A 136,325-nucleotide genomic window follows, 5' to 3' on the forward strand; every position below is an offset into this window, starting at 1 on the left:
GCTTATGGGCATGCAAGCTGGAATTGGGCTACCCAGCCCCAGCCCAGAGGTCCCCAACTCACCAGGACCTAGGTTTTCACATCTTCCCCAACTCTCCCTTTGAGAGAGCTCCCCAGAGGACAGAAGGACAGGTCCAGGGCCAGCTGCACTCTCTCCAATGTCTTGTGGTGTGCTCAATAGTGTGTGATGTGGGTGGGCCAGCAGTGGCTTCTTACTGTGGTAGCTTTTCTCTAAAATTCACAGAGTGGGACAGGCCCTCAGCTTCTGCCAAGTGGGATGACGGGCCAGGCTCTGCATCTGCTAGCCACCTCTGGGTGTCTCCACCGGGTGCACTGTCAATCCCTGGTGCATCCGCTTTGCAAATCTGGCACCCAGCTGCCCACTGCTCTGCCTCAACATCCATGTGTTCCCAGGTCAGCTCTGCCCCAGGCTGTTGGAGGTCAGCTTGACAGACGGTGGCTAGCTACCGACTCTGCCGCCCCTTTTCCGCCAGCGGGTGATCCTTGTCTGCAGCCCCTCTGAGGGACAGGCTTGTGAAGAAAGGTGGAGGCCCGGGTTCCGGGCCTGCAGCTCTCACGTGCTTTCCCGGCCACCCCCTCCCGCCCTGCGTCGAGGCGGCCAAGCCTGTTCCTCTTCCCCGGTCGCGATTGCGACAGGCCGGCCTCTGCTCCCAGAGCTCCCTGCCCCCGCCCCCGGCCGGCTCTCTCCACTCCCACTTCCTGAGCCCGGCGCTGGAGCCCTGGAGGCCAGGCCCGGCCGCTCCCGGCCCCCGGGGGCACGTCGGCCCAGCCGCCAGGCTTGGGAAGTCGTGGCCAACGCTGCTCAGGACGTCCGGGCTTCCCACCTTCCTCCCAGGCCTCCACCCGGTCTGGTCAGCCGACCCGAAAGGCCGCCATGCGCCTGCCTGGGGCCTCTCCCTGCGGCCTGGTCTGGGGGCCACTTCTGCTGGGACTCTGCGGGATCCTGATGGCAGCCCAGCCCCCGCTGGTGAGGGAGGGGCTAGGTGGGATGGGCCAGGTGAGAAAGAGGGCCTGGGCAAACTTCTCTCCAGCCCTTCTGCCCACAGAGCTAACCCTGCCTTGTTCTCTGTCTCCGCCTCGCCCTGGAAGGTGCCCCCGTATCGCATAGAAAACCAAACTTGCTGGGACCAGGAGAAGGAATACTACGAGCCTAAGCATCAAGTCTGCTGCTCCCGCTGTCCTCCAGGTGAGAACAGTGGCCCCAGGAACCCCGGGTGGGAGAGGTGGGTCCGAATGACACCAACACTGGTAAAACTAGATGGGAGAGAGGGACGGGAGAAGCATTAGCCATTGTCACACTGCCGCTGAGATTTGAAGAGGCGCCTGCATAGCCTTGAAGACAGGATGGGGACAAAGAGGCCAAGGAGAGGCTCTGTGGCATGCAGCAAGCGTCGGAGATAGACTCCTGTCTCCTGATACCCCTCTTCCCTCACAGGCAAGTTTGTCTCCGCCATATGCAGCCACAGCCAAGACACAGCTTGCGAGACTTGCCCCGATAATTATTACAATGAATACTGGAACCACCTCTCCATCTGCCAGCTCTGCCGCTCCTGTGACCCTGGTGAGTGGGGACCCACCTGGATGATGGGTACAGCTGCAACACCGGCCCCTCTCTGACCCAGCCCCTCTCTGACTCTCCCTCTCCTCTCCCTTCTAGTGCTGGGCTTCGAGGAGGTTGCCGCTTGCGCCAGTGATAGAAAACCTGAGTGTCGCTGTAAGCCAGGGATGACCTGTGTGTATATGGACAAGGAGTGTGTGCACTGCGAGCAACCTGTAGTGTGCCAGCCTGGCACGGAAGCCGAGGTTACAGGTCAGAGGTCACTGAAGGCAGCCAGTGAAAGGAGGCTGGGTGTCAAGGGCTAGGAGCTCTGAAAGGTGTCCTTTGGGGACTCCCCTCTGGAGTTCTCTTTGACAGAAAATATGGTTCCTTGCAAAAGGCTCACAGGTGGGGGTCTGCCAAGTCATGAATTGGGACAGGTGTAAGGTACTTAGAAGGTGGCTCCTGTCAGCACTGGGGAACCCTGGGGAAACCAGCAGACTAAAGCCAAGCTGGGAAGGTAACAGTTATATTGGCATGAAGGCTTGGCATGAAGGAGGCATCAAGGAAGCCCACAGCTGGGCTCACGCTTGCCCACTCACTCTGACTGGCCTGCCTTTCTTTTGCCAGATGAAGCTATGGATACTGACATCACCTGTGTCCCCTGCAAGCCAGGATATTTCCAGAACACTTCTTCCCCTACAGCCCGCTGCCAACCCCATACCAGGTGAGAGTGCCCCTTCCCAGATGTCCCCCCAACTCCAGGAAGCCCTACTGTTGCCGTTCCCGTCATCTTTGGCTTCATATGCTCGCATGGCCATTCCCACACCAGGTGTTCCTAGAGCACCAGGTACCAAGGAGAACAGCAAGAGCTCACAGTCCTGTTTCCTCCCACAGATGTGAGACCCAGGGCCTGGTGGAGGTGGCTCCAGGCAGCGCCAGCTCTGACACCATCTGTAGAAATCCATCAGAGCCAGGTGAGAGGCGGGGCTGAGGTCCAAAAGGCAGGATCTGGGAAAACCGCCTCCGTCTTCCTCATCCAGAAAAACGGGGAAACGTGCATCTTTCCTCCTAGGATTAGGCTGAGAAAGAAACATCCCTTCTAAAGCGATTGGAAGGGGCTGGCATAGTGGCAGAGTGCTTGCCTGGGATGCATGAGGTCCTGGGTTTGAACCTAAGTGCCACCTAAAGAAGAAACAAAACATGGACAGCTAGGCGTGCTTGCGTACCCATTTCATCCCCGGCACTTAGAGGATCAAGAGTTTCGGGGCAGCCTGGGCTCCCGAGTGAGACTGTCTCGGGGGTGGGAATAGAACATCCGTAGACTATATTCTTTTTTTTTTTAATATTTATTATGTATACAATAGTCTATCTGTGTGTATGTCTGCAGGCCAGAAGAGAGCACCAGACCTCATTACAGATGGTTGTGAGCCACCATGTGGTTGCTGGGAATTGAACTCAGGACCTTTGGAAGAGCAGGCAATGCTCTTAATCACTGAGCCATCTCTCCAGCCCCGTAGACTATATTCTTACACACTATAAAAGTTACATCTGCTATACTAGGAAGGCACCCGTGTGCTGCGATGCAATTCCGACTGACTCTGTCATTATCCTGGCGTCCCTTCCGTCCCAGGCCTCCCCGCAGAATTCCTTTCCTAGTGGAATACCTCATTGTTCAGTTACACACGTCTGCAAGAGTCTTGCTCCTCATCTGACTCTTCTAGGTTTCTCGTGGTTTCCGTCTTCTAGGAAGCTCACAGGTTTCCCAGCCTGCTGGCTGACTGAGGGTTGTTCTGAAGACTGTAGTCATTGCTAACTGGCAAACTGCAGTAGCATTTCTGAATGGGCAGAGATTTGTGGTTATAGCTTCCAAGTTTTGCGAGCTACCCCGAGCCCCTCAGTGATCCCACTTACTCTGCTCAACGATTCCATGAAGTGGAGTTGTTCACCCTCACCGATGGGAAGTGCCAGGCATTAAATGATTTGCCTGAGATCACCCCAGGGTGGGGGTGGGGTGTAAATCTTGTGATCCGTGTCTGTATCTGAGTCTTTCTCACATGGGGCCCATTTATAAGGTACACGTGCTGTAAAACTTCTTAAAAATGTGTCCCAGGTGTGGTGGCACATGCCTGTCACCCCTGCATTGGGAGGTGGAGGCCGGACTTTGAGGTTGGGCCCGATGAGACCTTGTCTCTGAGAGAGGATGACAATTAACTAAAATTCACCCATTGAACTTAGAGCCCTTCTCCTCTACGTCCCCGTCTGGCTCTTCCCATGCATTCCTATGCATTTCTAGTCATATAATTTTTTTTCCTTACTAAAAGTGGAGTAATAAAAGTGTTTATCACGTGACATTTTTGAGGGGGGGAGTTGACACACTGAGGAGATGCGAACCCCCCACCCCCTCTAGCCTAGCCTTTCAGTTAACAGCGATCGTAAATATTTTCCTATGACCTCTCAGAAATTCTCAACTCTGCACCAAATGTCAAGGACGCACCGGTCATCACTGTCTCTAGCATTTCAGAGCTAGGGTTTTAGCCAGTGGGCCTGTTAACTGCTTCTTTTACATCTGACAAACCGATGCTCGAATAGGCGAACTGACTTAAAAGACCTAGGTGTGCGGACTCCTGGTTCAGTTTCTCTCCGTGCCTTGCATTCTTCCCTCCCTTCGGCCACAGCTGTGGGTGAATCAGTGTGGGCAAGCCTGGGAAACCAAAGTCCCCTCTCTCTGCCTCTTTCCTTCCTGAGCCCCACCATGAGCAAGGGAGTGAGCAGCTTGGAACTCTTACTCTCCCTGAGAGCCATAGACCGGGCTCGGAAGTAAGGTTCTCACAGGCAGACAGGCGCAATCTCAGGTCTGGTTACAGAACCGGGGCTCTCCCCTCAGACCCAAACACCACCTCCCCTCCCCGCTGCCTTTCACGTACTTCTGGCCTTGAAAACCAACTGCCAAAGCATCTTTCATGTACTGACTGCAAGCATTCTAGACATCACCACTCAGGGCAGTCCCTCATGTGGTCAAGAGACCCTTCCCGAAGTCAACCTCAGCCCCTTGTCACAGTAAACGGTTCCAAAGAGGGAAAAGGCTGCCTGATGTCTGGGAGAAGCACCCGCCCCCCATCCTCGCCCCCTACCTGCCCCACCCCCGTCCTCAGGTGGCCTCACTCTCGTCTGCCTTCCTGGCAGGAACAATGCTGCTGCTGGCCATTCTGCTGCCACTGGTCTGTCTTCTGCTCTTCAGCACCACCCTGGCCTGCACCTGGATGAGGCACCCCTCTCTCTGCAGAAAGCTGGGTAGGAAGGAGACAGCGCTTCCTGTCCCCACGTGGAGGTGGCAGTGGAGGGGAGGGATATTCAAGGACAAACTCTGGTGCACAAGGCTCTTGGGTGCTGGATATTCTCTCTAGCCTCTCATGCTGAGGCTAGAGACGAGGGTAGCTGTACTGACTTCCGCTAGGACCCTAGGGTTGGCAGCACACGGTGGTGGGGACAGAGGTTGAAGGTTAGGAACTGCAGGGCTCTCAACCTGTTTTGGTTTTTATTTCAGGTACTCTGCTCAAGCGGCATCCAGAGGTAAAGGAGTGGAAGAAGTCAGCAAGGAAGGGCGGGGCGGCGAGGTCAGGAAAGGTGGACTCTGGCCTCCGTTCATTCCACTGATTGCTTGCTGAGCAGCCATGGTCCAGCCGCCATGCCTGGCACCAGCATACAGTCTGAGGAAGAGCCTCCAACCCTGGAGTCTGCGAATGAGTGGAAAGAATAAAATTCAAAGGCTGGGATGTTAGGGCCCTTAGCTAGCATGTACGAGGACCTGGGCTCCGTTGCTAGTGGCAATCACAACTGTACCATCGCAGCACTTGGGAGGCTGACACAGAAGGCTCACCATGAGTCTGTGGCCAGCCTGGGGCTCTATAGTGAAATTCAGGGCAGCCTAGGCTAGAATAAGAGCCTGTCGCAAACACAACAAAACCATGACAGCAATGATAATGATATATAAAGAATAATTGTGTATCAGGTGGCAGCCGTAATGAAAGTGAGCTGGCCAGTGAGTGGCAGGTGGGCAGGGAAGGCCTCTCTGATGCACTGGTGACTCGAGCAGGGAGTTGAAGAAATGAGGGTGCTAATGAGGGGACTCTTGAGGAAAGTGCTCTAGAAACTGGAGAAGCATCGAGCGCAAAGGTCCTGAGGCATGGTGAGGCGCGGATGCTGACAACGAATGCATTGCCAGAATACAAGGGAAAGGGTGTGGGGACTAAGGTACGATGAAGTCTAGCCTCTGATGTCGGCTGCTTCTCTCTCTTTCTCTTCTACAGGGAGAAGAATCTCCCCCATGCCCCCCTCCAAGAGCCAACCCAGATTTCCCTGATCTGGCCGAGCCACTACTACCCACGTCTGGGGACTTGTCCCCAGCCCCTGTTGGACCCCCAGTGACTCCAGTCTTGGAGAAAGTGGTGCTTCAACAGCAGAGTCCCCTGGTCCAGGCTAGGGAGCTGGAGACTGAGCCTGGGGAACACAGCCAGGTGGCCCACGGTGAGCTGGACAAGCCATGGGGAGAAAAGAGTGTGGGGAGGAAGGGAGGGATGGGGGTGGTTGGCAGGGAGAAAGAATAAGGTCCAGATGAAATAAAAAGATCCAGAGGCAAAACAGAAGGGAAGAGTCTGAGAGAAACAGAGGAGTGTGTTCAGCACCTCAGAGAGTTATAGAGAAGCTGGGGTGTGGGCACACCTGCATCCCCAGCACTGGAAACAGGAGGACCAGGATATCAGAGCCAGCCTCCACTACACAGCCATTTTAGGCTAACCTGGACTATGTGAGACCCTGACTCAGAGGAAGAAGTAGCAAATGAGAGGGGGAGTTGCGAGGAAGGAGGAGAATTCCGGAAATACCCTTCTCATTTCACCTTCTCTCCCATAGGTGCAAATGGCATTCATGTGACCGGAGGCTCAGTGACCGTCACTGGCAATATCTATATATACAATGGGCCAGTGCTGGGGGGGACACGGGGTCCTGGAGATCCCCCCACTTCCCCTGACCCTCCATACCCCACTCCTGAAGAGGGAGCCCCGGATCCTTCTGTGCTCTCCACACCTTACCAGGAGGATGGCAAAGCTTGGCATCTGGCTGAGACAGAGACACTAGGGTGCCATGCCCTCTGACAGGGCCAAGGAACCTACATGCTGCCTGATGCCTGATGGTATCTGAGAAAGGCAAGGAGGACAGAGAGTCCAGCACCTTCTCCTCGAGGCTGCTCTACCCACCAGAACTCACAGGGTCTGGAGAGGCTCTGAGAGCAGAAGCCTAAGAGACTAAGCCTCAGACACCTCTTGAGAGCAGAACCGGACACTGGCAAGGCACAGTGCCTGCCCGGGACTCTGACTACTGTCTGAGCCAGCCTGAGACTTTGTGGCGGACCCACCAGTCCCAGAGGCTGCACACATTGAGCCTCAGACACAGGCGAGGCTTGTGACCCTAGCTGCTGCCCACCATGCCTCCCTGCCCCTTAAACATGGCAAAGGAGGGAGCAGGTCACAGGGTCAGTGGCAAGGACATCCCCGGGACCTTGCAAGGCTTCGTGGTGCTCATCCTCAACTTTCACAGGCCTTGAGGGCTCATACCATGTGGACCAAGACAGACCCTGGGTGAAGATAAAGCCACGTGGAGGAGCATCCCTCCCTTGCTCCTGGGGGAGAGGATGGTGAGACAGTGAGAGTGGGGGTTTGGATATCGTTATCAGGTATCCAGGAGAACAGGAGAAAAAATGGCAAGTGTATTTATAAATTGTAACCACCTGCAAATAAAGTCAAGATTGAGAGCCTTTATTTTCTTGGGTTTTATAGAGAAACACTAGACCATTAGGACAAAATCAAAGGCAAAGTTGAAAAAACACAAAAATATCGTCTTTCAAAGGTGCTCCTGGAAGGGGTCCCTAGGATTGATTCAGATAGTGTCCATATTAAGCAACAGTGTCTGAGTATTTACAGAGAAATAGTGTAAGCATTCAACACACCTACAATATGGACCGACTGGGTCCTCTCAGAAACCCGTGAGACATGCACTCCCTTGACACAGGAGAAAACAGACTCAGAGGAAGTCATTTGTTCAAGTCAGCTGCAAATGGCAAGGGGGTTTGTGCCCAAGTAGCCCTGCATAAATGTCTTTCAGTGGTCCTGTCTTTCACAGGCAGCAAGTCTCAGCACACACCCAAACATCCCGCTGTGTACAGTGGAAATCAGGGTTGGCGGAAAGGATTAACGAGTGCTCGATATCCACCGTGAGGGAGGCCAACTTCAGCTCTATTGGAGAACAGAAATCTGGGCTAGCTGAATCCTTTTAGCTCAGAGGGAGCAGTCAGTGTGTGTGTGTGTGTGTGTGTGTGTGTGTTATCTTTATTAAAAATTAATAATAAAAACTGTAATGTCTCTTGCCCCTTCATTGGTAAATGCTTGCTGCTCATGCATGTATCCACCATACCGCCCGGCAGAGGTGACCCAGAGCCTGACGGATTGCTCAGAGCTGACTGTTCCTTCCATAAAAGGCAACTCTTGTGGATCCAAGTGTTAGGAGCTCAGGAGCTGGCCTTCATCAAGACGGTATGGCAAGAAAACACACATCCCAGGAGTCTGAGTGGATGGGTTATTTAAGGTTGACTATGAAAACTGGATCCAACTTCCTTCTGCACAGAGCAATGCTTGGCCACATCGTCACCAAGATAAATCTCTGTCATGCTAGAGCCGGATGACATGGATCCTTAATAATCATTCCAATGTGTTAGAGTTTTTAAAATTACTACAAGCTGTTCAATAAAATTAAGGGGGGGAGGACTCAAAGAAATGGTATTCCTTGGCCATCAGGACGGCTCAGCAGGTAAGGGCACTGGATGCCAAGGATGCCAAGCCTGATGACCAACTCTGATCTGCAGAACCCACATGGTGAAAGTAGAGAAATGGATTCCTAAAAACCGTCTTCTAATCTCCATGTGTGTGCATTTGCGCTCTCTCTCTCTCTCTCTCTCTCTCTCTCTCTCTCTCTCACAAACACACAAACTGAGGGCTACACACACACACACAGAGGACTACGCATGTCTACACTGTATAGTATGGAACAAACTCCTGCTGGTTGGTTTTCGAATTGAGTATACAGATTAATTAGGAAAAGCTGACATCTTCGTGGGGTTGGCTCTTCCTGTCAGAAATGCAACACATCTGTCTGTTGGTTCTTTTCTGTTTGTGTCTGACAGTAGCACCTCAATTCTTTCTCACCTTTGATGGAGGTGGTTCTTGTATTTTATCTGTTGCTTTCATTGGTTAATTAATAAAGAAAACTGCCTTAGCCCATTTGATAGGCCAAATCTTAGGTGGGTGGAGTAAACAGAAGAGAATGCTGGGAGAAAGAAGCTGAGTCAGGGAGTCGCCATGATTCTCCCACTCCAGACAGACGCAGGTTAAGATCTTTCCTGGTAAGCCAGCTCATGGTACTACACAGAATATTAGAAATGGGTTAGATCAATATGTAAGAGCTAGCCAATAAGAGGCTGGAACTAATGGGCCAGGCAGTGATTAAAAGAATACAGTTCCCATGTAATTATTTCGGGGCATAAGCTAGCCATGCGGGCGGCCGGGTGCCAGGGACGCAGCTCCGCCGCTCTTATTTCAACACACCTTCTCTTGTCTTGTTCATTCCTGGGTGTGTTTATCGTTATTAAGTACTATAGAAATGAGACCATTCAATTTATTTTTTGTTTTGATATTTTGATTGATTGGTTGGTTGGTTGGTTTTTCAAGACAAGGTTTCTCTGTGTAACCCATGACTGTCCTGGAACTCACAGAGATCCTCCTGCTTCTGCCTTCCGAGTGACGGAATTAAAGATGTGCACCTCCACCATCCTGTTTGGGAAGAGGGAATCTTAACTGAGAAAATGCCTCCATAAGATTGGTCTGTAGGTAAGTCTGTGTGGCATTTTCTTAGGAGGGCCCAGCGTACTGTGGGTGGTGCCACCTTTGGGCAGGTGGTCCTGGGGAGCATAAGTAAGCAGGCTGTACCGGCCATGGAAACAAGGCAGGAAGGCAGCGCTCCTCCGTGGACTCTGCTCCAGATCCTGCCTCCAGGTCCCTGCCCTGAGTTCCTGCCCTGACTTCCCTTAAGGATGGATTTATGAGCTGTAAGTTGAAAAAATCTTTTCCTCCCGAGTTGCTTTTGGCCATGATGTTTTATCAAAGCAAGAGAATCCTAACTGGGACAAATAACAAAAACAAGAATAAACCAAAACCAACCAACAAAAAGCATATACTTTGGGACTACCGAGATGGCTCGACTGTTGAGAACACTTGATATACTTGCAGAAGACCCAGGTTTAATTCAAAGCACCTGCATCAGGCAGCTCGCAACGGCCTGTTACCCTTGCTCTAGCAGATTGGATGCCTTCTTTTGGCCTCCATGGACACTGCATGCACATGGGACACATACAGACAAGCAAGCACTCAAGCATGTACATAAATAAGAAGAATTTTTTAAAAACGTAAGCACACACTTATGTAAGCACATACTTGTTCATGTTTGTTCCACCACGACCCTCGCATTTAGCATGTTCTCATTCAATGGGAATTTAAACAGATGTATTGATTTTGCTATATTAAGGAAGTATCCATGTCTTAGCATTTTATGCAAATCAGACGGCCAGTAAATGAGGAGAGGCTGGGCAGAAGCTACTGGAGCGGGGTGTTGGTGAGAGATTTTGGGGTGCCCTGTGTAGAGAGAGTCAGCAGGACGAGCTGATGAACTGGCATCCCAGCTCTCTCTCATTCACGGACTGGGCCTGGTGGCTTGTTAAACGAATCTGAGCCACACTTTCAAAGTTCACATTTGGAAAGCATTAAGTGCTTTCTACGTAGCAGTCATTTTAAGATAAAATAGCCAACAAAACAAACTTGGTTGAGGACTTCCTGGAGTTTGTGTAATAACTGCAGAGAGATAAGCACTGAGAAGCACAGGACTGGGATTTGATGGAGGCCGGAAGGTCAGGAAATGCCTGCTAGAGCCTGCTAGAGGCATGAACCCGAACCCGCAACCCCGCAACCCGGAGAGTAATGAAAGGGCTCCCCAGGGAGAGCCGTGAAGGAAAGGAGGGAATGGCTGGTGAAGGCCCTGGGATGGAAGGAACCATTTGCGTGGCGCTGGGGACTTGGTTCCAGGGAGCTGAAGAGGGAAAGGTAAACAGGAAGCAGGTTGCCCAGACAGACAAACTGTAATAAGAGTTTGGGACTTTACCCTGGGAGCAGTAAGAAGCTACGAAACTTTTTCCCAATGTAGTAAAATGTAGAAAGTGTACAGCGTTCGAGTTAGAGCCTGAAAGGCCGCTGACACTGGTTTAGGGAGCTAAAACGCTTGTCTTGTATATTCCTAGCCGCTGAGCCGTTTCTCTAGCCCCTCATAAAAGAAAATGTAATGTAGAAAACTATAAAGACTGTTTCAAAGTTATATTCATGTAAGTATTCTGTAGTAGGGAGCTGCGGGCCTCTTCCCACAGCCCGGCTCATGGTTGCCTGGCTAGCTTATGCCCCAAAATAACGACACACAAACTCTATTCTTTTAAACACTGCTTGGCCCATTTCTGTTCATGTGTGTAGCACCCCAAGGAGCGCTTACCGGGAAGATTCTAGCCTACGTCCATCCTGGGTCGGAGCTTTATCGCGTCTGCCGGGGAGAGGGGAGCATGGCGCATGGCGTCTGCTCCAGAGAGCAGAGCTGTCGAGTCTGAGCTCACTTCCTCTTCCTCCCAGCATTCTATTCTGTTCACTCCACCCACCTAAGGGGTAGCCTATCAAATGGGCCAAGACAGTTTGTTTATTGACAAATGACCTTCCTGCATCATTTCCCTTTTTTCTGTTTAAACAAAAAAAAAAAAAAAAAAAAAGGAAGGCTTTAACATTAACATAGCAAAATTACATATAACAAAACAGTTATCAAGTAAGAATTACAGTTACAATATTTACATCTATTTTATCTTTATCATAACTAAAGAAAACTATAACTATCTATCTATTCTTCAACTCCATCAAAGACTCCAGAAGGATATAATATTACCTAAGCAAACAAGAAATAAGCAACTTTCAAACTCTAGAAATGACAGAGACATCTCGCTGCCTTGACAGTCACCCAAAGTTTCTCTGTACCGTTGGGGCATCCATCTTCGGCCCACAGGCCCATAGTTTCCAGAGACATTTCCATGAAGCAGGAAATTTCAAAGTCAGTTCAGTCACTATCTGCTGTGTCCTGCAGAATGTCTCGCAGACTCCTTCATGAATCAGGAACCCCGAAAGATCATCTCACCTTTAGGCAAGTTCAGCAGTCCTCTCTCTGTGGGTTCTCTGTGTCCAGTTTATGCAACAGTCCAGGCAAGAGCAATTTCTTGCCCAAATGGCTATCAAACTCCATAAGGTGCCTCTTCTATGCCCATCTTCTGCTTGAAGTAGATTGGTGCTGCCAGGAGCAGAGTGTCTCATTGTCATGAAAAACCTTAAGTTATTAAAACACTTAACATGTCATATTTTATAATCTTTGAAAGATATGAAGAATGTCTATTTAAAATATATCTATGTACATCTAGAAAATCTAACTAACATGACTACAAGCTTGACTATTATTGATAATTATCTATTAACAACCTATATACATTACATTTTTAAGTGAACTACACAATCACAATACCTTAATCAATATCAGAAATACATATACATATAATAAAATTGACCTTAAATCTAAATCACTAAAGCAAAATCCATATCAATGCAAATTATTCATACCTATATCATAACCCCCTTTAAATGTAAAAGAACATTTATAAACAATATATGGGAACATGGGCGCAGTTTTTTCTCTCCAAACTGCTTCCTGCTGAATGGGGGCGCTGTTAATCAAGTCTTTCATGGTATAACCTGTGTGCTAGGTTCCTCTCAGTCGGCAGTTGAGCAAAGTAATTTTTTGAAGGTGTTCACAGCAACCCTTCAGGAGGACGTGGTCTATCATACCATATTGAAATAGAAGCAATCCAAAAAGTCTCATCCTCTGTGAAAACAAAAGAAGAAACTCTTTTCCAAAGTATCATATCCTTAGATCCAAATTCTGAAGTTAAGGTATTTTGAAAATATCTATCTTGGATTAATTCAGCAGCATTTATAAACAAATATCTTTTAGCATCTGTTGCTCCTTCCTCAGCATTAAAACAATTCAAAGAGAGCATAATAGCATACAGTATCAAGATTCTCATTGTATTTTCCATCTTTGTGCAGCTTTATTTTAACCTCTATTTCGTTTACTTTTACTTTTATTTTATATTTTCTGTATATCTTCGTCCTGGAATAACTCTTTAGGCCAGGCTGTCCTTGAACTCTCAGAGATCAGTTTGTCTCTACCTTCTAGGCACTGGGATTAAAGGCGTGTGCTACCATACCTTGAAGTCTCAGAGGTCAATCTCCCTCTGCCTCCCAAGTGTTGGGATTAAAGGTGTGTACTACCACACCCAACTACTTTCTTCCTTATTTTTTTAAGAACTTTTAGCCTGCATATACTTTTAACACACTGTAAACAATTTAGAAATTTTCTTTGTCTTTGAATCTCTCTTTACTGTATATCTCTCTTTTTCTGACCACATGAGTCTTTAATTTACCAAGTAATATCAGTAGGACAAAAGCCGTGGCTTTGACGGCTGGATCCAGCACATTCCTTAGCTTTCCAGCCTCATGGCTGAGGTACCGGCTGTAGCCATGTTTATCACCACAACTCTGTGGCGTTTCAAGGTCCTTGCCAGCAAACAAGCTGCAATACTATATCCACAGACAACATTCAAGTCCTCTCTCTGTAGTCAGCCCTCCTGCCTCAAACAGTCAGAGTTTGCCCTGGCAGGATGGCCCAGAAAGCCGGCATTTTAAAACAGCACAATTTTTTTCCTGCTATGGCTGAAAACCGAAAAGCATGCCTTCAGCTTTTCACCAACACCGTTTTAAGTGTTTCATGGCAGGACCTCTTAAATGAGCTGCAAGGTTTCACAGCTGAAGCTGAGTCAGGAAGCCTCTCTTAGATGAGAGTACTTGCTTGCCTCTAGCAAGCAGAGCAGACCCGAGAAATTGTTGCTACCAAGAAAACATGCTTTATTCTTTCCCAAGCTTTCTCAGGCTTTCAGTGGATTCAGTGCCCCACGTTGGGCGCCATCTGTAGTAGGGAGCTGCGGGCCTCTTCCCACAGCCCGGCTCATGGTTGCCTGGCTAGCTTATGCCCCAAAATAACGACACACAAACTCTATTCTTTTAAACACTGCTTGGCCCATTTCTGTTCATGTGTGTAGCACCCCAAGGAGCGCTTACCGGGAAGATTCTAGCCTACGTCCATCCTGGGTCGGAGCTTTATCGCGTCTGCCGGGGAGAGGGGAGCATGGCGCATGGCGTCTGCTCCAGAGAGCAGAGCTGTCGAGTCTGAGCTCACTTCCTCTTCCTCCCAGCATTCTATTCTGTTCACTCCACCCACCTAAGGGGTAGCCTATCAAATGGGCCAAGACAGTTTGTTTATTGACAAATGACCTTCCTGCATCAGTATTCTAGAAGATACGATTTCATGCCCCCTGATATCCAGTAATTCCTTTTTTCCCCCAGACAGAGTTTTTCTGTGTAACAGCTCTGGCTGTCCTGGAACTTTGTAGACCAGACTGGCTTTAACACACAGAGATCTGCCTGGCTCTCTTAGGGTGTAAAGGCATGTGCTACCACTGCCTGGCTCAATAATTCTTTTAAGATAAAAAAAAAATGATGATTTTTAATTATGTGTAGGTGTGTGTGTCTGCATGTGGGCGTGTGCATGCAAGTACGGACACCCACTTAGGCCAGAGACCCTGGATTCCCTGGGCTGGAACCACAGGTGATTGTGAGCCGCCTGACATGGATGCAGAGAACCAAACTTGGGTCCTCTGGAAAAGCAGCCAGAGCTCTGACCTTCTGAGCTGTCTCTCCAGCCCGATCCCTCAATAGTTCTCATTGCTAGAACCCCAGTTTATATTCTAGCAGACATGAGATATTTGGGATTTAGGGTAGCCCACAGAGAGATCCACTTTCTCTCTTCGTCTGGTACTGAGGATGGAATCCAGGTTGCATGCTAAAGAAAACATTCCACCACTGAGTTATAACCCTACCTTAGTGACTTTTTAAAGTTTTAATATTATCATTAAACTGCCCAGACTAGTTTCAAATTTGTGATCTTCCTGCCTCGGTCTCCTGAGTAGCTGGAAAGGTGTGCTACCACTTCACTTATTTTTATTTATTATTATTTTTACACACAGTGTGGTCATTCGACAACTTTGTGGAGCTGATTCTCTCCTTCTACTTTTTTATGCGGGTTCCAGGGATGGGACTCAGGTTGGCAGGCACCAGGCATATTCGGCAAGTGGTTTAACCTATCGAGCTATCTGCTGGCCCTTTATTTTTATTTTTTTATTACTTGAAAAACTATTTATTAAGAAACCAGGAAGATGGTTTAGTGGGTAAAGGCACTTGCCACCAAGACTGACAACAAGACTTTGGTCCTTAGAACCCACATTGTGTATAGAGAGAATCAACTTCCATAGGTTGCCCTCTTACCTCTACATGCACACACATGCACACACACGCACACACACACATACACACCAAACAAATGAACAAACAAACAAATGGGTACTTTTTTTTAAAGGAAAAGGAAAAAATATATACTGTGTTGCTGTGGACTGAACAGATCCTTGTGCATGAAAGAAAGCAGTCTGCAGTCAGGTGGTGGTGCGCACCTTCAATCTCAGTGCCCGGAGAAACACACAGGCAAATCTGTGAGTTCGAGGCCAGCCTGGTCTACAAAGTGAGTTCCAGGGGAGCCAAAGCTATACAGTGAAACCCCATCTCTCTCTCTCTCTCTCTCTCTCTCTCTCTCTCTCTCTCTCTCTCATACACACACACACAGACACACATACACAAAAAAACAATCTGAGCTATATCCAAGCTGGCCCCAGTCCCTATTCCCACCCCATCCCCTTTTTAAAAACTATTTGACTTCTATCTCATCAGTTTTGCTTACATATGAAGTCCAGATAAATAAAATCATAAATTAGTTATTGTATTTATTTTTTATTTTTATTTTCTAGACAGGACCTAAGATTCAAACTTGTAACCACCTTTTTGTTTCTGCTGGGACTATAGAGGTGCGTGCATGCGTGTGTGTGTGTGTGTGTGTATGTATATATATATATATATATATATATATATATATATATAAGACTTGCGTGTGTTGGTGTGTGTGTGTTGCTGAGATTACATATAGGTCTCAAACATGCTGGGCAAACTCTATCACTCAACATTGCAGTTCTATATATTTTACTTTATGAACCTTTATAACTTTTATTATGTTTATTTATTGGGAGGTGTTCGTTGTGTGATAAGATTTTTCCTGGAGAGACACAACACACAGGTCTACTCACCCCAGACTTGAGTCCACTGCAGACAAAAGTACAGCTATCACCAAAGTCCAACTTGATGAATCAATGAGTTTTATTGGGGTCACTTACAGGAGCAGAAATGACTGAAAGACAGCCACATCTGCAAAGCCTACCTACCCCAGCATGGGTGACAGCTCACAAAATCTGGGAACCTGGAGCCCAGTCAGCTCGACAGGCTGTCCAGGGTCCTTTCCAGATGGCGCAGTTAGGCTAAAGCTCTTCTTTGCAGCTTGACGTACCTGAGAATGACTTTCAGCAGTCTTTATTGTTTTCTCTGGGAGCAAGAGGCCTAGTGAATGTGGTCAGGTTTAGGGTCATCCAGAAGCTATTTTGAGTTGCTTACCTTCTGCTTTAGGGAGCTTCCCTGCAAGATGGAATGTTTCAGTCACAGAGAAAAGAGCTACCTAAGTGTGCCGAGTGTCTGTCATGGCGTAGATATGGAGGTCGGCCGACCGCTTGTGGGAGTCACTGCTCTTCTTCCACCATGTGGGTCCCAAGGACAAAACTTAGGTCATCAGGCTTGGCTGCCGAGCCTGCTCACTGACAACTTTTATTATGATTATTATTTAGCTCTAAAGTACTGCAAAATATGAAAGGAGTTTTAATATTTATTTTACTTTATATGTGTGAATATTTTGCTTGCATGTGTGTCTGTGCACTGTGTATATACCTGGTGCCCTCGGAAGTCAGAAGAGGGCACTGGATCCCCTGGACCTGGAGTTACAAGTGTCTGTGAGCCACTGTGTGAGTGCTGGGAATCAAATCAGGATCATAAACAAGAGCAAAAAGACTTTTTTTTTTTTTGAGACAGTTGTATTTTTATTTTTGGGGGGTTGCTGAGGGCAGAAGCCAAGGACAAGAATACACTAGGCAAGTTCTCTACCACTAAACAACACTTTTAGGCTCTTGTGTTAATCCTGCCTCCTTTTTAAAAAAAGGTAAGCCCTTGCTGCACACTCAAGCTGGCTCAGACTCTTGCTGCTGCAGCCCCCCACCTCCTGAGTGCTGGGATGAAAGGTGTGTACCACCAAGCCCGGCTTCAGGTTCATCTTTGGTGAGTTTAACTTTCGGCCCCTGGCCAGAAGGCCTAGGAGATTAGAGGAAGAAGTTTTTTTTCCTTCTCTTATAGAAGGAAGTTGGAAAAGAAAACATACAGCATAGTTCATTCATAAAGTTTAAAAAGCCTAAACTACACTATTTAGAAGTTCGTATGTAAGCAGTAGACAGATGATAACAACACCCCAGGGAATAGAATCATTCAGGACTCATAGCTTCAGGAAGGAGGAAGTTAGTTATGATCCCAGAGGGGTGTGTGGGTGAGTTCTAAGCTTCAGACAATGTCCCTTTCTTGGTCTAGGTGGTAATTACAGTCATTTCGCCTCACTATTGCTCAGTGAACCAGACAACTGTCAGCAGGTTCAGGTTTACTACTAGGGTGTACACTCTTTACAGACACTAAAACAAAGAAGACAGACTTGAACTAAACAGAGAGAGGTCTGAACGAGTCACTTCTGAGCGTGGAGAAACAAATAGACTAGAGACATACCTCCGGAGTGTTACACGCTGTGGGGGCTTGAATAGGAATGGCCCCCGTAGACCGGTGTGTTTGAGTGCTTGGCCTATCGGGAACGGCACTATTAGGCGGTGTGGCCCTTTTGGAGAAACTGTTTCACTGTGGGGCAGGCTTTAATGTCTCATATGCTTAGCTATGCCCACTGTGGGACACAGTTCACTCTCTTCCTGTTGCCTGTGGATCAAGATGTAGAATTCTCCAGCACCATGTCTGTCTACATGATGATAATGGAACAAGCCTCCGAAATTGTTAAGTCTGTCCCAACTAAATGCTTTCCTTTATAAGAGTTACCATGGTCATGGTGTCTCTTCAAAACAATAATAATGAGCTGGAGAGGTGGCTCAGAGGTTAAGAGCACTGACTGTTCTTCCAAAGGTCCTGAGTTCAATTCCCAGCAACCACATGGTGGCTCACAACCATCTGTAATGAGACCTGGTGCCCTCTACTTGCTTGCAGGGACAAACACAGGCAGACCACTGTTTACATAATAAATAAATGTTTAAAAGAAAAACAATAGAAACCCTGACTAAGACAGACATCTAGGTGCTAAATGAAGGACCATAGATAAAACTACCTACAGAATATGAAGGTGACAAGAGAAAGGTCTGAGCTGAAGCCATGTGGATCCCCACATCCAACAGATGGGCAGATGGCAAACAAGAAATGATCCTGAGAAGGAAAATAGAAATAGGTTAATTTAAGATGTAAAAGTTAGTTAATACGAAGCCTGAGCTAATGGGCCAAACAATGTTGTAATTAATATGGTTTCTATGTGATTATCCACGTCTGGGTGGCCGAGAAACAGAGCACAGCCTCTGTCTACAGAAAAGCCAAACATGGAGAAAGAAAAGCTGGTTTCTGGAGGGGAAAAAAAATGCTTTTGTAGAAGGGAGTGGTCAGCATCCCAACAGCTCTGAAGGGAACGGTTTCCCCAGTGGACGGGCTGCAGCTCTAAACACGCAGGTATCCTGGCAGTCTGGAACCAAGGAGTACCACAACGTCATGACACATAGCAAACCTCACACAAGCAATTTTTGGGAAAGACACATAGAGCAGCTGCCTTGCTTGGATAAGAAGCAGCAAAGAGCTAGTGGAAGGCAGGCTGATAGAAGATTTCTTGGGGACAGAGTTTACCAGGGTGGAAATTTGCAGGGTGGGGACCAGTGGGATTTCAAGTCCTGAACGTGGCTCAGGGATTGGTGGGTTTGCAAAATCCAGAAGTAAGCTCAGACTTTTATCCTCCACCAATACTACTGAGAGTTCAAACAGGATGAAGATGGACGAGTGTCATCCAGGCTCACAATGAGGTGAAGACTTGCTGGGGGCAACCTGGACTAGCACGCTGCATGATTCCAGAAGGCATCTTCCAGCTCACGGACCAGGAGGCATCATTAAACAGGCAGTGTCAGTCCAGCCTGGTGACAAATGCCTGCCACCCTAGCACTCTGGAGGCAGAAGCAGGTGGGTCTCTGTGAGTCTGAGGTCAGTTTTGTCAACACAGGGAGCTCCAGAACAGCCAGGGTTATGTAAGAGAGTGTCTCATCATCATCATGAAATAAACACATAAACAGAAAGAAAAAGGCTGCAGTGTCCCCAGAGCCACACCACAAAGAGAACCTGGTGAGGACACAACGCCCCCGAGTGGAGCGATTTAGTAGCACCGCCTCCAGAATGGAACCACTCATGCTCAGACTCTGGTTCTGCTTGTAGCTGACAATGTATCCTTGGACTGAGGTTAGCTCAGTGGCAGGGGATTTGCCCGGCAGTATGAGGCCCCATTGCCTGCAACCAAACGACGTGAACTTGATCAAGTTACTCCAGCCTCTTATGTGTCCAAATCTGTAAAAATAGGAATTTTTCTTTTTATAGGAATTTTTTCTTTTTAAGATTTATTGAGCTCGTGTGTGTGTGTGTGTGTGTGTGTGTGTGTGTGCATGCGCACGCATGCGCATGTGCTCAAGGAGGTCAGAAAAGGGCCTCAGGTCCCCTAGAGTTAGAGTTATAGGCAATTGCAAGCCTTGTGGGTACTGAGAGCTGAATGCCAGTCCTCTGGAAAAGCCACAAATGCTCCGAACCCTGAGCCATCTCTTCAGTTCCTCTCTTCATTCTTTAAAGACAGAATTTTCCCGTGAAGTCTTCCTGTAACCTCGAACGCATGAACCTTCTGCCTCAGCATCCAGACAGTGGGGTTAAGCTGGAGAGATGGCCCAGAGGTTAAGAGCACTGCCTACTCTTCCAAAGGTCCTGAGTTCAATTCCCAGCAACCACATGGTGGCTCACAACCATCTGTAATGAGGTCTGGTGCCCTCTTCTGGCCTGCAGGTGTGTACACAGACAGAATATTGTATACAAAATAAATAAATATTTTTTTTAAAAAAAAGGTATACGCCACCATATGCAGTTTGGCAATAGAAGGAGTCTTGTGAGCAGCAAACAAAACAGACTAACTGAGGCTGGGACAGCGGCTCAGGAGGTTGAGGCAAGGGGCTGATAAATTAAAGGCCAGCCTGGTGGATTTAGTAAGGCATTCTCAAAATCAACAAAAAGTGAACAGAAGGCTGGGGTGTAGCTCGGTGGTGGATTACATGTCTAGCATGTTCAGGCCCTAGGTTTCCTCACCAGAAGAATTTTTAAAAATCTCCATCAAGTTTTTGCTGCAAGTAGACATGCAGACATGCATCTATTTCTGTTCAACTTAGATACTTTTTCTGTTGTTGCTAGTTTTATTTTTTTTCATTGCTTCATTGCTTCTGTTTTGGTTTTCTTTTCTCTCTCTCTCTCTCTCTCTTTTTTTTTTTTTTTTTTTTTTTTTTTTTTTTAAGACAGGGTTTCAGGGCTTCAGTGTATCCCTGGCTGGCCTAGAACTTACTATGTAGACTAGGCTGGCCTTATACTCACAGAGATCCCCCTGCTTCTGCCTCCCAAGTGCAGGGATTAAAGGCGTTTGTCACCATGCCTGACTTAGGTACTTTTAAAAGCATCTAGCAAACAAACCACTTGGTATTCACTCTGCGAAGAGAGTAAGAAGTTTGACAGTGACATAAGTAACAGCTGGTGGCGGCTATGGAGAGAAAGCAAAGCAGGGTATCCGTGTTTGAGGTTTGTTGCTTGGTGTTGAGTTTGACAGTGTAGAGACTGAACCAGGGCCTCATGCATGCTAGGCAAGTGCTCTTGGCCTGTCTGTATCCCCAGGTCTCGTTTTTTTCTTTTCTTAAATGAAAGACTGTGCCAGGTATGGCGGCCAGCCTGGTCTACAGAGTGACTTCCAGGACAGCCAGGGCTACACTGAGAAACCCTGTCTCGAAAAGCCAAAATTGGGGGGAAAAAAGAAGAAAAGACTGTTGCTGAGTTTTGTTTTGTTTTCCATAGACGCTTTAGGCTCCTGGAAACTACGCACAGAGTACAGTGATCTCTCGTGCTCCTTCTGCTCGTCTCCACACAGCTCCCGCATTTACTAGCTTGGTCCAGTGATGCAAAGCATTTGCTCCAGCTGACACACGGCGGAGTTTACACTAAGGCTCTTATGCTGTGCAGCTCTGAGGATCTTGAAACACGTATAACGTCATGAACCACAGGAGTCATTTCGCTGCCCTAAAAATCCCTTCTAGCCTCCTGTTTACTTTCCCTTTCTCTACACTCTTGGAAGTATCTAATTTTTTTTAAATGTTTTTTAAAGTTTTTATTTATGTGTATATGTATGTCCGTATACAATACGCATGCAGACACTCTTAAAAGGCCAAAAGAGGCCTTGGTTCCCCTGGTGCAGGAGTTAACAGTCAGCTGTAAGTCAGCCATGGCAGATGCTGGGAGCCAAACCAGAGCCTCTGCAGGAGCAGCTGGGAGCTCCTAATGTGTTTAGTGTCTGTATAGTTTTGCTTTTTCCAGAAGGTCACAAAGTTGGAACCATAGAGTATATAGCCTTTCAGACTGGCTTCTTTCACTTAGCAATACGCATTTGTGTATCTGGTTCTCGCTGCTTGTCAGCCCATTTCTTTTAGCTGAATCGTCTCCCATCACCTGGACAATTAATTCACAGTTCACCTCCCGGAGGATATCTCGGTTGCTTCCAAATTCTCAAAATTATGAATAAACCTGATAAAACTTGTACGGACGAGGTTTTGTTGAGACGTAGTTTTCAATTTATTTGGGCAAATACCAAGTAGTGCAGTTGCAAGGCGGAGGGGAAGGTGATGGTGACCGGCAAGCTGCCTTCCGGAGAGGCTGCAACCATGTGCATTCCAGCAGGCAGTGGATGAGAGCTCCATTAGCTCCACCCCTGTTAGCTTATGGCGGTGTCAGCTCTCTGGACTTTGACTCCTCTGATAGATGTGCGTTGTGGCTCACTGTTTTCATCTGTTCGTCCCTGATGGTCTACGGTATGAAGAGACTCTTCCCTTCGAGTGTAATGGTACGGGCTTTGGTCCAGTTTTCAGCCAGGCTGTTTACTTATTGTTGTTCTGAGAGGGCTTTGTGTGTGCCTTCAGTGTCACATCCAAGGAGTCATCTAGAGTTTCTCTTGTCCTTCAGTTTTATACTTTGCACCAGAATGTTTGTTTGTGTGCCACTGTGAGGTTTTTCTTGAGAGTCAGTCCTCGTGAGTGAGTGCCCAGCAGCTCCAGCAGTTGAAACGCTGTCTTCTCCCCATCATGCTGCTGTTGCTCCTTGGTTGAATCATGTTTCGGTGAGTCCGCTCCCGGGCTCTGTTCCGTCACCACCACTATGCTACCATTTTGATGACTACAGCTCTCTACAAAACTTGGGTCTTCTCGGTCTCCCAACCTGTCCTGTGGTGGTGTATTAGTGCTTGGACTTGTTACTTTTCTCATTGCTATGATAAAGACTTCCGATAAGAAGCAGCCTAGGGGAAGAGAGATTTCCTTCAGGCTTACAGTCTGGGGATACAGGCCATGATGGCAGGGAAGGCATGCTGGCACGAAGGTGGCAAAGCTGACCATCATGCCTCCAGTCGGGAAGCAGAGTGATGAATGCTGTGACCTGGCAGACTTGCTCCTTTTTCTGCAGCCCAGGACTCCAGGATATTCACAGGTAAGGTGGGTCTCCCCACTAGTTACCTGGGACAATGAGTAGGGTGCCCTGAGAGCAAGAGTCCAACCCACCGAAAGCTCCAACTTGTGAAGATGCAAATTTATTTGAAAGTAGAAAATCCAAACTAAGAATGAGTTGAAGGGGCTCCCTGCTGAAGAATAACTACCTTTTAGGCCTGTGACTTACCCAAGAGAAGATTACAATAGCCTTAGACCCAAGTGGGCAGGCTCCTTCCAGACCTGGCAGAACCTGTGAGTATCAGCCACATGGTACTGGTTAGGATGCACGCTTGAGGGGGTCGTGAAGTCAGACCACAATTCCAGAGAGGCACTGAGGCCGGGCAATAGGGCAGACAGGGCTGGAATCCCTGCAGAGAGGGCCATGAGGAGCTACAGCATGAAGTCTGTGTAGGGGAAGCTTCTGGAAACACCAGGATGTTAGCTATTCGAAGACCGTGGGATTATCCATCCAAGAAAGCAACGAATGAAGCTGGCCCAAGGAAGAGGCTATTTACTGTGGGTAGCAGAGCTGGAAGGGCAGGGCTACCCCAACCCTTGTAAAACCTAGATAATCCCATCAGGAACCCCAGAAGCGAGACATGGAGCTACAGGAATCAGTACGATGTCTGCCTGCTGGGTTTCAGTCTTGCTTTAGTCTGAAGCCTGGCTCCCTTGGACCACAGTTGCATCAGCTTCTGTGTAGTGACTCCGGGTCACTGGGCTCCACCTTCCTAATGCTGCGACCCTTTAGTATAGTTCCTTTCGTTGTGGTGACCCCCAACCATAAATTATTTTATTGCTATTTTGTAACTACAATTTTGTTACTATTATGAATCATAATGTAAATATCTGATATGAAGGATATTTGATATGAAACCCCCAAAGGGGTCAGGACCCACAAGTTGAGAACTGCGGCTCTAGAGAAACATTTGCCCGGGAGCTGCTGACAGGCAGGGAAGCCCTTTAGCGGCCTTTTCAGTTCAGGCTCTCATTTCAATTTAAATTGTATTTTCACATAACGACGGCGGGGGGGGGGGGGGGGTAGAGGAGGGCTTGCTCTAGGGGACTGTCTGTTTTCCAGGGTCCTGGGACAGAGCCCCAGGTTTCTCTTCAATGGGAGCGACCTCTTTTACAATTACAACTGCTTTCAAATCCGACTCGTCCGTCACGTTAAAGTCGCAGTCTTTCCCAGACTGCCCGCTCATCTCTCTGCCTCACTTCTTCTCTCTCCTTCACTGGGAACCTGGATGAGAACACAAATGGGGCCATCATAAGGAAGAGAGGCAGAACAGAGTGTGCAGTAGGGTGATTTATGTTTCTAGAGTGTAGGGGATTGAGCATGCCCACACTGAGTGGGGTAGAGGGCGGATGCGGGGGAGACGATGCGGAGAGTAGTCCCGAAGGAAACTGGGTATGAAATAGCGAAGAAATGCCCACAGCTGTGCAATCAGATAAGACAAGGAACAAAGTCACAGGAGGGCACGAGGTCCACACGTTCACAGATAAGCGCTGGAGAAACCAGAAATGCAAAACACACGGGCTTTATTCTTCAACGGAAGGAACTGACACCTGTTCACCGGGAAGGCTGCAATGGATGCTGGTTAGTAACCTGCTGATCTTTTGTTATTCTATGGAGCCAGGCTTTGCCCGAATCCCCCAGGCTTCTGAAAACTGTTTCACAGTCAATATAACCCATGCTTATGCTTATAACAAACTCTTCCTCCCACTGGAGAGGTTGCTTGGCGGTTAAGAGAGCGCTGACTGCTCTTCCAGAGGTCTCTGGTTTAATTCCCACCAACCACATGGTGGCTCACAACCATCCATAGTGGGATCTGATGTCCTCTTCTGGCATAAAGTACCACACAGATAGAGCACTCATATACATAAATAAATCTTTAACACAAACCCTTCCTTCCTAAGCTCTTATCCTGAGGATTGTTTTTTAGTTATCAGAACCCATTCTTGTGGAAGATGTCACATGTACTTTGCAAAGGAGTTTCAATTCAGTCATGCCTTAAGCCTTATTGTGATAATTGTCATGAGCTGTAGAACGAGACTGATCATTCATTCCCAGGCACCCAAGACAGGAATAATCACACAGAAACTATATTAATTACAACAGTGTTTGGCCAATGACTCTAGTGTATTCCTAGCTAGCTCTTACATCTTAAATTAACCCATTTCTATTGATCTGTGTATCAGCACAAGGTTGTGTCTTTCTGGTAAGGGTCTGGCATCTGTCTCCTTCGGCAGCTACATGGTGTCTCTCCTCCATCTACTTTCTCTTTATGTCTCTGTTCAGATTTTCTGCCTGACTTTACTAAGTCATTGGCCAAAAAAAACTTTTTTAAAACCAATGATAATAAAACATGTTCATAGCATACAGAGGAAACTTTATCATATCAATGAGGAAACTTTTCCCCAAAGTTTTACTGTGTTTAAATATGTAAAAAATAAACCACCTGGACCCAGACTCCAGAAGTTTGAATCAGCCCAGCTAACTAAAGTGCTCCTGAACCGACTTCAGTCCTACCTCTCTGAAGATCATTTCACTGCCAGCCACGACACTGTCAAGGAACCCCAATGTTAAGTCTGGAGAGTAGCCCCAGCCCCTGGCATCCATCCCAGTCCCCTGGCATGGGAGTTGCATTGGTCTGGACTCCAAATCCCAGCATGCCTCCTGGGGGAAGGTCAGGACCATTCCCAGAGGGTATTTAAGTGGGCTCCCAGAGGAGAAACATGTGGTTCCAGGTTTGCATGTTCTCCTTGCTTTCCTGTGTCCCGGCCATGTGCTCGGCAACCCAAGAATTGTATTTAATAAAACAATGGACATTTTAATTTTGTTTGACCTAATTGATTTTTTGTGCCGGCGGAGCTGCCCCTCTTATTATTTTTTCCTAACACCCAACACAAAGTCCTTTTGAAAACACAAGGCATTGCAGAACCAGGATCCTTCTGGCGTGAAATCAACCTGGCACTTCTGGAGTCAGCGGCTCATGGCCTGCAGTATCTCTGGAGGGGTCCCTTTGGGGACACTGAAAGTTCTGGTGACCTTGGTAGACAAAATACAAAGAGACGTGTCAGAGGCCATGGGATCAGGTGACAACTGGCGTTCCACAGGCCGACCTACCAGATGAGTGACCCCCTGGTGGGGAGCCCCACCTGGGAAGGCTGTGGGGTCACTGGCTGTAGATAACTGTTTGTCTCTGTCTGTACTTTTTCTCATGTGCCCCTAATGACTCTGGGTATTATTCCCACTGCTTGTGTGTTTATCACATGAAACTGTTCCATCGATTGGGCACACATACAGCTGTGGATGGCCAGGAAGATTATTTCTGCTTAAGTTTTATGATTCTGGTGAATAGAAACAATGCTGGGATATTTTTCATTACTTAGTCTGACATAAGAAAGTAATAGTATTCGCAGTCACAGAGACAGCTGATTTGAGACTTCAGAACAAATGCAAAGCAACCTGGCTGCCCCTGAAGATGAATATCTAGTTGTCCTATAGACAAATCCATGAGGTCAGTTTCCAAGGTGTTTATTGTTGATCCAAGGTCAAAACATGCAGCAACTTTAGCAGATATAGCTTTCTCAGCAATGGACTTTCTGCACCTATTCCCCACCCTCAAGGTTCAGCCAGCTGTTTCAGTCCTGAATGTCAACGTCACTTTCTGTCTGGGAACCCTGACTGCTTACTTTACTCCCTGGCCGGTCAGGGCGACCTCCTTAGCCTGAGAGAGACTGTGGTTAGTTTGGCTCTATTTCTCGTTGTTCATTCAAGTAGCGCTGTGACCCTGGAGATGTGGTTCATAGCTGTCCAGAGGCTTTGGCTGTGAGGAGAAGCAGGAGAGATGTAGGAGAAAATGTGAGAGAAGTGTGTGTGTGTGTGTGTGTGTGTGTGTGTGTGTGTGTGTGTGTGTGTGTTGGTAGGAAGGTGTAGCTGAGTGTGCAGAGAGAGAAATGTGAAGGAGGAGTAGGGGAGATGACAGAGATTTTGTGTGTGTGTGCGCGCGCACGCGTGTGTGTGTGTGTGCTGAAAGGAATGTGTAGAGAGAAGTGTGAAGGGTGTGAGGAGAACTGAGAGGGAAGTGTGAGGGAGGAGTAGGAGAGATAAGAGCAATTGTGTGCGTGTGTGCGCATGTGTATGTGTGTGCGTGCGTGTGTGTGTGTATGTGTGTGCTGGAAGGAATGTGAAGAGGGAGAAGTGTGAGGGAGGAGTTGGGGAGATGAGAGAGATTATGTGTATGTTGTGTGCACGTGCGTACATGTGTGCGTGTGTGTATGCATGTGTGTGTGCGCACGTGTGTGCGCTGAAGGAATGTGCAGAGGGAGAACTGAGAGGGAAGTGTGCAGAGACGCAGCTGAGTGGGTAGAGATGCAGAGATGCAGAGATGCAGCTCTAGAGAGAGGTGTGTATAGGAGAGACGCGTGTGACGAAGAAGCACATGGCTGTGTGAAGAGAGAGATGCATGTAAAGTGGAGAATGTAACTGTGGAGAGAGATGTGACTGTGTGAAGAGATTATCAAGTAGTAGATTATTCAAGTTGAAGGAAAAGAGAAGGTTAGCATTGGGATAGCGTGTGCTTGTTCCTTTTTTCTTAGGTTACCATTGCAAAGCCTGTGTTTCTTTGTTACCCTCAGATAGAAAAAGTCTAGTCTTCAGAGAGTGGATTTTCAAGATGCAGTAATAAAGTTACCTTCAGAACATGGGACCCTTTTCCTAAAGATCCTTAGATAGAGAACCCTCGTTACTTTGAAGAATTCCTTACTGCAACCCTGGGTGCAGCCTGGGAGCTGGCATCCCTGGGCTGAAACATTCTGGTCCCAGAAATAGGGACTGCAATGGTATTCAGAAGACTTGCAACTGGCAATCCCAGACTCTGCTTTCAAAAGGCAAAATGTAACCTCATTTTTGGAAGGTAACTTCTCATTATTCACTAGCCAGAAAACCGCCCAGACGATTGACTCATCTGTCTACAGAAATAACCAGAGAAGCATGAGTTTCTGCTATCGCTGTGACAAACACCTTGACCAAAAACAACTAATAGGAGGAAATGATTTATTTGGCTAACACTTCTGGGTCACAGTCCATTGCAGAGGCAAGTCAGGGCAGGAACCCAAGCAGGAACTTGAAGCAGAGACCAGGAAGGAACGTCCTCCTTGGACTTGCTCGTACTTTGCTCCGCTAGATTTCCTTATGCAGTCCAGGACCCATCTGTCCTGGGAAATAGTGCTACCCATAGTGGGTGGGGCCCTTCTACATCAGTCATCCATTAAGACAGTCCTCCACAGGACCCCTAGCAGTGGGACCAGGACCTGTCCTTGGTACATGAACTAGCTTTTTGGAACCCATTCCCTATGGTGGGATGCCTCGCTCAGCCTTGATGCAGGAGCTTGGTCCTGTCTCAACTTGATATGCCTTGCTTTTTGTTGATTCCCATGGGATGCTTGACCCTTTCTGAAGGGAGATGGAAGAGTGGATGGGGGGGCGGGTAGAAAGGAGGTAGAGGGAGGGAACATGAGGAGAGGAGGGAGGGGAAACTATAGTAGGTATGTAAGATAAATTTTAAAGTTTAATTAAAATTATATAAAAAAAAGATAATCCCCCACAGATATGCTCACAGGCAGATCTGATCTGGGCAATCCCTAGATTGACATTCCCTTCTCAGGTCACTCTAGGCTGTGCTAAGTTGATAGTTAAAGCTGGCTAGGACACATGGGAAGATGGCTGCCTACTGACCCAGAACATAAAGTGCTTGCCTGCCATGAAAGACGCACTGAGTTTGATCCCCAGCACCACAGAAACTGAGCCTGGCTATACAGCTTTATGTTACTAGCAACTGAGAGAGAGAGGTAAGAGGATCAAAAGTTTTAGGCTAACCTGGACTGCATAACAACTCCAAAGCCAGTCTGGACACATGGGACCCTGATTCACAAAACATACACACAAACATACATACACACAAACATACATACATACATACATACATACATACATACATACAAAGCTTTCTCATCGAGACAGACTATACCCTCAAATTGTGAGCCAAACCGAATGCTCCTTTCCTTAAATAAATTACAAGTGTGGTATGAAGGCACAGCTGTGGCCCCAGCTACTCAGGAGGCCAGAGGAGGAGCACAGATTGAGCCCAGAAGCACGCATTAAAAGAGGTAAATTATAGAATAGGGCGTTAAATCTCAAGAAAGTGGCTTTAAAACCATGTTTGAAACATGGAAAACTGTTGAAATTGCAGGTCAAAGTCAAGCTGACCCAGCGATTACAGAAAGTGCACAGCAGACTCAGCCTTCAGAATACCCAGGAGCAGAGACTCAGGCAGACTGCAGCTGGCTTCAACACTGTGTTCTAAAAGAGCCAGTGAGGTGAGAAGCCTGCGGCTTGCGGCGAGCACAATAAACCATGAGCCAGGGGCTTCTCTCCCTCAGAGCCTCCCTTAGCCTGGCACCCGGAGGAGACAGGATTCCAGCAAGCCAGCAGGCTGTCTCAGTCCACACCGCTGCTCTCTCACAGCTGTTATTAACTGAAAATTAACTAACACGTGACCTGAGAACAGAAGCCTAGAAGAGTTCATGGAATGTCACAGTTCTGGTGGTTCAAGCCATGCCCAGAATCTGGGACCCTCTTCAACAGTGGGAATGATGATAGTTTGAATTTCTGCATGCTTAGTATATGTTAAATGTGCTCTAGTAGTTTCTAAAGTTTTATGCAAATGAAACAACTCAATAGCAAGCAGTTACATTATTCTAACACCCCAGAGAGCGGCTCCTGCACCCTTATCATCATTAACTAATCTCATCAAGTATGTCTATTCCACTATGTAGACACATCATTCTTATCTTAGACTTAAGACAGTCGGGCTCCTGGAAAGTAATATTTCCTAAACTATGAAAATAGTTGTCGTGATATTTTGTTTGTGATCTAACAAATAAAGCTTGCCTGAAGATCAGAGTGCATAGCTGAGCCACTAGTTAGCCATAAAGGCCAGGCAGTTGTGGCACACACCTTGAATCCCAGCACTCAGGAAACTGAGGCTGATGGCTCACTGTGAGTTCAAGGCCACCTTAGGCTACACGAGATTGAATCTGTCTAAAAGAGAAACAGAGCTCACACAAAGGTGATCCCAGCATCTGGGAACACATACCTTTAATACCAGCACTCAGGGGGTAGAGACAGACATGATATAGCTGGGCATCTAGAGGAATATAAGCCGGGAGGAGACAGGAGTTCAGATGCAGTCTGAGGGTTTGTAGAGATAGGATCGCCCCTTTGGTCTGAGCATTGGTAGAGGTAAGAACTCTAGTTGCTGGTTGCTCTGCTTCTCTGATCTTTCAGCATTAACCCCTATATCTGACTCAGGGTTTTTATTATTAAGAACAATTAGAACTCATGCTACAAATAGTTACTGGGATTAATCCTCACATGAGTCTCATTGCTAAGCTACATGGATCTCAACACCTACCTGTCAGGAGAGACTGCCATTTGGGGTATTAACAGGGAAAAGCAGCTGCTATAGGAGTCCCAAAGGGCAGCCCTGCGCCCCTCTAGAGCTACTGCAGGCCAGCTGCTGCTGGCTCCAGAAGAGCTGAGTTGACCATGCCAGGAGGATCCTGGTTCTGCAAGAACTTTGTTCTTTCTGTCTGATTCCCCAGCTGTGGACATTTCTGTGCTGCTTTCATACCTATTCTCCTTTAGGACTGTTCTCTGCATTGGTCCTTTGCTTTTTTTCTATTCTCCCTCTCCACCCATCCTCTTTTCCACTCCACACATGCATACTCAACTCACAGCCTATTAAAAAAGAAACCAGCCACAAGCATACTCTAGTTCTGGCTCTCTTCCTCGTGGTGGCCCCATTTGTGCTAATTACATTCAGGCTCTTCCTAGGACAGTGACCGCCTCCCTGTTCATAAATCAGTACTTTTTTCTTTTTTCACTTTCTTTCCTTCTTTCCTTTCTTTCTTTTTCTTTTTTTCTTTCTTTCTTTCCTTTTTTTTTTTTGGTTTTTTTGAGTCGGGGTTTCCCTGTGTCTGTGTATCTTCCTGGTACTCACTCTGTAGCCCAGGTTGGCCTTGAACTCTCAGAGATCCCCCTGCCCCTGCCTCTCGAATGCTGGGATTAAAGGCATGTGCCTCCACTGCCCGACAATCGTTATTTTTCATTTGTTTTTGAACTCCATTGTAGTTGGTCATTCTTTATTTTATTTTATTTTACACACTCTTTATTCTTTTGGTCTTTGCCACCCAGATCTCAAATAAATCACACAGGGGCTTATTACTTATGCCCAGCCTTATCTTGGATTATTTCTAGCCACATTTCCTTACTTACATTACCCATTTACCTTTTGCCTCTAGGCTTTTTTCTTTCTCTATTTCTGTATACCTTCCTTTCCTTTTTACCCCGTGGCTTGCTGTGTAGCTGGGTGGCCCCCAAAGTCCTCCTCTCTTCCTTTTCTTGCTCTCCAAACCTTTCTTCCCAAATTTCTCCTTCTATTTATTCTCTCTGCCTATCAGCCAGCTCTGCCTATCCTTTCGTCTGCTTACCAATTGACCGTTCAGCTCTTTATTAGACCAAGCAGGTGTTATAGACAGGCAAAGTAACACAGAGTCACAGGGTTAACCAAATTCAACATAAAAGAATGCAACACATCTGTGTATCAATAGATAATGTTCCCCAAAATAAACAAATGTAACACAAATTCAGCTAATATTCCACATTTCTTTTTTCTTTTTCTTTTTTTTTTTTTTTTTTTTTTTTTTTTTTTTTTTTTTTGGTTTTTTCGAGACAGGGTTTCTCTGTGGCTTTGGAGCCTGTCCTGGAACTAGCTCTGTAGACCAGGCTGGCCTCGAACTCACAGAGATCCGCCCGTCTCTGCCTCCCGAGTGCTGGGATTAAAGGCGTGCGCCACCACCGCCCGGCTAATATTCCACATTTCATTGCTGTTTTTCTCCACAGTTGACTCTAAATATTCTCAATAATTTTCATGATGTGGGACTGTAATAGCCTTGTGTGGAGGACAATGGGCATGCAAGGGACTACATGGCATTCACCATGGAAACCGTGTTGCAAGTCGTCATTCCACACACGTGCCTTTGATTTTCTCTCCTAAACCTCATATTAACCTTGACATGTGTTTAAAGATTATGTCGTGTTCTACCTGCATGTCTGCCTGCCATCAGAAGGGGGCACCAGAGCTCATGACAGATGGTTGTGAGCCACCATGTGCTAGCTGGGAATTGAACTCAGGACCTCTGAAAGAGCAGTCAGTACACTTCACTTCTGAGCTATCTCTGCAGCCCACGATATTGTTTTTGTCATCAAAATTATCACTGTCAATTAAAATTTAGGGACCAGGTTAAGGATAGTCAATTAAAATAGATTATCTAACTGAAACTTAGTTCTAAAAACTAAAAAAAAATAAATAATAATAATTATATAAAGAAGTAATGGTGAGATAGAAGAAAAGAGGGGGGAACACAACCAAGGGCCGGGGGCTCCTCATTTCGGATAACATGGTTAGGGCAGCCCCATTCTCACCTCCAAGGGCAAGGCTCCATGAAGAATGCGGTCCTATGGGTTAGGGAAAGAAAGGAGAGGATACTGAACGGGAGTCCACTTGGCACTACTGGCACTTGAACTCCCCTGCCGAGCGGGGAGACAGAGAGCTGTGCGTTCACGCTGGGAAACAGTGAGGAAGTGGATCTGTTGAGCCTAAAGGTAGAACTCTGAGTGAGTATGAGCAGAGAGGGGGGCAGAGCTGAGCCTTCGCTGGGAGCTGAAAAACCAGAGGAAAACAGCATTGTGTGTGTGAGAGAGAGAGAGAGAAAGAGAGAGAGAGAGTGTTCACGTGAGAACTGGGACTTAGAAAACAGTGGCAAAGCCCACATCATGTCCAAAGCTTGTATTGATTACAGGTGTCAGGTGAAGAGTCAGGTTTAGAACAGGCAGGGTGGTTCACCCCTGCAATGCCAGCACATGGAGAAGCAGGAAGTAGTGTTTAACGCCAGGCTGAGCAGATCACCCAGCTCTCTTCCATGCTCTCTCTTCCTACTCTTACTGCCTCAGATCTGGGCCACGTTGTGCCTGCAGCCAGTCTTACATAGTGCTGACTTGAGAACTGGCGGCTGGATGCCTGCCTGCCTCTTGCTAAGAGGCTTCCTCTGTGACACAGGGAGTGAGCTTTACAACTGGAAAGCAGAATCAGTGCCCTGGGCTCCTGGGGCATCTGTGGTCACCCTGGGTGCTCGAGGCCTTCCTCATCAGGACACAGCGCTGCCTTCCTGTTGCGTGCCCACCTTGTTAAGTCAATTCTCAAGGTGCTGAGCAGAGGTACTTAGAAGCCAGGCCTGAGTCCTGATCCCTGACAGGAAGGCAGCCAAGGGCACACCTCGGCTGGTTTGTCTTGGGAAGTCTGCAGAGGCACAAACCTGTGCCGGTAAAGAGGGAAGGCAGACTTCCTGCAGTTCCTTCGAATATGCCACCTGCTTGAGACAGGAGAAACTGAGGCCTGGAGAAGGAAAAGCCGTTTGCTCAGCTTCAGCCCCACCTGGAGACACCGGTCTTCTGCTGTGCCCGACACCACCTGGACCCTCTCACGGTGCTTCAATTTGACCCCGAGGAGGGACCAGTCTTTCTGATGATCCAGGCCATCGTCTGTGTGGTTCATGTGTGCATCTAAGCATAACTACCAGCTGACTAGGATGGGGCCACTGCATGAGGGTCTATGTGGGCCGGTACCAGAATCTTCTCCACGGTTACGTTCCTGGGAAGCCCTTGGCTGAAAATGAGCCTTCACCAAGAAAAGTCTTGGTTCTTGCATCAAAGAACCTACCAACCAGCGCTCACTCAACACTCAGTCCACACCAGGAACAAGGGTTTGACAGACAGTGATCAGAGTACAATACAGCCATGCAATGGTGGGTGGTTCTGGTTCCCTCCAACAGCAAAGCGACACCAGGGGAGGAGAGCTAATGATTCAGTGGAAATGAAGCCTCGGTCAATGAGCCCCCACAGCCCCAGGACACACCTGAGGCCCAGGGGCCCCTTCCCCAGCAGCCCAAGACAGGGTCCATTCCTGAGCCGCTCGAGCAGCACTAAAAATCACCTTATCCTGATGTCCTTAGAACTTAAGACCAGACAGACAGACATGTTTACCATTTCTTAGGGAAAACTGCTATATTTTCCCCAGAGAATCTGACTTGAGAAAGGCCAGTATCTAAAATGTTGTTAGAAAGTACAGCACACAGGGGAAGGCAGTGCCTCAATACAGAAATTTTATTAAGTAAATAAACCCTTCAGTTTCAATGGTGGGGAAGAGATAACTGGCCGGCTGCCAGCCAGACCCATACACTCAGTATTCTTCTCCTTCCTCTGCCTCTGCCTCCACGGAATCCACGCCCACCTCTTCATAATCCTTCTCCAGTGCTGCCAGGTCCTCCCGGGCCTCTGAGAACTCCCCTTCCTCCATGCCTTCTCCCACGTACCAATGCACGAAGGCCCGCTTGGCGTACATGAGGTCAAACTTGTGGTCCAGGCGAGCCCAGGCCTCTGCGATGGCTGTGGTGTTGCTCAGCATGCACACAGCCCTCTGTACCTTGGCCAGGTCTCCCCCAGGCACCACGGTGGGGGGCTGGTAGTTGATACCCACCTGCCAGAGAAGGAGAACATACAGTCGAGTTTATAATAGCCTCAGAAATACGAGAGTTCACTAGCTCGGGAGCTGTGGGCCCAGGTCTAGCTGCAAATACTCACGCCGTACTTCGGGGAATAATCTCCTACACACAGCAACACATATAAGATCTTAAAGTCCTTACTTAAACCACCAATGGACAAACAGGAACAACAAGGGCAAAGACCGAGAACCCTACCCACGGTATACTGTGTGCTTAGCTAAAACGAAGCCGGCTGGAATCCTTGTATTTGCTATAGGAAACCTTGTGTAGCAGTGACCTTTAGCAATGAGAACTCTTGGAGGTGAAGGAAGATAAACCTTAGGAATGCAGATTCTTTGCTGCTCTCTGCTCCAACATCACTCGTGTTAGAGGCAGAATATATCTGGAATATGCAGAGACTGCCTCCTGTTTTGTAGCAACAAAAAGCTTTTGGGGCACAGAATTCAGCTTTCAGTATTAATATTTTAATACTATTTAAATTATAGTATTTATACATTATAAAATACTATTATTTAAAGGTAAGTTAATATATCAGGCTTCCTTTAAAATATTTGGTATATTTTTTATAATTTAAAGGCTCTAAAAATTATTTGAAAATCCCAAACTGGCCACAAACTCTGCGGCCAAGGCTGATCTTGAACTTACTCTGGTGCTGGGATCAGAGGCCTGTGCCCCATGAATGTCCAGATGAAACACTGTTTCTAAACACAGAAACTAGTGTGGCCCAGCCATGGTTGTAAAGAATGTGACAGAAACCAAACCCATGCTGACACAAAGGGACCCATAGCACAGAGACTAAGTGGGTGCACCTGGAGTTGGCCGACTCTGGAGGGCCAGAGTGCCCCTAACTTAGGCCTCCCCACAGGCCTGCTTTTTACTGCAGACCTACAGGTGCAGCAGGGGAAACCTGGGCGAGCCACTGCGTTCCCAGCCCCTGTAACAGAGGCCCCTCCCTTGGAAGTCCTTGTCTTCTTAGTGTCTCACTGATGCTTGAGGATTGGTAATTGATGGTCTAAGGAGTAAGGACTGAGGCCAGGTGGTGGTGGCGCACACCTTTAACCCCAGCCCTCGGGAGGCAGATCTCTGTGAGTTTGAGAACAGCCTGGTCTACAGAGTGAGTTTCAGGACAGCCAGGGCTACAAAGAGAAACCCTGTTTCTGAAAACCAACCAAATAACCCAAATCAAAAACAAGCAAGCAAACCAACAAGAAATAAGGTTTGGTACTTGGTGGTAAGAATGGAGTTCCCAGTATCATTTGGATACTAGGAAGCATTAAGTCACTTAGCAATTAAACTCCTTACTGTAGATGCTTTTTTGGAACCTGACATGGAAAGGGGGATTCGTCCCAAAGCTATGGCCCTGAGACAGGAGCTGTTGCTTGCTGGCAGCTGTAGCTGTCATAGCACCCAATCCTACCTTAAATCCAGTCGGACACCAATCCACAAACTGGATAGTGCGCTTGGTCTTGATGGTAGCAATAGCCGCATTGACATCTTTGGGAACCACATCCCCCCTGTACAACATGCAGCAGGCCATGTATTTGCCGTGGCGAGGGTCACACTTAACCATCTGATTGGCTGGCTCGAAGCAAGCATTGGTGATTTCTGCCACGGACAGCTGCTCATGGTACGCCTTCTCAGCTGAGATGACCGGGGCGTAGGTGGCCAGCGGGAAGTGGATGCGAGGGTATGGCACCAGGTTGGTCTGGAATTCTGTTAGATCCACATTCAGAGCCCCGTCAAACCTCAGGGAGGCTGTAATGGAGGACACGATCTGCCCGATCAGACGGTTCAGGTTGGTGTATGTGGGACGCTCAATATCCAGGTTGCGCCGACAGATGTCATAGATGGCTTCGTTATCCACCATGAAGGCGCAGTCAGAATGCTCCAGGGTCGTGTGTGTGGTCAGGATGGAGTTGTAGGGCTCCACCACGGCTGTGGAAACCTGGGGGGCTGGGTAAATGGCGAATTCCAGTTTGGACTTCTTGCCATAGTCCACTGAAAGCCGTTCCATGAGCAGAGATGCGAACCCGGATCCTGTGCCCCCTCCAAAGCTGTGGAAGATGAGGAAGCCCTGCAGTCCTGTGCACAGATCTGCCTGTGGGAAGCCAGAGTACGTAAGCCGGCGCCTACAGAGCCACGCCCCAGCCTCCGAGCCCCACACTCACCACTTCCACTTCTGTAAACTGAGACAAATCCAGACTGTCTATAACACACACTCTGCACTTTGACCTTAATGACCCATGGCTGTGCATCTCAGCCGTGGCTGCGTAGTAAGGGATTTTGGTAAACTCATGATAGATTCCTGATTTTAAGAATTGTCAAAAATGACTGGGCTTGAAAGTTTTATGTCAACTTGACAAAGATAAAGACTTTCCTCTGAGAGAAGGGGGTCTCAATTAAGAAAAGACCTTCTTGGGTAGTGGTGGCACACACCTTTTTTTCCAGCACTTTCCCAGCACTTGGAAGCCAAGGCAGGCAGATCTCTATCAGTTTGAGGCCAGCCTGGTCTACAAGAGCTAGTTCCAGGGCAGCTAGGACTGTCACACAGAGAAACCCTACCTTGAGAAACCAAAAACAATAAATAAATAAACCTTTATAAGATCAGGCTGCAGACAAGCCTTCAGGGAGTTTTCTTAATTACTGATTGATTGGGCCCAGACTGTTGTAGGTGAGGCCATCCCTGAGCTTGTGGTTCTGGAATTTGTAAGAAAGAAGGCTGAGCAAGAAAGTAAGTAGCACCCTCCATGGCCTCTGCACCAGGTCCTGCCTCCAGGTTTCCTGCCCTGTTTGAGATTCTATCCTGTTGTCCACCACAAGAAGCCTCCTCTGCAATCCTCTTACCAGTTTTCGGATCCGGTCCAGGACGAGGTCGACAATCTCCTTGCCAATGGTATAATGACCTCTGGCATAATTATTGGCCGCATCCTCCTTCCCAGTGATCAGCTGCTCTGGGTGGAAGAGTTGCCTGTAGGTTCCAGTGCGTACTTCATCTGGAGAGAGAGCATTCACACCATGAGTCTTTAGGGCAGGGACATTCAAGTCCATGTGTGTGCAGATCGAGAGCATCTTCTAAGCATTGTCAGTGCACACACAAACCACCCACACACGACCCTTTCAGTCACAAGCACACATTTACACATTGAGTCTACTCTGCAGAGAAGTCAGCGGGTTTTCCTGAGACGCTCACGCTCTCCCAGGAAGCCTCCACCCAGACCCAGGCACCTACCGACCACAGTGGGCTCCAGGTCCACGAACACTGCTCTGGGCACGTGCTTGCCAGCTCCGGTTTCACTGAAGAATGTGTTGAAGGAGTCGTCCCCGCCACCGATGGTTTTGTCGCTTGGCATCTGACCGTCAGGTTGAATGCCATGTTCAAGGCAGTACAGTTCCCAGCAGGCATTGCCGATCTGGACACCTGCCTGCCCCACGTGGATAGAGATACACTCACGCTGGAATCCAGAACAGAAACATGACATTCGTTCAACTGAAACTGCATGGAATACCAACGTATCTGTGTGTCGTGCCGAGTGTCTATTTTCAGACTTCATCCACAGTCGCAAGAGAGGGTGGCAGACCGGTTTGCGGAGAGGAATTTTGTTTCCTTTCTGACACCGGTGAGGAAAGTGAAAGTGACTGAGCCCAAAGAGCCTTCATTCAGAATTTTAAGACAGTCTCAGAGCTCCTGTTGGTCTTATGTGGGTCCCGAGCTGTCTATGGGAAGATGCCCTTGAATCCCTGGAAGTCCAGCCCTCTGCCCCTCCGTGTCAGGGTCACAGGAGATTGTCACTAGCTTCACCCAGTTTCCCAAGAACTTTCATGGGGTTTGCGACTCCTGCCAAACCTGACGACCTGTGTTGACCTCTGGGACCCGTTTAGTGGACACAGAGAATCACCTCCAGCAAGTGGTCACCTGATCTCACTGGCCGTCATGTACACATTTGTGAAAATATGTAATTAAAAAATAAAGTCAATAAAGTCCTTTATCTGAGCCATCTTGTCAGCCCCATTTTTGCTTTTATTAAAAAAACTCGTGGCTAAGCATAGTGGTGTATGCCTTTAATTCTAGCACTTGGGAGGCAAAAGCAGGTGTGTATTTGTGAGCTTGAGTCTGCCAGAGTTATGAGGTGATGCCCTGTCTCAAAACAGAAAGTCTTCTTATTGTCTCAAAGATAAACAGAATTCTTCAAAAGAAAAATTATGGAGATTCTTCAAGGAAACAGATGATGGATTTTTGAGGCACATAGTAAGATGTTACTTGCTACTGAATCTGCAGGTAGGTCGCCTATGTTTTCAAAGGTTAATTTGAAAAGACACATGCGAGCCATTGTGCTGGTTAGCCCGGTTCACCTGACAAACTGGAGTCACCTGGGGAGAGGTGACGTGACTGTGTCTGCGGGCATTTTCTCCGCTATGATTGATGGGCTGCAGTGGGATAATCCTTCTGTAGACTGTGAATACGTTTTACTCTCATTGGTTAATAAAAAAGCCGATTTGGCCTATAGCAAGGCAGAATAAGGCTAGGCAGGAAAGCCAAACTGAAAAACAGAGAGAAGGGCAGAGTCAGAGAGATAGGAGTCACCTCTCAGAGGGTCAAGACATGCTAGATGCTTGGTGGCTAGCTTAGGAGAGCTGAGGACCCAACTCAGGGCCTTGCGCTTGCTAGGCAAACACTCCACCATGGAGCTGAATCCCCAGCCCCCGGAGGGCACTCCTCATGCCAGACCAGAGTTTGGTGGCCAGACTCACAACTGCCTGTGAGTACTGCTCTCTTGTGGCCTCTCTGGGGAACTGCACTCAGGAACATGCACCTCTCACAGACATACACACACAACCATGTCAGACAAAGGGAAAAAACTTAAAAGAGCTTCTTAGTTTTATTTTTTCTCTCCCTTAAGTTCTTGTAGTAGCCTATGTTGGCCTCAAATTTGCTCAGATTAGTCCTGAAAGCCAATTTTCCTGCCTCAGCCCACCTGGGGCTTGGGACTGCAGCACGGCACAGTACGTATCTCAGATTTACTTTCTTGTGTGAACAAACTATCCCACGTAAGCACTTAACATAAAAAACAGCGCTAGTCACAAACCACATAAAAGTTCTTTGGGAAACTGGGTGAACCTAGTGGCAAACTCCCGTGATCCCCACGTGGAGGGGGCAGAGGGCGGCCTTCCACGAGTTCAAGGGCGTCTTCCCATAGACAGCTCAGGACCAACACGAGACAAACACGGGCTACAAGACTGTCTTAAAATTCCAAACAAAGGCTCTTTGGACTCCGACACTTTCACTTTCCTCACTGGTATAGGAAACGGAACAAAATCCCTCTGCGCAAACCAATCCGCCACCCTTTCTTGTTGTATTTTCTAGAGACCAGAGTTCTTTGAGACTGGGATTGGCCTCGAACTTCTGTCCTCTGCAGGGCTGGGACTCCAGATGGAAACTACATCCCACCATCCTGGATGTTCACTGCGAGCTAAGACAAGGGGCATCTCGCTCGCACTTGCCTGGTGAGGAGTCAGGAGGAAACTGTGGCCTCAGGGATGGCTATGCCCCCACTCACCCTCGTGGGAGCCTGGTGTCCGAGGGAACAGCAGGTCTCTCTCCCGTGGAGCCCACCCTCGGAGGTCCTGAGCCCCGCCACCCCAGCCCGGGCCTGCTCTCACCATCCTGCACTCTGCAGACCAGCTCAGCCGTTCCTCAGCACTGGTCCTCAACTGCCTCTTGCCCGCACTCAACTGTCCAGGCCGGATACGGATATAAATGCAAATATCTGGGGGCTTATTGGCCCAGAGTGTTTCCGGGGCGGGCCTAAGCACCACAGTCCATTTATGATTGGATGGAACGCAAAATGAAGTGCTGGCACTTTCTGATTGGACGTGGCTTTGGCGGGAATGCTCTGAGTGGCTGGAGGGGGATGAGCATCTAAAGACTGGGGATGTCTGCACCTCCCTGGTGCAGCTTAGCAGGACAAGTGGGGTGGAGCCTTGTACACTCAGCATCTCTCAGTCCTCACGGCACCTCGCACCACCTTACGTCACTTGGTGCAGAAAAACTGTTCAGCTGAGTCAGGAAGCCTTTCAGATAGCTCTTCTTTAGACAGACATCCTTATCTGGGCACCTGAGTCTGCCTGCCTGAGGACCCAGCGTCCTTTTGGAAGTCTGTGTGAACAGTCATCTATTATGACATCATTTTCCGAGGGTGTTGAAAGCTGTTGGTTATGCAGCTCGGGTGACCTCCAAGTCTTCGTCACCCAGGCTTGCACAAATAGAAGCGCTGTCTCAGCATGCCTCAGAGCTGGGGCTATCGATATGCACATTGCATGGTGGGGATCAGACCTTCCTTCAATCTGCAGTTTTGCAGAAACACAATTTAGTAGACATACTTTTACTTTCTCAGGACATCCTACTGCATGCAATTGAATTGCAGGCTTTGCTGTACTGTGGATTATTATTATTGTTGTTTATTTATTTATTTTTGAATAGTCTTGTGTATCCCATCTTGGTCTTGACTGCTCTTGTAACCAAGTATGGATTTGAACTTCAGATTCTCTGTTCTCTACCCCATAAGTGCCTCTCAAACCCAGCATTAGAGTACTGAGGGCCAAACCCACTTCTTTGGAAATGTGTGCCGAACTGTAGTAAAGAGGCCACTTATTTTGTTCCCAGCTGCTCAGCCCCGAATTAATCACAGAGAAACCATATTATTTAAAACACTGCTTGGCCCATTAGCTCGAGATTCTTATTGGCTAACCCTTACATATTAATTTATTTGGCTTACCGGCAATGTTACAGCATGTCTGTCTCTGGCAGGGCTCCATGGCTTCTCCCTGACTCTGCCTCCTTTCTCCCAGTATTCAGTTTAGTTTCCCCAGCTACCTTAGTTCTGCCCTATCAACAGTCCCAAAGCAGCTTCTTTATTAACCAGTGCGATTCACAGCATACAGAGGGGAATAACACATCACCTGTCCTTTTCTGTTTAAATAAAAAGGAAGGTTTTAACTTTAACATAGTAAAATTACATATAACAAAACAGTTATAAAGCAATAATTATAATTAAAATATTTATATCTACTTTATCTTTTATGATAACTATGAAAAACTATAACTATAAATTCTTTAACTCCATCAAAGACTCCAGAAGGATATAATATTACCTAAGTAAACAGGAAGTGCATGTAAGCAACTTCCAAAACTCTAGAATTGACAGAGATATCTTGCTGCCTGGACAGTCACCCAAAGTTCTTCCGTACCCTTGGGGCATCCATCTTCAGCCTACAGGCCCATAGTATCCAGCAGACTTTTCCACAAAGCAGGAAATTTCAAAGACAATTCTGCCTATATTGGCAGTTTGCGAGTCACTTTCTTCTGTGTCCTGCAGAATGTCTGGAAGACTTTTTCATGAAGCAAGAACCCCGAAGGATTGTCTCACCTTTAGGTAAGTTCAGTAGTCATTACTCTGTGGGTTCTGCATGTCCAGTTCAGGAAAGAGCAAGGTTTTTTTGTTTTTTTGGTTTTTTGTTTTTTGTTTTTTGTTTTTTGCCTAAATGGCTAACAAACTTCACAAGGAGCCTCTTTGATGCCCATCTTCCTCTTAAAGTTATTGGTGTTGCCAGAAGCAGATGTGTCTCATTGTCATGAAAAGTTCTAAGTCCTTAAACATTTTAAATGCCATATTCTGTAGTCTTTGAAATGTTTGAAGAAAGCCTATCCATCTGAAATACATCTCTGTACATCTAGAAAATCTAACTAATGTGATTATCTATTAACCTATATTTATTAATTATATATTACATTTTAAAATGAGCTATACAAACACAATACCTTAATCAAGAGCAGAAATAGACATATAACAAAATTGAACTTAAACTTATACCAATAAACCAAGATCCATACCAATGCAAATCTCTATAACATATCCCCCTTTAAAGATAAACAACCATTTATAAACAATATTTAGGAATATGGGCATAGTTCTTCTCCAAACTGCTTCCTGATTTTGTTGGGTGAAGTAATTTTGGGGGGGTATTCACAGTGTTGTTTCAAGAGGTCTTGGTGCATCAAACCATATTAGTCTGGAAGCAATCCATAGGTTCTCATCCTCTGTGGAAACAAAAGAAGAACCTCTTTTCCAAAGCAACATATCCTTAGACACATATATTTTAATTCAAGAAACCTTTAAAATAAATATGTTGGCTTGGCTTAGCAGTCCCCAGCATCAAATGTCTCTCTGCAGTCAAAAATTCAAAGAAAACAGAATAATAAACATAATACAGACTCTCTGTGTATATTCCATCTTTATGTGGCTTATTCTTTCTTACTTCTTTTAATCTATGAAATCTGTACTCTGTCTTTTTAAAGACTTTACCTTTTTTTCAAAACCATTTCCTTCTTTTTATTACTGTCTATACTTTTTTTTTTTGTCTCTGAAGCCTACGTACATTTATCCAACACTGTGACTCACTTAGAGGTCTTTTATGTCTGAATTTGTCCTATTGTAGATCTGTAATTCTTTACTGTCCAGGAATGCTTCTTAAAATGCTAAGCACTTCTAAAAAACTTAAGCTTCGGCATTACTAGGGTATATATGGCTTTGCCTGCTTGTTCTGCCCAGTCTGACATGGCAGAGGCGGTCTGTTCACTGACTCTGAGCCATGCACAATGCCCCAGTTCCAGGTATGCAGCAGGTCTATGTTGAGCCATTCAGCAGTTTGTAACATCATTGCTTACAAACCCCATTCAAATGTTCTACTTCCTGAAAGAGCCAGAGGGGTTGGCAGCACGGCCCAAAAAGCCAGTATTTAAAAACAGTGTGGCTTTTTTCCTGCTACCGCTGAATCAGGAAAATCTCTCTTAAAGGAGCCATGCCTCTGCTTGCTTCTAGCAAACAGAGCCCACCCAAGAAAATGCCGCTACCAAACCATGCTTAACTCTGTTCTTTTGTGTCTAGGATTCCTTTTTAAGCTTTCTCAGGTTTTACATGGATTTAGTCCACCATGTTGGCACCAATTTGTACTAAGGAGGCTGCATATTTTGTTCCCAGCTGCTCAGCCCTGAAATAATCACACAGAAACCATATTATTTAAATCACCATATTATTAAACCACTGCTTGGCCCATTAGCTCTAGCTTCTTATTGGCTAACTCATACATATTAATTTAATCCATTTCTATTAATCTGTATATCGCCACATGATAGTGGCTTACTGGCAAAGTTTCAGCATATCTGTCTCTGGTAGGGATACATGGCTTCTCTATGACTCTGCCTCCTTTCTCCCAGCATTCAGTTTAGTTTTCCCCACCTACCTAAGCTCTGTCCTATCAACAGGCCCAAAGAAGCTTCTTAATTAACCAGTGGTATTCACATCATACAGAGGGGAATCCCACATCAGTGAGCACTCTGCCAAACCCAGCAACAACCTAGCACCCAATACTGTGTTTTTAAGAAACATTTTTTTTCTGATTATAAAATTAACACACTTGGAATAGAAAAGTGGGGAAAGGCAGAAATGAAATGGAAAGCCAACAGCTTTAAAAACTAGAGAGAATCAGTTCAGCTGTACCTTTCTTCAATGTATGCATACATTTATTACTTTAGGGGGACAGGTTTTCTCAGTGTAGGCCTGGCTGTCCTAGAACCAGCTCTGTAGACCTGGCTGGCCTCAAACTTACAGGGATCCGCCTGCCTCTGCATCCCAAGTACTGAGATGAAAGGTGTGCACCGCCACAGCCCAGTAACATTTATGCTTTTTGCAATTACAATCAACACGATTTTTTTTGTATTCTATAATAAATATTTTAACAGTATCTTTTGCAGCAATTTTATATTTTATTTTTATTTTTTATGTACATTGCCTGTATATATGTCCGTGGAAGTTACAGTTGTAAGCTGCCATGAAGGTACTGGGAATTGAACCTGGATCCTCAGGAAGAGCGGTTAGTGTTCATAACCACTGAGCCATCTCTCCAGCCCTCTTGCTGCAATTTGTTGTTGAGGATCTGACTTGGTCTCTATGCATTTGAAAACTTATTGATTTCTATCCATACCATAATGAATAAATATATTCCTTTATGTATGCCAGTTTCAACACACAGAATGTGAGCTCAGCTACCAATAACAGCTGCGAGAGAGCAGCGGTGTGGACTGAGACAGCCTGCTGGCTTGCTGGAATCCTGTCTCCTCCGGGTGCCAGGCTAAGGGAGGCTCTGAGGGAGAGAAGCCCCTGGCTCATGGTTTATTGTGCTCACCACGAGCTGCAGGCTTCTCACCTCACTGGCTCTTTTAGAACACAGTGTTGAAGCCAGCTGCAGTCTGCCTGAGTCTCTGCTCCTGGGTATTCTGAAGGCTGAGTCTGCTGTGCACTTTCTGTAATCGCCGGGTCAACTTGACTTTGACCTGCAGTTTCAACAATTTTCCATGTTTCAAACATGGTTTTAAAGCCACTTTCTTGAGATTTAACGCCCTACTCTATAATTTACCTCTTTTAGTGTGTGTGATTACATTAACTCGGGAACTTCTGGGCTCAATCTGTGCTCCTCCTTTGGTCTTCTGAGTAGCTGGGGCCACAGCTGTGCCTCCACACTAGTAATTTATTTAGGAAAGGAGTATTCGGTTTGACTCCCAGTATGTATGTATTATGTCTGTCTGTCTCTCTGTCTGTCTCTCTGTCTGTCTGTCTGTCTGTCTATATGTATTGTGAGTCAGGGTCCCATGTGTCCATGCTAGCCTTGGAGTTGTTATGCAGCCCAGGTTAGCCTAAAACTTTTGATCCTCTTACCTCTCCCTCCCAGTTGCTAGTAACATGAAGCTGTATAGCCAGGCTCAGTTTCTGTGGTGCTGGGGATCAAACTCAGTGCGTCTTTCATGGCAGGCAAGCACTTTATGTTCTGGGTCAGTAGGCAGCCATCTTCCCATGCATCCTAGCTAGCTTTAACTGTCAACTTAGCACGGCCTATAGTGACCTGAGACTGGAATGTCAATCTAACTTGTCCTGCTAAGCTGGACGTCCAGGGAGGTGCAGACATCCCCAGTCTCCAGATGCTCATCTCCTCCAGCCACTCCAGAACCTTCCCGCCAAAGTCACATCCAATTAGAAAGTACCTGCCCTTCAAATTGAGCGACATCCAATCGTCAGTGGAGTGTGGAGCCTAGGCCCGCCCCGGAAACACTCTGGGACAATAAGCCCCCAGATATTTGCATTTATATCCGTATCCGGTCTGGACAGTTGAGTGCGGGCAAGAGGCAGTTGAGGACCAGTGCTGAGGAACGGCTGAGCTGGTCTGCAGAGTGCAGGATGGTGAGAGCAGGCCCCGGGCTGGGGTGGCGGGGCTCAGGACCTCCGAGGGTGGGCTCCACGGGAGAGAGACCTGCTGTTCCCTCGGACACCAGGCTCCCACGAGGGTAGCCATCTCTGAGGCCACAGTTTCCTCCTGACTCCTCACCAGGCAAGTGCGAGCGAGATGCCCCTTGTCTTAGCTCGCAGTGAAGATCCAGGATGGTGGGATGTAGTTCCCATCTGGAGTCCCAGCCCTGCAGAGGACAGAAGTTCGAGGCCAATCCCAGTCTCAAAGAACTCTGGTCTCTAGAAAATACAACAAGAAAGGGTGGCGGATTGGTTTGCGCAGAGGGATTTTGTTCCGTTTCCTATACCAGTGAGGAAAGTGAAAGTGTCGGAGTCCAAAGAGCCTTTGTTTGGAATTTTAAGACAGTCTTGTAGCCCGTGTTTGTCTCGTGTTGGTCCTGAGCAGTCTATGGGAAGACGCCTTTGAACTCATGGAAGGCCGCCCTCTGCCCCCTCCACGTGGGGATCACGGGAGTTTGCCACTAGGTTCACCCAGTTTCCCAAAGAACTTTTATGTGGTTTGTGACTAGCGCTGTTTTTTATGTTAAGTGCTTACGTGGGATAGTTTGTTCACACAAGAAAGTAAATCTGAGATACGTGCTGTGCCGTGCTGCAGTCCCAAGCCCCAGGTGGGCTGAGGCAGGAAAATTGGATTTCAGGACTAATCTGAGCAAATTTGAGGCCAACATAGGCTACTACAAGAACTTAAGGGAGAAAAAAAATAAAACTAAGAAGCTCTTTTAAGTTTTTTCCCTTTGTCTGACATATTGTGTGTGTATGTCTGTGAGAGGTGCATGTTCCTGAGTGCAGTTCCCCAGAGAGGCCACAAGAGAGCAGTACTCACAGGCAGTTGTGAGTCTGGCCACCAAACTCTGGTCTGGCATGAGGAGTGCCCTCCGGGGGCTGGGGATTCAGCTCCATGGTGGAGTGTTTGCCCAGCAAGCACAAGGCCCTGAGTTGGGTCCTCAGCTCTCCTAAGCTAGCCACCAAGCATCTAGCATGTCTTGACCCTCTGAGAGGTGACTCCTATCTCTCTGACTCTGCCCTTCTCTCTGTTTTTCAGTTTGGCTTTCCTGCCTAGCCTTATTCTGCCTTGCTATAGGCCAAATCGGCTTTTTTATTAACCAATGAGAGTAAAACGTATTCACAGTCTACAGAAGGATTATCCCACTGCAGCCCATCAATCATAGCGGAGAAAATGCCCGCAGACACAGTCACGTCACCTCTCCCCAGGTGACTCCAGTTTGTCAGGTGAACCGGGCTAACCAGCACAATGGCTCGCATGTGTCTTTTCAAATTAACCTTTGAAAACATAGGCGACCTACCTGCAGATTCAGTAGCAAGTAACATCTTACTATGTGCCTCAAAAATCCATCATCTGTTTCCTTGAAGAATCTCCATAATTTTTCTTTTGAAGAATTCTGTTTATCTTTGAGACAGTAAGAAGCCTCTCTTTTTTGAGACAGGGCATCACCTCATAACTCTGGCAGACTCAAGCTCACAAACACACACCTGCTTTTGCCTCCCAAGTGCTAGAATTAAAGGCATACACCACTATGCTTAGCCACGAGTTTTTTAATAAAAGCAAAAATGGGGCTGGCAAGATGGCTCAGATAAGGGATTTTATTGGCTTTATTTTTAAATTACATTTATTGCACAAATGTGTACATGACGGCCAGTGAGATCAGGTGACCACTTGCTGGAGGTGATTCTCTGCGTCCCTGAACGGGTCCCAGAGATCAACACAGGTCGTCAGGTTTGGCAGGAGTCGCAAACCCCATGAAAGCTCTTGGGAAACTGGGTGAAGCTAGTGACAATCTCCTGTGACCCCAACCAGAGGGGGCAGAGGGCGGGTCTTCCAGGGATTCAAGGGCATCTTCCCATAGACAGCTCGGGACCCACATAAGACCAACAGGAGCTCTGAGACTGTCTTAAAATTCTGAATGAAGGCTCTTTGGGCTCAGTCACTTTCACTTTCCTCACCGGTGTCAGAAAGGAAACAAAATTCCTCTCCGCAAACCGGTCTGCCACCCTCTCTTGCGACTGTGGATGAAGTCTGAAAATAGACACTCGGCACGACACACAGATACGTTGGTATTCCATGCAGTTTCAGTTGAACGAATGTCATGTTTCTGTTCTGGATTCCAGCGTGAGTGTATCTCTATCCACGTGGGGCAGGCAGGTGTCCAGATCGGCAATGCCTGCTGGGAACTGTACTGCCTTGAACATGGCATTCAACCTGACGGTCAGATGCCAAGCGACAAAACCATCGGTGGCGGGGACGACTCCTTCAACACATTCTTCAGTGAAACCGGAGCTGGCAAGCATGTGCCCAGAGCAGTGTTCGTGGACCTGGAGCCCACTGTGGTCGGTAGGTGCCTGGGTCAGGGTGGAGGCTTCCTGGGAGAGTGCGAGCGTCTCAGGAAAACCCGCTGTGACTGAAAGGGTCGTGCGTGGGTGGTTTGTGTGTGCACAGACAATTCTTTTTTTTCTTTTTTTAAAAAAAGTTATTGCTTTTTATTGAGCTCTACATTTTTCTCTGCTTCCCTCCCTGCCTCTCCCCTCCCCTTCTACCCTCTTCCAAGGTCCCCATGTTCCCCATTTACTCAGGAGATCTTGTCTTTTTACTTTCCATGTAGATTATATCTGTGTAAGTCTCTTTTTAGGGTCCTCATTGTTGTCTAGGTTCTCTGGGATTGTGGTTTGTAGGCTGGTTTCCTTTGCTTTATTTTTAAAAACCACTTATGAGTGAGTACATGTGATAATTGTCTTTCTGTGTCTGGGTTACATCACTCAAAATAATGTTTTCTTGTTCTATCCATTTTCCTGCAAAGCTCAAGCTGTCATTATTTTTTCTCTGCTGTGTAGTACTCCATTGTGTAAATGTACCACATTTTCCTTATCCATTCTTCAGTCTAGGGGCATTTGGGTTGTTTCTAGGTTCTGGCTATGACAAACAAAGCTGCTATGAACATAGTTGAGCACATGTCCTTGTGGCACAATTGAGCATCCTTTGGATATATACTCAAACGTGGTATTACTGGGTCTTGAGGAAGGCTGTTTCCTAATTTTCTGGGAAATCGCCACACTGATATCCAAAGGGACTGTACCAACTTGCATTCCCACCAGCAATGCAGGAGTGTTCCCTTTACCCCACAATCTCTCCAGCATAAGTTGTCATCAGTATTTTTGGCCATTCTTACAGGTGTAAGATGGAATCTCAGAGCTGTTTTAATGTGCATGTCTCTGATGACTAAGGATGTTGAGCATTTCCTTAAGTGTCTTTCAGCCATTTTAGATTCTTCTGTTGAGAGTTCTCTGTTTAGGTCTCTACTCCATTTTTGTTTTTGTTTTTTATTTAATTGGATTATGTGTTCTTTTGGTGTCCAATTTCTTGAGTTCTTTGTTTATTTTGGAGATCAGACCTCTGTCTGATGTGGGGTTGGTGAAGATCTTTTCCTGTTCTATAGTTTGCTGTTTGACTTGTTGACTGTGTCCTTTGCTTTACAGACGCTTTTCAGTTTCAGGTGGTCCCATTTATTAATTGTTTCTCTCAGTGTCTGTACTACTGGGGTTTTATTTAGGAAGTAGTTCCCTGTGCCAATGCATTCGAGTGTACTTCCCATTTTCTCTTCTGTAAGGTTTAGTGTGGCTGGCTTTTTGTTGAGGTCTTTGATCCATCTGAACTTGAGTTTTGAGCATGGTGATAAATATGAGTCTGTTTTTATTCTTCTACATGTTGATATCCAGTTATACCAGCACCACTTGTTAAATATGCTTTCTTTTTTCCATTTCACATTTTTTTCTTCTTTGTCAAAAGTGAGGTGTTCAAAGGTGTGTGGATTAATATTCGGGTCTTCTATTCGGTTCCATTGGTCTTCCTGTCTGTTTTTATGCCAATACCAGGCTGTTTTCAGTACTGTAGCTAGTCAGGGATTGTGATGCCTCTAGAAGTTCTTTTATTGTACAGGATTGTTTTGGCTTTCCTGGGTTTTTGGGTTTTCCATATGAAGTTGAGTACCATTCTTTCAAGGTCTTTAAAGAATTTTGCTGGGATTGATGGGCATTGTATTGAATCTGTAGATTGCTTTTGGTAAGATTGCCGTTTTAACTGTGTTAATTCTACCTACCCAAGAGCATGGGAGATCTTTCTACTTTCTGGCATCTTTTTCAATTTCTTTCTTCAAAGATTTAATGTTCTTGTTATACAAGACTTCCACTTGTATGGCTAGAATTACTCCACGATATTTTATGCTGTTTGTGGCTATTGTGAAGGGTAGTGTTTCTGTGATTTCCTTCTCAGTCCATTTATCATCTGTGTACAGGAGGGCTACTGATTTTTTTTTAGTTAATTGTGTATCCTGCTGCATTACTAAAAGTGTTTATGACTTGTAGATGTTCCTTGGTAGAATTTTTGGGGTCACTTATATAAACTATCATATTATAAGCAAATAGTGAGAGTTTGACTTCTTTTCCAATTTGTATTCCCTTGATCTCCTTTTGTTGTCTTATTGCTCTAGCTAGGACCTCAAGAACTATATTGAATAGATATGGAGAGAGTGGACAACCTTGTCTTATTCCTGATTTCAGTGGGATCTCTGGAAGTTTCTCTCCATTTAGTTTGATGTTGGCTGTTGGCTTGCTGTATATTGCCTTTATTATGTTTAGGTATGTTCCTTGTATGCCTTATCGCTCCAAGACCTTAATCATGAAGGGATGTTGTATTTTGTCAAAAGCTTTTTGGCATCTAATGAGATAATCATGTGGTTTTTATTTTTTCAATTTGTTTATATAGTGGATTACATTGACAGATTTTTGTATGTTGAACCATCCCTGCATCTGTAGGATGAAGCTGACTTGATCATGGTGGATAATTTTTCTGATGTGTTCTTGGATTCTATTTGTCAGTATTTTATTGAGTATTTTTGCATCAATGTTCGTGAGTGAGATTGGTCTGTAATTCTCCTTCTTAGTAATGTCTTTCTGTGGTTTGAGTATCGGGGTAATTATAGCCTCATAAAAAGAGTTTGGCAATGTTCCTTCTGTTTCTGTTGTGTGGAACAATTTGAGGAATATTGGTATTAGTTCTTTGAAAATCATGTAGAATTCCGAACTGAAACCAACTAACTGGTCCTGGGCTATTTATTGGTTGGGAGACTTTTGATGACTGTTTCTATTTCTTTAGCAGTTATAGGCCTGTTTAATTTGCGTATCTGATCTTAATTTAATTTTGCTAAGTGATATTTATCCAGAAAGTTGTCCATTTCCTTTAAGTTTTCCAATTTTGTGAGCACAGGTTTTTGAAATATGACCTAATGATTCTCTGATGATTGACTGTATTTCCTCCGCATCTGTTGTTATGTCCCCCTTTTCATTTCTGATTTTGTTAATTTGGTTTTTTTAATTTTTCAATACAGGGTTTTTCTGTAGCTTTGGAGCCTGTCATCGAACTAGCTCTTGTAGAGCAGGCTGGCCTCGAGCCCACAGAGACCCACCTGCCTCTGTCTCCTGAGTGCTGGGATTAAAGGCTTGCGCCACCACTGCCCAGAGATTTTGTTAATTTGGATATTCTGTCTCTGCCTGTTAGTTAGTTTGAATAAGGTTTGTCTATTTTGTTGATTTTCTCAAATAACAAACTCTGTCTCATTGATTCTTTGTATTGTTTTCTTTGTTTCTATTTTGTTGATTTTAGCTCTCAATTTGATTATCTCCTGCCTTCTAGTTCTCTTGGGTGAGTTCTCTTCTTTTTGTTCTAAAGTATTCAAATGTTCTTTTAATTCACTAGTATGGGGTTTTTCCACATTCTTTATGTAGGCATTTAGTGCTATGAACTTTCCTCTTAACACTGCTTTCATTGTGTCCCATAAATTTGGGTATATTGTGTGGTCATTTTCATTGAATTGTGGGAGTCTTTCTTTTTTGGTTTTCAAGACAGGGTTTCGCTGTAGTTTTAGAGCCTGCATGGAACTAGCTCTTGAAGACCAAGTTGGCCTCAAACTCACAGAAATCTGCCTGCCTCCGCCTCCCGAGTGCTGGCATTAAAGGCGTGCTCCACCACAGCCCACTTTAGGAAGTCTTTAATTTTTCCCTTTATTTCTTCCTTGACCCATTGATGATTCAGGTGAGCATTGTTTAATTTCCATGTGTTTGTGGACTTTCTGGAATTAGTGTTGCTGTTGAATTCTAGTTTTAAGCAATGGTGATCTCATAAGATCCATGGGGTTATTCCAATTTTTTTGTATGTTTTTTGTTTTTTGTTTTTTTTTTTTTTGAGACAGGGTTTCTCTGTATCTTTAGAGCCTGTCCTGGAACTCCCTTTGTAGACCAGGCTGGCCTCGAACTCACAGAGATCCGCCTGCCTCTGCCTCCCGAGTGCTGGGATTAAAGGCGTGCGCCACCACCGCCCGGCTGTCCAATTTTTTTGTATTTGTTGAAGTTTGTTTAATTACCGAGTATGTGATCAATTTTTTTTTTTTGAGACAGGGTTTCTGTCTAGCTTTTTTGGTTTCTGTCCTGGAACTAGCTCTTGTAGACCAGGCTGGCCTCACACTCACAGAGATCTGCCTGCCTCTGCCTCCCAAGTGCTGGGATTAAAGGTGTGCACCACCACCGCCCGGCTTATGTGGTCAGTTTTTAAGAAGGTTGCATGAGGTGCAGAGAAGAAAGTATATTCTTTTATGTTTGAATGGAATATTCTTTAGATGTCTGTTAAGTCCATTTGAGTCATAACATCTGTTAGTTTCCTTACTTCTCTTCATTTTTTGTCTGAGTGACCTGTCCAGTGGTGAGAGTGGAGTGTTGGAGTCTCCCACTATTAGTGTGTGTGTGTGTGGGGGGGGGGGTTAGTGTATCATTTAAGCTTTAGAAGTGTTTCTTTTACATATGAGGGTGCCCTTGTATTTGGGGCATAGATGTTCGGTATTGAGATTTCCTCTTGATTGACTTTTCCTACACAGACAATCCTTAGAAGATGCTCTCGACCTACACGCTCAGTGGACTTGAATGTCCCTGCCCTAAAGACTCACGGTGTGAATGCTCTCTCTCCAGATGAAGTACGCACTGGAACCTACAGGCAACTCTTCCACCCAGAGCAACTGATCACTGGGAAGGAAGATGCGGCCAATAATTATGCCAGAGGTCATTATACCATTGGCAAGGAGATTGTCGACCTGGTCCTGGACCGAATCCGAAAACTGGTAAGAGGATTGCAGAGGAGGCTTCTTGTGGTGGTTGTCCTGGTCCAGAGACTTGGCACTTGTGGTGGTGGTGGTGTCATTGTCTTAGTTAGGGTTACTATTGCATGAGCAATGCATCTTGGGAAAGAAAGGGTTGATGTGGCTTATATTGCCACATCACTGTTCATCAGAGGACATCAGGACAGAAACTCAAACAGGACAGGAACCTGGAGGCAGGACCTGGTATAGAGGCCATGGAGGGTGCTACTTACTGGCTTGCTCAGCCTTCTTTCTTATAAACCCCAGAACCTCCAGCCCAGGGACAGCCCCACCCACAACAGCCTGGGCCCAATCAAAAACAAATTAAGAAATGCCCAGAAGGCTTGTCAGCAGCCTAATCTTATGAAGGTTTATTTATTTATATATTTATTTTGGTTTTTTGTTTTTCAAGGCAGGGTTTCTCTGTAATAGTCCTAGCTGCCCTGGAACTAGCTCTTGTAGAACAGGCTGGACTCAAACTCATAGAGATCTGCCTGCCCTTGCCTCCCAAGTGCTGGGATGAAAGGCGTGCGCCATCACAGTATGGCGAAGGTCTTTTTGGATTTTTCGAGACAGGGTTTCTCTGTAGCTTTTTTTAGTTCCTGTCCTGGAACTAGCTCTTGTAGACCAGGCTGGCCTCGAACTCACAGAGATCCGCCTGCCTCTGCCTCCCGAGTGCTGGGATTAAAGGCATGCGCCACCACCGCCCAGCGCGAAGGTCTTTTTTAATTGAGGCTCCTTCACTCAGAAGACTTTACCTTGTATCAAGCTGACATAAAACTTTCAAGCCCAGTCATTTTTGACAATTCTTAGAATCAGGAATCTATCATGAGTTTACCAAAATCCCTTACTACGCAGCCGCGGCTGAGATGCACAGCCATGGGTCATTAAGGTCAAAGTGCAGAGTGTGTGTTATAGACAGTCTGGATTTGTCTCAGTTTACAGAAGTGGAAGTGGTGAGTGTGGGGCTCGGAGGCTGGGGCGTGGCTCTGTAGGCACCGACTTACGTACTCTGGCTTCCCACAGGCAGATCTGTGCACAGGACTGCAGGGCTTCCTCATCTTCCACAGCTTTGGAGGGGGCACAGGATCCGGGTTCGCATCTCTGCTCATGGAACGGCTTTCAGTGGACTATGGCAAGAAGTCCAAACTGGAATTCGCCATTTACCCAGCCCCCCAGGTTTCCACAGCCGTGGTGGAGCCCTACAACTCCATCCTGACCACACACACGACCCTGGAGCATTCTGACTGCGCCTTCATGGTGGATAACGAAGCCATCTATGACATCTGTCGGCGCAACCTGGATATTGAGCGTCCCACATACACCAACCTGAACCGTCTGATCGGGCAGATCGTGTCCTCCATCACAGCCTCCCTGAGGTTTGACGGGGCTCTGAATGTGGATCTAACGGAATTCCAGACCAACCTGGTGCCATACCCTCGCATCCACTTCCCGCTGGCCACCTACGCCCCCGTCATCTCAGCTGAGAAGGCGTACCATGAGCAGCTGTCCGTGGCAGAGATCACCAATGCTTGCTTCGAGCCAGCCAATCAGATGGTCAAGTGTGACCCTCGCCACGGCAAATACATGGCCTGCTGCATGTTGTACAGGGGGGATGTGGTTCCCAAAGATGTCAATGCGGCTATTGCTACCATCAAGACCAAGCGCACTATCCAGTTTGTGGATTGGTGTCCGACTGGATTTAAGGTAGGATTGGGTGCTGTGACAGCTACAGCTGCCAGCAAGCAACAGCTCCTGTCTCAGGGCCATAGCTTTGGGACGAATCTCCCTTTCCATGTCAGGTTCCAAAAAAGCATCTACAGTAAGGAGTTTAATTGCTAAGTGACTTAATGCTTCCTAGTATCCAAATGATACTGGGAACTCCATTCTTACCACCAAGTACCACCAAGTACCAAACCTTATTTCTTGTTGGTTTGCTTGCTTGTTTTTGATTTGGGTTGTTTGGTTGGTTTTCTGAAACAGGGTTTCTCTTTGTAGCCCTGGCTGTCCTGAAACTCACTCTGTAGACCAGGCTGTTCTCAAACTCACAGAGATCTGCCTCCCGAGGGCTGGGGTTAAAGGTGTGCGCCACCACCACCTGGCCTCAGTCCTTACTCCTTAGACCATCAATTACCAATCCTCAAGCATCAGTGAGACTCTAAGAAGACAAGGACTTCCAAGGGAGAGGCCTCTGTTACAGGGGCTGGGAACGCAGTGGCTCGCCCAGGTTTCCCCTGCTGCACCTGTAGGTCTGCAGTAAAAAGCAGGCCTGTGGGGAGGCCTAAGTTAGGGGGCGCTCTGGCCCTCCAGAGTCGGCCAACTCCAGGTGCACCCATTTAGTCTCTGTGCTATGGGTCTCTTTGTGTCAGCATGGGTTTGGTTTCTGTCACATTCTTTACAACCATGGCTGGGCCACACTAGTTTCTGTGTTTAGAAACAGTGTTTCATCTGGACATTCATGGGGCACAGGCCTCTGATCCCAGCACCAGAGTAAGTTCAAGATCAGCCTTGGCCACAGAGTTTGTGGCCACCGTGGTATTTTGAAATAATTTTTAGAGCCTTAAATTATAAAAAATATGCCAAAATATTTTAAAGGAAGGCTGAAATATTAACTTACCCTTTAAATAATAGTATTTAATAATATCTAAATCCTATAATTTAAATAGTATTAAAATATTAACTGTGGAAATCTGAAAGCTGAATTCTCTGCCCTGAAACCTTTTTGTTCCTATAAAACAGGAGGCAGTCTCTGCATATTCCAGATATATTCTGCCTCTAACACGAGTGATGTTATGTGAGAGGCCAGCAGAGAGCAGCAAAGAATCTGTGTTCCTAAATTTATCCTCCTTCAGCTCCAAGAGTTCTTGCTAGAGGTCACTGATACACAGGGTTTCCTATAGCAAATACAAGGATTCCAGCCGGCTTTGTTTTAACTAAGCACACAGTATACCGTGGGTAGGGTTCTCGTTCTTTGCCCTTGTTGTTCCTGTTTGTCCATTAGTGGTTTAAGTAAGGACTTTAAGATCTTATATGTGTTGCCATGTGTAGGAGATTATTCCCCGAAGTACGGCGTGAGTATTTGCAGCTAGACCTGGGCCCACAGCTCCCGAGCTAGTGAACTCTCGTATTTCTGAGGCTATTATAAACTCGACTGTATGTTCTCCTTCTCTGGCAGGTGGGTATCAACTACCAGCCCCCCACCGTGGTGCCTGGGGGAGACCTGGCCAAGGTACAGAGGGCCGTGTGCATGCTGAGCAACACCACAGCCATCGCCGAGGCCTGGGCCCGCCTGGACCACAAGTTTGACCTCATGTACGCCAAGCGGGCCTTCGTGCACTGGTACGTGGGAGAAGGCATGGAGGAAGGGGAGTTCTCAGAGGCCCGGGAGGACCTGGCAGCACTGGAGAAGGATTATGAAGAGGTGGGCGTGGATTCCGTGGAGGCAGAGGCAGAGGAAGGAGAAGAATACTGAGTGTATGGGTCTGGCTGGCAGCCGGCCAGTTATCTCTTCCCCACCATTGAAACTGAAGGGTTTATTTACTTAATAAAATTTCTGTATTGAGGCATTGCCTTCCCCTGTGTGCTGTACTTTCTAACAACATTTTAGATACTGGCCTTTCTCAAGTCAGATTCTCTAGGGAAAACACATCAGTTTTCCCTAAGAAATGGTAAACATGTCTGTCTGTCCAGTCTTAAGTTCTAAGGACATCAGGATAAGGTGTTTTTTAGTGCTGCTCGAGCGGCTCAGGAATGGACTCTGTCTTGGGCTGCTGGGGAAGGGACCCCTGGGCCTCAGGTGTATCCTGGGGCTGTGGGGGCTCAGTGCCCAAGGCTTCATTTCCACTGAATCATTAGCTCTCCTCCCCTGGTGTCGCTTTGCTGTTGGAGGGAACCAGAACCACCCACCATTACATGGCTGTATTGTACGCTGATCACTGTCTGTCAAACCCTTGTTCCTGGTGTGGACTAAGTGTTGAGTGAGCACTGGTCTGGTAGGTTCTTTGATGCAAGAACCAAGACTTTTCTTGGTGAAGGCTCATTTTCAGCCAAGGGCTTCCCAGGAACATAACCGTGGAGAAGATTCTGGTACCAGCCCACATAGACCCTCATGCAGTGGCCCCATCCTAGTCAGCTGGTAGTTATGCTTAGATGCACACATGAACCACACAGACGATGGCCTGGATCATCAGAAAGACTGGTCCCTCCTCGGGGTCAAATTGAAGCTTCCGTGAGGGTCCAGGTGGTGTCGGGCACAGCAGAAGACCAATGTCTCCAGGTGGGGCTGAAGCTGAGCAAACGGCTTTTCCTTCTCCAGGCCTCAGTTTCTCCTGTCTCAAGCAGGTGGCATATTCGAAGGAACTGCAGGAAGTCTGCCTTCCCTCTTTACCGGCACAGGTTTGTGCCTCTGCAGACTTCCCAAGACAAACCAGCCGAGGTGTGCCCTTGGCTGCCTTCCTGTCAGGGATCAGGACTCAGGCCTGGCTTCTAAGTACCTCTGCTCAGCACCTTGAGAATTGACTTAACAAGGTGGGCACGCAACAGGAAGGCAGCGCTGTGTCCTGATGAGGAAGGCCTTGAGCACCCAGGGTGAGCACAGATGCCCCAGGAGCCCAGGGCACTGATTCTGCTTTCCAGTTATAAAGCTCACTCCCTGTGTCACAGAGGAAGCCTTTTAGCTAGGGGCAGGCAGGCATCCAGCCACCAGTTCTCAAGTCAGCACTATGTAAGACTGGCTGCAGGCACAACGTGGCCCAGATCTGAGGCAGTAAGAGTAGGAAGAGAGAGCATGGAAGAGAGCTGGGTGATCTGCTCAGCCTGGCGTTAAACACTACTTCCTGCTTCTCCATGTGCTGGCATTGCAGGGGTGAACCACCCTGCCCGTTCTAAACCTGACTCTTCACCTGACACCTGTAATCAACACAAGCTTTGGACATGCTGTGGGCTTTGCCACCGTCTTTTAAGTCCCCAGTTCTTCGGCAAGTGCACTTACACACACACATGCTCACACACACACGCACATACACTCACTGCTGTTTTCCTCCTGGTTTTGCAGCTCCCAGCGAACGCTCAGCTCTGCCCCCCCCCCCCCGCTCATACTCAGATGTTCTACCTTTAGGAACCCTCAAAAATCTCTATACTCAGTGCCGATTCTCCTCTTTCTTTAGGTTTAAATCAATGTCCTTCTTTTCCAGCATGACAGAGATTTTAACATCAACAAAAGCACAAGCCCAGACATTCAGAGAATGTGCAAAAAGAACATCACTTCAGAATGAACTTATTGTTATCATCATTAATTTAGCTGCCAATCTTAATTAGGCCAGTCCCCATTAAGAATACATTCTGGAGAGCTGGGGCGTTGCCTAGGCAGTCGAAAGCACTTGTTGCTCTTACAGAGGACCCAGATTCAACCCCCAGCGCCTACATGATGGCTCAAAGGCACCAATAGCTCCAGTTCCAGGGGATCCAGCGCCACCTTCTGACCTCCTCAGGCACATGAAGCAATCCATATATGAAGGCAAAAATACACACACAGAAACATTAAATAATTTTTTGAGACAGGGTCTCACTATGTAGCCCTAGATGTTCTGGAATTCATTATGTAGACTAAGCTGTCCTCAAATACCCAGAGATTTGTCTGCCTCTACCTCCCAACTACTGGGATTAGAAGTGTGTGCTGCCATACCTGGCAATGTTAAGTAAATCTTTGTTGTTGTTAGTTTTTGTTTTGTTTTGTTTTTCGAGACAGAGTTTCTTTGTAGCTTTGGAGCCTGTCCTAGAACTAGCTCTTATAGACCAGGCTGGTCTCAAACCCACAGAGATCTGCCTGCCACTGCCTTCTGAGTGCTGGGATTAAAGGCATGTGCCACCACCACCCAGTTAAGTAAATCTTTTAAAAAATGATTTTAATATAAAGAAAAAACAGGGTTCTTTAATTCATGAATATTTGTATTTTTATTATGCATATGAACGCTCTATCTGCATGTACACTTGCAGGCCAAAAGAGGGCACCAGATCTCACTATAGATGACTGAGCCACCATATGGTTGCTAGGAATTGAACTCAGGACCTCTGGAAGAACAGCCAGTGCTCTTAACCATTGAGTCTCTCCCTCCTGAATACTGGTGAGTAAATTTAGCATATATGTCCATCCTAGCTACATGTTATTTAATAGGCTAATAAAGAATATCTGGAAGGGGTGGGATGTGGTTCAGTTGGTATTGTGCTTGTCTGACACAAAGAAGATATGATTCCCAGCACCACACCAGCCGAGTGTGGTGGTGCTCACCTGTGATCCCAGAACTCAGAGCAGAAAGACCCAGTTCAAGTCATCCTCAGCTTGTTCAAAGGGAGCATAAAGCCAGCCTGGACTAGAGACCCTATCAAAAAAAAAAAAAAAAAAGGTGGCGCACGCCTTTAATCCCAGCACTCGGGAGGCAGAGGCAGGCGGATCTCTGTGAGTTCGAGACCAGCCTGGTCTACAGAGCTAGTTCCAGGACAGGCTCCAAAGCCACAGAGAAACCCTGTCTCGAAAACCCCCCCCCCCAAAAAAAAAAAAATTGACTCGGGACTGGAGAGGTGACTTAGTGGTTAAGAGCACTGGCTGCTTTTCCAGAGGTCATGAGTTCAATTCCCAGCAACCACATGATGGCTCACAACCATCTGGCATGTGGGCATACATGGAAGCAGAATGTTGTATACATAATAAATAAATAAATCTTTAAAAAAAATTGACTCTATTTGGAATGGTTTAAAGGAATAAGGTAAATATAAGAATGAAAAAGGAGGGGCTGGAGAGATGGCTCAGTGGTTAAGAGCACTGACTGCTCTTCCAGAGGTCCTGAGTTCAATTCCCAGCAACCACATAGTGGCTCACAGCCATCTATAATGAGACCTGGCGCCCCCTTCTGGCTTGCGGGCACACATGGAAGGAATGCTGTACACATAATAAATAAATAAATATTTTTTAAAAAAAGAATAAAAAAGGAGATGCTGTACTCCTATAGACTTACAGACCCCCATCATTACAGGCTATACTGCAGCTTGCCATCCAGAACTTGACAGTAAGACCCTATTGCTGAAGATACTGTATATCTGAGCCACAGAACATGAAATTAATAAGCTGGTACTGGCTTGAAGGTTTCTTCCCTGCTGGTAGCTTTTGCAGTGTTGGAGGAACTATGCATACTATCAGAGGAGAAGAGCAATTATTAATCTTATCCATCTGTGAACCTTGCAAGCTACAGTAATTACTGTCCTGAAAAGACATGCCCCTGTAATAGTAGCATAAATCACTTTTTTTTATTGGATTTAAATCCTGCTACATAAGATAAAACCCATACCTGGTATCATTTGTTGGGCTAAGAATCTATGGCTAGACAGGTCACAGGCACTAGGAGAGAACTTCCTACTGCTAAATGGACAAACTATTAAACTGACTCCTAATGACTTATCATGTACCCGTATGTTGCTGAATACTTGTTTACACTATGTGAAGATGTGTCACTGTGATTGGTTTAATAAAGAGCTGAAGGGCCAATAGCGAGGCAGGAGAGAATAGGCGGGACTTCCAGGCAAAGAGAAAAAAATCTAGGTGTGCGAGACACCAGCAAAAACGCTTGAAGAAGTCAGACATACGGTACAGAGAAGAGGTGAGCCACGTGGCAGACCAGAGATGAACAGAAACAGGTTAATTTAAGCTGTAAGAGCTAGCTGCGGGGGGGAAACCCTAAACTAAGGCCAAGATTTCATAATCAACAAGTCTTCGTGTCATTATTTGTGAGCTGGTGCCCAGCTCTCATTGAGAGGCTTCTATTTGCTGTCGATGGTGATTAAGACAGACCCACAACTGGCCAAAGTGCAAAGAATCAGAGACCGTGGAATGCCCAGCCTGCAATAAAACATCTATACTGTACCCATCTCCAAAAGCTCAGGGGCGGTTACAGAAGGGGTGGAAAGACTAACAGCCTGAAGCAGTGAATAAAAACAAGGAATGCGTCCTCTAAATGCAACAGGACAGCTGCATATGAGGACTTACAGTGGCTATGACTGCGTGCATAATCCCATGCAGGCCTAAGCCACATCAGATCCCTTCATAGAGAGGAGATCGGGACAAGAAGTCCCAGCCCTAGCTGTGGAGCTATTGACAACGGATAACTTCTGAGACAGCGGAAGTCGATTTCCTTCCAGAGTGATACAAGAAGAAAAACTAAAGAAGAAAGAGGGGACTATGGACATTTTCTTGGATATCTAGAGGAGCAACCGCCAGTCTCAGCGTCCCCGTCCACCTCACCAAGCTTACTCCTGTAGGTAACCCCTCAACCACGCTCCTGTAACTCCTCACCCACACTCTTAAGGGTGGCCCCTTAGTCATGCTCCTGTAAGCGACCTCAATAAACCATTAGTGCACCAAGCTAGATGGATGGCGTGTTCCTTTGCTCTGTTGTTGCCTGGGGTGACATGGAGCTGAAAAGAAGTAGGCTCCCCTGGAAAAGCCAAACAGCATTCAAAATGGCCCTTCAGGAAAATCGTAACCCACCTTCCTAGCGTCAACCGGCATGGGATGTAAGTGAGATTGTTGAGTTAAAGAGTGTGAACATTCTTAAGGCATTTGAATCTATGGGTACACCAGAAGCCACACAGACTCGACCTTAAATCCTGGCTTATGGCATATGGCTTAAGCAAATCCCATCTAGTCCAGGGTGTGTACTATATGAGCTTTTCCCCTGTTTGCTCACTCCCCCATTCCACTCTACTCTGTTTACCTGCGGGCCTTATTGTACCCCTGTAAACCCAGTGGGAGGACGGTATGCCCTGCTGTGTCCTCCCAGCACGGAGCACCTAGGCTAGAGGCAGCTGGTGCTGTTGAAGCAGTAACAGCCTGGAGAGACGCGCCCAGGTTTCGTTCTTAACGCTGCTACAGTTGTTTAAAAAAAAAAAAAATCCCTGAAGGACCAGGACCCACCTACCTGTTCCAAACTCCTCACTTCCCAATCTGTCTGTAGGGTTCTTAGACCGCTTTTCATCTTCTTTATTCCAGTTCCTTCCCCCATCGCGGAACTGGCAAGCCAGGAAAAGATGCTACATGTGCTAGACAGGTGTCCTCCCCCTCCTTCTCCTTCTCCCTCCTGTTTTGTTTTGGTCTCATTCTGCAGCCCAGGCTATCCTAGAACTCCTTACAGAGCCCAGGCTGATCTCAGACTTGTAGGAATCTTCCCGTCTCTGCCGCCCCAGCGCCAGGATTACTGGAGGAAGATCTGATACTCATTCCTACCTTTGGCCCAGCACCATCTGCGCTGCCCAGCCTGAATACCACATACATAGCCTGAAACAATCGCTAGCAGACCTAGTAAACCCAGACTCATTGACCAAGGCGCAGATTGCTGTCACCACCTGCGGGACATCACCTTCAAATACAACAGCATGACGGCACACACTTGTGATCTCAGTATGGAAGATGAGAGAGGAGGATTGCCTTAAGTTTAAGGCCAGCCTGGGCTACATAGTAAGTTCAAGAACAACCTAACCTACATAGAGACCCTTGTGTGTTTGTCTGTTTGTTTGTTTTGGGGGTTTTGATGTTTCACTTTGTTTTGATTTTCTGCTAACCAACCTCTACTTTCTGAAGAGCTGTACTCGAACTGTTGTGGCTACTGCGTTCTGGCTATTTTTTCTCTACCTGTAGCATGATTAATAAAAACCCAGAGACAGATATTGGGGTTCAACTTGAGAACCAGAAAAACAAAGCAGCCAGTCACTGGCTCTTACCTCTACCTCAGTCCAAAATGGTGATCCTGCCTCCAGGAATCTCAGAATTAGATTGAGCCTGAAACCTGTCTCCTCCCATTTTATTATTCTTCTCTAGCGAGGGCTGGGACTAAAGGTGTGTGTCACCGCTGCCTGGTCTGTAAGGCTGACCAGTGCGGCTGTTTTACTCTCTGATCCCCAGGCAAGCTTTATTTTTTTTTTTAATTTTGGAAACCAGAACATTTATTTTATGACAGATTGAAATCCTCAAGATGAACTGGATGCTGCAACAGCTGCCCTCTTGGGTTTAGGGGTTGTCCCTTCACGGAATCCATGTCTGAATCTTCGGTAGACAATTTTTAGGTGCCTCATCCGCCCAGTCCCGGTAGTGTTTCATCTCTTAGCCTTGGCACTCCAGTTATACTTTCTCTTGCGCTTGGCCGGGTAGCCGCATTTGCCACAGGTAGACTTCTGAAGGTGGTAGGCCTTAGAGCCACAGCGGCGGCACAACGTGTGTGTCTTGTTGCGATGCTTTCCGAAGGTTGGCGTTCCTTTCGTCATCTTGCTTCTGCCACCAAGGCCAAAGAGCAAGCTTTATTTATTAAGATACAAATGAAATACCCCTACATCTACCTCACTCACAGCGGTCCTCCTCCTCCTCCTCCTCTTCTTTCTCCTCCTTCTTTAATTTCACATACCAAGCCCAGTTCCTTGCACACAGGAAGTACTGACTGACTGACTGCTGACTGACTGAAGGCAGTTTAGCTCTCTGGCCCTCGTGTTGCTTTCCTGAAAACAGAGGAGACAGAGTAAGGACTCCCAACTCTAACACTCTCTTTTCCAGCGTCTACTTGAAGAGTGCCTGACCAAAAGGAACCCCTTCAAAAGTGGGTTAAAGGGACCCAGACCAGCTGTGGTTTGCTTTCTTCTAGATGGACGTCAGCCTGGTGGTGAGAGCATCTTAGATGCTTTGCTTTGCCTCTAAACTGTCGCAGACATTTCAAGCCACCTGAGATCCATCCAAAATGGAGTTTAAGAGCCAAGGCCTCAGGAGATCCTTCTAGAATGTGGCCTGCCTTTCGTCTCAGTCAGAGTCCCCCAAACGCAGCAACATGGAGACAATCTCTAGCTTAGGATTACATAGCACCTGTCTTTGTTTTTCTCAGCATTTTCGTAAAAGAAACATCTCTTTCCCGATACCGGGTCCTCCTTACAGCCCTCTGGTTCACACCACTTATCTCACGAGACGAAATTCACCCAGGGCCTTCGTCCTCCTCTGGGAACCAGTGCTGAAACATGCCTTGTCCACCTCCTCAGAGGGCAGCAGATCTATCCGTGAGCATCACCCCCTGAGAGACTGACAGGGGCAGAGACCTAGAACGGGGAGATGTAAACCCCTATGGGTCCTGGTCCCCTGGAGACCACTAGCTCCCCCAAATCCTAGTTTCAGTATTCCAATTAAGTCATTTTTCAAACAAAAGCCCCAACACCTGTCTTAAGCTGCCAGAGGGATGCCTGATACCCACCTCTTCCCTACCACCCGGAGAAAACTACCCTAAGAACCTCCGGCCTAGAGTCTTGATGAGGAAAAAAAACGAGAAGATCAAATAAGGCCTTGGTGAGCTCTTCTGGGTGTATTACAGACAGCCACAGACATGTCTTTGAGACCAATCACTCTACACCAATGAGTGGCCTTCCCTACCTGTTGGGGATGTCCCCGTGTTGGGGATGTCCCTGTGTTGGGGATGTCCCTATAGCCCTCAGACTTTGATTAGTCTGTTCTGTAGACAAAGCTAAGCCCTGAGAGGACAGTGGGCTCCCAGCGTCTCTGCCAGTCTGATCTAGGGATAGAACCAGAGCAGCACACAGGCTAAACGCACTCTCTTCCCCGTTAATAGCAGTGACCTTGAAGGCAGAGGATTCGGGAGGGCACAGGACACAGTGAAAACCCCAAAACAATATTCCACCACCAGAGGGCACCCAAAGCCCAGACAATAGAGACATGGTCCCCCTGGCTTCCATTCAAATTATATGGAAGTGAAGCTTAGGGTAAACCAGGTCTCCTCAGAGAGCCAGGCAGAAGGTGAATATCCAAGTTATGAAACCGGCCCTCAAGGCCCCTGTGACCGTTCCTTTAGGGGCCTCACCTCATCTGCTCCTCTTGAACGGAATTTGCCACTACCACTGACCATCCTCCTTCCTGGAGGCATCTCCACCCCTAGTGTGGAAGCTCCGAATCCTGGGTGAATGCAGTTTACTTTGTCTTCATAGCCTAGAAAGTTCTGTCTAGGGGTCATTAGCATAATTCCAGTGTTGAGAGCCTCTTTCAGAGGTTTGCAGTTACCCAGGGGGGCATCACAGACCTGAGCTCATCGAGAGTGGGGACTTCAACAACATCAGTTGTCTGATGTTGAGATCAGTTTAAAGCTTTAAGGAACTCTAGTACTAAATTTACAAGACTCACTGTGTTGGTTGCTTTTTGCTAAAATGTCACAAGCCCAGGCATATATGGGAAGAGGGAATCTTACCTGAAAAATCAATCAATCAATCAATCTCCGTAAGATTGGTCTGTAGCCAAGTCTGTGGAGTATTGTCTTAATTAATGACTGATGTGGGAGGATCCAACCCCCTGGGAGCCATCCTAGACAGGGGCTGGAGAGATGGCTCAGAGGTTAAGAGCATTGCCTGTTCTTCCAAAGGTCCTGAGTTCAATTCCCAGCAACCACATGGTGGCTCATATCCATCTGTAATTGGGTCTGGTGCCCTCTTCTGGCCTGCAGGTATACACACAGACAGACTATTATACACATAATAAACAAATAAATATTTTAAAAAAGAAAAAAAAAAAGAAAACAGGATGAGGAAGCCATGGTCTCTGCTTCAGTTCCTGCCTCCAGGATCCTGCTTTGAGTGCCTGCCTTGACTTCCCTCAATGACAGATTCATAAGCTTTCCTCCACAAGCTGATTTTGGCTGTGGTGTTTGATCACAGCAACACAAACCCTAACTAAGTTGCTCACTTAGGTGCACAGAGCCCAAGTCTGGCATGGAGGCCTGGCGACTCTGCCAAGGAGAGCACTCAGGCTTCCTGAGGTGGTAACCGCAGATGCCCCAGTGAAAGGACATTAGGAAGATTTGAAGCACTCTCTCGTTAGCTTCATACCATCTTAGTGAAGATAAGACCACATTTCCTGGAAATTCCTCCTCTTACGGGTTATGGCTGGCCGCATGAGAAATGTGTAGAAGCCCTGAGAAGCAGATGCAGGACCAAATCGGTGGCCACAGGGCTCTGCCAGTCTGCGGGGCAGGCACGCCTGCGCTCACCTCGTCACTCACGACTGGCTGACCCTTGGCTGCAGAAACACAGCGGCTGCCAAACTTCTGTCCCTCCCGGACCCAGTCGGATCTCCTGCCCTCTCTAGCTCCTGGACGGAGCTCGGTTACCCAGGAACGAGGGCTGGGACCTGCTGTGGACAACTCCCCTTATCACAGTTGGAGGAGGTGCCGCGTGGGTCACAGCTGCTTCTTGATTGTCTCCACTTAACCCTCAGGGTTTCTACAGCTGTCTTCAGGCTCACCACGAGGCAGGCAGAGGTCCCAGCCTTCCTCTGCCCCTCTCAGGGTTATGTAAGATCTAAGCACTCAAATGAGCGTCAGAAGCGAAGCAAAGGAGACTCACGCTAGACAGCGATTCTTACTCACAAGAACGACCGAGATGTTTGCTAAAGTTTCTGCAAAGGTTTTACAAAGGATTTCACCTGGAGAGCTATAGATTTGCCTCATTGTGCTTTGAAAACGTGTAATTTAAAGATGTCATCATTTCAATATTAGTGATGGTGCTGTCTAGTTTTATGTCACCTTGACACAAACTAGAGTCAGCTGAAAGAAGAATCCTCAGTTGAGAAAATGCCTCCGTAAGATCCATCTGGAGGGTATTTTCTTAATTAGTAATTGATGTGGGAGGTGCCACCTGGTAGTCCTGGATTCTGTAAGAAAACAAGCTGAGTAAGTCATGGTAAGCAAGCCAGTAAGCAGCTCCCCTCCATGGCCCCTGCATCAGCTCCTGCCTCCTGGTTCCTGCCCTGTTTGAGTTTCCATCCTGACTTTCTTCAGTGATGGAGTACAGTTTGGAAGTGTAAGCCAAATAGACCCTTTCCTCCCCAGCTAGCTTTCCTTCATGGTGTTCATCACAGCAATAGAAATGCTGACTAGGAGGACTGTGATTCTAAGTTGGAAATGTTTACATGCTGACTGTAAACAATTATAATATTTCAAGGAATTATGATTGCTAAATGTAAACATGTTAGACTAACAAGAAGCATTTAAGTGGTTAGGGATTTTTTTTTTCTCATTGGAGTTGGTTGTTTGGACTAGTGGTAATATACACTTACAATCCCAGCACGGAGGAGGCTGAGACAGAAAGATCAAGAGTTCAGGATATCCTAGGCTACACAGTATTGAGGTTAACCTTGGCTATGTTGCAAGACTCTTTCTAAAAAGATATCTGCCCCGTCATGCATCTAAATGCTTAAAAAGAAAACCAAATATATTTGGTGTTAAATTTAGACAAGCACTTTAAAATATTTAAGAGGATTCAATGGGCTATATTTATAATGGAGTTTAGACTGTTCAAGTTGAGTTAATAAAATTTTAATTTTAAAAAGGATAAATGGGAGCTAAGCACAGTGGCAAGTTACGGGGCCCATCAGGACTACCTGGTGAGACCCTGCTTCTAAAAAGGAAAGAAAAAAAAGGATGATGGGTCTGGAGAGATGGCTCAGGGGGTAGAAGAGTTACTAAGCAACCTCAGTCCCCAGCACACACATGCGGAGAGCTTCATAATAGCAAGATGTATAATTTGAATGTAAAAGGCATAAGGAATACTAGACTTTTAAATGGATTAATAAGCTAATATTTGTTTACAATGTCAGTAATTATTCACAGACCATTTTTTCTGTAACCTCTAATACAAAAATACACAAACAGCTGGGCATATGAATCAGTGCTTGGGAGGTGGAGGCAGGAAGATAAAGAATGTGAGGCCAGTTGTGACTGTACAGTAAATCCTATGTCACTAGACTACACAGAGACCTTGTCTTAAAATAATGAGGAGCTGGAGAGATGCTGGCTCAGCATTTAAGAGCACTAACTGCTCTTCCAGAGGACCTGGGTTCAATTCCCAGCACCCACAATGCAGCTCACAGTTACAGGGGATCCAACACCCTTACACCAATGCACAAAGAATAAAATTAAATAAATTATTTTAAAAAATCAACACACTCACACCATCCTACCTCTTATTCTAGCCCCTTATCAGTCTATCACATTCTTTAGCATGGATATGTGCTTATGGCTTCTCAGTCTCCGATCTGCCTGCCGAGTCCAGGTCTCCTGGGGTAGCCACACTGCCAATCGATCCTGGGGTCTTCACACTGCCGACCCACACTACCGATCCTGACATTACCATTTTACTACTCCGAACTCTAAGAAAGGTGATATCGTCTCCTGTCTGCCTACTCTCTACCTTGTCCTTCTGGACTCTTGATTATTTCCCTTCCATTATGAGTCCTGCTCCGCCTCAGGCACCCCGAGTTCTCACATTGCTCTCAGGCCTGGCAGAGAAGCAGCTGGTGACTCACTGTTCCAGTGTGCATTTACCAGTACTAGCTCTGCCCTACGCTTGCTCACATTCTCCCTCTGAGGCAAGCATCAGCACCCATCTACCCATCCACTCATCCTCCTCACCTACACCCTCCCTGCTGCAGCAGAGACAGACTCATTCACAGACCCTGAACAGCAAGCCCACCACAAGGGATGGATTCAAGGGATGGTCTCAGGAAGGGCAAACAGACATTTACCTCAGAGGGTCCAGTACTCCTTCAGAGCTTTGCCATCTCACTGGTCCTTGGGTTTGCCCTAGGACTCCATCTTCAGCCTCCTCTGGCCTTCCCTTGCCCGTGCCTGTCATTCTCAACATCTCTGTAGGCCATATGTTTGTGGAAATGCCAATTCTGACCTAACTTTTACATAAAAGAGAAGAGTTAGGTGTGAGTGTTGACATGAGCAAAGTCCGTGACTAAACATACCTCCAGACAGTACATACAAAAGGCTGAGAAACACAAAACACAACAGTAGCGGGGTATGGCGGCCCGCACCTGTATGTCGGCTCTTGGGCCGTCCACAGCTCTACATACTGAGTTGGAGGTCAGTCTAGGCTCCATAAGGCCCTATCTCAGAAAGAAAATAATAGGAGAAAAGGAAAATCACCACAACCCTTGCCCCCTCTAGGAGGAGAGGCATCTAGAAGAAACAAGGATTCTCTAGACACAAGCTCATACTTCTGCTCACTTTTCCGGCCCAGGGAGCCACCCGACGTGACGGGAGCGTGGGAACAATTAGTCAGCTGCGTTCCCTTCATGTCACAGAATCTAACGCTCCATCTATGACTTCAGATAAGTTACACGCAGAACCCCAGCAACAGCACCCAGGCTGCCATAGCAACACACCTACAGCCCTCGCTAGCATCCTGCGCTATGGAGAAAACATTTGCCCTTCTTCCAAAGGCGCCATGCAGCCCAGCCCAGCAGCACTCACTGGGGCTAGCTGGAGCTCCAGGAGACCCTCTTAAATAAATAAATAAATAAATAAATAAATAAATAAATAAATAAATAAATAAGCAGTTTACACAATGGATAACTTGAATACAAAATTAGTTGAATGTAGTGTCACGTCTGTAGTCTTTTTCTTTTTTGAGTTTTTGTTTTGTTTTGTTTTGTTTTTGAGACAGGGTTTCTCTGTGTAGCTCTGGAGCCTGTCCTGGAACTCACTCTGTAGATCTGCCTGCCTCTGCTTCCCAAGTATGCCACCACCGCCCAGCCACATCTATATAGACAGAAGAATCAGGTGTTCAAGGTCGTTCTTAGCTACAAAATCAATCTGAGGCCATCCTGGACTACATGAGACACTTCCTTCTTTAAAATGAATGAATGAATGAATGAATGAATGAATGAATGAAATAAAACCAGGGAGCCAGGCATGGTGGTGCCACTTTAATCCTAGCACTCAGGAGGCAGAGACAGGGGATTTCTGTGAGTTTGAGGCCAGCCAGGTTTACAAAGGACAGCCAGGGCTCTGTTATACAGAGAAACTCTATCTCAAAAATTCCAGTTACGATAGCATTGGAAAGATTAAAGCCTTACTAAGAAATTTAGAAAATAAATTGTAAGACTTATACAATGAAAACCACAAAATCTTTAAAGGCACTAATAAGAACTAACTAGATCCGAAGACTTGGGAGTCCACGGAGTAAAGACCTGAAAGGGTTCAGACACCAAGACTGCCAAGTTCTACCTGTGGATCCAAAATGAAGCCTATGAAAATTCCAGTTTTCCCTTTATGCATAGGTTAAACTAATCCTAAAATTCATATGGCAATTCAAAAGGCACGGAATTATTTTGGAGAGGCCACAAGGGTAGCTCAGCAAATACAGACATGTGCCACCAGTCTGACAACCTGAGTGTGACCCCTGGGACCCACGATGGTGGAAGGAGAGCGTCAACTTCTCCAAGCTGTCCTCCGACCTGCACACGCGTGCCACGATACACTCACACCCACACCCAAAATGAATCAACAAATTAACGTAAAAAATATGATTTCAGAAAAGAACAAAGGCAGATGACTCAGACTTTCTAATTTCCATTTTCTTTTGAGAACAGTCTCACCATAGCCCAGGCAGAACTTTGGTTTACAGTAATCCTCCTGCCTCAGCCTCCTAATGGCTGGGATTATACAGGCATGCACTACCAACCCCAACTTCTATTAAACTACAGTACCCAAAACTTAGGACTGACATAAAGATGGACATAGATGAACAGAATAAAACTGAGAGCCCAGAAATCGAACCATACAACTGATTTCTATGAGGGTACCAAGACTATCCTGTGAGAAAATAATAGGTTTTTTTTTTTTCTGACTTGAGGTGCTGAGACAACTGCATATCCACCAGCAATGGAACGAATATTGACTTCTACCTGAGATTCTATTTTTAAAAACTTAAAAACTCCGCTTGCGGGTGTAACACGGAAGAGAGCACTTGCCTAGCATGTACGAAGCCACAGGTTCAACCCCAGCATTTAGGTAAAAAGAAAATTAACTCATATTGATCCAAGAACGAAATACAAGAATTAAAACTATAGAACCGTTAGAAGGAGGCAGGTGAAAACCTCTGTGGCCTCGGTTTAGGTGGCAGTTTCTAAGCGCATCATCAAAAGCGTAAGGAACAGAAGGAAAAAATAGAAATTCAAGACTGAAAGCGTTCACACATCAAAAGGTAACAAACAAAGAGGAAAGGAAGATGACAGAGAACTGAAAGGTAAGAAATACTATTTGGGGGTGTTTTTTTTTAAAATAAATTTGTTTTTATTTAATGTGTATTTGCATTTTTCCCTGCATGTATGTCTGTGTGAAGGTGTAGAATCCCTGGAACTGGAGTTAGAGACAGTTGTGAGCTGCCATGTGGGTGCTGGGAATTGGAACCCAGGTCCTCTGGAAGAGCAGCCAGTGCTCTTGACTGCTGAGCCATCTCTCTAGGCCTATGTTTTATTATTATTATTATCATTATTTTTAGTGTGCATTTGCATGTCAAAACATGCATGCGAAGGTCAGAGAACAACTTTTACACTTTTAATTTTTTTTTTTTTTTTTGTCCTCTGAGACAAGGTTTTTCTGTATATCCCTGACTATCCCAGAACTCACTCTGTAGACCAGGGTGTCCTCAAACTCAGGGAGATTCTCCTGTCTCTGCTTCTCAAGTGCTGGGATTACAGGCATGCGCCACCACCTCCTGGCTTTAAAATTTATTTATTTATTTATTTATTTTTTTTTTTTTTTTTTTTTTTTTTTTTTTTTGGTTTTTCGAGACAGGGTTTCTCTGTGGCTTTGGAGCCTGTCCTGGAACTAGCTCTGTAGACCAGGCTGGTCTCGAACTCACAGAGATCCGCCTGCCTCTGCCTCCCGAGTGCTGGGATTAAAGGCGTGCGCCACCATCGCCCGGCTAAAATTTATTTTTATTTGTGTGTATCAGTGTGAGTACCCATAGAGGCCGTAAGAGGGCATTGGATCCCCTAGCACTGGAGTCACAGGTGATTGTGAGCCACCTCTTGCAGGTGCTGAGAACTGAACCGAGGTCCTCTGCAAGAGCAGTCGGTGCTCTTGCTGCTGAGCCATCCAACCCTCCAGCCCCAGAGAACAACATTTGAGAGTTGGTTCCCTCTTTCCGCCTTGTCACAGTCGTATCTTTCGTTTCTGTTACTCTGTGTGCTCCTGGCAGCTGGCTGTGAGTCTCCAGGCAATTCTGTCTGTCCTGCCGTCTCACCCACAGGAGTGCTTGGGTTACAAATGTGCACATAAATCAGACATTTTCACATGGGCCAGTGAATGACATCTGCTTATTAGGTTTGTGCTGAGCCATCTCACCAGTCCAGAAGGCACTTCTAAGTTGAATACTCAATAAGGATTTAGTGCCTGGAATACATTAAGGAGAAAAAAAACTCCTTATTACTCAGTAATATAAAGGACAAATAACACCAGGCAGTGGTAGCGCATGCCTTTGATCCCAGCACTCAGGAAGCTGAAGCAGGTGGATCTCTGTGAGTTCGAGGCCAGCCTGGTCTACAGAGCTAGTTCCAAGACAGCTAGGGCTGTTGCACAGAGAAGCCCTGTCTCAGGGTGGGGCTGGGGGAGGTGGACCATCGCTGTGATAAACCCGACTGCCTGGCTCTTAGCCTTTGGAACAAATTTGCCAGAAGAACATGGAAGCATTTGAAGCTTCAAACTAGAAACCTCTAGAATATTGGAAACAAACTTTAATGTGCCATCCTGGTGGGTGTTTAGGAGACCAGAGTGCCAAAATCAATTCAGACAATGGAGGTCCCACGCACGAGCTTTCGGAGGGGGACAGGGACTTTGTCAGAAACTCAGATGAAGTCTGTTGATGTTGTATTGTGGCGAAGAATCCGTCTCTAATCTCCCTCTGACTTGGGAACGTGAGTGAAGCAGAATTCAAAAGAAATAGAAATTTCAAAACAGGATAACATTCAGACTGTGTCACGGTTACTGCTTACTGCCCTTACCCAGTAAGCGGCTGGGGGAGAGGGAGAGGGAAAGAGAGAGAACCCTTGTACTATGGAGCAGAGTAGAAAAGGTGCCAGCCATTGAAGTCTCCACCTTGTGAAAACACATCTGAGCAGTGAAAGCCTAACCTATGCAATGGAAGTTCCCTGTCCCAGAACGACCTCGTAGGGAACTGTCTCCCCGGGGCTACACAGAAGCCGGTGGACACAGTGGTCCAACCAGGCCGGGCTACACCTTGAGCTGGCAGCAGAACTTGGCACAGTACTGCCTGGCAGCCATGGCACCTGCCAGAAGAAAGGAATGGCAGAGGCTTGCACCAAGGCTCCAGAGAGCCACTAAGGACAGGTAATCTGTTTCAGAGTTAGAGTCCCAGCTAGCAGGCGCTGAGAGGACATCGGGTGAGATTGTAAAGGCAGAGCCTACGCTGCCTGAGACCACAGGATGTTGAGTGTGCCCACGCTAGAAGATACCTGCTGACGAGGGCTGTGACGTTACCAGAGTTTTGAGGGTCAGAGATCTGGATTGGCCGCCTGTTCACGGGACAATTAAACAGGTAAGTTGTATTAAAAAGCAGAATATCAGGTTTAGTCAAGGGGGACACTGGACGATCAAAGAGGTCCCGTGACTCCTCAAGTCCGTCTCCACAGTCCTGACAGGAGGTGTGGCTCGTTGCTTTTTAAATTGTATTTGTTTATTTCTCTCTCTCTCTCTCTCTCTCTCTCTCTCTCTCTCTCTCTCTCTCACACACACACACACACACACACACAGCATGCATGCAAGAATGCTGCAGAATGTATGTGGAGGTCAGACATCTTGCAGGAACTGGTTTTCTCCTTCTACCCCGTGGGTCCCCAGTATCCATCTCAAATTGTCAGCTTGGGAACAAGCACCTTTACCCACTGAGCAATCTTGCCAGCCCTGTTTTTAATTTTTTTTTTTTTTTTGAGGTTTAGGTTAAATGGAGAGCAGGAGCAGTAAGTACTCTGAACACTGAGCCATCTCCCCAGTCCTGAAGTGGCCGTTTAAAAACTTAAACACACAGAGATACATAAACAAACCCTGACCTCATTTTCCAAGTAGTCAAAATCTTGAAAAATACCAAGAAGCATAAGCAATTATCTTAGGAAAATACAGAAACTTGTATATACACTTTTCCCACGGGAGCCTGGTACTCAGTGGTTGCCAATAGCGACCTCCTTGGTGGTGTATTGGTATATGCAGCCTGTTGACTGTATGGGTTGCCCAAAGGGATCTTGGAGACAATTTTCTGGCAATTTTTCAAGTCTCTGATCTGAATGTTGTTCCCAGTCTAGGCTCCAGACAGGTATGCATGGGGCCTTTGGGAGGCCGCAGGGCACAGTGGCTATGGGTCACACTGGCCACGGTTCACACTGGCTGGGTCATCACATCCATCTACATCAGGGCGTAGAGTAAGGACGTGTGATTGAGGCTCTGCGTAAGCCAAGTTCCTGTTCCCTGGCTGCCAGATGATCCACATCTCAAAGAAGTGGGACTTCACTAGGCTTTACATGGGTGACTTTGGAGACATGGCCGCTGAGAAGCGGCTTATTCCTGATAGCTGTGGGGTCAAATAGATTCCCAATCGTGGTCTCCAGGACAAGCGGCAGGTCCCACGTTATGGGGCTTCCACAGTGCTCTCCTATCCCCTTTTCAGAAATAAATCTCACATGCAGTCTAAAAAATAAAATGTACAGACACAAAAAAATTGATGTTAAAATGCACAGTCTCATAACACTATTTCCCCCAAAAAAGCCAAAAATCATTTTTAATTATCCCAGTAGCAAAGTTAGTTCATTGAATGTTGACAAAACATATGGATATTCATATGGTCAAGGCCCAGAAATCATTCAAAAGCATCTGGACATACAGGTCAATTATCTTTTGAATGTTTATCTTAAGCTTACCTGGCAGGAAGTGTTTCAGAAGATCTCAGGACTCTTGGACAATACGGTCATCTCTGCGTCTGAACGACAGCGTTCCTCCAGCCGCACCAAGCACTGGCGGATCTGACTACCATTCTGCGGTGTTTCCTTTCTCCTGTCTCTTTCTTTAAGATGCTGCCAGAGCCTCTGTAGCTTTTTCTGGTACTTGGGCTCCTTACTCCTCCTCTTTAGTCCCCTCCCTGCCATGTGGTCATTTAGCCACTTGTCTGCCACGTGGCTGTCTGTCTGTCTGCCGTGCGGCCAACCTCCATGCCACTTACCTCAGACCACACGGTGTGTTCTTTGCTTTCTTATCTCCCTCCTCTAGACTCTGACAAAGACTTGCACTTCGCTTGCTCTGGAGTTTTTCCTTTTAAACTATTAATAAAATTCTCCTTGAGCTTCAGAAAAACATTTTTTAAGTAAGATGTTAGTTATACATCTTGAACATTCTGTAACGATTTTCTCAGCCTCAGTTTCCAGAACTAACATTTGAGGGTATCAGACTGTCACACCCTTCCCCACCAATGAAAGAGACATAGTTACCACCCGCTCTCACCCTGGTGTGCTTGCTTGCCTGGTTTGGGTTACTGCGCACCTTTTGCAAAACTAAGAAAACTGCCTTGCAGAGGGACTTTGGTTTGTTCATGTGCCGCTTACTCTTTCCCAACACGGACGGAGTCAGAGACTTCAGCTAACCAGGTTTGGGTTTTGGTTCTTTGCTCTTAGTCCCAAATATTACAGTTCACTATTAGATTTCTATATTTAATTATTATTATTATTTGCAAAGGAAGAGTGAAAGAAGAGACAGAAGCGCGATCCTTCTGTGTTAGCACTCAGAGCAGACACTCCTCAGGCCACGCCTGTTTACGGCTCCCACAGAGCTGACTCTCTGGCTGACAGACTCCTAGCTGTCGGCGGCTGCCGGTGACACCTGTGTGGTGGTCACACATTAACTAACCGGGCCTCCTCCTTCCTACTTTCTCCACACCTTCAAAGTCTTCCATTCTTTTCTCAAATGCAAACTCCCTCTCTACCCCCGGCTGTCCAGGAAGCAGAGACAGCCTGTTTGCAGGAACAGGCCATGGAGGACTCACCAACCACATGACATGGAGCCTCCTCCCTTCCTGAGAAAACTAAAAGAAGCCTCCATTCCTTCCACCTGGGCCTGAGTGCTCCTCAGAGTGCCCCACCTCACCCGCTCCATGCCATCTGTCTGGCACTGGGGCCTGAATTCTCCTCAGAACTCTTGCCCTGTTGTCTCCCTGTGGCAGTCACAGGTCTTCTCACAAACCTCTTACCCAGAAGACAGTCTCTCTCAGGGTCCTCTTGAGCCCCTGTCTCAGTGTCCCTTAGATCCCAAACCCAAGACTGTGGAATATTCCTCTACACTGTGTGAAAAGATGTCACTGTGACTGGTTTAATAAAGAAGCTGACAGGCCCACAGCTAGGCAGGATAAGGTTAGGCAGAGAACCAGGCCTAACGGCAGCCACAGCACAAAGACCTGAGCAGCCCCACCCAGTCAGCGAAGTGGCAGCCCCTGACCTTCCTTGACCTTAGCCCTCGCCACTGGAACCGTGAACTCCTCACCCACACAGGGAGGGGCCAATCAGAAATGGGTGACACCTTACCCTACCGAGAGAGACCAATCAGGGATCCTATGGATTCTGTCTCTTGGTGGTATTTTGAGGTTCCAGACTTTGAGCATAACAAGAGGATGCTGGGAAGAAGAGAGGAAAGAATTTCAGGGGTCACGTGGAGACATGGAGAGAAGGAAGATGACCATGCCATGCTGAAAGAAGGTGCCACCATATGGCAGAGGGCAGATAAGAAATATGTGTTAATTTAGGTTGTAAGAGCTAGTTAGTAATAAGGCTAGGCTAGCAGCCAAGAATTTATAATTAATAATAAGTCTCTGTGTGGTTATTTGGAGAGCAGCTGGCAAGACAGAAAAGTTCGTCTACACAAGATTTTTCACTGTATGTGTTAATAGAACCCTCAAATCATTCTTAAACTTTTGCATTCATGAACACACACGCATACATTTCAAATTAAGTATGCCAAAAATAGTATTTTAGTGTTCAATGAGTTTAAAAATATCCAAGAGGCTGGAGAGGTGGCTTATTGATTAACAGTACTTGCTGCTCTTTCAGAGGACCCACGTTCTATGCTCAGCATCCATGCAGGGCACCACAACACCTCTGTCTTCAGTTCCAGGGGATCCAATGCTGTCTTCTGAACTCCATGGGCACCTATACCCCCATCACACACACACACACACACACACACACACAAACAAAATTCTTTTTAAAAACTTAAAACTAAAGTGACCAGAGTTTTTCAGCTCAACTGTTTTCAGAAGTTTTAGGAGAAAATTAATTTTTGCTCCTGACAAATTAATTTAACTATTTTAAGTTTACAAAAAGTAAGTCAACTTGAATTCTCCTCCCTAGGGAGAATAAGGATGCTACAGATTCATTGTTTCCATAGCTACACAAATCACAATAGAGATGGCAACACCCTTATTCTATGTTTCAAATGGTTCAACAGACCTCCAAGGGCTCAACAGAGCAGAGCCCCAAAAGATCAACAGACTTCAACATTCCCTGTAACATGGTAAGTGCCCAGATAGTTGAAGAGGACCCCTAATTTGCTCAAAAGAGCTGTCAAAATAACAAGGACAGTCATACACAGAGCACAGTAGCCCAAATACCTCAGCAAAACCTCAGCAATAGAGAACTGCCGAAGGCAAAGCCAGTCACCAGAGCGTTGCTGAAATGGCACAAAACCAAAACAGCTCAAAGGAGACCCAAAACTACAATAAGACACTACCAGGGAGAGGCTCACCAAAGGTCAAAGTTACTCAAGAATCCCAAAGAAAATCCGAGCGCCTGTGTCTGCGCTTTACCAAATAGAGGGAAGAGAAACTGATAGTGAACGATGTGGGAAGGTACAGAAAATCCCTGAAATGTGATGGTTCCAGAAACTGTGTGGGACTACTTCATGTTTCTTCTCTGCCTGGGGTCAAGTGGCTGGTACCCTGTGGTATAATATCCCCCTGACCTGGCACCAGAGGGGTAGCAAGCAAAACCTCCAGTAGCCATGAAACCCCGCAGGGTTATACCTGGCCTGACTTGGAGTTTTCGCACAGCCCCTAAGCCTTCCTTTGTGTTACCAATACCCTTCACTGTCCTAAGTGAGTTTCCCAAGGATACAAAGCCTGCGCAAAACTCGTTAGAGGAAACCCAGAAAACCGTGGGACCTCACGAATCAGGTATTTGCACCTGGCGTTGCACTGTGGGAAGCTTCCATCAGTTTGTTTGGAGATATGGAAATCTACTAGCTCAAGTGTAAGTACAGGAAAACTAAAGATGCCTTGAGGCGAAGCGACAGCTCTTCAGTTCACCGAGACTGAGTCCCCTGCAGCCGCAGAGGTGAAGTTTATTGTCAGGTGTCTCCGAGTCTTCATTTCTCAGACCCACATGAACCCAGTGACGAGTTACAGGTAACAGTACCCAAAATGTCTTTTATCCTGCAGTGGCTAATGAAAGCCTGAGTCATAACTGCCCTAACAACCCAGGCTGGCCACTCATCCTCAGTGGGCAAAGTCGTAGTGAAATGCAGGAAACGGTGATTGATTCAGTGTGTGTAACTGGAGGTTTCTTTCCTGCCCGTCAGTTTCTGAATAACCACTCTGAGGCTTAATATTAATTACAAACTGTTTGGCCTGTTAGCTCAGGCTTATTATTAACTACCTCTTACATCTTGCTCGCTTCTCTGGCAGCAGCTGGCATCTCCCTGACTCCATCTTCCTTTTCCCTTTATCTTTCCTTGGATTTCCCACCTGGCTCTATTCTGCCTGGCCACCTGCCAAATAAGCTTCTTTATTAACCAATGATAATAAAAAATATATTCACAGCATACAGAGGGACATCCCAATCAGGTGTGGCCACATTCGGAAGAAGAACAAAGAGTTCCAGGTACAGTCAAGTCTATTTCTGTGGTCATGATGTGAGGTCCGGGTTGAAGTAGAGAAGCAAGGTCCTGCTCAAGATGTCCCATCTATCACTAACAAATCATGTCTCCAATCTCCCCTGCAAGGCCATCTAACAAGTTGTCAGAACTGTGTGAAATCTCTTACCCAGAAACACATTCTTCCTCTGGCTGGCACCAGTCTTCCTTCTCAGGCATGAGATTCATGGGAAATTCCAGTTTCTTGGGGAGCCATTATTTATAGTTCGATAGCCAAAGAGAGGGGAAAGTGTCAGTCTCTTTAGAATATCTTTGTTCATATCAGGAAGATTACACAGACATGATGAGGGGTTGGATCAAGAGGCAGTGAGTGCTACAAGCTATCTGGAGCCTCATGAAGCCTTGGTGTCTGCCACGCTGAGCTTCAGTCTTGCCTTGGTCTGATTATTCTCTACTATGTCCCCATTCCTCCTTTTGAAGTGGAATATTTGTTCTGTGCCATGTATACTGGAAGCTTGTAACCTTTTTATTACATAGGCACTCACAGTTCAGAGAACAGACTTTGGACTTTTGAAAAGTGTTGGGATTCTTACAGACTATGGGGACATTTATTGATTAATTGAATTTATCTTATAAAATGGCTTTGTGATTATGTGGATAAAGATGGAAAGTTCTGGCTTAAATGCGATGTTTTGGTGTCATTTTGTCAAGGGATGGACTTGTAATGGAACCTGATAAGATCTAGAATTCCCTTAAGAGAAAACTCTCTGAGCATGTTCTTGAGAGGGACTTTAGATCGGATTTACTGAGGTAGTGTGGTGGTTTAAATGAGAATGTCCCCCATAGGCTTAGGTGTTGGAATACCTGGTCTCCAGTAGGTGGTGCTATTTGAGGAGGACTAAAAGGTGTGGCCTTGCTAAAGGAAGTATGCCAGGGTTTGGGGGCAGGCTTTGAGGTTTAACCATTTCCAGTACTTCCTGATTGCAGTTCATGATGTGAGACCTTGGTTCTCAGCTTCTGCCTCTGGCTGCCATGTCTGCTGCCTGCTGCCATACTGTCTCTGCCCTTATGGACCCCAACCCTTTGGAACCATAAGCCCAATTTATCCTTCTGTCTGTAAGTTGCCTTGGCTATAGTATTTTATCACAGCAATAGAAAAGTAATTAATACAGGTAGGGAGACCTTCCCTAAATGTGGGTGGCACCACCCCATGGGCCTGAGTCCTGGACTTGATAAAAGGGCACAGAACCCACCTGCTTCTGCCTCCTGACAGCACAGAGTGACTGGCCACCTTCGTCCCTTAAGTTGCTTTTGATAAGTGTTTGATCTTGGCAATAGAAAAAGTGACTCATATACCTTATGAGTCAGTGATTCCGTTAGTGGGTATAGACTAACAAGAGAGTGAGAAACAAGCTCACACAAAAACCTGTGCATGAATGAATGTTCATAGCATCATGGTTTCCTTCTTTAAACGTTTCTGCTTGGCAGTACAGGGTTTGAACATGGGACCCCACGTACGCTAGCTGTCATGGTTTGTTTTTGTCAGCTTACACAAACCTGGATGTATGCAGGGAAAGGAATCTCAACTGAGAATTGCATCCATCCATTTGGCCTGTGGGCCTGCCTATGGGACATTTTCCTTTTTTCTTTCTTTTCTTCTTCCACTTATAATATTTTATTTTATTTCTAAAACAATCTTATTTTACATACCAATCCCAGTTCTCTCTCCCTCCTGTCCTCCCACTCCCCCCATCTTATCCCCACCCCATCCACTCCTCAGGGTGAGGTTTCCTATAGGGAGTCAACAAAATCTGTAAGATCACGTGAGGCAGGACCACGGCCCATCCCCCTGTATCTAGGCTGAGCAAGGCATCCCTCCAAAGGGAATGGGCTCCAAAGAATCAGCTCAGGCATTAGGGGTAAATACTGGTCCCCCTGCTAGTGGCCCCACAAACTGCCCAAGCCACACAACTGTCACCCTCATTCAGAGGGCCTAGTTCAGTCTTATGCGGGTTCCCCTGCTGTCAGTCTGGAGTTGGTGAGCTCGGGACATTTTCTTACCTGCTAACTGATGTGGAAGGGCCCAGCCCTCTGTAGGAGGTGGCAGGCCTGTGCAGGTGGGGCTGGGCGGGATTAGAAAGGTAGCTGAACTAGCCATGGGAAGCAAGCCAGTGAGCAGCCTTGTTCCAGGTCTTTGTTGCTGTTCCTGCCTGGCGTTCCTCCCTTGGCTCCCCATCCACCCCAAGTCGCTTTTGGTCATGGTGTTTATCCCAGCAACAGAAAGCAAACCAGGACATGAAGAAAGCGTTCTGCTGCTGGCCTATAGCCCCAGCCCTTTGATAGTATTATGGGTAAACAAAGTTAAATATCCACACAATGGAATAGTATCCATGCATAAAAAGGAATAACACTCTGAGACTGAACCCAGGGCCTAAAGCATGTAAGGTAAGTCTCTGCTTGTAAGCTGTATCCTCAGACCATTTGCCTAGCAAATGTAAGGCCCTAGGCTCCCTTCCTACACACATACACACACACATACACACCACACACACATATACACACACAAAAATATGCATACACATATACATACCATACACATACACCCACATACACACACATGTACACACATACATACCACATACATACACATACCATACACATACACCACACATACACACACAAACATATATACCACATGTATACATACACCATACACACATACATATACACCTCACACATACACACATACCACATACATAAACACGTGCACACCACACACACATATGCACTCTGCAATACATATATATACACTACACACACACACTCACACTCATTTAATCTCAATAAGAAAATCAGAATATACAAAAAAGCCCTTCCACCTGAACTGGAAGCTGGTACAGTCTTAAGGAAGGTATCAAGACTGAAGTACAAGTCTGGGACCATCCAAGTCCCAACTGTCACCTAACAAGTGAGGTAAGGAATGCACCCACCAGGCAGGGCTGAAGCCTCTTGTGCTTGCTATGAGAGAAAAAGGAAAAGTCCATTGCCCAGTAGAGGCTTGTTGCAGACTCAGGGCAGATGGCAGACACCAGAAGGCATCCATCCACATGACTGACAGGCCCTGCTCCCTGCATCAGGACAGGACTTTTGTGGAGGAAGACCCAGAGTGGTCCTCAGGATATTTAGGGTGACCAAAGGATAGAAAGATGCCAGTCACGACAAAGGAGCCACAAACAGCCTCCCCATCATAAGAATGGGCACCAAAACAAGACAGCATTTTCCTCCAATGAAGCTTCCAGAAACCATTTTTAGTATGAAAAGTTGGAGGACACTGAGTTCTGTCATTGTCCAGATGGTAGGAACGGGAACTGGTACAGCCACTTTGGGAGGCAACTTGCCAGTATCTGTCCAGAGAGATGCGCAGCCTATGATTCAGCAAGTCCTGTGCCTGGTTTTCATTGCAGACACGCCCCTGAGTGCACAGGGAACCAGTGTGTTTATGGAACACCGTGTGCAGTGGTGAAAGGTTGAGGAGCCTCAGTGTTCCCGAATATGCGAACACCTACAGAACCTCTACACAGGGTTGGTCGGTTGACACTCAACAGTAATCCAGCACTTGGGAAGTGAGGCGGAGGATTAGGAGTTCAAACTAGGTTCATAGCAGGTTTGAAGCCAATCAGGCTATGTAGGACCCTATCGAGAGAGAGAGAGAGAGAGAGAGAGAGAGAGAGAGAGAGAGAGAGAGAGAGAAGGGGGGAATGGGGGGGAGGAAGGAAGAAAGAGAGAGAGAGAGAGAGAGAGAGAGAGAGAGAGAGAGAGAGATTTCTACAGAAACCAGTCTCCTCTGACAAAATAGTATTTGTGGGTATAAAGTGAATTGAAGTGTCGGACATAGAATTGGATTTAAAAAGGAATCTAGAGGAGCATATACTGTGTATCATTCATGATAAAAAAAAAAAAAGAGCGCAAGTGTGCTGGTTCCTTGAACCCCACCTGGCAGAAACTCCGCCTGGCAGGCTGAGACACAAGACCAATAAAAGAGAAGACTTTTCTGTTATTGATTTTGCTTGTTTGTCTTGTTTTTGTTTGTTTGGTTGGTTTTGGTTCTTGGTTCTTGCTTTTTTAAGACAGGGATTCTCTTTGTAGCCCTGACTGTTATGGAACTCTCTCTATAGATCAGGCTGGCCTCAAACTCAGAGGTCCGCCTTCCTCTGCCTTCCCAATCCTGGGATTAAAGGTATGCACAGCCACTCCTGCCCGGCTGGTTCTCAGCATTTCTATGGCAGCTCGCAACCATCTATAACTCGGTTCCAGGGGAGAAACACTGTCTTCTGGATCCAAGCACTTCAGGCATTCATGTTGTACACAAACACAGATGCAGGCCAAACATTCGTACAAATAAAATAAATAACTCTTTGAATCTTTTAAAGGACGTCTTTTTTAATTCTTTGAAAGTTTAATAACATATACAACATATTTGATCATATCCACCCCAACTACATCTTTCTACTCCTATACTTTCTGAGACACACTCTTTCTTTTTTTTTTTTTTTTTTTTTTTTTTTTTTTTTTGGATTTTTGAGACAGGGTTTCTCTGTAGCTTTTTGGTTCCTGTCCTGGAACTAGCTCTTGTAGACCAGGCTGGCCTCAAACTCACAGAAATCCGCCTGCCTCTGCCTCCCGAGTGCTGGGATTAAAGGCGTGCGCCACCGCCACCCGGCTTGAGACACACACTTTCATGTCCTTTCTTTTCTCCCTTTTTTTAAAAAAACCCACTAAGTCCAGTTAGTACTGCCTACCGGAATGGTGACTAGGTTTATAAGTGTGACTTTATGCAGAGAGTATATGGGTGTAAAGACCATATGTGGTGGTTTGATTGAGAATGGCCCGATAGAGTGCTTAGTCACTAGGGAGTGGAACTGTTTGAGAAGGATTAGAAAGATTATGGCCTTGTTTGAGTAGTTGTGGCCTTGTTGAAGGAAGTGTGTCAGTAGAGGTGGGCTTTGGGGTTTCAAAAGCCCACACCAAGGCCAGGAAAAATATTTAATCAGAGTGACTTACATTTCAGAGGTTCAGTCCATTATCATCATGGTGCTACGTGGTGACGTGCAGACAGACATGGTGCTGGTGAAAGAGCCGGGAGTCCTACATCTTGATCCACAGACAACAGGAAGTGAACAATGTTTGAGCAAAGGAGACCTCAAAGCCCACCCCAACAGTGACACACTTCCTCCAACAAGACCACACCCTCTCCAGCAAAGCCACACCTCCTAATAGTGTCGCTCCTTGTGAGGTTATGGGAGCCAAGGACATTCAAACTCCCACTCCTGCCTTGGCCATGGTGTCTCTTCACAGCAGAGCAGTTACTAAGACACCTCATCACGTCCAGAGGACACTGTTTCATAGCCTCCACCCTATCCTCCAGCTCTTACGTTCTTCCGTCCTCCTCCGCAATGCTCCCTGAGCCTCTGGGGAGAGGCGATTTAACTGTCTAATGTAGGGCTGAACTCTACACGCTCACTCATTCTCTACACTCTGACCACTCCCAAATTTCTGCATTAACTGCTGCCCACTGCCAAAAGAAGCTTCTAGGGTCAAGGTTGAGAGCAGTGGCAACCCATTCCATGGGTATAATCACAGTTTATATTACAGTTTTATTATTTAGTGTGTGTGTGTGTGTGTGTGTGTGTGATGTGTATGTATGAGCACAGTCATACAAGAGCACGATGTTTGGAAGTGGACTCTCGTCTTCTGCCGTGGATCCTGGGGCTCAAACTCAGGTCGTCATGAGTGTTCTACAAGTGCCCTTACCAGCGAAGCCATCTCACTGGTCCCGGCATGTTCTTTCCCTTGATGTCTCTAAGCTTTCTGCTTTTCTTACATGTCTACTTACTGATCTGCGGTTTTCTTAGGGCTTGTGGGGACCCGAGTACAGAGCTTCCTGACATCCCAGGAAGCTCACAGCTAGTAACCCGTAGCACAGGAGGAACCTGATGGAGGTGGGTCTTGTATTTATCTGTTGCTTTCATTGGTTAATTAATAAAGAAAACTGCTTGGCCCTGATAGGACAGAAAATTAGATAGGCGGAGTAAACAGAACAGAATGCTGGGAGAAAGAAGCCGAGTCAGTGAGTCGCCATGATTCTCCCACTCCAGACAGACGCAGGTTAAGATCTTTCCTGGTAAGCCAGCTCGTGATACTACACAGAATATTAGAAAATGGGTTAAATCAATATGTAAAAGCTAGCCAATAAGAGGCCGAAACTAATGGGCCAGGCAGTGATTAAAAGAATACAGTTTCTGTGTAATTATTTTGGGGCATAAGCCATGCGGGCGGCCAGGTGCCGGGGACGCAGCCCCGCCGCAGATATTACAACAGGAACCACAAAGCACACCCTGCTAAAGAAAGCAAGCAAAAGGTAGCAGTTCCGCGGGGACCACCAGAACTGATGGGGACAATGACAGCAGAGACAGACTCTCACGCCTAATCGTGAACTGTTAGCAACTTTTGGGGAGCTCAGATTCTCCCTCCTTTATCAGATTTGACCATGTCTTCCATGATTGGTTCTATTTTTCACCCTATTTTCATGCCCACATTCAGCCTATCGGGGTCCTCTATAAATCTGAGCTTCAGGACACAGAATGAGTCAGAGTTCAGAGGAGAAAGCACTTATCTTGAGAAAGTCAGCCTCCGGACCTCATTCCTGCTCTGCCTCCTAGACTCCAGGCTTTGGCAGATGATAGGAATTCCTGCAGCAGTTTCCAAACCACGGACATCAGACCACAAACTCCTCAGAACTACAGACTTACTCCATGAAGGTGGCTCTTGATGGGCACCTGGCACCTTCAAAACCTTTGTATGTAATACTTCCAGGGTGCTAGCCTGGGACCTAGCATCACTAAAGTAGCCCATGTTGGAATCTGCTTTAACTTGTTTTACCCCATTTAAAGTTGTCCACCCTGAACTGTCTATAGGGACGGACAATACGGTAACTCTTATTGCTGTATGCCCACTCCATTCTTGGAGGAGGATTGGACAAGAACCCAGTCTCCACACACTGTCTCAATTGAAATACACAATATGCTGTCTGGAGTGGCAACCTGTACCTTTAGTCCCAGCACTTGGCATGCAGAAGCAAGCAGATCTCTGTTAGTTCAAGGCCAGCCCTGGTCTACATGGTGAGTTCCAAGCCATCCAGGGCTACATAGTGAGACCCTATCTAAATAAAAATAAATAAATAAGCAAGTAAGTGACTATAGTAAATATACATTTAGAAATAGTTAAAATGATGATCATTGTGCATATTTTAAACATAACCTGTGGTTCAGATACTGCAAAGAAGAGGGTGAACCACCTTTTGGGCTACCAACCAGCTCCCAAATCATGACACAGAGATTTCTTATTAGTTATGAATGTTTGGCCTTATCTTGTCCAGTTCTGCCAATTGAGGATCCTTGGGTGGCCAGCCCAGGAAGATGGGAGTTTCACATGGGCATATCATCCAGGGGAGGCCTGCTGTTCAGACAGGAAGGAATACTGTCTCTCTAGGATCCAAACATTGAAGAGGAGCAGCCATCAGTTCTCATCCATGCCAGCCAGGAGCTGGAGCAGAAGGGTCAGTGTTTAACAGCTGGCTCCCGCTGTGGGTAGCATCTTGTGCGTCGCATTTGCTGGTTTACGCTGTCGGTCATTAGCATCCTGCCATGGCTGGTTTGCCAGTTTGAAGCTGCAGCACAGCCTCTCATTTATAACGTTCCTGAAAACCTACCCACCTGGCTTTGGCTGCGGATCCCGGCTCTTTGCAGTTCAACCCCAGGAATTGACCTCATTCAGAGGACACTCAGAGGCCAGAGAGGGACATGGAGGCGTGAGGTAGGTCTCCTAGTGCTTCGCTCTCAGAGAGCATCGGGCGTGTGCGTGTGGAGGCTGGCTAGACCTGCCCTGTGTCGCCTACAGTCATCTGTCAGCAAGAGGAGTCACTCAGACACAGGAGCAAGTTGGGAGCCTCTGAAGCCCTGTGAAGGGGAGCGGTACTCCTCCTTCAAACCCCTTTCCACATTGTGAGGAAGCAAGAGAGCAATACATGGGGCCTAAGTGTGGCGAGACAGGCTTCTTCTCGGGGTGGGGCCAACAACCAGCTCCCAAATTACGACCCAGAGGCTTAGTTATAAAAGCTTGACCTTATCTTATGCTTGTCCCATTAGCTCTTAAAACTTCAATTATCTGTTTCTCTTCTTATATGTTTTGCCTTGGGGCTTTTTACCTTCCTTCCTCCCTTCCTCCCTCCTTCCCTCCCTCCCTCCTTCTCTCTCTCCCTTCCTTCCTTCCTTTCTTTCTATCTTATTTTCCAGCTGTCTCCATGTCTGACTGCCTGGCTTCTGGCCCCTGACGTGTTCCTCTCTTTCTCCCTCATTCTCTCCTCCTTCTTCTCTCCTGTTTTCCTCTTGAGCCTTGATTTCTTCTCCTACTTATTCTCTCTGCCTGCCAGCCCTGCCTGTCCTTTCTCTGCCTAGCTATTGGCCGTTCCGCTCTTTATTAGACCAATCAGGTGCCTTAGGCAGGCAAGGTAAAACAGCAACACATCTTTCCATAATCAAACAAATGTAACACAGCTCCACATAGTTAAAATAATATTCCACAACAGTGCTGCATACTGAAGTGTGTTCACCTCAGTGAGCCACCTGTCTCGTCATACGCCATTGGTCAGTTTCCAGGTTAAATGCTGTTCCTTCAACCCCATGCTTGGGACTTGCGATCTCAGCCACCAATGAAGGGGAAGAAGGCAGACATATCTATTGAGTACCCAAACAAGGGAAGGTAGTTCACTTATGTTGTTACCCTTGGTTGGTCTAATAATCAACGTGGTGCAGATATTCCCAGGCAGATGAAACTCAATTCAGAGGCTCTTGGACATGGCAGAGATGATTCAGGTCATGAAGGATGTAGAAGCATTTTCAACACTCACTTACCGGTTCTGAAAGTCAGCCTCACTGCCAACCCCAGGATTTTCCAATGCAGGGGCTTCAGGGCTCCGGGACCACTCCTCAGATCCAGCTCAAGACTGCTCCCTTGACAACCACGTTTTTCTCTCATCCCTTGCCTGGCATCTTTGAGGATTTGCTTTCCTGCTCTTACTCTTCCCGGACAGACTAAAAACTTTAATTCACATGATGTCTGATTTCACAAATTAGCTTCACTTCACATCAGAATTAACTCTCTAAACTGTGCATTGCATGCAATCCGAGTGTCAACGGCCCTAAGACAGAAAGCGAGAGAGAAAACCACAAAGACAGCCCCCAGAAGAGGTGACTCTAACTCCCACAAGAAACATCCTGAAATGCTGCACCGCATTTTTGCACATCAGGGTTCAGCTCTCCGAAAAGAAAGGGACACAGGGGACATATGTAGCCCAGTTAATAGTGAAGCACAATTAACAAAAACTCAGAGAGAGAAATTGGGCTTCAACTTGAAGGACAGAAAAGCAAACTAGCCAGCCACTGACTCTTATCTCGACCTCAGGCTGAAATGGTGATCCTGCCTCCAGGAATCTCAGAATGAGCCTGAGCCTGGGAGCTGTCTCCTCCCATTCTGTAATCCTCTCTAGGGCTGGGATTAAAGGTTTGCACCATTGGGATTAAAGACGTGCACTGCCCGGTTTCTGTGGCAAACTATTGTGGCTACTGGGATTAAACGTGTTTGTTACCATTGCCTGGTCTGTAAGGCTGACCAGTGGGGCTGCTTTACTCTCTGATTTCCAGGCAAGCTTTATTTATTAAAATACAAATGAAGTATCACAACATAATAGATTGCTCCCTTGAAAGCACTCAGTGCTAGGTTTGATATTCAGCACTTTATAAACTGAGCGGGGGTGGGGGGGTAGATGCCTATCATCCTATCTTAAAAAAAAAAAAAAAAAAAACTAAAATCAGAAAGAAATGTCGAGTACTATGGAAAATAAAGGTTTGCTGCTTATTCCCAAGTCGCTTTTGGTCATTGTCCCATCACAGCAATAGAAAGCAAACTAAGGCAAGCACTGATTAATGGGTATAAACATAAATTTGTAGATCAGAGGGCAGCTTGACAACATGTCCGTTTAGCGAAACAGTGGCAGGCTGTCCCATCAGGCCTGTGACCTCCCGACCCATTTGTCACACCAGGCATGAATTGCCTCTTGTGGAATAGGCCTCAAATCAAATCAGAAACCGGTTGGTTGGCCCCATAACCTTCACGCCACTGTTACAGCAGCGGACAGTACCCTGTCAGGTAGGTCAGTATCGTGGCATTCAGAAGTCATCTCTGGGCAATGCCATCGATGGCGTCTCTCCCCAGAGGACTGCACAGCACTTTCTGACACTGTGGGAACTAGCCGGTGTGTGTGTGGGGGGGGTCTTCAGTTAGTTCCAGCTTGATTTTTCTGAACATTTTTGGTCTTATACAACATTTATAAAATAATTTTCACACATAGCTCCAATTACACATTTTTATTATACATTTTATTAAACTATACTCACAAATTTACATATTCAAGTACAAATTCTATATAAATATATAGAGATCTTAAAAAATGAGACAAAATTACATGTTCACAATTCAAAAACATAAGGATGAGGTAACTGTGGGAAAAACAATAACAATAAAACATTTGCTTGTTTGCAATATAAAAGATCTATTTGTTGTCACTAAAATATTAATATATAACAACATTTTGTACAACTCGAGAAAACATTAATACTAATATATTTAGTAAGAGCAATGAATTTCAGTGGGTTTCATTATATTTATTTATTTATTTATTTATTTATTTATTTATTTATTTATTTATTTAGGTTTTTTGAGACAGGGTATTTCTGTAGCTTTGGTGCCCGTCCCGGAACTAACTCTTGTAGACCAGGCTGGCCTCGAACTCCCAGAGATCCGCCTGCCTCTGCCTCACGAGTGCTGGGATTAAAGGCATGCGCCACCACCGCCCGGCTATATTTTAAAACTCTTACCACAATACTTTTTATACTGTGATTAGTAGATTTGGCTCTGAGTGCAAGTATTGGTTTTAATGACCAGCTCAGATGAGAAAAGCACCCTCGCCCAACTGTTTACCTGCTTCCTAATTTCTGGGGTCAGAGGTCTGAATGGAGCCCAGTGTTTTGAACATGTTAGATAAGAACTCTGGCACTGTGAGGGCTAACATTGGTTTTCAATTCGACTTATCTGAGAAGAGGGAGCCTCCATCAGATTACATTGGTCTGTGGGGCATTTTCTTGATTGCTAATTTATGTGGAAGGATCCAACCTACTGTAGGCAGTGCCACCACTAGGAAGGCAGTTCTAGGTTGTATAAATAAGCAGGCTGAGCAAGCCCTGAGGAGCAAGCCAGTGAGCAGTGTTCCTCTACGACCTCGGCTTCAGTTCCTGCCTTCAGGTTTTCTAAGACAGAAGTCGAAACCAGGCATCAGGCTAGAGATGCAGCTCAGAGGTAAAATACTTGCCTAGCATATGTGAGCCCCTGACTTCAGTCCCCAGCGTGGCAAAACAGGACAAAATGGATTTCTCTTGGCTCGTTCCAGTCAGGGTAACTGTATGGCAACTGCTTCTTTTTCCTGGACATCCTGAGGCTCGCGGATCTCATCTTTCATCTTCCAAATCAGCAATCTTGGGCTGAGTCCTCAGGCGACCACCTCTTTTGCTCTTCTAATTCCATATAGAAACCATTGAGACACGTCCTGCGTGACTCTAATCCCAGCAGTGGAGAGGAAGGGCAGGTCCAGCCTGGTTGATGAAGTGAGTTTAAGGACAACCAAGGCTACACAGAGAAACACTGTCTCAAAATAAATGAGGGAGGAGAGAAAAACCCATATGACATTGGGTTCACCTGATGATTCGAGATAAGCATCCCATCTCAGGGACACGTGATTAGCAACTCTGACTCCACAGTGATTTTAACTGACCTTTTCCATCTGACACATTTAGCTCTCTAGATGTGAGTAACACTGGGGGGCTAGATCCTCCTCTGGCTGACACAAGCTTCAGGCTTTTCCTTCTTCCAGCATGAGATTCCTGGGAAAATTCCAGTTTCTTGAGGACCAGTTTTGCAATTATTTGTGTAGACAAAGGATATCTTCATTCCTGCCAGGGGAAGGAAAAAGGCATCCATACACATTAAATAAATTATTAATTAAAATTTTTAATTATTAAAAAATTTTCAAAAACATTTTTCCAATAAAATATTGGTATCTAAAATAATAACTAAAATAAAAATTATTAAACCATGAACAAAAAACTTAATAAACATTTCTCCAAAGAAGAAACACAAATATCAGTAAGTATATGAAGAGCTAAGGAGAGGGAAAATTAGAACGTTATCGTTTAATAGGTATGGAGTTTGGGTTTACATATGGGTATGGGAGAGAGAGAGACAGGGTCTCACTATTTTGGCCAGGATGGCCTAGAACTCCTGGACTCAAATGGTCCTCCAACTCAGTCTTCTGAGGACCTAGGGCTCTACATGGATATGCATGATCATGTCCAGCTTCAGAGTTCCAATTTTATGATAAAAAGAATATGGAGATGAAGGTAAGTTGGTTCTCACGGTTGTGGCAAAATACTTGAGCAAACGACTTCAGTGGAGAAAGGACTTACTTGTTTTGGGCTCACAGTCTCAGAGATGTCAACTATGGTTGACGGTGCCATTGTTTTTGGACCTGTGGTGAAGCGGTACTTTATGGTGAAGGGTGTGGCAGATCAAAGTTACTTACTTCATGACAGCTAGAAAGAGACACACAGAGGGGAGAGAGAGAGAGAGAGAGAAAGAGAGAGAGAGAGAGAGAGAGAGAGAGAGAGAGAGGAGGGAGGGAGGGAGGGAGGGAGGGAGGGAGGAAGGAAGGAAGGAAGGAAGGAAGGAAGGAAGGAAGGAAGGAAGGAAGCTGGGGACAAGACACAGCCTTCAAAGCAAAGGCTTGATCCCAGTGAGCCACTAACTCTGACTTGGTCTACTTCCTATTTAGTCATGAGCTCATCAAAGGAGAACTCCAATAGCATGCTCGGGCTAAAGTCTTCAGTGAATGACCCTTGCGGGGACACTTCACATCAAAGCATAACACCCGAGGTACTCCAGGAGAACCAGGCAGGCCCTGTTCTTGTCCTGACCCTTGTGGAGGAATACGTGGAAGAGGAAGGCAGCCTTTGACTCCAGGAATGGAAGCCTTAGGTGAGTACACAGTTAACGATCCGTCCCCTCCATGCGCTCCAAGACCCCTTTCCGCAATGATCTCTCTGAAGTTCCTCAACACCAGGGTCGCACCTCTTCCTGCAGGGCCAACTATTAGCTACCCACCGCCGTCACATCTGCCTTAAGGTTTGTGTTAATGGGGATGATGTTGGAGCCTGGGAACCAGGAACCGAATTCCTCCAGTCCAACGTTGTCACAGTCTATGATGGGCACGTGGTGGAGGGTGGCTTCCCTGGAGCAACTGTATAAATCATAACACCCTGTGGCTCCTGGCTTGAGTGGACCCTTGAAGGGCTGGGCGGGGGGTGGAAGGGGGAGGAAGGAGGGCGGAAAAAATGAAGAGACAGGAAACTGAAGCGCAAGATAGAGAGAAGAGATCTAACGTCCCCCAGGTGTGACCACATGACTGTGACATTTCACCAGCAGCTTGGAAACAACTGTGAAGCCCCCAAATGAGAAGCTTGAGATAAGTCACTGAGGAAAGAGTGGGGGAGTTCAAAGGTTCAAACAACTCAAGAGCAGAGACTCCAAGAGTCTCAAATCAGATTACCCAGAGGCCCACATAGGAGCCCACCTTCAACCCCAGGTGCCCTAGGCCATGAGGGGATATGGTTCAGGTGCCTGAGGACACCAGTGACCAACCCAGCCAGAAGCAGGAAGGAAGGATAAAAATGGGATTAAGTCAAGCAGGAGAGTTAGCAAGGGTCTTGGCAGGCAGTGGGTCGTATCTATGCCACGGGCTAAAAGGATAAAAGTGGGATTAGATCAAGGAGGATGGTTGGCGAAGGTCCCATGACCAGCGGGTCACATCTGGGTCGGGGGCTGGCATGAAAAGGAAAGGAAATCTGGCTGGAGCGGCAGCAAGAAGGCATAAGGGCCTGAGATTGACCCCAAATCCCATGTTTTTAAAGACGACTGTGTACGGTGGCATGTACTCATCTTGTCTCAGTGCGAGAGGAATGGAAAAATGAAAAGCCAAGGTTTGTTGGTTTGATGGTCAGCCAGCCTCCTCTACCGGCCAGGGAGGAATTCTACCTCAAAATAATAATAATTAATAATAATAATAATAGCTGTGCCTAAGGAACGAAAACAAGGCTGTCTCCTGACCTCTACACACATGCACACATATGTGCATCCACATAGACACAAGCACCTGTACACACACATGCACACACCCAAGGGCTTCAGGGTGATCTTACAGCACAGAAGGGGACACGGGAGACACTGTGCTGTAAGACAACCTTTAATTACAAGCAATGCTGGAAGAACTTTTGTGGTCATAAAACCAAACCTCAGTGATGCAAGGTATGCAAGGCTGGTTGTCGTCATGACTCCTCCCCTCTGTACATGCAACAGCTTTGCTGCATGTGTGTTGTGTTCGGGGAGGGGGATATAGTTCAGATGGTAGTGTTTGCCCAGGATGAAAAGGTCTTCGGATCTCTCCTTAGCACCACATAAACCTGGTGTGGTGTGCACCCTTGTACCAGCAGCAGTGACACGGTGTGCACCCCTGTACCAGCAGCAGTGACACGGTGTGCACCCCTGTACCAGCAGCAGTGACACGGTGTGCACCCCTGTAACAGCAGCAGTGACACGGTGTGCACCCCTGTAACAGCAGCAGTGACACGGTGTGCACCCCTGTAACAGCAGCAGTGACACGGTGTGCACCCCTGTAACAGCAGCAGTGACACGGTGTGCACCCCTGTATCACCAGCAGTGACATGGTGTGCACCCCTGTAACAGCAGTGACATGGTGTGCACCCCTGTATCACCAGCAGTGACATGGTGTGCACCCCTGTATCACCAGCAGTGACATGGTGTGCACTCATGTATCACCAGCAGTGACATGGTGTGCACTCCTGTATCACCAGCAGTGATATGGTGTGCACCCCTGTAACAGCAGCAGTGACATGGTGTGCACCCCTGTATCACCAGCAGTGACATGGTGTGCACCCCTGTAACAGCAGCAGTGACATGGTGTGCACTCCTGTAACAGCAGTGACATGGTGTGCACCCCTGTATCACCAGCAGTAACATGGTCTGCACCCCTGTATCACCAGCAGTGACATGGTCTGCACCCCTGTAGCAGCAGCAGCACTCAGGAGATGGGGGCAGAAAGATCAGAAGCTCAAAGTCATCCTCAGCTACAACACAAATTTGAGGCTGCCTTGGGACATACAAGACCACTGTGTCGCCCCCACCTCTAATAGGGTGTTTTGTGGCACCAGTTTTATGCAGAATCCGAAAGTGTCATGATTCTAAACCTGATCTGACCCCCCTAATCTTCAGAAATAGCCTGCAGTCCCCTTTACTCCTTTCAGTTGGTCATCTCTGAAAGGGACGTGTGTGAGGGAGGAGGCATGCCCGGGAGGGATGAGGGCAGCTAGTGTCCAGCCCTGTGTACAGGACAGGCGGCTGCACGTGTGTGCAGCACCCTCTCCTGTTAAAGCAGCCTATGCAGATGGGTTAGCCACTGAGCGAGGGTGCTGGAAGCCAAGGAGGGCACGTGTCTGTGAAGAACAGCAGCGTTGGGTTTGCCCCTTCACAGCCTCTCCAGATTGCGGAAAAGAAGAGGGGGTGGAGGCTGCTGTGAGAAGGGAAAAAAAAAAGAAAAAACAAAACCCAGCCACAACTGCTATTAGAGATTGGCTCACCACCGGAGTGGAAGTACTGTGGCTGCTGCCCAGAGCACACAGGAGGCACCAGCGACTGGGGCTCAGGAAAGGTCTCTCTAGGCAGTAGCCATGGCTTGGCCACCTCCCTACTGGTTCTGCCTGCTGGGGACCTTGTTAGGGCTCTCGGATACCTCAGCTTCCAAGAGCTGTCCAGATAGACATTACCGGACTCCGGGAGGACTCTGCTGCCAGATGTGCAAGCCAGGTAAGAGTGCGGGCTCAGCAGGGCTGGGGAGATGCTGTTTAGGGTGAAGGGGAGTGTACGGGGTAAGACTGAGCTCAAGCAAAGTCAGGCAGCCTGCGGAGTCTGGAGGAATCACCTTGCCTGGACCTTGATTCTGGCCCCTCTGCTCACAGGTACTTTCCTTGTGAAAGACTGCAGCCAGAACAGAACAGCTGCCCAGTGTGACTCGTGCCTACCGGGTGTCTCCTTCTCTGCAGACTACCACGCCCGGCGCCACTGTGAGAGCTGCAGGCATTGTAACTCTGGTAAGAGGGGTGCAGAGTGCACATCGGGGCTGCGGCTGCGATGCTGGTGTAGCTGGTGTGCAGGAGTCAGAGAGCTTCAGCTGCTTCGAGGCTCCTGGGAAGTGGAATCAAGGCTGAAACAGGGTGTGTGTGCCTTGGGCAAGGCATGTGGGGAGACAGCTAGCGGTTCATGGAAGACATGCAGTTTTGAAGGGTTGGAGAGAAGGACACTGTAGATAGGACTGAGACAATAAAATGGCGTAGTGGCACATGCCCACAATCCCAACTACAAGGCTGATGACTCGGGAGGATCAATTGATCACAGGAGTTCAAGGCCAGCCTGATCCCATGTCAAAAAACAAACAAACAAACAAAAAGGCAAATGAGATGGCTTAGTAGGCAAAGATACTTGGCACCAAAACTGGCGACCTGACTTCATTCCCTGGACCATATGGTAGAAGGAAAGAATGTAAGCTGTCCTCTGAATTCATACATATGCATGAGCACACACAGAAATGAAAAAGTACAATTTTCCCGGTGTGGTGGCGCACACCTTTAATCCCAGCACTTGGGAGGCAGAGGCAGGTGGATCTCTGTGAGTCCCAGGACAGTCATGACTGTTACACAGAGAAACCCTGTCTTGAAAAGAAAAAGGAGAAAGAGGAGGAGGAGGAGGAGGAGGAGAAGGAGGAGGAGGAGGAAGAGGAGGAGGAGGAGGAGGAGAAGGAGGAAGAAGAAGAAGAAGAAGAAGAAGAAGAAGAAGAAGAAGAAGAAGAAGAAGAAGAAGAAGAAGAAGAAGAAGAAAGAAGAAATATAATTTCAATTTAAGGAGGGATAGTTCCAGAAACCAAGGTCTCAAAAAAGCAACTTCTAGCCAATGAACCACCCATGTTCCTGTATTCCCACAACACTTGCAGGACAGCTGTTCAGAACTTGGAGTTAGGAAATAACATCAGAAGCCAGGTTCCCCCTGGCTTTTTTGTACAAAAGGCATTTTGGGGGAAAAGGCAGACAGACCTGTCCTTTCTAATTTACAAATGTCTGTTCTCTACAAACGAAGAGGTAGGGTATCTGTAGCTCTCTTTTCAGACTCCGCTGTCATTCCCCCACCTCTGCTGGGGATTCAGGAAGTCTGTGTTAGCGTACACTAGACGGGCGCACTTTAAAGAGGCCCCTTTGAAATAACGGTTGCTAGCAAGACACTTTTTCACATGCATAAAAAGATTTAATTGCTATTGAAAAAACCTCTGAAGGAAGTATAAATTGATTTTAGTAACGTCAGGAAACAATGTGTTCTGGAAGCAGAGGCAACTGGAGAGTAAATTCTAACGGCAATTTGTTTGTTTTGTTTTGTTTTTTGTTTTTTAAGACAGGGTTTCTCTGTGTAGCTTTGGAGCCTGTCCTAGAACTTGCTCTGCAGACCAGGCTGGCCTCGAACTCACAGAGATCCGCCTGCCTCTGCCTCCTCAGTGCTGGGATTAAAAGTGTGCGCCACCACTGCCCGGCTCTGACAACAATTTAACAGGATCTTCCCAGATGGTTACACTACAGCAAATATAACAACGAAAGCCTTGCCTGTGGGAATTTCAGATAATTCCTACAAACATATTACACTGTGTCTAAATCAAAGAGAGTTATGTGTCCAAGTGGTAACATTTTACATAAGTAGTTTGGGCTATATCCCAGCAAGACTTAGTTGTGACTTAAACGTGTGACTTCACTAAATTGTCTTTTAATTTTTTTTTTCAAGACAGGGGTCTCTGAGTAGCCCTGGCTGTCCTGGAGCTTGCCCTGTAGGCCAGGCTGACCTGGAACTCACAAAGATCCACCTGCCTCTGCCCCCCAAGTGCTGGGACTAAAGGTGTATTCCAATACCTCCTGACTTAATATTATACTCTTTAAAAAAATAAAACATTGAGCCAGGTTTGGTTGTGTATGCCTTTAAACCCAGAGGCACGTGGATCTTTGTGAGATTGAGGCTAGCCTGGTCTACATAGCTAGTTCCAGGATAGCCAGAGATACACAGAGAAACCCTGTTAAAAAAAATTTTTTTTTTCCACAAGTCAGCGGTTGGGCTCGATCCCCAGCACAGCCTTAAAGGGTGTTAGTCATAGGTCATAGTCAAGGGCTCTCTTCGGCAGCATATCACTAAAACTGAAAAGATACAAAGATTAGAATGGCCCTGTGCACCACAGACTCATGAAATATTCCATATTCTTATACACCAACAAGAACAAAATCATAATAAAAGCAACATGGTTTTGTTGTTGTTTGGTTGGTTTTGTTTTTTTGTTCTCTATGTAGCCCAGGTTGGCCTGGAGTGCTGCATAGACCAAACTGGCCTCTTCCAGGAGCCATCTGTCTCTAAACTCTAAAAATCTGCGATTAAAGGCATGTGCCACCATGCCCAGCAAAGCAACAGAAATATTCCTGAGGCAACTTAGAAATAGGATTCTCTCTCTCCCTGGCAGCAGCCTCCACAGGGTTGGGAATTCCTTAATCAAACAAAGCTCCTGGCTCACCCTGTAGCCTTGTCAAAAGGCCTTCTGCTGTCTGCCCTCCACCCCTCGCTGTGTCCCAGGTTGGCTCCATCACCTTTGTCTGCAAGTCTCAAACTAATCCAAGGAATCAGGCAGCCAGGGGGAGGCAACAGAGAGCAGGTCCACTGGGTCTGGCCTTCCCAGACCCCAGTCTTTAAGAAGGGGAAGTCTGTGGTCAGTTCAGGTACAGTCCGGACCCCTAGGTCCCCGGTACTCCCAACTGAAGACAAGAGCACACTTCCGTCCAGTGTCAGCAGCCCAGCCCAGCGGTGTCCCGAACCCTCCCCCTCTCCATCCGTCCCCCACCACTTCCCAGGATTCTCCCACTCTTCCTAAGAAGATCCTGGTCCAGGCTGACTCACAATTCCTAACAGGCCGCAGAGGAACTAAGATTTCATAGCAACTTGATTAGAATTCAGAAAAGAGGCCATAGGACCATAGAGCAATTGTCCTTCTTTCTGTCCTGATAAGCCATAAGCAGAAGAAAATTGTCAGAGTTGATGTATTCCTTTGCCATCCACCGCTTCTACATCCCTCTTCTACCTGCAGGAATTCCCAGAGTGCTGTCCCACATCCAGATGTTGCTGCCTTCCAGGGAGTCACCCCCCACCACCACAACCCCAAGTCTAACCCGCACTGGGTCCTACATTGGACTAAACTTTCTATTTTAAGAGCAATGGCTGCCTACAATCAAGCTAGTATCTGATAAAGTTAAAAAAAAAACTGCTGGGACTCATAGGGACACTGTCCCTAATGGCTAAGAACTAGAGACTCCTCAAATGTCCACTGGCAGCAGACTGGATGGATACAGGCATGGTGGTATATCCACACAAAGGAATACTACGCAGGCTCGAGAAAGAATGATCTGTAGTTAGAGCCAAGAGCATAGGTGAAGTTCACAAAGGGTTAAGTAAAAGAAGCCAGACAGAAATGAGGTCACATGGCCTGATTCCATTCACACAGCACAGCTGCTAGCACAGTTGTCCTGTGGTGGCAGAAGTCAGAGTAATGGCTGCTTTGTGAGGGCTTTGTGCTAAGAAGACAAAAGAGGACGCGTTGCTGTCTTTAACGTGCTGCTGGCTGTACCCGTGCGTCTAATTTGTACTTTTAAAGTTTTTTTTTGTTGTTGTTGTTGTTTTGGTTTTTCGAGACAGGGCTTCTCTGTGGTTTTGGAGCCTGTCCTGGAACTAGCTCTTGTAGACCAGGCTGGTCTCGAACTCATAGAGATCCGCCTGCCTCTGCCTCCCGAGTGCTGGGATTAAAGGCGTGCGCCACCACCGCCCAGCTAAAGTTATTTTTTTAAAGAGATCACTATGTAGCCCTGGCTGTCCTAAAACTCACACCCAGCTGGCCCCGAACTCATAGAGTTTCTCCTACTCCTACCTCCTGAGAGCTGGGATTAAAGGTGTGCACCCCCACACCTGGCAAGTTTTTTAACTTTTAAATTACATTTGTTTGTCTCCTTGTGTGGAAGGAGGGCATGCCAGCCACAGTTCTCTGGTGGAAATCAGAGAACAACTTGCAGGAATCTGTTCTCTTCTTCCAACACATGGGCCCCAAGGATTGAACCTAGGTTGTCAGGTTTGGCACTGGGTACCTGCTGAGCCATCGCTCTGCCCCCTTGTTCTGAATCTTAATTTAGCTTTGCGCTTATGATGTGTATATTGTTGGGTTCTCACATCACACAAAGATGGAAGACAGACCACCAAAGTCTATTAAACTAGAAGCAAACTTTATTCTAGAAAAAGAAGAAAATATCTCCATGGGGCACTAAAAGCTTCTCAGCTATAGCTGTGAGCACAGCCAGAGATGAGGCTTCTGTAGCTGTGGTCATGGGCAGTTTCCAAATTCCCTTTTTATAACAAGAAGCAAGCATTAGGCATGAACAAAAGAATTTTTACAATCTCAAGGTAAAACTCAGATACAAATTGCTTTTTTTTTTTTTTAACAATTTCTGTTAACAGGGTTTTTCCGTTAAATTAATGTTTGTGTTTGTTTCTTTCTGGCACTTTCTGATGGTGTTTACCAAAGCTCCTGATATTGCCAGTTTCACATAGCAGAGAAGGGTACAGGACAATGCACAACCAGAAAGTCACGTACATTCCATCATTTAAAAGTTAACTCAGCTCTCGTCAGTTGCTGGTCATGAGTAGCGGGGAGGGAGGTATCTAAAAGCTGACCCTCAGTTTGCAGAGGACCCTCAGTCTTGCAGACAGAGCTGCCAGTTGTAAAGCAAAATAACCCACTGTTAATAGTTGATCCTTAAGCTGCTGAGACAGCTGCTGACAGCCTGCTCTCATTCTCCTAGGCTTACAACTTTATATTTCGTTATTTCTCCATTCTTATTTCTGGGACGCTCCATATACCTCTACAGAAGTATATGACATGCCAGTCAAAAGCTATAAAGTAGAGGAGAGTAGGAAAGGAAATCATACAATCTCCAACTTTCAGTTCCTGTTTCTGAGCCCATGAATTGTCTGTCAACCATTCTTCTTCAAAAACAATAGCAAGGTAGCAGGTGGCAGTGAGGGAGGGGCGGGGTGGGCAAGGATGAGGTGATGGAAATGGGGAAACATTCCCGTCCTTTGAACAGGTTCAGGTCCCTGAAGGCCTGTTGTATCTTGTTCCTCCTGGCCCTCCCCTCTCCCAAGGTCCTCTCATTCGCAACTGCACAGTCACTGCCAACGCCGAGTGCGCCTGCTCCAAGGGCCTGGAGTGTAGGGACAAGGAATGTATGGAGTGTGACCCTCCTCTAAAGCCTGTGCTGACCACACAGCCGTCGGAGGCCTCAGGCTCACACCCTCCACCCACCCACCTACCTTATGCCCAAGGTATGTAGCAGGCTGCCCATTGTCCAGTTCGCTGGGGGCAGTGGGGCAGCCCACCTAGCACTGCCTGATCTGCACTTACTCCGAGCTAGGTTCTGGGCCAGCTTGTCTTCCTTCTGTCTCCCTCCTGCAGAATCACAGGCTTTCGGTCCAGTGCATCCTCCAGGGGTGGAGGGGAAAGGAGGGCAGGTTTTCTGCTGTGATAGATTCTGTCTGTTTCTTCCAGTGATGCCAGAGGCCAGGACGATCTGGCCTGCACACACCAGGCAGCCTCCTGACTCAGCTCTCTATACCCACTGGCCATGTGAGTTTTCTCCCTGCTAATCCCCATTCCTCAGAGAAAGGGAAGATGAAAGAGGCCAAGAGAGCAGCGACTGGGAAACCCCTAAGCATGGGGTGAAGAATAGGGGTACAGAACTGCAGGAAAGTTCCGTGGATACGGGTGCTTGCTGAGCATGAGTTAAGGACCAGAGTAATATGTGTGTAACCCCAGCATTCAGAGGCAGAGACAGAGCCATCTTTGCTGAAACAGCCACATTTCCAGTTCAGAGAGGAACCCTGCCTCAAGGGAGCACGCTGGACTCTGAATGCACACATGAGTACTCACTACACACAAAGGAGAAGGGGGGGGGTGCCAGCAGACAGAAAGACAGAGCAGGAGGCGAAGGAGGGGAAAGCGTGACCTAGCCAGGGTTTAGCAGACGGGGGACTGGTCGAGCAGAAGGCTGAGGGAGTCCAAGGTTAGACCCTCCTGCAAAGCCTCTGGGCACCCTTGCCTATCACAGCCCGAAGACCCCTGTGCAGTTCAGACTGTATCCGAATCTTCGTGACCTTCTCCAGCATGTTTCTTGTCTTCATCCTGGGAGGAATCTTGTTCTTCCATCAAAGAAGGAATCATGGATCAAGTAAGAGATCAGCCTCCCCTCCTTCCCCAGCCCACCATCTCAGCCCTGCTAGCCTCACCTGAGGCCCCATCCCGACTCCACCCTACTCTTCCCTTCATGCCCCCCACCCCACTTTTCTCTTCTCAGCTTCATCCCCACCCTCCCTACTGCTGACCAGCACCCATTGTCTTTCCACAGATAGAGATGACCAGGCAGAACCTGAAGAGACCTGTCCTTACAGCTGCCCCAGGGAGGAGGAGGGCAGTGCCATCCCCATCCAAGAAGACTACCGGAAACCTGAGCCTGCTTCCTACCCTTGAGCCAGCACGGGGTGGGGTCCTCTGAGGCACCATCCAGGGGGATCTCCCCTACCATCTATCATCATCATCAGAACCCTTTCCTGTGTGCACGAGATGCACCGCCCTTCTGAGACTGATAGTGACGAGAACAGAATCCCCAATGTGTGGTCAGCAATCTTGGGGAGGCCCAGGCTCTAGCTGGAAAACACACTTCATATAAATGAAGCCCTCTGGCTGGCAAAATTACATGCTAAGGGTGAAAACGGCCCTCGAAGGACTGGAGAGATGGCTCAGCGGTGAAGAGCACATATTGTCCTTCCAGAGGACCAGAGTTTGATTCCCAGAACCAGCAGGTGGCTCAACACCACCTGTAACTCCAGTTTCAGGGAATCCGACACCTTCGACCTCCTCTGCCACCTACAAGCGCAGAACATTCAGACACACAGACACATGATTAAAAATAAAATAATAATAATAATAAACTTTTTGACTAGGCCACCAGCAGAAGACCCACAGAAGCCCTGGGGCCGGAAGGTCTCACCTGCCACGAAGTACACTATCTGCAGACACACATACTTCCTGCTTTGGTTCCATCTTCTCGGGAAGTTGTGACACTGCTGTGGGCAAAGCAGAGACTGAGACGTTCTCTCTGTTTAAGCCCAAGCTGTAAATAAATTCACTTTTCTATTTTTATATCCACTGTTCTTTTCTCTCAGTGTAGACAGGCATTGGAACCCAGAGCCAGGCCTCATGGCCAGGGGCTCCAGTAACAGCCATGAACATTCTACAAGTTATTTCCCTTCCTACAAAAAGCGGGGGGGGAGCAAGAGGAGGAAGGGGTGACAGGGCTGGAAGAAGGTATGAAGGGAGAGTTCTAGCATCCTTCACCAGAAAAGAAAAAATAGCCAGTCCTTATACAAGAAAATAAGGGAAAACAAGCAAAAACTCGATGTGGCCCTGTGTGCTTGTAATTCAAGGGGTGCCAGGAGGGCAGGGCAGGGGTTGGAGTGGAGACAGGACATCACTGGCACTTGTTGGCCACCAAACAATTCCAGGTTCAGAGAGAGACCCTATCTCAAGAGAATAAGGAGGAGTCGTGGAGAAGATGCGCAGGGTCCACACTGACCCTCCACACACAGGCATGGCTGCGCACCCCTACCCCACACATGAATACACCACACACACTAATACAATTGAAAGTGAAACTCCACACTGTAGCTCTCCAGCTTCCTGAGACTGCAATCCCAGAGCCAGGCCACACCCCATCTCACCCGTGGGGTCAAGGATCTGAACAGCGAGTTGTCACCTGGGCAGACCAACAGGATTCCACATGGACCTAAAAGAATGAAGGGTCCCGAGTCCTGCAGATCTCTCTTCTGACTCCATCCTCTCTCCCGCCTTGTCTTAGAGTTGACGGGAAACAAAACAGGTTTTGAAATCACCTGGGGATTTCTTGGGTGCAGGGTGGACAGAAGGACAGGGAGGAGGGTTCTGGCCGCTGCTCCTAATGGTTTCAGGCGACAAAGACAGTCGAAGTGAAAGTGAAAGAGAAGCGGACTGAGATCTAGCAGGGGAAGAGAGCACAAGCGGCTACCCAAGCGAGGGGCGAAGAATCCTCTCTTCAGCGGAGGATCTGTAGCAGAGAAACCGTGGAGAAGGCAGCCAGCGAGGAGGAGCCCGAGAGCAGCCTCCATGGGCTCGGAGCCCAGCTGGTGTCTGCTGCTCTGTCTGGCTCTCTCTGGGACAGCAGGGACTGGTGAGTGCCGCGGTCTGGCTCCGTGGTGGGGGAAGGAAGCCTTGAGCTAAGGGAGTCCCGGGAAGCCACCTACCCAGTACAACAACTTCCTATTGCCTTCTAAGCCCAGCAGATGAGTGTGGCTTAACGAGACGACATGAGGAGCCAATTTGGAGAGGAGTACGGCTGAGAACTCACAGAAGGAGTAGAGGGGCTTTCTCTGTGGAAAAGGCAGAGTGCCACCATTTCATGGGAGACAGCACTGCACCCTAGAAGGAAAAGGGGCTTCCCAGGCTAAGGAATCACTGGGGAGGTGACTCTGGAGCAGGATGCTAGAGGTCACAGCAATGGCAGAAAGCAGAGGACTCTGGGCAGGTTGGGAAATGAGAAAATGGCTGTCAGCGTCCCTAGGAACAGCAAGAGCCCAGCTCCTCTCCCCCGTGGCAGGATTTGTTCCTTTTTGGTATTGTTTTTTGTTTTTGTTTTACTGGGAATGCCTTTCAAAACATTTTTTCCTTGTATTCCACAATTGGACTGTAAAAATTTAAAAGCATAAATCCCCCTGACTCTGAGCAGGACTGATCCAGAACTTAAATAATTCCCTGAGTAGCTGCCTGAGTGGCAGGTGCCTCCCCAGAAGTTGGGTTTTTGGATGAAATGGCACCAAGACAGCAGGACCCAGAGGCCCTTACCTGGTGATCAGCCACTGGTTTGGGAAAGGGATAGGCGGCAAATATGAAGGATAAAGGTGTTCATCTCACTGTTCCTGCAGAGTTCCCCACAGCAGAGAAACCGTGGCAGCCCACCGACATAGTCTTGGACTGCTTCTTGGTCACAGAAGATAGGCATCGAGGGGCTTTTGCCAGCAAGGGGGCCAGGGAGAGGGCCCTGCTTGTGCTGAAGCAGGTGCCAGTGCCAGATGATGGCACCCTAGACGACATCACTGATTTCCAAGCGAGCACAGTGGACAAAGACGACCAGCCTGTTATCTTCGAGGCCTCAGGTAAAAGCCTTCTTCCTTCCTAGGATTCCTCCGTGGGGACAGCTCAGGTTCCTGTCATATCTACCCACCCTTGCTTCCCACCCGCCTAGGGGTGTCTGTCTAATATCACCTCTGTGACCACCCTTCTCCCCAGTGGACTTGGTACAGATCCCTCAGGCAGAGGCCTTGCTCCATGCGGACTGCAGCGGGAAGGTGGTGACCTGTGAGATCTCCCAGTACTTCCTCCATGGTAGACCAGAGGCCACTTCGGAGAGAGCAGCTTGGTTCATGAGCAATGTGCAGGTATCTAGAGGGGGACCCAGTGTCTCCATGGTGATGAAGACTCTAGAAGATGCTGAAACCGGAGCTGTCTGGCACCCTACGCAGAACCTCCCCCTGAGTCCCCAGGGTACTGTCAGGGTTGCAGGTGAGAAAATCAAAAGCAGCACGAAGTTTCTTTTTATGTTTTTATTACACTTAGTGTGTGTGTGTGTGTGCACATGCCACAGCCCATAGGTGGGGATCAGAGGACAACTTGTAGGAGTTGGTTCTCTCCTTCCACCGTGCGGGTTCAGGGACTGAACTCAGTTCACTAGCCTTGGCAGCAAGCCCCTTTACCCACTGTGCCATTTCAGTGGCCCCAAGTTTCTTTCTTTTAGTTGTGAGAGCTGGGATAGAAGGAAGAAACAAAGTCTATAATCTATCACATAGGTCCTCTTGGGGTACCACATAGACCTTCATCTTTTCCTTCTAAAATATCCTGAGTCCCAGAACAGGGGACGCTGGGAGATACTTACTTGATTAAGGGTCAAAATATAAAAACCATCAGGTATTTTCTCCAAAATGGAGATGACTTTTCTCTCACTGAGCTGTCGTGGGGAAATGAGGTTCTTCTGTCTACACCTGTGGCCACCGCTCTCTTCTTTAGCCAAACACCTGTTTTCTCTCACTGAAAAGCCACGCTGCTCTGGTTTCTCACAGCAATTTCAACAGAGCACAGGGAGACAGAATTTGTTCCCTACCTCGTATTAACAAAGCCCAGTCCTAAGGGAGGAGCTTGGGCCTGCTTCAACTTGCTATGCCATGCTTTGTTGACACCCAAGGGAGACTAGACAGACAGGGAGTGGATGGAGGTGGGTAAAGGGATAGGGGAGGGAGCAGAAGGAGAGGGGGGAGGAGAAACTGGACAGGATATAAAATAGAAAATTTAATTAATAATAATAATAACCAGTCCTTGTCCTCTCCCATTTAGCGCCACTTACGAGGTGCAAAGAAATTAGGAACATGGTAGCAAGTATCTGAAGAGTCCAGTTCAATATTTTGCCTCTAAAAGGAGACATCCAAATCCACAAAAGATGGAGATGTGGGGGAGCTCCTTTCTTATCCCTGGAGAGCCATAAGACATTAACCTTTATAATGATTTTGTCTGTGCTGAAGATTGAGCCTAGAGCCTTGTGCATGCTAAACGGCCTCTCTACGCTGGCCTACAGCTGCGACTTCTTTTTCAGTTTTATTGTGAAATGGGGACTCTCACCAAGGTGCCCAGGTAGGCCTTGAACTTATGATCCTGTTATGCTTCCTGAGTCACTGACAGTCCAAGTAGGCACTACCATTTCCACTGCCTCTACAGCCCTATCTAAATGAACCTTGACACATCAGAAAAGATGTCCAGCATCGACCACAGGTCTTGTGTGGCTCAGTGCTTCTCCCTTTTTGAGATGATTTAAACCTAAAAATAAAGCCACACTGTGGTGGTGTGCGGCTGTAATCCCAGCACTCAGGAGGCAGAGGCAGGTGGATCTCTGAGAGTTCAAGGCCAGCCTGGTCTACAGAGTGAGTTCCAGGACAGCTAGAGTTACACAGAGAAACTCTGTCTCCAAAAAAACAAAAACAAAAAACCCAACAACAATAACAAAACCAAACCAACAAATAAGTGAAATAGCATAGACCCGCACGGCCTGGACCAGTCTCGCCAGCTACCCATCTTGTGCCACCACTTCCTCTCTGCCTCTGCTAAAATAGAGGCAGATTCTCCGCTTGAACTGATTAGACCATAGGGACCACAGCACTTCACCCCCAAATGTTCCTTCCCATGTACAGCTATAGCTTAGAGCTGAGAGTCATAGCTACCAAACAAGGATCCCAGAAGCATACCAAGGCTGGCTGGGCAGTGCGCTACTCATAGTAACGAGGGATCCGGTGCACATAGAACTTAACCGTATTTTAGTCACGGAAGAATTAAGTAGTAAAGCTTGTGGGACTGTGTACACCTGCAGTCCTAGCACTGGGGACCTAAGCAGAAAGACCATGAGTTCAGGCTTCCACGGGTGCCATGCTCCCCTGGCAGAGCCCCATTTATTTGCAGCGCTATTGGATAGGAAATGAACTCAGTGGGTACCACTGTTCGTGGCAGAGAGCTGGAGAAGCTGTCTGCCCACCACTCAGAGGTAAATGTGACCCGGGGAGGAAACAGTCCACAAGTCACCCTTTATTCTTTCCACAGTGGAGTTCCAGGTGACGTCAGAGACCCAAGCCCTGAATCGCCTGCTGGGGTCCCCTGTGACCCTGCACTGCAGTTTCTCCGTGGCACCCGGCCTGGACCTCATTGGGGTGGAGTGGCGGCTGCAGCACAAAGGCAGCGGGCAGCTGGTGTACAGCTGGAAGGCAGGGCAGGTGCAGGCTACGCGCAAGGGCGCAACGCTGGAGCCTGAGCAGCTGCATGCGGCTGGAGATGCCTCGCTCACCTTAGCCAACCTCACTCTGAAGGATGAGGGGACCTACATCTGCCAGATCACTACCTCTCTGTACCAAGCTCAACAAATCATCCCCCTTGACATCCTAGGTAAGGCCTGCTGGCCTGGGTTATTCTGGGGAGAGGAGAGAGAGGGGTGCCTATGGGGAATCTTTCCCAGACTAGAATCCAAACCCAGAGGGAATCTCCTGAGAAAAAGAATGCCATTCCCACAGCTCAAACACAGTCTTCATCCTGGAGGCACAGACGGCATCTGATAAGGAGTCCCGCTGAATGCTGAGATGACTTCCCCAAGAAATAGCTAGTCCTGAGTCTTGTGGCCCTGGCTGGCCGGCTGTAATTTCAGTCCCTAGACTACTTCTTGAGGGGACCCTGTGGGTGTCTAGGCAGGGAAGCGAACCATGAAGAGGTAAGAATGAAAACTCAGTTCACACTGTCTGTCAACTTGGGTCAGACTTGCAGAGGGTGACATCAACAAATTTAAACACGGTGTCACCTGGGAAGAGTTTCCTGGTGTAACACAATCCCCTGTAATTACATCAGAACTGTCACTTCTCCCAAGAAGATGGTTTTAGAGATAGGCTACCTGTACTAGCTTAAAGGCCTAGAAAAGGCTCTGACCTGGTCTGTCATACTGGAAATGTAAAAGTCATTTGGGCTATTAGCCACCTCGATCTGGTTGCGGGAGCTCGGAGTTGTATAGCTCTGGCTATACGGAGACTGTAAGGACCATTTAGACTATTAGGTGTCTCTGGAGCTGGTTGTGGGAGCTTGGTGGAGCCTCTGGCTATAAGGGTCATTTAGACTACTAGTCTTGGCTGTAAGAACTTGATATGACCCGGGCCAACAGCTGACACAGATCACCAGGCTGCTTGTCACTCCTAATTCTCAGCTTTCTGGATGGAAGAACAGAATTTCCATCTTTCCCATTGGAAAGACAATCCTGTATGCTTAACATTCCTGGCTTCTCTGGAGATCTGTGGGCTCAAGGAACTCCATGCTTTGCTCCCAATACTTCCTGAGGAGGCGGTAGTCAGTCAAGGGCAGGCAGGGGGAACAGTTCTCATCACAATGAGCAATCACTGCTTGCAGGAGTGATAAGGAGCAAACCAAGGGGGCCGCCCGGTTGTGGCTCAGTGGTACAGCACTTGCTTGTACAAGTAAGACCGTAGGTGGAATTCCCAGCTCTATTTTTAAAAAGGGGGGCTGGGCAGTGGTGGTGCATGCCTTTAATTCCAGTGCTTGGGATGCAGAGACAGGTGAGGTGATCTCTCTGAGTTCGAGGCCAGCCTGGTCTACAGAATGAGTTCCAGGACAGGCTCTAAAGCTACAGAGAAACCCTGTCTGGGAGGTGGGGGCGGAAGGAATCATGCTGGCCTGTCATTGACTTTAAAGTTCCAGAAATGATTCCACTCATGACCTGCATCCAGGTCGAGCCCCTGGAACATGGAGACGTTTCTGTCTCCACAACATACCTTCACTCTCAGAGGCCTCAGGCCCTCTGTGAGCCCTGATCAGCCGCCTCTACAATCTTTCTCCAGCTCCCCCCAAAGTACAACTGAACTTGGCAAACAAGGATCTGCCCCCCTCCCTGATCTGCAGTGCCGCTGGCTATTACCCTCTGGATGTGGTGGTGACGTGGATTCGGGAGGAGCAGGGTGGAATTCCAGCCCAAGTCTCTGGGGCCTCCTTCTCCAGCATCAGGCAAAGCATGATGGGGACCTACAGCATCTCTTCCACCGTGACAGCTGAGCCTGGCCTGGCAGGCGCCACTTACATCTGCCAAGTCACCCACATCTCCCTGGAGGAGCCGCTGAGAGTCAGCATGAGGGTTTTACCCGACGCAGGTATTGGGAGTGTCCTACCTCTTCCTCCACTCGAGACTCCCCTACTTCCGGGTCATCTTCAGCCTCGTGCAGCTGCTCATGCTCTTGCTCCCTTCCACCCTCACACTCTCGACTCACCTCTCCCAGAGTGGCAGCCACTGTCGCTACGAATCCCCAGTCTCCAAATAATAAGCTTGGGCTGGAGAGGCGGGTGCTGCTCCTTCCTACTAGGAGCTAGTTCAGCAAGAAGGGAGCCCTTACGACCAGAGCACAGCCCATGTGAACCCCAGATTGTACAACAGCCTACAGAACTTAGGGAACATGTCTATAGCCGAGGGCATATGAGAAAAGGAGCAAGAGACAATGATACTTCAAGGTAGTTACATCTGCACATTTACGTGACCAGACACTGGAAACTCAACTCTCTAGATTGATTTTAATATTTCATGAGTTTTTCCTAAATAGAAGTGCACCATGTGCATGTGACGCTCATGGAGGCCAGAAGGGGACATCATATCCCCTCAGACTGGAGCTACAGAAGGTTGTCAGCCACCATGTGGGGCTGGGAATGGAGACACACACACACACACACACACAGGTCCTCTGCAAGAGCAACAAGTGCTCTTAACTGCTTAGCCAACTCTCCACTCCCAATATTCTCAACTTTTAAGTATGATATCACACATTACACCTATTTATTTTTGGAAATAGATCTTACTGTTATTCAGGCTGGCCTCAAACTCCTCTGCCCAAGCAATCCTCCTACTCAGCCTCCCAAATAAGTGGGACTACAGATACCATCGCCACGTCTAACACTACAGATGATAGGCTGGTATTTGCGACACTGAGCAGTTTGCCCAAGGTTCCCCACCAGTAAATAGTGAATAAGAAAATGTGACCAGTAGGCAAGCTGAATGCCCTTACAAGATTACGCCCTATAATCCCAATGGACCACATGCTAGAACTTCATCCCAAAAGCCACAGAATGTTGCAGTTTTAAGCAGTAAAGGATATGAACCTCAAAATGAAAGTATCTGAGAGCCCAAGACATCATTTGGTTGCTCACCAGACTATGAGCTTCCCCAGAGCTCAAATGTTGTTTGAGTTCACATTATCCCCAGCTATTTGCTGTTAGTCGCTCAATCTCTTTTGTGAAACATTTTCAAATGTCTGAGGTGGAATGGGGGATAGTGATGTGTGTGTGTGCCCATAATCAGACTAGAAGCCTGAAGCAGGAGCCTAAGTTCAAAGCCAGTCTGGATGTCAGGGAGACCCTGTCTTAGAACAAATCCTGTTGTAAAGAGGCAGAAAACAACACACAAATCTGAGTCTTGAACAAGTGCAGGCCCGCAGCGTGCGTGGGCCCAGGGCTCCCGTGAAGATGCACCCACAGCAGCGCTCGCTTCCTAAGGGGAGGGGTGCTCCTTCTCACCCACAGAGCCAAGAACAGTCTTTGGAGTCTTCTTTGCCACCGGTCTCTTCGTTCTTGCGCTGTTGTTTCTGAAACTCCGGAGACAGCAAGGTGAGTCTGTATATGAACCCCATTCCTAAGTACCTGCCCTCCCCCCACACCAGAGTTGAAGCCCAAAGTGCCGGGTTCCAGGTATTTCCACTGTGTCCCCAATTCCTGCTTTTGGAAGTACCCCATTTGAAACCAATCTTCTTCTGTTTTCTGTTTCTGTGTCAAGACCTGCCATGACTATAAGGCACTCCAGGTAGCTGCTCTCTTGCTTCCAAGGAAAAAGCAGAGTACCCGTGTTCTAGCTACTGTGAGGACTCTGTGCTGAGCTGTGGGACTGAAAAAGGCCTGAAGGAGGCACCATGTGTGGGAGTGAGGTGCTGGTCTCTACAGATCTCTGCCTTCCTGTCGAGAAGACCCTGGGTTGATCAACAACAGGCAACAACAGGAGGGCAGACTTGTCTGAGTGGAGGCTAACACCACAGTCAAAGGGAGCAAGTGAAGGGAGAGGGGAAGAGAGCAGGGCCGGCCACTGCTCACAAACTCCTGACACTGTCCAAATAAACGCACTTGGTGTCTACACAGCCAAGCTTTTCTACTTTGTCTTTCTCCGTTGTCCCAACAGATCCCTGCACCCCCATTTCTCACTGCTCCAACTTGCAACTACAAGGTGTGAAGCAGGCCCTCAGAGGCCTGCCAGGGCTACACCCCACTGTGGTATAATCAGAAATTAAGGTTTGGACCCTTCAGACAGTTGCCAGGGGTTTGTGATTCTTAGGTGACACTTCCCTCAGCTGTAGGAGAGGTTTCCTATGTTCGTTTCTATGAGGTATGTTATGGATACACATAACTCAGCATATAAAAATTGTAGATTATGAAGTCTACTATCAAAAACACAAAACACGGATGCTGGAGAGATGGTTCAGTAGCTAAGATTGCTCTTCCAAAGGACCTGGACTTGGCTCTTGGCACCCACTTGGCAGCTCATAACAATCTATAGCTTATCCCAACACCCTCTTCTGACCTTGGGCATCAGGTGCATGCATGTGGTACACAGACACACATGCAGGAAAAGCAAGAATGCACACAAAATAAAAACAAGTATATCTTTTAAAAAAACATCTGTGTTTGTGCGTGCCTGGGCGTGTGTCTGTGCAGAGGTCAGAAGAGTTGCTGGAGTCATCCACGGTTGTGGATGCTGGAGAGAGAAGCCGGGTCCACTGGAAGTCCTCTTCAGATGCATCTACTTTATTGTTTTATGTGTATAAGCATTTTGTCTGCATGTATGTGTGTGCATCAGTTCACCGGGGGCTGGAGTTACAGGTGGTTGTAAACCATCATGCGGGTGCTGAGAATCAAACGTGGGTCCTCTGCAAGAGGAACAAGTGCTCTTAACCCCAAGCCAACTCTCCAGCCCTAAACAGAATTTAAAAAACAAAACAGGGGTGGTAGTACATGCATTTAATCCCAGCACATCAGGCAGATCTGAGTTCAAAGCCAGCCTGGTCTACAGTGATTTTCAAGACAGCCACGGCTACACAGAGAAATCTTGTCTTGAAAAAAAAAAACAATAAAAATTCCCTGGGCTGACAGGCAATGTGCCTTTAATCCCAGCACTTGAGGGGCAGAGGTAGGCAGAGCTCTGTGAGTTTGAGGCCAGATTGCTCTACAGAGTGAGTTCCAGAATAACCAGGGTTGTGATACAGAGAAACCCTGCTTCAAAAAGAAAAAACGAAGAGAAAAGAAGAGAAAAAAGAAAAAGAAAAAAATTCCTGGGCTTAGAGCCACAGAGCAATATCTTAAGGTGCTGGAGGGGCTGGAGAGACTACTACTTCACAGAACACTGGCTGCTCTTGAAGAGGTTTGCTTCCCAGCACCTACAAGGTGGCTCACAACCATGTGTAAATCCATGGGATCCAATGCCCTCTTCTGGGTGCCAGGCACACGTGGTGTAAATAGAAGCATGCAGGCAAACGCTCACATGCTTAAAATAAAAAGGAATAGGTCCTAAAGCGAACTTGCTATTTCAGAAGACCTTAGTCTGGAGAATGCATTTAAGAGACAAGCACAGTGGTGCACACTGGAAACCCCTGTCCTGAAACACTAAAAATAAATTTTTAAAAAAATTAATTAGAAGGGAGGAGCAAACTATGCATGAGGACGAGAAAAAGGAGGTAAGGGCTGGAAGCCTCATCTAGGCACAACCCGTAAAAGACAATAAGCAGGTGGAGGCAGCCAGGGGAGGCCTGAGAAAGCCTGCAGTTGTTTGCCAGTGTGAGTGCCCACTCAGCTTCCTGTCATCACTTCCTCTCACCAGCACCTGCACGGGCTGGGCTGCTTCATGTACGAAGGCTAAGAACACAGACCACTTCCTCTGCCAACACAGAGACTTTAATTTCCAGGAAGACCGAAGAACACACACCAGGCAGCCCTTCTGGTCTACAGCCAACCTAGGATGACACCCTCTTCTCCCCTCCCCAGCACAACAACCCAAACAACAACCAAAATGATGTTGTGGAAGGAATTTGTATTTTTCGCCGTCGTTGAGAATACATGAAATTGGTAGATATGTCACATGCCTTTGGTGGAAATACAACTCTTACGACTCTATACATAAACTAGGAGACTGGGTTAGGAAAAAGACAGAGGCAATGACAGACACAATGGAAACCCCACATCGTCTCATGACAAACCAAAGAAGGGGATGTGGGAAGCTTGGCTTCACTGGCTGCAAAGTCCCAGGGTTAGAGGCATACTTGCTCATGCACATGGGCGGTGGGAGGAAAGAGACTGCAAAGACACAGAAGAGGGCTCGGGGTGGGGTGAGAAAGAAAGTAAAAGGGCTAACACCCCAAAAGAACAAAACCAACTACACCTGGTAAGCCTTAGCGGGACAGAAACCCAGGAATGAATTCCCGTGCTAGGACTGGGTGGGCCAACTGGGTAAATTTGCTCCAGGCTCGGAGTACATCGAGGACAGTGTCGGTTCTTCTTCAGCGGTGATCCCCCCTGCACTAGGCAAAGAGAAGCCCAGAGGATAGTGGAGAGCTTCAGGGGGACGTTGGGAGAGTACACTGACTGCTTTCTTCAGCTCTTCAGTCCCGCCCTGAGGCAGGACGAAGGGAATGTGGGAAATGGGCAAAGGGAAAGAAGGATGGTTTTGCAGAGTGAAATGCTGCTGCGTGGAAAGGGGGCACGCGGGCTGGCACGGCCCCAGCCTCCTCCTGCTTGTGGACCAGAGGACAGAAGTAATAAAGTCCTGAGAGCACCCCCTCCTGCACTCCCCCCTAGCACCTGGGTTTATGGCATGCGCATCCTCTCGTGAGGCTCAGCAGCAGCTCCCATCCTCAGGTTTCAGCCTCTATTCGCACAGGGCATGCAAAGTGAGTGAAGGAGAGGAGGCAATGCAGAATTCAGACGGGGGAGGATGGTTCCAGAGAAGATACTGAAGGAGGAGAAGCAGACAACTCCAGATGCGAGGCCCCATGCTGGCACAGCAGTGCACAGCACACCTGTCACGGGCGCAGTGCGGAGCACACCCGTCACGGGCGCAGTGCGCAGCACACCTGTCACGGGCGCAGTGCGCAGCACACCCGTCACAGGCTGGCACCCCTCCCATCCAAGACTGAGCTGCGGGCTTTGCTGGAAAGGCCTTCCTGCCACATCCCTATCTCAGGCAAGAATGAGAGAAAGGTGTGGAGGAAGGGGTTCTGTGGGAGCCTGGGAGTCTCACCATTTCACACCCAGTTCCCATTATCAACAGCAAAGGAGGCTGAACTTCAATAATAAGATGGCAAGAAGCATGTTCCCAAATGCTTGCTATTTCAAAGCTGATTGGAATTATTTGGTGCCCTCATGAGCAACATAGAACACTTCAGAAAAGATGAGGAGACAGCGGCTCCTTGTAGACAGAAGCATGTGGGATGGCTTCTAGGAAAATGTAAGAGTCTCCTGCTGTCTTTATAATCAGTAAGCACTTGTTTTCTAGGCCCACAGAGAAGAATGTCTAAGGCTGTAAAGTTCCCCAAAGACACAGAACATCTTACATTGACAGACAAGCAGTAACTACAAAATTCCAGTTTGACTCCTGTCTTTAAACAGACCTCTGGGACCCGAGACAGGCCTGGTATGAGGGAAAAGTTCCAGGGTAGTGGTTACCAACAATTATATAAAACAGGCAGCAGGTCATTACTTCCCAAGTAGTCTGGGTCCCTTGTGCTGAAGGCCAGCCTAGCTGGAGCCAAACACCCTTCTACTTCCCTCAGCCATGCCAGCTTCTCAGATACCTCACCTCTGCCATCCCCATTGTGCTCCTTCCCCTGGCCACAGCACTTTTAAGCTCGGGGGTAAGGAGGGGGTGCCAGCTGTTGCTCTTTGGGTAGTGACTTCACGACCGGCCACACGCAGCATTTCTAGTGTGAAGGAAGAGGGCAAAGATTGCAACAGAAAAGGAGGCATGGGTGACGGAGAAGCCTGGGCTAGAATGGAGACAGGCAGATGAAGGAGTTGGCTGAGAGAGCAGACAGGAAGAAAAAGACATGAACTTGGATGGCAATGGAGAACAGGGACGGGATGGCACATTCTCAAGTAAAAAAGTAGACTGGACACAGGAATCAGGAAGTCCCAGACGAAGAAGAAAAAAGAGACAGGAGAAAACAAGAGGGCAAGTTACATCACGTTACTAGACAACCAGGTCTCTCAGTTACAGGCAACCCAGTCCCAAGGTCTCCCTGGGACACAGGCACACTTCTCAGCAGAAGGGGCCATCTTCCCACAATTCTTTGAAGGGGGAGGTTTGTCCATCAAGGAATCTCCTTGTCTTTGCCCTCCCTCCCCCCACCAACCAGGCGATGATCCCACAGCAGCAATCTCCATACCTCAGTCAGAGCAGCCCCACTCCCCAGCAGGCAGGCAGGCAGGCAGGCAGGGCTGGGAGAAGACTCCAGGACCTTCCCACCTCTTCACCCCATGGCAACCTCAGGGATACTTACTTACAATAACGACCACAATGATGGCACAGATGGCTCCCAGCATGATCATCATCTGAGGAGACAGAGCATGAGCCCTTGGACTCAGGAGGGAAGAAGGGAACAGGACTAGAGACGAGAAGACACCCACAGGCTTCTGCTTCTCTCAGGTTCATAAAGACAGAGCACAGACACTCAGCCTTGTTTCTGCTTAGCTCCCGATGCCTGTTCATTCTTTCTTGGAATTCCAATTGAAAGGCAAATTTTGTGAAGTGCTGGCTGCGTCTACAGACACTGTAATACATGTACTGAGCCAGGGTCTTGCTGTTGGGGGTCTGAAGAAGAGCCAGGCAAAAATTTCTGGAAAAAAAGCCACTTTACTAGCCTAAATTTTAAATTCCTCTACACAGGGCTTTCTCTGTGGTTCTGAATACTCTAGCCTACCCTGGCGGCCAATACAGGTAATGCATATCAAGGAGGTGTGCAGACCTCAGAGGGAAAAGCAGGCGAGGGCAGGGAGGCGCACCTTGCAGTTTTTCCACCAGTACTTCCTTTTCAGCTTGGCAGCACTGCTCTCAAACTGTGACGCTCCGGCCTGCAAGGCGTCAGCTCGGTCATCCAACTCTGACAGCTTCTGGTCCCTCTCTAGGACCTTGTCCACATTCACACGCATGATGTCCACCACCTGAGGGGGTGCAGGAACAGAGCTTCTGAGATTTCCCTACTAGAGACAGGAAATGAGCAATGCCCGGGAGATCACAAGCCAAAGCCTGTGAGTCCAAGGGCTGTTTGGCCCTGTATAGAGGAGAACAGATGAGATGATGCTTTCTGTTCCCGAGATTCTTGGTTTAGAAACTCTCAGGGATTGGTCAGGTACCTACCTCCTCCACTTGTGCCTGGGTTTGCTGTAGTCGTCTATTACTGGTCAAATTAGGAGGAGGACCAGGAGGACCTCCACCTGGGGCAGCCCCTTCTGTTCCTTCAGCGGGTGGCTGAGCTGGAGCAGACCTGTGGAGAGAAGCAAACAGTACAGTGACTGAGACAAGGAGAGACTCACAGGCATTGGCACGTACCACCAAGCAAAGCGTGAATGCAAACAGAGAACTGTTTAGCTCCTCTGCAATCCCAAGAGCTGAGATACAGCCTAGAGACACGGGGCAGAGGACGAAAGATCTCCTGCCATTTGGATGAGGGTCGCAGTGCCATTAAGAGATCTTGATTGGGCCTACCCTGTGATGTAAACTCAGGCACATCCTCTGGCAAATGGCCATAGGGACAAACACGCCAGCCTTGACCTAAATGGAATTTGCCTGGCCATTAGAAGTTCTTCCCATGAAATAAAACAGGAAAACCCAAGCCAGAAGAGAAGAGATTTATAGAAAAGACTAAACTGTAAGGACAGCTGTACTCTGGTTGGAGTATGACAGGGGCAAGCTTGTGGGGGCCCGACCACAGTTAGGTTTTCTACTATAATTGGTGCAGACAGCTGCTGTAAAAACAATCTGGAGACTCACCAAAGGCAGCGTCTGCATAGACGGAGTGAGTCAGGGGTATTTGCGTTATTTTTGGCAGAGAGAAGATAGGGGTTTCATTTAAATTGAATCTGGGGCTTAAAGCAATTACATTAATTGTTCCAAGAGCACAGACCAAAAGTAAAAACGCTAGAAATAATCTTCCTGTACATGCAGCAATGTCGTCCCATCCCATCCTTCTTCAGACTCGGCAGAGTCTCAGGGTGCTGCCCTGGGCCCGGGTCCGGAGAGAAAGCTTGAACTGCACCACTGCGCAACATGTGAGGATGAGCCCCTCTTCCCGCACTGGCAGCCAAGAGCACTCATGGCCTTGGAGGGAATGGTTCTGAGTGGGCTTGGTCTTGTCTTTGGTTTTGGTTTTTGGTTGGTTGGATTTTTTTCTTTTCTTTTCTTATGTATTTATTTTATTTATTTATTTATTTATTTATTTTTGGTTTTTCGAGACAGGGTTTCTCTGTGGTTTTGGAGCCTGTCCTGGAACTAGCTCTTGTAGACCAGGCTGGTCTCGAACTCACAGAGATCTGCCTGCCTCTTCCTCCCAAGTGCTGGGATTAAAGGCGTGCGCCACCACCGCCCGGCTTGTATTTATTATTTAAACAAATTTAGAGGCAGGTATTTCCTGTTCCCTAGCTGTCCCAGAACTCTCTCTGTAGACCAGCCTAGCCTAAAACCGAGATCCACCTGCCTCTGCCTCCCAAGTGCCAGGGTTAAAGGTGTGCGCCCACATGTGTAGTAAATGTGAGGTCTTTAAGATAAACTTGTCTTTGACACTCACCAGCTAACAAGTTCCCAAAATCAAACCTACAAAAGGAGATTTTTTTCCCTGCCATGTGGAGGCTGCACAAGCAAGGTAAAGAGAGATATCTAAAATTTGATGGAGAATAGAAATTTCTTAAACCCCATAAAACATCCTTGCCAGAGAAGTCCAAGAATAAATAAGGTAGAAGTTAAGCCATCATGAAGTTCCCAAAAAAGTAAATTCCTTGATTAATCACAATAGAATACCTTGAATCTCCTTTTCCATAACTAAGTAACTTTCTTCTAGACAAGATGCTCTCGTCCCTCGAGAGGCCATATTCAGATTACATTGGCTTCTTCCATTTAAAGAGTCACTTTCCCACGTCCTCCCTAGACACTGAGGAAGGAAAGGAAGATGCAGAGCCATGGGAGCCACCAGGCTTGCGCTGCTATTGAGCTAGCTAAGCAATCTGGTTCTAGACTGAGGGCAGGGATTCCAATGAGTTGGTAGCAGCTAGTGTTGGAAGGAGTCCAGGATGGTGGCACCAATGACAAGACTAAGGTCAGAGACCTCGTGATCCCCGGCTAGCCATCATGCTTTCCCTACCTCCTCCAGCCTCACACACGAAACCACCTGGAGCGAGTCGGCTACGAAGGGCCCCTCCCCAAATAAAGTACTTTGTCAAAATGCACAAAATGTTAAAACCACAGAACCCAAAAAGAAAGGATGGGATGACTGTGAGCTTTTAGAGGGCTCACTTCACTTACTACTTGTTAGGAGCTGGAAACACTCCACATTAACCTACCCAGGGAGTTATAATCCTTATGTAATACAAGTCAATCTTTTTTTTTTTTTAATCATCAAAAGAAGCAACACAAACCGAGTGGCGCACACCTTTAATTCCAGCACTTGGGAGGCAGGGGCAGGCAGATCTCTGAGTTCGAGGCTAGCCTGGTCTATAGAGGGAGTTCTGGGACAGCCAGGGTTACACAGAGAAACCTGGTCTGGAAAAGCCAAACAAGGGAGGGATAGAGAAAGGGAGAGGAGGAAAGAGGGAGGGAGAGAGGGAAAATGTAAGCACACACACACAAAAATACATCTAGCACCAGGCAAGCAATCCAGGCAATGAATAGAAAGGAAATCCTTCATTATGTGTATGTGATCATGAAGGGAGTTCTTAATTTAGCCACAGATCTTCAGAAGACGGTGATGCTGAACACAACTGGAGACGAACTATGTGTTTTGGATGAAATGAAGAATTCACTGGCCTCCCTAATTCTCTTCCAATACTTGGCTAGGGCTTGATCACTGGAAAGCACCTTAGCATAAACGGCTGCATCTCTTGCCACTGTCCCCTGAGACTTTCTGAGCGGCTCACAAGGCGCCACAGAACTAGCAAGTAAGTTTCTGCAGCTTTGCTCGCAGCCATGGGGTAGGTACATCACACTTTTTTGGGTGAGGGGCATGCAGAAACCCAGAGCCTGCAGGCAACCCGAGTTACTACGGACGGGTGCACCAATAAGTCTTCCCAGAGGCAGATTCTGTCAAACAAGAAGGGTCTCCCAGTTCCCTGCCCGTTATCTATACCTCCCCCAATTCTTCCCCTTTGGGCTTCCACGATACAAAGACGAGAGGAGAGGATGCAATGAACATGGGACCCCCGCGCCCCTGCCCTGCAGAGGAGTGCCGACTGCAGTTGGTGAGGGATGGAGCGCTGCCCGCATCCCGGGGTGGCCCGGTCTGGGGGCGGCGCGAGCTGGTGGTTCCCGGCGTCGCTGCAGCTGCTGCAATGCGCCATTTTCCGTCCCGCAGAGTTGGACACTGCGGAGGGAGAGTCCGTAAGGAGGTGTCGAGGACCCTAGACCAGAGTCAACTCACATTTTTCTGATAGAGGAAGTGGAGGTCCGTCCCTCTCTGGAGAATGCAACGAGACAGACAGGGAGCCGCTGCGGATGAAGCAGACGGAACTGCGGAGCTCCGCCTCACACGCGCTTTCCGGAACTCTAATTGCTGTGGAACTTACTGCAGGTGCGGAGCCGACTCGCGGCTTTATTGGCGATGACCACGCCTCTCGGGTGACGTTGAAATCTCTATATCCAATCCACGCGGGGCATGTCCTCCCAGCCCCGCCCCTGCAACTACACCAATCACAGTTCTCCTCTCATTCATTGCTCCTCCTTCACTGGCCAATACAACGGTGGTTGTTTAACGTCCAGCTCAGACTCAGCGCTTGAGTTAGGCGGTTTGTGGCGCCTACCAACCAATCGCTGAGCCGGAGGCTCCTGCCACTCTTACTGCTCCCGCCCACAGCACCTGGCGAAAGGAAACCCAGGTGACCTGGACCCTGAAATCCAACGGGCTGCGGTGGCTCAGCATGGGTGCAAATTCTTGAGGCCCTCCTGACACCCTTCCCGCCTGAGAACGTAAAGCCGAATGTTTTTTTCAATATAGCCTCTCCTAAATGAACTTCGTCCTAAACTGCTCCGTCTAGATTACCACAGCGACTTAATTAACCCAGCCCAGAAACTAGACTTCCCAGTTTTGGGGTTTGGTTGGTTGGTTTTGTTTGTTTTGTTTTCTCTTTCCTTTTTTTAAAAAAAAAGCTTTTTTTTCTCATTTATTTTTACTTTATGGTACAAATTTTTGTCTGCATGTATGCTTGCCTAGTGCCCTTGGAGACCAGAAGAGGACTTCCCTGAAACTTGAATTACAGATGGTTTTGTGTGCATGTGGGTCCCTGAGTGCTGAGATCTAAACCCTCTGCAAAAGCATTATGTTTTCAACCATTGAGCCATCTCTGTGCAGCTCCACCCCTTCCTCTACACCACCTCCAAACACTCATTAAGGAGTAGATTTTTCCTTTGTGGGGAGGGGGCTGTCAGGAGGTTTCTCTATCCTGGCTGGCCTCGAATTCACCGAGATCCGTCTGCCTCTGCCTCCCAAGTGCTGGAATTTAAGGTGTCCACCATTACCTTCTGGGCTGATTTTTCTTTCTATTTAAAAATTTTTTCTTCTTTCTTCCAATAGTATCCCTTTCCTAGACATCAATTGTAAAACTCAACATTATTTTATGCCTCACATCTTAAAAAGCAGTTATACATGTGATTTTTTTTTGTTTTTAAAAAAATATGTATTATTTATTATGTATACAATATTCTGTCTGTGTGTATGCCTGCAGGCCAGAAGAGGGCACCAGACCTCATTACAGATGGTTGTGAGCCACCATGTGGTTGCCGGAAATTGAACTCAGGACCTTTGGAAGAGCAGGCAATGCTCTTAACCACTGAGCCATCTCTCCAGCCCCCTGATTTTTTTTTTTGTTTTGTTTTGTTTGTTTTTTGTTTTTTCTAGACAAGGTTTCTCTGTAGCTTTGGAGCCTATCCTGGAACTCGCTCTGTAGACCAGGCTGGCCTCGAACTCACAGAGATCCACCTGCCTCTATCTCCAGAGTGATGGGATTAAAGGCGTGCACCATCACCGCCCGGCGTGATGCATTTTCTTAGCCCTGGAATTTTTAATTTACATTTATTGAAAGCTTGGGTTTGTCTGCAGTGTAAATTTTTTTTTTTTTTTTTTTGGTTTATCGAGACAGGGTTTCTCTGTGGCTTTGGAGCCTGTCCTGGAACTAGCTCTTGTAGACCAGGCTGGTCTCGAACTCACAGAGATCCGCCTACCTCTGCCTCCCAAGTGCTGGGATTAAAGGCGTGCGCCACCACCGCCCGGCTGCAGTGTAAATTTTTATCTCACTCTTGGGCATTCATACAAAGGAAAATGGAAAATAATAACATAATAATGGAACATCTACAACTTCACATTCAGAGGCTTATTTGTTTATTTATTTTTTAAAGAGGCTTGTGTAGTCCAGGATGGCTTGGAACCTATACATCCAAGAATGACATTGAAATTCTGGTCCTCCCTACTTCCACTTTCTGAGTGCTAGGATTATGGACGGACAGATACCACCTTTCTTGCCAGAGTGTTTGGGTCACACTCAGTGTCTTTTACATGCCAGCAAATCACTCTGCCAACTGAGCCGCGGCCCCACCCCCGAGCCCAGTTCTCAGCAATTCATAGTCTTCCTTTGGGCGGAGGTCCACATGCTAAGTCTTCAGTGGTGCAGTGTTTCCCAAGTGGCTAAAGATAGCCCTCCTCTCCCTCTGGAATGTTCTTTCAAGCTTCTGGCATCCATTTTCCAAGGTTATTAAGCTCTTGAGCAGGTATGGCAAACACAGTGTGGTTACTACCTTGCTAAGAGCTACAGCAAAGCCCCAGTTTAATATGCCAAAGAGCCAAAAGAAAGAGAGAAAGGAAAGGGGGGACACGCTAGGCTCAAGCCTGTGTCCAGTCTTGTTATCAGGGTACCTATCTAAATACCATAATCACAATGCATGGCATTTATTTTTCTTTTTTAAAATTCTTACTTTAAATCCTATTTTTGTTTTGTTTTTCGAGACAGGGTTTCCCTGGCTGTCTTCAAGCTCAGAGATTCAATTCCTCTGCATCCAGAGTGCTGGAATTAAAGGCATTCGCCACCATGTCTGGCTCTTAGATCTTTTCACCTCAGGCAGGCTGTGACTGGGTTTGGTTTTCTGAGCTGGATCAAGCGATGCTCCGGCTTCAGCCCTCCCAGTGCTGGGATGACACTGAGTGGCATCTTAAAATGATGCTCTTGAGCTGACAAGAAAGTCAACATGGTCTCAAGACCAACACGAGCAAAAGCTGATGATCCTCCAAGAGGCAGCTGAACATGGAGCACGGTGGCCTTGTGGGTGCCACTGCACCATAGGAAACAACACGAAGGTCTTTCTCAAAGTTAGAAATCTAATAGCAAGTCCCTGCGTGAGGCTGGAACCCCTATGTTGGCGACTAAGAGGTTTTAAAGAGATGCCACTCAAGTGTTCTGCAAATGAAATTATTTGCAAACTAGGTGCCCGTTGAAGTGCGCTCTCTCTCTCTCTCTCTCTCTCTCTCTCTCTCTCTCTCTCTCTCTCTCTGTCTTCTTGTCCTTTTGAATATCTGAATTCATAACCTCGAACTGTTTTTAATACTTTTGCCTGAAATCCTTGTTTTAGTCACTTTTGAAAGCTTTAGTGGCTCCTCTTCCTAAAACCAAGATGGCAGGAATTTCCAGGTGCTCTGGGGTTGACAAGCACCCAGCACCAGCAGGAGCAACACATACCTCTCTGGTGAGCTCCCTTACAATAGAGGCCTTGGGGAATTTCCACAGAGACAGTTCCAAGAGAAATAAACTGTGGTCAGATTCTGAAAACAAATCAGGGAAGAAATGCCAAGAATCAGGGAGGCAGACACAGGAATTAAGGAAATTAAAAAAATCATGCCAAGCAGTTCAATGTCTGAGTAATAAAGGATTTAAAAAGGAGAAAACAGGATATATGAGAAAAGTAAATGAATAGCTATGGAGTTAATTATAAAATAAACGCAACAAAAACTTTCAGAATTAAATGAGACTTTGCAGACTAAATAGTGGCTTCTAGCTACAACAGTGAAAGAAAAAGAATCATACCAAAAACACATCTTTCTGTAATCTCAGAACAAGGGAGGAAAACAGAGGGTCTTAAAATCTTTCAAAAGGAAAATACAAATGGAACAGAAAAGAAAATGGCACCCCAACACAGGAAAACACGGCAGTGGCTCCTTTAAAAGCAACAACTTCCAGGGGCTGGAGAGATGCTCAACAGGTAAGAGCTGCTCTTCCAGAGGATGCAGATTAGTTCCCAACACCCACATGGTGCCTCACAACCATCTGCAACTCCAGTTCCAGGGGATCTGACACCCTCTTTCGGCCTTACAGGCACTGCACACGCATACACATACATACACAGAAGCAAACATGCCCACACATATACATAAAATAAATACTTTTACCTGGGCAAAATGATTATTAGCCTAGAATTCTATAACATCTCAAGTATTGATGAAAATGAGAGGAAATGGGCTGGAGTCACATCCCTGTAATTTCACCACATCGGAGAGAATGGAAAAGAGAAACACTTGAGGCCAGAAGATCAAATCAGCACCACCTGCTCTGACTAGATTAGGAGGAAGTACATCCTATGATGAACAGTTCCCAGGCAAGTATCTGACAGCTTAGGCATTTGAAAGCTGTTTTGGTTGGTTTTCTAAGGCCATTACAAAACACTATGACCAAGGCAATTTATAAAAGAAAGCATTTAATGTATGGGCTGTGGTATAAAAAGATATGTTACACTGTTTATGTTGTGAAATACTGCTTTAACTGCGTAAAGTTGTGTTACATTTGTTTAACTATGTAAAGATGTGTTACATTTGTTTAATTCTGTAAGGATGTTGCTGTTTTATCTTGCCTGCACAAGGAACCTGATTGGTCTAATAAAAAGTGGAATGGCCAATAGCTAGGCAGAGCAGGCACAGGCAGGGCTGGCCGGCAGAGAGAATAAGTAAGAGGAGGAATCCAGGCTCCTGAGAGCGAAGAAAGAACGAGTAATAAGCCAGGGGTCAGCCAGTCAGGCAACTGCCAGACAGACAGACATGGAAGAAGCCAGAAAAGTAAGACATACAGAATAAAAGAAAGTTAAAAATCCCAATGCAAAACATAGATGGAAAGAAACAGAATAAAGTAAGTTATACGAGCTAGTGGGACAAACATAAGACCGAACATTCATAATTAATAATAAGTATTTGTGGGCTGGAGAGATGGCTCAGCCGTTAAAGGCTAGGCTCACAACCAAAAATATAAGAGTTCGGTTCCCAGCACCCACGGCTGTCTCTCCAGCCACTTTAAAAAAAAAAAAAAAATAAGTATTTGTGTCATGATTTGAGTAACCCAAAAGGAAGGCTGCTACAGGGGTCTCACAGTTCCAGAGGGTGAAAATGACAATCACCGCAGGGAGCATGGCAACAAGCTAACTAGATCTTATGTCTGGCCCACAAGCATGAGGCAGAGGTAAGGAGAGAGCTAAATGGGAATGGCTGGGTTTTTTAAACTGCAAAGCCCACCCCCAGTGATATACCTCCTCTAACAAGGCCAAACCTTCAAATAATTCCCAAAGAGTTCACCAACTGGGCACCAAGACTTAACATACATGAGCCTATGGGGACCATTCCCGTTTAAGACAGCAGAGAAACTAACATGAACAAATGTTAGTTTGTTCACAGATCTGATAAGGCATATGGAGAGAAACACGGTTAAAGTAATCCCACACTATCTCAAAACGGAGTATAATAAAGTGTTCTTTATTTAGGGGTAGACTCACAAATTAATAGTCCTCTGCATGAGCGGGAAACAGGAACTGAATCCAGAAGCCAAGAGAGAGAACACACACTTCTACATCTGTCTTTATAGTATCCAAGGCTATGCCCAAAGTGGGTCAGCATCTCAAAGGCCATTGGCTGAAGAAGTTCCTACAACACCTCCCCCTTTTGTCTGAATAAGAGAGTCTCAAACCTAATACAAAACTATATACAAGGGCTGGAGAGATGGTTCAGTGGTTAAGAGCACTTCCTGCTCTTCCAAAGGTCCTGAGTTCAATTCCCAGCAATCACATGATGGCTCAAGACCATCTGTAATGAGGTCTGGTGCCCTCTTCTGGCCTGCAGGCATGCATACAGGCAGAACACCGTATACTTAATAAATAAATAAATAAATCGTTTAAAAAAATTATATAAATAAGAACAGATATCAAGTATAAAAATTAGAATTACAGCCGGGCGGTGGTGGCGCACGCCTTTAATCCCAGCACTTGGGAGGCAGAGGCAGGCGGATCTCTGTGAGTTCGAGACCAGCCTGGTCTACAAGAGCTAGTTCCAGGACAGGCTCCAAAGCCACAGAGAAACCCTGTCTCGAAAAACCAAAAAAAAAAAAAAAAAAAAAAAAAAAAAAAAAAAAAAAAAAAAAAAAAAAAAAATTAGAATTACAACCAACATAAACAATATTAATTAAGAAACATATGCTAAATGTTTCAATAATTGTCCTATCCTAAGGAGTCTAAGTCTTGCATTAGAAATGGCTTGGCTAAGTCATGAAAGGAAAGTAGCTACAACTATGTAGTCTTCAACCCCATCAAAGACCTGGGAAGGGAAACAATATTACTTGAGTAAACAGGAAGTCCAACTGTTTACTCAAGCAACTTCCAAAATGTGTAATAAATGACAGAGACAACTGGCTACCTGGGCAATCACCCCATTTGTAACACTGGAGCAACCAACTTTGGCTAAGGCCTAGAGTAACTGACAGACCATTTTCAGAGGCAGGAAAAATTTTCAAAACCGTCTTACCCTGTCTTGGCAAGGTTTGGCAGATGTTTTTCTTGTATCCTCTTGTCCTGTCTGGACACCATGCATTTTGTCAGTGGTTGAGGCATTGGCGGTTCTTTGCCCAAAGTCCAGTTTTGCCAAGAAGAAAACAAGCTCCAAGTGGAGTGTCTTCAGTGCCCAACATTCTCTTAGGAATAGATTGGTGCTGTCCAGAGCAACTGTGTCTCACATCAACAGAACCCTAAGTTATTTAAATGCCATATTCTACAGTTCTTTAAAGTGATTGAACATCGCCTATCTATGCAGAATACAATTTATATGTATCTAAAGAACCTGATTATTCTAACTATAAGTATGACAAACATGAATGACTGTTGACCTATAATTTCTTAATACCTATATAGCTTAAAGACTAAGACTTTCTATTAGAATATTAGATAATCCTAAAACAACTGTGCAGCAAATGAGGACAATGACCTCAAAATGTAAACAAGGTATAAGTATCTTGATCAGAGGTAGAAATGCATAATGCAATATGATAAATATATCCTAAAATTGTATCAATAAACAAACTGTCTTAAGCAGAGGTAGAAGCATACATGCACACAATATGACAAAAATAACTTTGCATAGGTGTACAAATATTGTAGATAGAAATAGGAGCAGATTTAATATAACAAATATAATTTGAATTTATATTAATATACAAGAATCTATACCAATGTAAATTGTCTATAAATAATAGCTCAAAAGTATTCACTCTATTACTCACTATTATTATTAATGTGAGTAAACTCACACTAATCTACATATTATCCCATCCAATTTCCTTTTTTTCCCCCAAAGGAGATCCATGTGCCTACATAATTTCCACCCCAACCCCCAACCTTATACCAGTTATAATCAATCCCTAATTGATGTCCCTAACCCTGAAGACAAACTTTGTTGGGAGAAGGGACGTCATCTTCTAGAATTACTTCCAGCTGTCATGGGCGATGTTCTTTGTATGGGATCCTGTAAAACAAAAATGATAGTGAAGTTTTAGGATTACTGTCTTGTATAATTGCAAATAGTCTCTGAGTAGTTGATAGGGTTTTTCTGAAGTTCTTATTTGAAGTTCCGGCCAGAATGTTGTAAGAAGGTGCACCATTTCAGCTAACCAAGTTGGAGTCATTTTGAGAAGCTGGTACCCAAAACCGATCTTAAAGTAGTGCTATCAGCATCATGACGTCATATCGACCAGGTAGAATCATTGTTGTGGGGCCCCATCTTCTTCCTGGAAACTTGGGCACCAAATGTAGAGGATTGTGTAAAGTAGTTCCACACTAGCTCAGAATGGAATATAATAAAGGGTTCTTTATTTAGGGGTAGACTCACAGATCACAGTCCTCTGTATGTGTGTGGAACAGGAACCAAATCCAGCAGCCAAGCGAGAGAGAGCACACACTTCTACATCTGTTTTTATAGTACCCAAGACCACGCCCAAAGTGGGCCAGCATCTCAAAGGCCATTGGCTGAAGAAGTTCCCCCAGCAGCGTAACTTGAGAAATAACAAGGCTAATTTTTAAAAAAGTTTTAAGTTTCAATGATGTATTGTTTTTCTTTATTGTTATTTTATGTGTATGAGTGTTTTGCCTGCATCTGTGTCTATGTTCCATGTGAATGCAGTGCCTGTGGAGGCCAGAAGAGGGTGTTGGATCACATGAGGCTGAAGTTACACATGGTTGTGAGCTGCTCTGTGAGTACTAGGAATTGAACCCAGGTCCTCTAGAAGAGCAATCAGGGCTCTTAGGGACTGAGTCCTCTCTCCAGCCCCAAAACTTAAAACTTTAGTCTTTCAGACATAGGAATAATAATAAAAAAAAAAAAAAAAGTTATTGAGTAGGAAAAACATTTGCAGATAATAGATCTGATAAAGAATTACCTCTGCCTCCCAAGTGTTGCGACGGGATTAAAGGCGTGTGCCACCACCGCCCACTTAAGAAAGTTATTAATGTCATAAAAAGGCATTATGGTGGGCCTCTAAGGAGCACTCAAGCCCTAGAAGGTTTTAGCAGGGTCGCCTCTTACAGGTTTCAGAGATAGGAGGAGGCTGATGAGCAGCCTATGGTATGACTTACAGTCATGTCGTCTCTGATTCCTGGGCAGCATGGGTGGTGGGGAAGGTTCCGTCCTTTAGTTAATGTGTGTCCATCCTATGGAAAGTGGAGTGGTTTGCATGAGAAGACCCAATAGGTTTATGTATCTGAATGCTTGGTCTCCAGTTGATGGAGCTGTTTGGGGAGGATTAGGAGATGTGGCCTTGTTGTAAGAGATGTGTCACTGGGGGTGGGCTTTGAGGTTTCGAAAACCCACTCCTTTCCCAGTTAGCTATCTCTCTGCCTCCTATGTGTGGACCAGATGCAAGTTCTCAGCTATTGCTGCAGCGCCATGCCTGCCCTGTTTCCATGTTCCCCATGAAGATGGTCATGGACTCCAAGCCTCTGAAACTGTAGTCAGACACCCAGTAAACTCTTTCTCCTGTAAGCTGCCTTGGTCATTATGACTCTTCACAGCAATGGAAACAGTTTAAGACAGGAGGTGTCACTTACAGCCCCTGATAGCTTAGAGTCTTTGTTAAACTTGCTTTCGGGGAAATTAGGGTTTCAGAGTCACAGACAGTCACTGTATTGTGCCTGCCATTTCTTTCAAGAATCTGTGAGAATAGAAACAGAAAGAGGCTGCTGCTGGTGACCATGATCTGAATATCCCTTAATCCAAATCAACACACAAATGTTCACAGTACTATTTAGAATATCCCCAAATTGGACATATTGTCTGTCTACTGAGAAGTGGGTAAATCACATAATGTGGCATAGCCATACAATGGAATGTTACTTGGCATCAAAGAGGAATGAATTATTATTTGTACATGCTAGAGCATAGGCGAGCCTTGCTGAATTAAAAAAAAAGTCCCAAGTGGTCATATATTTCTGATAAATTTACATAAAATTAAATATCCATAATACATGAGAATGGGGATGGTAATAGTTATGGAAGGGAAGGGTAATTGGAAGTGATGGCTAAGAGAGAGACGATGAAAAGTGTTTTAAAATCAATTATGGTGATAGGTACGCAGCTCTAAACAGTCCTTCCTTCCTCTTTGAGATCTTTCCTCTCACAGTCAGGCAGCCCTCACCATTAAGGCTTCAGCAGATAGATCCAACCTGAACCAGGGCAAGGCTGCCCGAGGACTGACAGGAAGGTTTTCTTAAGGCAAAATGCAAATGCAAGCTCCTGGGCATTTAAACTGCCGAGGAGTCCTCAGCAGATAAAACTGGGCTGTCCACTACAGAAGGAAAATGTTCTGCCCAAATCGGTGGGTCCCCACAAAAGCCAACAAAGGAGACCAAGTCCCATATGTAAAAGCAAAGAGCCTTTATTTTAATCAAGTTTGCAAACTCGGTCTCTCCGCATGTCCAACGTATTGGAATAACCGGAGAGCCCCGAGCTCAATTAGAATTGGGTTTTTATAGTAGTGAAGGTGGGGGTGAGGGGTCTCTGAGGTTCAGGACCCCTAATTGGCTGACATTTGTCTAGGGGTGTCCTGGTGAAGTGCTGGCAGGTGTTTCTATCTACAGTGCTTGAAATGCCAGGAATTTTCTTTCAATGGTCTGCTCTTGGGTGGGGGTCAGGTAATCTTGGTCTGCCAGACATTGTCTCAGGGTAAACTATTGAGACTCCAGACTCCATTTAAATTTATTGATGGCCAGAGTCCCAGGTGATAATGTTTGGAGGAAGTAAAAAACTTTCTTTCTGCCCAGACTTAGATTATCATGGCTGGCCCTCACAGAAAACACACACACAAAAAAAGGAACAGTCGAACAAAATTTAAAAGAAAAGAACCCGCTGCACAAAGTGCTGCGGCCATCACTGGTGCATCTCTTGCGGATATGATGGCCAAGAGGGATCAGAAACCAGAAGTTAGAAAAGCGCAGCTGGAGCAGGCTCTCGGAGCTGCCAAGGATGCAAAAAGGGCTAAGCAGACATCAAATCAGACAGCGCCAAAGCAGAAGGCTGATGCCAGGAAGATCTAGACTCCTCGAGCTGGAGGAAAATGTTAATTAGGTAAACCAGTTTCAAATAAAGATCCATCTGACTAAAATACAAAAACTAACAAACTAGTTTTAAGAACATAATCATTCCACTGAACACTACTCAGCTCAAAATAACATTTATAAATCCCTAATCATTTAAACACTGCTTGCTGATGTAAGCCAGAAAATGATACAGTAAAATGAGGAAGAGAGAGATGTGGAGCGAAGGAGAAAAAGAGAGGGAGGGGTAATGCGGTGTCCTGGCAAAGATGAGTTCTTCTTGTAAAATCGTGCCTAGGGTTGGGGAGATGGCTCAGCGGATAAAGCTCTTACGGTGCAAACACAAGGGCTTGAGTTCAGATCCCCACCACCCATATAAAAGCCATATGCCATAACCCCAGTGCTGGGGCAGCCAAGGGAAGGGAATCCCGGTCCCTCGGTGGCCAGCCAGTGCAGCCAAAGAAACAAGCTACAGCCTCAGTAACAGAGGTGGAAGAGTCAGTAGTGGTGGCATATGCCTTTAATACCAGCGCTCAGGTGGAAGACACAAACAGATTTCTAAGAGCTTGAGGCCAACCTGATCTACATAGTGACTTTCTAGGCTAGCCAGGACTAACTATACAAAGAACCTGCCTCAAAAAAAGAAAAAAAGGAGCAGTTAGAGTACTGGCTGCTCTTGCAGGGAACCCAGGTTCAATTTCCAGAACCTATGCTGCAGCTCAAAACAGACTGGAACTGCAGTAGCAGGAGATCCAGTGCCCTCTTCTGGACATAAATAAATAGGGGCTGGAGCACCAGCAGCTCTTCCAGAGAACCAGGTTTGATTCCCAGACCCCATATAATAGTTTACAACCTTCGCAGGGCGGTGGTGGCACATGCCTTTAATTCCAGCACTCGGGGCAGAGGCAGGAAGATCTCTGTGAGTTCGAGGCCAGCCTGGTCTACAAGAGCTAGCTCCAGGACAGGATCCAAGCTACAGAGAAACCCTGTCCCGAAAAACAAAACAAAACAAAACATAGTTTACAACCTTCAAAACACCAGACCCAGGGGATCCTACGCCCTCTTCTGGTTGCCAAAGGCACTTGCATAGTGCACAGACAAAGAAACAAAACATTCATACAGCTCAGATGCAGGGCAGCTCCTCTCAGAGGCAGATGCGATGCAGCCAGCCGCCAGGTCAGACATGCTGAATCTTTCCCGGTAAGACTGGTGCTACACAGATTATTTGAGATGGGTTGATCGGGATATGAGAATTAGCCAGTAAGGGCTAGAGCTAAAGGGCCAAGCAGTGTTTAAAACAATACAGTTTGTGTGTTGTTATTTCGAGGCATAAGCTAGCCAGGCTACCAGGAGCTGGGGCGGCTAGAACACAGCCCGCAGCTCCCACTACAGATGGTGCCCAGATGTGGATGACTGAATCCACTGAAAGCCTGAGAAAGCTCGGGAAAGAATAGAGTAAAGCATGTTTTCTTGGTAGCAGCAATTTCTTGGGTCTGCTCTGCTTGCTAGAGGCAAGCAAGTGCTCGCATCTGAGAGGCTTCCTGACTCAGCTTCAGCTGCAGAACCCTGCAGCTCATTAAGAGGTCCTGTCACAAAACACTTAAATGGTATTGATAAAAGCTGACTGCATGCTTGTTTGTTTTCAGCCGTAGCAGGAAAAAAGTTGTGTTGTTTTATTTAAAATGCTGGCTTTCTGGTCTGTCCTGCCAGGGCAGCTCTGACTCTTTGAGGCAGGAGGTCAGCTACAGAGAGAGCATTTGAGTGTTGTAGCTTGTTTGCTGGCAAGGACCTTGAAATGCCACAGAGTTGTGGTGATAAACATGGCTACAGCTGGTACCTCCGCCATGAGGCTGGAAAGCTAAGGAATGGGCTGGACCTAGCTGGCAAAGCCACGACTTTAATCCTACCCATATTGCTCAGTAATTTAAAGGCTCGTGTGGTCAGAAAAAGAGAGAGATACAGTAAAGAGAGATTCAAAGACAAAGAAAACCTTTAAATGATTTACAGTGTACTTAAAAATATATGCAGACTAAATGTTCTTAAAAGTAAAAAAAAAAAAAAATAAGGAAGAAAGAAAGTAGTTGGGTGTGGTAGTACCCACCTTTAATCCCAACACTTGGAGGCAGAGGGAGATTGACCTCTGTGACTTCAAGGTGTGGTAGCACACGCCTTTAATCCCGATGCCTGGGAGGCAGAGACAGACGGATCTCTGAGAGTTCAAGGACAGCCTGGTCTAAAGAGTTATTCCAGGACGAAGATATACAGAAAATACAAAATAAAAGTAAATGAAAGCCGGGCGGTGGTGGCGCACGCCTTTAATCCCAGCACTTGGGAGGCAGAGGCAGGCGGATCTCTGTGAGTTCGAGACCAGCCTGGTCTACAAGAGCTAGTTCCAGGACAGGCTCCAAAAACCACAGAGAAACCCTGTCTCGAAAAACCAAAAAAAAAAAAAAAAAAAAAAAAAAAAAAAAGTAAATGAAATAGAGGTTAAAATAAAGCCGCACGAAGATGGAAAATACAATGAGAATCTTGATACTATATGCTATTATGCTCTGTTTGAATTGTTTGAATGCTGAAGAAGGAGCAACAGCTGCTAAAAGATATTTGTTTGTAAATGTTGCTGAACTAATCCAAGATAGATATTTTCAAAATACCTTGACTTCAGAATTTGGATCTAAGGATATGATACTTTGGAAAAGAGTTTCTTCTTTTGTTTTCACAGAGAATGAGACTCTATGGATTGCTTCTTTGATCCCAATATGGTATGATAGACCACGCCCTCCTGAAGGGTTGCTGTGAACACCCTTAAAAAATTGCTTCGCTCAACTGCCAACTGAGATGAACCTAGCAGACAGGTTATCCCATAAAAGACCCGAATAACAGCGCCCCCATTCAGCAGGAAGCAGTTTGGAGAGAAAAAACTGCTCCCATGTTCCCATATATTGTTTATAAATGTTCTTTTACATTTAAAGAGGGAGATGATATAGATGTGAGTAATTTGCATTGATATGAATCTTGGTTTATTGATATAAATTTAAGGTCAATCTTGTTATATGTATATGTATTTCTGATATTGATTAAGGTATTGTGATTGTGTAGTTCATGTAAAAATGTAATGTATATTGGTTGTTAATGGATAATCATCTATAATAGTCAAGTTTGTAGTCATGTTAGTTAGATTTTCTAGATGTGCATGGATATATTTCAGATAGGCATTCATCATATCTTTCAAAGGCTAGAGAATATGGTATTTTAAATGTTTTAATAACTTAGGGTTTTTCATGACAATGAGACACATCTGCTCCTGGCAGCACTAATCTACTTCAAGAGGAAGATGGGCATCAAAGAGGCTCCTTATGGAGTTTGATAGCCATTTGGGCAAGAAACTGCTCTTGCCTGGACTGTTGCATAAACTGGACACAGAGAACCCACAGAGAGAGGACTGCTGAACTTGCCTAAAGGTGAGATGATCTTTCGGGGTTCTTGATTCATGAAAGAGTCTGCGAGACATTCTGCAGGACACAGATAGTGACTGAACTGCCTTTGAATTTTCCTGCTTCATGGAAATGTCTGCTGGATACCATGGGCCTGTAGGCCGAAGATGGATGCCCCAACAGTACAGAGGAACTTTGGGTGACTGTCCAGGCAGCGAGATGTCTCTGTCATTTCTAGAGTTTGGAAGTTGCTTATTTCTTATTTACTTAGGTAATATTATATCCTTCTGGAGTCTTTGATGGAGTTGAAGAATATATAGTTAGTTATAGTTTTCCTTAGTTATAATAAAGATAAAATAGATGTAAATATTGTAATTCTTGATAACTGTTTTGTTATATGTAATTTTGCTATGTTAAAGTTAAAGCCTTCCTTTTTTTTTTTTTTGTTTAAACAGAAAAAGAGGAAATGATGGAGGAAGGTCATTTGTCAATAAACAAACTGCCTTGGCCCATTTGATAGGCCATCCCTTAGGTGGGTGGAGTAGACAGAATAGAATGCTGGGAGGAAGAGGAAGTGAGCTCAGATGCAGGGCAGCTCCTCTCAGAGGCAGACGCGATGCAGCCAGCCGCCAGGTCAGACATGCTGAATCTTTCCCGGTAAGACTGGTGCTACACAGATTATTTGAGATGGGTTGATCGGGATATGAGAATTAGCCAGTAAGGGCTAGAGCTAAAGGGCCAAGCAGTGTTTAAAACAAAAAAAACAACAACAACAACAAAAAAAAAACACTCATACATATAAATAATAAACAAATCTTTCTAATTTTCTAAGCATTCGCTTTTCTATGTTCATTTTATTGTAACTGGATTTTTGGTTGGTTGGTTTTATGCACTGCTGAGGATCAAGCCCAGAGTCTTGTGCAGGTTAGGCAAGAACTCTGCCAGCTGAGATAAAACCACAACCTTATTACATAAATCTTTAAAAAATAAAAATAAAGTTGTTTATGTTTATGGTACACAGCATGATGTCTCAAAGATATATACATTAGGATAGCAAAATAATAATGATAATAATAATAAATGGCTAAAATGAACATTGCCTTACATATGTCTTATTTACGTTTCTGTTGCTGTGAAGAGGCCATAACCAAGACAAAGAACATTTCATTGTGAGAGTTCTTATGGTTCAGAGATTGAGTCCATGAACAACCTAGCAGAGAGAACGGCAGCAGGCAGGCATGGCGCTGGAGCAGTAGATGAGAGCTTACATCTTGTCCACAGCAGCAGGTAGAGAGAGAGACACACACACATACTGGGCCTGGCATGGGCTTTTTTTTTTTTTTTTTTTGGTTTTTCGAGACAGGGTTTCTCTGTGGCTTTGGAGCCTGTCCTGGAACTAGCTCTTGTAGACCAGGCTGGTCTCAAACTCACAGAGATCCGCCTACCTCTGCCTCCCAAGTGCTGGGATTAAAGGCGTGCGCCACCACCGCCCGGCTGGCATGGGCTTTTGAAACCTCAAAGCCACCCCCAGTGACACACTTCCTCCAACAGAGCCACACCTCCTAATCCTTCCCAAACAGTTCCACCAACTGGAGACCAAGCATTCGAACACATGAGACTTGGGGGGGGGGGTTGTCATGCAAACCACCACAGTATATATATAACTTTTTAAATTACATTTACTTGTTGTGTATCTTCATATGAGCCTATGGGGGCTGTTGCCATTTAAATCACACACACACACATATATCTTTACAATCTATCTGCATACGAGGTTATGGGAACCATTGTCATTCAAACCACCACAATATCATTAAATTTTAAAATTACATTTATTTTGTTAGTGTGTGTGTATCTGTGAGTGTCCGTGTGGTCAAACTCTTTTTGGGAAGGGTAGGAGGTGTGGCCTTTTGGAGGAAGTGTGTCACTGGGGGTGGCTTTGAGGTTTCAAAATCCCATGCCAGGCCAGGCGGTGGTGGCACACGCCTTTAATCCCAGCACTTGGGAGGCAGAGGCAGACGGATCTCTGTGAGTTTGAGGCCAGCCTGGTCTACAAGAGCTAGTTCCAGGACAGGTTCCAAAACCACAGAGAAACCCTGTCTCGAAAAAAAAAAAAAATCCCATGCCAGGCTCAGTATTTTTCTCTCTCTATCTGCTGCCTGTGGATAAGATGTAAGTTCATCGGCGGCTGGAGAGATGGCTCAGAGGTAAAGAACACTGGCTATTCTTCCGGAGGTCCTGAGTTCAACTCCCAGCAACCACATGGTGGCTCACAACCATCTGTAATAAGATCTGGTGCCCTCTTCTGTACTGTAGGTAGGATACATGCAGGAAGAGCCCTGTATACATAAAAATAAAAAATCTTTAAAAAAAATATGTAAGTTCATAACTTGTATATATGTATACATGTATGTGTGTATATGTATGTATATAGTATTGAGGACCTGTCATATGTATATACATGAATACTGAGACAGTGTCTCGTGTGTTCCAGGCTGGCCTCTAGCTCACTTTATATCCAAGGATGCCCTGGAGCCTCCGGCATGGTGGACTCCTGGTGTGTGCCACATGCCCAGTTTACTCAGGGCCGTAGAGTGAACTCAGAGTTTCCTGCACGCTAAGCAAGCAGTCTATCGTTTGAGCAACACCCCCAACCCCAACCTGACATGTTTTCTTCATTTTTGTGGTTAGGATGTAAAAATATTCTCTTAGCAAGCTGGTATAGTGGCACACCTGTGTAATCCCAGCAGCTGGGATAGAGAAAAGAGTTTAGGCTAGGCTCAGCTACATTGTGAGCTCAGGCTCAACCTACTCAGCCACCTTCACACATTATAACCTGTTGCTGTTAACTTCCAGGGCACCTTCACGCCATCCCTGGAGACCCTGTGAATGCTAAAGCCACTCCCCAATGTAATCCCAGCCTCCAGCCTCCATCTTTGGAGACCCCTCCCCTGT

General features: G+C 46.7%; 6 protein-coding genes and 2 pseudogenes across 8 annotated transcripts; 5 read left to right on the forward strand and 3 right to left on the reverse strand.

Moving 5' to 3' along the window:
- The first annotated feature begins 608 nt into the window (after positions 1-608).
- Ltbr (lymphotoxin beta receptor) lies at positions 609-7,369 on the forward strand. Of its 2 annotated transcripts, none has more exons than XM_057770583.1 (10): positions 609-1,017; positions 1,110-1,206; positions 1,456-1,581; positions 1,678-1,830; positions 2,188-2,284; positions 2,455-2,534; positions 4,744-4,851; positions 5,105-5,130; positions 5,868-6,084; positions 6,469-7,369. In XM_057770583.1, the coding sequence occupies exons 1-10, from the start codon at positions 895-897 to the stop codon at positions 6,708-6,710; spliced, it is 1,269 nt and encodes a 422-aa protein (XP_057626566.1). In that variant the 5' UTR covers positions 609-894; the 3' UTR covers positions 6,711-7,369. The 2 variants fall into 2 exon arrangements, with proteins under 2 accessions (XP_057626566.1, XP_057626576.1); XM_057770593.1 differs by having other exon boundaries at positions 612-987.
- Positions 7,370-34,041: 26,672 nt separating this feature from the next.
- LOC130883372 (tubulin alpha-3 chain) lies at positions 34,042-40,035 on the reverse strand. Its single transcript, XM_057783672.1, has 5 exons — positions 40,022-40,035; positions 37,593-37,815; positions 37,208-37,356; positions 35,781-36,461; positions 34,042-34,338 (listed from the first exon to the last, which is right to left on the reverse strand). Exons 1-5 carry the CDS (start codon positions 40,022-40,024, stop codon positions 34,042-34,044), a joined length of 1,353 nt encoding a protein of 450 aa, XP_057639655.1. The 5' UTR covers positions 40,025-40,035.
- A 5,602-nt stretch (positions 40,036-45,637) lies between these two features.
- LOC130882499 (tubulin alpha-3 chain) lies at positions 45,638-56,382 on the forward strand. Its single transcript, XM_057782660.1, has 5 exons — positions 45,638-45,651; positions 47,845-48,067; positions 52,744-52,892; positions 53,937-54,617; positions 56,086-56,382. Exons 1-5 carry the CDS (start codon positions 45,649-45,651, stop codon positions 56,380-56,382), a joined length of 1,353 nt encoding a protein of 450 aa, XP_057638643.1. The 5' UTR covers positions 45,638-45,648.
- Positions 56,383-62,889: 6,507 nt separating this feature from the next.
- Positions 62,890-63,215, reverse strand: LOC130884422 (60S ribosomal protein L37-like; annotated as a pseudogene).
- Positions 63,216-73,903: 10,688 nt separating this feature from the next.
- LOC130889714 (small nucleolar RNA SNORA70) lies at positions 73,904-74,049 on the forward strand (annotated as a pseudogene).
- A 20,529-nt stretch (positions 74,050-94,578) lies between these two features.
- On the forward strand, positions 94,579-102,270 carry Cd27 (CD27 molecule). The gene is made up of 6 exons (XM_057781000.1): positions 94,579-94,801; positions 94,954-95,085; positions 100,256-100,435; positions 100,659-100,736; positions 101,218-101,337; positions 101,515-102,270. Exons 1-6 carry the CDS (start codon positions 94,666-94,668, stop codon positions 101,634-101,636), a joined length of 768 nt encoding a protein of 255 aa, XP_057636983.1. The 5' UTR covers positions 94,579-94,665; the 3' UTR covers positions 101,637-102,270.
- A 617-nt stretch (positions 102,271-102,887) lies between these two features.
- Tapbpl (TAP binding protein like) lies at positions 102,888-111,249 on the forward strand. The gene is made up of 8 exons (XM_057792316.1): positions 102,888-103,044; positions 103,133-103,371; positions 104,123-104,353; positions 104,487-104,759; positions 106,836-107,174; positions 108,626-108,931; positions 110,349-110,432; positions 110,599-111,249. The coding sequence occupies exons 2-8, from the start codon at positions 103,308-103,310 to the stop codon at positions 110,607-110,609; spliced, it is 1,308 nt and encodes a 435-aa protein (XP_057648299.1). The 5' UTR covers positions 102,888-103,044; positions 103,133-103,307; the 3' UTR covers positions 110,610-111,249.
- Positions 111,250-112,879: 1,630 nt separating this feature from the next.
- Positions 112,880-119,651, reverse strand: Vamp1 (vesicle associated membrane protein 1). Of its 2 annotated transcripts, XM_057790675.1 has the most exons (6): positions 119,486-119,651; positions 116,218-116,344; positions 115,863-116,021; positions 115,361-115,412; positions 114,661-114,781; positions 112,880-113,881 (listed from the first exon to the last, which is right to left on the reverse strand). In XM_057790675.1, coding segments are annotated over exons 1-6 (612 nt in total). In that variant the 5' UTR covers positions 119,488-119,651; the 3' UTR covers positions 112,880-113,730. The 2 variants fall into 2 exon arrangements, with proteins under 2 accessions (XP_057646658.1, XP_057646668.1); XM_057790685.1 differs by having other exon boundaries at positions 113,738-114,969; positions 119,486-119,645.
- Between the last annotated feature and the right edge of the window lie 16,674 nt (positions 119,652-136,325).

This window comes from Chionomys nivalis, chromosome 1 (assembly GCF_950005125.1).
Source record: "Chionomys nivalis chromosome 1, mChiNiv1.1, whole genome shotgun sequence".
Classification (NCBI taxonomy): Eukaryota; Metazoa; Chordata; class Mammalia; order Rodentia; family Cricetidae; genus Chionomys; species Chionomys nivalis.

Bases quoted from the DNA above. Each gene is read 5' to 3' on its own strand.
- Ltbr (XM_057770583.1), top strand. From the start codon at position 895: ATGCGCCTGCCTGGGGCCTCTCCCTGCGGCCTGGTCTGGGGGCCACTT. The intron at 1,831-2,187 runs GTCAGAGGTCAC...TTCTTTTGCCAG, and splicing joins CACGGAAGCCGAGGTTACAG to ATGAAGCTATGGATACTGAC. The intron at 5,131-5,867 runs GTAAAGGAGTGG...TCTCTTCTACAG, and splicing joins TGCTCAAGCGGCATCCAGAG to GGAGAAGAATCTCCCCCATG.
- Vamp1 (XM_057790675.1), bottom strand. The intron at 114,782-115,360 runs GTAAGTATCCCT...CCTTCACACTAG, and splicing joins CATTGTGGTCGTTATTGTAA to AAATGCTGCGTGTGGCCGGT. The intron at 113,882-114,660 runs GTGAGGTATCTG...CGCCCGTGACAG, and splicing joins GCACAATGGGGATGGCAGAG to GTGTGCTGTGCACTGCTGTG.
- Tapbpl (XM_057792316.1), top strand. From the start codon at position 103,308: ATGGGCTCGGAGCCCAGCTGGTGTCTGCTGCTCTGTCTGGCTCTCTCT. The intron at 104,760-106,835 runs GTGAGAAAATCA...TTCTTTCCACAG, and splicing joins GGGTACTGTCAGGGTTGCAG to TGGAGTTCCAGGTGACGTCA. The intron at 108,932-110,348 runs GTATTGGGAGTG...TCTCACCCACAG, and splicing joins GAGGGTTTTACCCGACGCAG to AGCCAAGAACAGTCTTTGGA.
- LOC130882499 (XM_057782660.1), top strand. The intron at 52,893-53,936 runs GTAAGAGGATTG...GGCTTCCCACAG, and splicing joins TGGACCGAATCCGAAAACTG to GCAGATCTGTGCACAGGACT. The intron at 54,618-56,085 runs GTAGGATTGGGT...CTTCTCTGGCAG, and splicing joins GGTGTCCGACTGGATTTAAG to GTGGGTATCAACTACCAGCC.
- Cd27 (XM_057781000.1), top strand. From the start codon at position 94,666: ATGGCTTGGCCACCTCCCTACTGGTTCTGCCTGCTGGGGACCTTGTTA. The intron at 100,436-100,658 runs GTATGTAGCAGG...TGTTTCTTCCAG, and splicing joins CCACCTACCTTATGCCCAAG to TGATGCCAGAGGCCAGGACG. The intron at 101,338-101,514 runs GTAAGAGATCAG...GTCTTTCCACAG, and splicing joins AAGAAGGAATCATGGATCAA to ATAGAGATGACCAGGCAGAA.
- LOC130883372 (XM_057783672.1), bottom strand. The intron at 37,357-37,592 runs GTAGGTGCCTGG...CTCTCTCTCCAG, and splicing joins CCTGGAGCCCACTGTGGTCG to ATGAAGTACGCACTGGAACC. The intron at 36,462-37,207 runs GTAAGAGGATTG...GGCTTCCCACAG, and splicing joins TGGACCGGATCCGAAAACTG to GCAGATCTGTGCACAGGACT.